Source organism: Chiloscyllium punctatum, chromosome 18 (assembly GCF_047496795.1).
Source record: "Chiloscyllium punctatum isolate Juve2018m chromosome 18, sChiPun1.3, whole genome shotgun sequence".
Taxonomy (NCBI): Eukaryota; Metazoa; Chordata; class Chondrichthyes; order Orectolobiformes; family Hemiscylliidae; genus Chiloscyllium; species Chiloscyllium punctatum.
In genome coordinates, this window is record NC_092756.1 from 78,277,058 (window position 1) to 78,399,337 (window position 122,280).

Here is a 122,280-nt window from a genome sequence, read left to right on the forward strand (position 1 = left end):
CAAGACATTGTGTGCAGTTATGTAAGCTTGCAGTCCATGTGTGGCACAGTCGATAGCACACTTCCCTCTACATTCCAGGCTTCTGCGTTGAAGTCCCACTTGGGGGCTTGAATGCAAAATTAAGGAAGACATTCCAATGTTGTACTAAGGGAGTGTTACACTGCAGAGGTGCCCTCTTTCAGATGAGACATTGAACTGAGGCCTTGTCTCCTGGCTTGAGTAAATGTGGAAAGTTGTTTAAAAAAAGTAGGAAGTCTTCCCCCATGTCCTGGCCAATATTTATCATCGAATCGACATCCCTCCAAATAAAAATTACCAGATAATAATCACATTGCTGTTCATAGGAATTTACTGATTGTAAATTAATTCTACATTCTGGATTTTTGAAATTTGTTTGTGTGATGTTTTTGTCACTGACTGGGCCAGCATTTATTTCCCAGTCCTAACTGTCCTGGAGAAAGTGGTATTGAACTGCCTCCTTGAACCACTGAAGTTCTCAGGATGGAGCAACACCCTCAATGTTGTTGGGGAGGGTGTTCCTGGATTTTGACCCAGTGAAGGAATGGTGATGTATTCCCAAGTCAGGCTGGTGAATGGCTTGGAGGGGAACTTGCAGGGGGTGGTGTTCCCATGTATCTGCTGCCCTCTTCCTTCTAGATGTTAGTAGTTAAGAGTTTGGGAAGGGCCATTGAAGGAGCCTTATTGAGTTGCTGTGGTGTTTCTTTTGGTTAGTACACAATGCTGCCCACTGTGCCCATGGTGAAAGATGTGAACGTTAACAGTGGGTAGGGTACCATTGAAGTGGGCTGTTTTGTTCCTGATTGGCATGGAGCATCTGGAGTGCTATTGAAGATTCACTAATCCAGGCAAATGGGAAGTGTACACTTTCACTTAAGACTTACGCCTCGTGGACAGGCTTTGGGAAGACAGGGATGAGTTACTCACCACTGAATTCCCAACTTCTGACCTGCTTTTGTTGCCACAGCTGGCTTGGGTTTAGTTGCTTGTCAATAGTAACCCCTCCAGGACATTGACAGTGGATGGATTAGATGACCATACAGTGGGTAGAATAAATGGTTGGAGGTCTTGAGGCTGAGTGGGTAGCGCTCTTGTCTTTGAGACAGAAGCTCCCTATTCTCCATATCCTCTTCGCTGATCAATCCTTTATCAGTATAAATATGTCACCCGTAAAGACCATATCTTTTTAGTTTTCTGTATTTTTAATTGTTGGCTGAAATGGGAGTAGGACTGAATTAAAAACCAAGAATCCATGAAATTATAATCAGAAATTGAAACTGATTGTAAGTTGGATTTCCACGATGGCTTTGTTCAAATAGTGGGGGAAAACCATTTGTCGGTGGGCCTGTCAGTCCTCCCTCTTTCTCCCCTCCCCCACTTTCCTCTCCTCAGTTCCAATTCCTGCCACTGCCTTCTCTTCCCCTCCCCACTCTGTAGCTTCCTCTCTGGTGCATCTTCAGGTCTGGGATCAGTGCTGAGGATTTATTGGAGATCAATGAAATTTCTTTATTGCAGTGTTTTGGTCACAATGGTAAATTTGAGGAAAGTCTCCAGTGAACAGTCCCACTCTGAATGATTAACAAATGATAACTGACAAGCTCCCTCTCCTTCAGGGATGAACCTGCAGGCAACATAATGTTGAAGTCTGGACATTTTCAGATAAATCTCATTATGGACAAAGTAACATCATACACTGTGTGACATACCTTCAGGACACAGATTGCAGTGATTCAAGAAGGCACCTTATCACTCCTTCTCAGGGGCAATTAGGGAGGGGCAAGAGTCAGCCTACATCCCATTAATACATCTCAATTCTGATATTGGTTTGCTACTCACCAGATTGGTTGAATGATGGGACTGATATATGAAGAGAGACCAGATCAGTTATGACTATACTCACTGAAGGATGAGGAGGGGGGTGGGGGAAGTCTCAAAGAAACCTGTAAAATTTTAACAGGGCTAGACAGGGTAAACACAGTAAGGATACTCCTGATGACCAGGGAGTCCAGAAACAGGGATCACAGTTTAAGGATTAAACCATTTGAAACGAGAAGAAATAATGTTCACCAAGAGATCAAAGAGTTTGGGCAGATAACAAGTACAGGGGACTGAGTTGAATGATCAGCCATGATAACATTGAATGGCCTACTCCTCCTAGTTTCTATGTTTCTAATTACATTCCCACTCCTGCAAATCTGTTAAATGGTTCCCTTATTTGTTCATTTTCTTCCTTTGGATCAAATTTAACTTCTTTGAATTAAGCTTTAACTTTAGAATTAAGAAAAGGCCAGATAACTATTCCAATAGTGTGTGTGCAACAGAGAGTGAGTGAGGTGAATACGAATTAATTGGCTTGTTGTTTGAGTAGCTCTCCAGTGATCACTCCACTCTGACTGAGGGTGAAGTGAGACAGCTATTGGAATATTAATGGAGATCTGGGTCATGTTTCCAGTGCGTAATCATCCTGAACTCTATAGATGGTGAACTGTAGCTGCAGCCAGATCAATGATACTGCTTTAAAGATGACTAAAGATGGATCAATAGCTATTGTGTTAGAACCGATTTCAGATCCATCTGCATGTTAATTTGTCAAGAAATTCTGCAAATCGTGCTGGACAGACAACGGTTCATTCTGCATTAGAGGAATAAAGACAGGTTACTTGTACCATGCAACTGTTTCAAATCAAGAACTAAGTTTTAATAAATCATAGCCCTCAAATATCTAGCCTTTTTCACAGGTTTCATGTACACAGCCTTTTACACATCCCTCATATTTACAGATTTCATAGATACAGCTTTCATATATACAGCCTTCATAAATATAGCCTTCATATTTACAGACTTCTTATAAACAGCCTTCTTATATACAGCCTTCAGATGCATAGGTTTCATGGATGTACTTGCATGTACATAATTGTTATGTACAATGCAGTCATATACAAAGCCTTATGTCACAGCTTTCATAACCACTAGCCTTAAGTACACAGCCTTCAAATACACAACTCTCACGAACAAGCTTTCACTTATATATCCCTAAGGTACATCTAGCCCTCATTACACATGTCTCATGTACAGAAATTTTATGCACAACTCATGCACCCAGCCTTCACATACACAGTCCCCATCTCCACAGCCTTCAAATACATAGCTGTAATTTACATGAATCCCTCATGTGCACAGATTTCATGTGCATCAACTTTCGCATACACTACCCTGATGTTTGCAGCTGTCACTTTGTACAGGGTTAGAGGATGTTACAATACAGAGATAAGGCCTGGGTTATTTGAGTAAGAAACTTGCAAGAGCAGATGAACATTTCAAAGTCAGTGGACCGACTGCCCAAAGCAATTGATCAAATGCAATCATTTCAACATTTTAAAAACTAAACTTTTGCATTCACCGTTTAGGGTTGCTGGGATTTCAGCCACATTGGACACACTGATTGACTGGGAGATCCTTGACAGGGTTTGTTAACCTGGGCCAATCAGGGAATTCTGGCTAACAGACATAGGAGATTTCTCTTTTTGATTTTCTCAAAAACCTCCTCCTCTGCTTTTGGTTGCACTTCAGTCCCACGCTCCTGATCTTCGGGCACCCAGTACGGAGGAGGGAAGGCAGGTCTGAAGACCTCCTCGTGGGTCTGCTCCTGGGCCTGGCCAAACTGGCCATCAACAGGTCCAGGCAGCGGGCCGTGGAGGGGGTCGTTAGGGCCGACTGCCTACCCCTCTTCCGCGGTTACGTTAGAGCCCGGGTGTCCTTGGAGAAGGAGCACGCAGTGTCCACCAACACCCTGGAGTTGTTCAGGGAGAGGTGGGCGCCGCAGGGAGTGGAGTGCATTATTTCCCCCTCCAACTCTATTTTGATTTAGTCCCTACCTTCCCCTTCACTGTTTTGATCACAAAGCATTGCCCTTTGATGTGAAGGGCACTGCTTGTCACTGGCCACTCGGGTGTTTTCCCTTTTGAGAATTGGATCAGTGTGACTGTGTGCGTGCATGTGCAAAGACTCTCCTCCTTGAAGGGGACTGTCCCTGGACTAGCTGCCCCACATTGAGAGAGAGGGGAAGAAGGAAGAAGGGGAGGTGGTGAGAACTTTTGAGTCTGGGGCCTACTTTTGGAGCTGCAGCCTGGGCCTCACCCAGGTCAAGGGAGTGTTGCTGCTGAGCTGGGGCCCACTCCCACTGCTGGTGTCTGAGACCCCGCCCAGACCTGCCTCAGCTGTTGCTGTTTGGGGCCTGCCTCACTGCTGCTGCCTGGGACTTGCCTTGGGGCCCCTCCCAGGACCTCCCCCACTGCTGCTGCTGTTATTAGAGGTCCACCTCCACTGCTGCTGCCTGGGACTTGCCTTGGGGACTCTCCCCAGCATGTCTGCCCCCCACCGCTACGACCAAGGGCCTGCCTAGGACTTGCCAGAGGCCTGCCTCCGCTGCTGCTGTTGCCTGAAGCCTGCCTCCACCCCCGCTGCCTGGGACCCACCCCAGACCCCTTCCCACAACCTCCACCACCACCACCGCTGCCTGGGACTCGCCTTGGGGACCCTCCCCAACAGGCCTGCTTTTACCGCTGTTGCCTGAGGCCGGTCTCCACCGTCGCTGCCTGGGACTCGCCTTGGGTGACTGGCCTTGGGCGCATCCCCAGGACCTCCGCCACTGCTGCTGCCAGAGGCCCACCTCCACCGCTGCTGTCTGACACCCACTAACATATAGCAGCAGAGTATGGCGAGCCCGAAGGTCACGGAGCCCAGCCGCACCTACGCCAGGGTAGCTGCTGCCTTAGACTCGGCTGCAACCACGACCCCCTTCAGGCACTTAACTAAAGGCCTGGGGGTCAAGGCCTATCCCCACCCCAATACGTCCATCGAGGCCTGCAGCAAGGCCATGGCTAGTGTGGTCGGCCCACTGGCCATCGTCGCTGTGGCCCAGATGTACGGGAAGGCCGTCATTTTCCTCAAGACCGAGCAGGCGGTCCACATGGCCGTGGAGAGGGGGCTCACTGTGAGCAGGACACATTTGCCCGTTGACCCTCTGGAGGTTACGGCCCAGAGGGTCGTGATCTCCAACATCCCGCCCTTCATTGCCAGCGAGTTCCTTCTCCCCCACCTCACCACCTTGGGAGAGATCCGGTCGGGTGTCCAACCGCTCCTGCTCGATCTTAAGGACCCCGCCCTCCGACACATATACTCCTTCTGACGCCAGGTGTTTATTTGCCTGGCCCAAGAGGAGGTTACCAAGGGCTCATTCACCCTCCTCCACAAGGGCACGGCCTACCGCGCCTTCTGGACAGCATGCAGTACCACCTGTGCCATGGTGGGGCACATAAGAAAAAACTGCCCCACCCAGAAGGCTGCCCAGCCCACGCCAACAGCTGGTGGTGGTGCCAGCACACCCACTCCCCCACCCCCGCAGTCAGCACCGCAAGCCCCGGCACCAGAGGCTAAGCTGGAGGCTTCCAATACTCCAGCCTCCAGCAGGGGGGGTGGGGTGTTGAGCGTCCAGCTAGCCAGAAGGCGCTCAAAAAGACACAACGTGTCAGGCCCGCCCACAGGGAGACCACCCTATCCCCTTCCCCGACACCTAGCCCACGACCTGCCCCACCCCAGCACGACAATGCCACTGTGGCCGTGCCAGCATCGCCCCAGCACGGGAACCCTGACCCCCAAACGCTTACCTGATCCTGGCCCCACTGACCTCACATCCACCCCCCCCACCCCGATAGAGAAACCCCTGGGGCTTCAACACCTGGCCCAGGGTCCCTAAGCCCAAGCCCTGGCACTAACCTGGGGGGATCCACCACTGCCCAACCTCCTGCAGTGACCATGTTTCTGGGCTCCAGAGAGGGAACTGGGCCCCTGTCCTGCCCACCATCACCTGATAAACCAGGGGCAGGGCAGGAAGTGACACGGATGAACCTCCTCACCCTGGCCACGCCCCTGTCTTCCCCCAGCCAATCGTACTCTGGGAAAGGCTGGGGGGAGGGACTTCGGTCCCCATGACCACCAACGCTGGCAGGGAGGGGAAGGCCCATAAGTTCCCCCCTGTCTCTCTGGGGAAGAGGTGCCAGCCCTTGGAGGAGAGAGACACTCCAGCAGTGTGCTGGCAGCACAGTCCCTCTCTAGGGGACGAGCTAACTGTGCCTCTTGACTCTCCTGCGCTGTGGCCCGGCCTACCAAACCCCCAGGGGCTACAGCAGGGCCTGTTGCCTCAACTCCTCCAGCCCCTGGGGAGGACCGTAATAACAACACAGGCCGTGGTGTGGGTGACAACAGAGGACCCTCTGCTGGGTCGTCGAGGGGAGGAAGGTGTTATCCTCGCTCCTCCCTCCCAGACTGTTTTTCCGGGGGCCTTGGCCCTGGGGGAGGACCTTTTCCCCGAGATGTCGGGAGAGGAATGGGGGTCCGAGCCTCTGCCACCCGACGACCCGAACTTGGGGTGTTCCGGGAAGGGGTGTGCCAAGGAAGGTACTGCTGGTGACCCTGGGGGTGGGGTCGCCAGGGGGTTGAGGCTCGTTGGCGGTGCCGGACCAGCCCCCATCCTCTTGGTGGGGGAGGGGTTGGTGACCAAGGGCGACCTCCTGGAGGAGGGTTCGGGATCGGTGGCGGACACTGGGGATGATGCAGACTCTGTCTGCAGCGACATTTTTGAGGCCCAGGTGCCCCCCACTGATCTCCCCCTCATCCCCCTTGAGGAAATCTGGGAATTTGTCGAGGAAACTCGGAGTCGCCGGGATAGAGCCCAACTGGCCTCGACCGCTGGAACTCCTTTGAAAGAGTTTACTGGTTGGCCCACGCTGCTCGCCAGGCACCTGGGCTCGACGTGAATGAGCGAAAACAAGTCAGGAACTTCCTGGGGGCACTCCTGGTGAGGGTGAGGGACTTCTGTGTCTCTCCCCCGTCCTCCCAGTAAATGTATATATCGTTTTTTAACTACTGGTGATGGTTGCACAACGCTTCCAACATGGAGACAACTATAGCCAGCCTCAACATCAATGGCAGCAGGGAGTCACAGCGCAGATTCCAGACCCTCTCGGTCCTTTGGGATAGGAGGTATGCGGTGTGCTTCCTGCAAGAAACCCACACTACCCCGGGAGACGAAGCCACCTGGCTCCTGGAGTGGCGAGGGGGGGGGGGTCTACATGAGTCACCTCACCCGCAGATCTGGCGGGGTGGCTATCCTGTTGGCCCCGCATTTTCAGCCGGAGATCTTGGGGGTCAGGGAGCACGTGCCAGGCCGTTTGCTTCACCTGACGGTTCGGCTGGGGGCCGTGGTGCTTCACTTGGTGAACGTCTACGCTCCCCTGGACGGGCCGAGGCAAGCGAGCTTCTTCGGCGACGTGTCCGCTCATCTCGCCTCCATCGATGAGAACCTCGTCGTCCTCGGGGGAGATTTTAACTGCGTCCTCAAGGACAGGGACCAAGGCGGTGCCCGCACTGGCTGGGCATCGGGGAGAAGGTTGGGGGACTTGGTCAAGTCCTTCGACCTGGTGGACGTCTAGCGGAATCTCCATCCCGACTCCCTCGCCTTCACCTTCGTGAGGCCTGGGGTCGGAGCGTCCAGAATCGACCGCCTGTACGTTTCGCGGGTGTACGACTCCTGTTTTCCGAAGGCCTCCACGCGGCAGGTGTCGGCACGGACCATCACCTGGTGTGGGTGGAACTCCTTCCGTTCGGCGCCAGGCTCGGCTCCGCGTACTAGCACTTTAACAACCTGCTGCTGGAGGATGAGCAGTTCCGGGACTCGTTTTGTCGTTTCTGGGCCGGCTGGAGAAGGAAGCGGGGAAGCTTCCCCTCCCTGAGGCTATAGTGGGACGTGGGCAAGGCTTACGTCCGCGTCTTCTGACAGGAGTACGCGAGGGGCTCGATGAAGAGGTGGAAATCCAGGAACGGGGAGTTGGAGAGGGAGATGCTCGACCTGGAGTCACGCCTCGGTCAGCCCGACGCGGACCTGGCCCTGCGCGGGGTGTACGAAGAGAAGAAGGCCGTGCTCCGGGACCTGCAGCTCATCGGGGCTTGGGGCGCGTACGTGAGGTCGTGGATTCAGCTCCTCCAGGACCTGGACCGCGGCTCCCCCTTCTTCTACTCGCTGGAAAAAAGGCGTGGTACCCGTCAGCAGCTCCTTGTGCTGCTGGCCGACGACGGGTCCCTCGTCTCGGATCCGGAGGGCATCAGGGCCCACGTCCGAAACTATTACACAGCTCTGTTCTCTCCGGATCCGTCCAGCGAGGATGCTCGCAGAGTTCTGTGGGAGGACCTACCGCAGCTCGGCCTGGAGGACGCCGGAAGGCTCGACGCTCCTGTCACTTTAGAGGAGCTGACCGGAGCCCTCGACCGGCTCTCGCGGGGCAAAACCCCGGGGCTGGACGTGCTGACTGTGGAGTTCTTTAGGGCGTTCTGGGACGTCCTGGGGAACGACTACGCACAGGTCCTGGGGGAGTGTCTAAATGCCGGACAGCTGCCCCTTTCTTGGCGCAGGGCGGTCATCGTCCTGCTGCCAAAGAAGGGGGACCTTCGTTCTTTGAAGAACTGGCGTCCGGTCTCCCTCCTCAGCACTGACTACAAAATCTTCGCCAGGGTGTTGTCTTCTTGCCTGGCCTCTGTGCTGGCCCACATGATTCACCCGGACCAGTCCTACACAGTCCCAGGCTGGAGGATACACTACAACGTCCACCTGGTCCGGGACCTGATCCATTTCTGTCGACGGGCTGGTCTGCTGAGCGCCTTCCAGTCTCTCGACCAGGAGAAGGTGTTCGACAGGGTCGATCACGAGTACCTGCTCGGGACTCTGCGGGCATTCGGGTTCGGGACGCGGTTCGTCGCCCGGATCGACTTTTTGTACGCTGCCACAGAGTGTCTGGTTAAAGTTAACGGGTACCTGACGGTGCCCCTTCACTTCGGGAGAGGAGTACACCAAGGCTGCCCCCTGTCCGGCCAGCTGTATTCCCTGTGCGTGGAGCCTTTCCTGCGCCTCTTGTGGAGGAGGTTGTCGGGGCTGGTTCTGCACGGCGCGGGCACGGGGGTGGTCCTCTTGGCCTACGCCGACAATGTGCTCCTCACTTTCACCGACCTGGCTGACCTGGGGAGGATGCGCGAGTGCCAGGCCTTGTACTCAGCGGCCTCTTCCACCAGGATCAACTGGGCCAAATGTTCCAGACGACTGGTCAGTCCATGGTGGGTGGAGTCGCTGCCGGAGGAGTTACGGGGTTCAGCTGGAGTACCACCCATCTCATCGACCTGGGGGTCTACCTCAGCCCGGCTGAGGAATCCTGGCCGGGGAACTGGCAGGAGCTGGAGGCCAAAGTCTCGGCTTGCCTAGGCCTCTGGACAGGACTGCTCCGAGTGCTGTCTCACAGGAGTCGAGTGTTGGTCATAAACCAGCTGGTGCCTGCCATGCTGTGGTACCGGCTGGTCACTTTGGTCCCTCCTCCTGGTTTTGTCACTGACATCCAGAGAATGTTGGTTCACTTCTTCTGGGACAAAAAGATGCACTGGGTCACTGCGCAGGTCCTGAGTCTCCATATTGAGGAGGGCGGTCAGTCGCTGGTGTGCGTTCACACCCAGGTAGCGACGTTCCACCTTCAGACCTTGCAGCGATACCTTTACATTGAGCCTCCCCCTCGGCGGGGGGCCCTGGCGACGTATTTTTTCCACCAGGTGCGTAACCTCAACTACGAGACTCAGCTCCTGTTCAGGGACCGTGATGGTTTGGAGGTCACTCTCAGGACACTGCCTGTCTTTTACCAGGACCTGCTCACGGTCTGGAACATGGTCGAATCGCGTCACGCCTACCCTCCGGCAGGAGTAACGGCTGTCGTCAGGGAGACGTTGCTCAGGAATCCGCACCTCCGTACTCGTGGGTTCGAGTGACTGTCGGAGGGGAGGGCCGTGACTGTGAGGGTGACCAGGGTCGGGGACATGCTGGATGGTGGGGGCCTGGGCTGGACGCTGCCGCAGGATATAGCGAGCAGGGCAGCGGTAGACGTCCGGTACGTGGCCACCACCATCCGACGCCTTAAAACGGCGGTGCTCAGACCCCACGTAGTGCCCCAGTTGGACCCTCGGGTGTGCGGTGGGATCCCGTCCGCGCTCACCCCAGCCCGGACGGAATCTCACATTGGCCCCAAGGTCCCGTACTTCCCGCCGGAGCCCATGCCCCACAACCTGAGCCGCCTCCGGAATTTTAATTTTGTTTCCTTCCAGAGGGTAAAAAGGCAGGCCCTGTATAGACTGCTGCCACACACCGTCCATCTCTTCTCCCTCATCCACTGTCCGGACACACCTTGGCGTGCCCATTCCCCACGGGGCGGTGGGGATCCCCAGTGGAGGGCTCTCTACAGGAGAGTCCTCCCCCTTTTGGGGATCTGGGGTGGAGGGTGCTGCATGCAGCAGTCCCCTGCAACCGTAGATTGCGGTGGTTCACGGACTCCCAGCCCAACTGCTTGTTCTGTGGAGTCCGTGGACCGTGTATATATTGGGTGTGGGCGTTTTGCACTCCCTTTTTGATATTTTTTTTTAAAAACCTCCTCCTCTGCTTTTGGTTGCACTTCAGTCCCACGCTCCTGATCTTCGGGCACCCGGTACGGAGGAGGGAGGGTAGGTCTGAAGACCTCCTCATGGGTCTGCTCCTGGGCCTGGCCAAACTGGCCATAACGGGTCCAGGCAGCGGGCCGTGGAGGGGGTCATTAGGGCCGACTGCCTGCCCCTCTTCTGCGGTTACGTTAGAGCCCGGGTGTCCTTGGAGAAGGAGCACGTGGTGTCCACCAACACCCTGGACTAATTCAGGGAGTGGAGTACATTATTTCCCCCTCCAACTCTATTTTGATTTAGTCCTTACACTCCCCTTCACTGTTTGATCACACAGCATTGCCCTTTGATGTGAAGGGTAATGCTTGTCACTGGCCACTCGGGTGTTTTCCTATCTTCCTGGTGGTGGAAACTGAATAAAGATTCATGCACTTTGTGTCTCACACCTGCACACACACACCATGGGTGCTGGGGAAAAAATAAGCACTACTGCAGTTAGGTGGTAGTGTGGGGGTTAATATATTTTTTTTTAAAAAAGGCGAAAAAAATATAACCAGGAGAATCTCGCAGCATTGCCCCCTGATGTGAAGGGTACTACTTGTCACGGGCCACGCAGCTGTTTCCTTTTTTTAAAAAAAAACAGGAGATTCAGTGTCTCCTCAGTTTAGGGGACTGACTCTGTGCTGGCTGGTGCTACAGTCAGTATGTTACTGTCACAGTTGGTTTCTGCTCCTTTTTTCTGAGGTGGAAACCTGATTTCTGAACTGGCTGAATTATTTAGCCAGTTTGTTAAATGACATTCCTTTTAGTGAGGACTGATTGTTAAACTCCTGATGCACATAATGTGTTTCAGGTGTGACTCAGTTCTCATTTAGGGGGTTGTTGTTTCACTGGCTGGTTACAGCCTGTGTGTTACTCTTGTCGAGAAAAGGATAATGTTAATTTTGTAGTAGGGCTTAGACTCTAGTTTCCTTTTGTTTTTTGCATGTGTCTTCACTTTTTATTGGTGTTTGGACTGTGCCCTTGTGGAAGATGTACATTTTACCAGAGGAGCTGTTCCTGTGGGGAGGCCTAGCCCTGGGACTGGGCCTCTAAAGATTGAACATGTGTGTGTGCTGGGAGGTGGGCACTTGCTGTATCCTGGAGTTTGGGAGTGGACCAAACCCCTGTGAGTTAACTGCACCTGCACCTGAACAATGTACTGTTCCTGTGAGTGGGCCTGGTTTTCCAAGGCTGGGCCAGGACTCCATGGAGAATGAACAGCTGTGTGCTGTGGGGTGTGCATTTGCTGCCTTCAGGAGTGGACTCTGCCCCTGGTTGTGGACTCTGTTTTTAGCAACAGACTCTGCAGTTTGGAGCGGACTCTATTTCCAACAATGCACATTGTATATTGGAGTGGACTCTTCCTGGAAGTGGATTCTATATTTTGAAGACTGTATAGATTTGGACTGTGTACCAGAAAGGACTCTGTGTTTTTTGGTAATTAACTGTATTATGGTGTTTCCTGGGTCTATCACCTGCACTGTCTTGTATGTCCCTGGGTCTGGCAGGCCTTACTGTGAGCTGGGAGGCTCATGGGTTGTCCTGAAAGTTGTCACCCCGAGAGCCGGAGGGTGGGTAGACCATCCTGTGAACCTGAAAGTTGGTAGGCTGTCCTGAAAGCCGGAGGGTGGGTTGACCACCCTAATGCCAGTCGCCCTGAGAGCCAGATGGTGGGTAGGCTGTCACCTTGGGCGGGTACCGGGGAAGGCTGTCCTAGAGGTGGTCGAAAGGTGTCAGGGCAGACCGAGAACTGGAAGGGGCATGGGTGGACTGCCTTAGAGTGGCCGGAAGGTGGGAGGGATGGGGTGCTTGCTGGGTCTCTATTTTATGCACTTGTAACTGGATTGGCTTTTTATGTACAAATGTTATTGTCGCTGTCTTCTCATCTGTGAGACTGGGATTTGAGATTTGTCCTCATCTCCCTGTAAACTGGTTGAACGGTAGGGTTTAGGGCCTGGCTTTGCTGCTTCTCTCCCTTGTAAAATTGCTATTGTATACAGCTGTAAATGTTAACTTTTTGTGTAAACTGTGTTTTGTAATTTGTTTAATAAAATAGGACAAAAATAAACAGATTCAAAGTCTCCTCAGTTTAGGGAACTCTGCTGGCTGGTGCTATAGTCAGTGTTACTGTTAGTTTCTGCCCCTCTTTTTTTTGGAGGGGGAAACCTGATTCCTGAACTAGCTGAATTTAGCCAGTTTGTTAACTGACATTCCTTTTAGTGAGGACTGATTGTTAAACTCTTGATGCACATAATGTGTTTCAGGTGTAACTCAGTTCTCATTAGGGGGTTGTTGTTTCACTAGCTGGTTACAGCCTATGTGTTACTTTTTGTCCTTTTGTCAAAAGGTTAAGAGAAATGTGGATTTTATGGTAAGGCTTAGCCCTTGGACTCTAGTTTTCTTTGTTTTCTGTATGTATCCTCACTGTTTTTGGTGTTTGGACTGAGTCATTGTGGAAGACATACATTTTACCAGAGGAGCTGTTCCTGTGGAGAGGCCTAGCCCTGGGACTGGGCCTCTGAAGATTGAACATCTGTGTGTGTGCTGGGAGGTGAGCACTTGCTGTATCCTGGAGTCTGGGAGAAGACCTTGCCTTCAGGACTGCACCAAAACCCCTGTGAGTTAACTGCACCTGAACAATGTTCCTGTGAGTGGGCCTGGTTTTCCAAGGCTGGGCCAGGACTTGTGCAGACTGAACACCTGTGGGGTGTGCATTTGCTACCTTCAGGAGTGGACACTGCAGTTTGGAGTGGACTCCACTTTGGACAATGCACCTCAAAAACTGGAGTAGACTGTGTTCCTGAGAATGGACTCTACATTTAGAAGACTCTATATCTGGACTCTGTGCACCAGAAAGGACTCTGTTTTTTGGTAATAAACTGTGTATTGTGTTATTTGTTGGGTCTATCACCTGCGCTGTCTTGCGTGCCTCTGGGTCTGGGAAGCTCATGAACCCAATGGTACGTAGCGGCAGACTGAGAGCCAGAAGGTGGGTAGGCCGTCCTGACCACTGTCACCCCAGCCAGCTACCGGGACGCGCTGTCCTAGAAATAGTCAAAAGGTGTGTCAAGGTGGACTGAGAACTAGAAGGGGTGTGGGGTGGAGCGAGAGCTGGAAGGTGTGTAGGGGCCGGCTGCCTTTAGAGTGGTCGGAAGGTGGTAGGGACAGAGGGTTGCTGGGTCTGCAGTGTATGCACTTTTTTATGTAACTGGATTGTCCTTTTTATGTACAAATGTCATTGTTACTGTCTTTTATATGTGAAACTGGGATTTGAGATTTGTCCTTATCTTCCTGTAAACTGGTTGAACGGTAGGGTTTGGGGCCTGGCTTTGCTGCTCCTCTCCCTTGTAAAATTGCTGTTGTATACAGCTGTAAATGTTAACTTTTTTTTTGTAAACTGTTCTGTAATTGTTAGTGAAAATCTCCTGTTTTTTTTTTATTTTATTTGTGTCTCACACCTGCGCACACACACAACATGGGTGCTGGGGAAAAAAGCACTACCACAGTTAGGTGGTAATGTCGAGGTTAAAAGAAAAAACACCATCAAACATCCTGTGCACTCTGAGACAAAAAAAAGGGGTGTCAGAGGTTATGCTCGCTCTGAGAGCCAAAAAAATAAACAGGAGATTTACCCGGTGCCAGGTTGACCTCCGGGTGGGCAGTCTTTGGGTGGTCGGAAGGTGGTAGTCTTTGGGTTCAGCTCAGAGCTTTACAGTAAAACTTTTCTTTAACTGCTCATTCTAATATATTCATACCAGCGATCTGAAATAGTAAGGACTGACATTAAGTTGTATCCTATTAATTTTGATATTACGTTTTTAGCCTTGCGGTTTACATATCTGCTGACAGTATGCTGCTTAATTTTTGAGCTTTAAAAATGTGTTGCTGGAAAAGCGCAGCAGGTCAGGCGGCATCAAAGGAGCAGGCGAATCAACGTTTCGGGCATAAGCCCTTCTCGAAACGTCGATTCTCCTTTTCCTTTGATGCTGCCTGACCTGCTGCGCTTTTCCAGCAACACATTTTTAAGCTCTGATCTCCAGCATCTGCAGTCCTCACTTTCTCCTGCTTTAATTTTTGACTAAAATTATAAATCATTTAAGAGTTTGTTATAATTGAAATGAATGTTATCCTCAAGTGGTCAGGCACATATTCTGAAGAGAGAAATTCCAGACCCTTAAAATGTCTGGGGCATTTATAGCATTGTTAAGGCTTATTAAAATTAAACAGACAGTTGAATTATTTAGTTTAAAAAAACCAAAAAAAGCAGGAGATTATTTAATCCCTGTCCTCCCCTTCACTGTTTGGTCACGCAGCATTGCCCTTTGATGCTTGTCACTGGCCACTTGGGTATTTCCTTTCTTCCTGGTGGTGGGAATTTGAATAAAGATTCATGGACCTTGTGTCTTTCACTGTGTCTCACATTGGCATGCATGCACACACACGCGCACACACACACATATGCTGGGGAAAAATAAGCACTACCGCAGTTAGGTGATAGTGTGGGGGTAAAAAGGAAAAAAAAAGAGGAGTGTCACAGATTAAAAAAAAACAGGAGATTAGCCCTCCCCATCACTATTGGTCACACAGCATTGCCTTTCAATGTGAAGGACACTGCTTGTCACAGGCCACTTGGGTATTTCCTTTCTTCCTGGTGGTGGAAATTTGCATAAAGATTCGTGCACCTTGTGTCTTTCACTGTGTCTCACACCTGCACACACACAACATGGGTGCGGGGGAATAAATAAGTACTACTGCAGTTAGGTGGTAGTGTGGGGGGTTAAAAAAAACAGGAGTCAGTTAAAAAAAAAAGAAAAAAATAAATAATCAGGAGTGTCGGAGATTCTGTTCTGTCTGAGAGCTGGCTCTGAGGGAGCTGGATCAGCTACTATTCTCCACGAGTAATAAAGGGAGACTTGGTGGCGATACCAGCCTCTATGGAGTTATTTCACTCTGGAACCTCAACTGTTGTCAAAGGAGATTAAAAACGAGATTCCTGAAAAAGAAAAAAAAACAGGAGATTCAAAAATTGGGATTTATGGGCATTGCAGGGAGTGGAGTGTATTAATTTCCCTCCCCTCCCCTCCCCATTTTGATCACACAGAATTACCCTCTAAGAAGGGCACTGCTTATCACTGGCCACTTGGGTGTTTCCTTTCGTCCTGGTGGGAGAAACTGAATAAAAATTCGTGCACCTTGTGTCTTTCACTGTGTTTCACACCTGCACACACACAACATGGGTGCGGGGGAATAAATAAGCGCTACCCAGTTAGACGGTAGTGTGGGGCATTATTAAAAAAAAACAGGAGGGTCACATCCTGTTCAAACTAAAAAAAAAATAAACATAAACAGGAATATCAGAGGTTCTGTTCACTCTGAAAGAAAAAGAACAGGAGTGACAGACATCCTACTGACTCTGAGAGAAAAAAAACAAAAAATAAACCAGGAGATTTAAAAAAAAAGAGATTTATGTGCACTGCAGGGAGTGGAGTGTATTAATTTCCCTCCCCTCCCATCCCCTCCCTGTTTGATCACACAGCATTACCCTCTAAGAAGGACACTGCTTATCACTGGCCACTTGGGTGTTTCCTTTCTTCCTGGTGGGGGAAATAATGAAAAGAAGAAGAAAAAAAGAAAGGAAAGTGAGAAAACAAAAAAAAACCAGGAGATTCAGGAGGTCTCCTCAGTCTTGAGACTGGCTTGGAACTGACTGGTCAGAGCCCATGTCCTGTTCACATGTAAATAAAGGGTGACTTGGTGACGGGATACCAGCCTCTGAGCAGTTATTTCAATAATCCTGACCAATAAAATTGCTTTAGTAGTTTTGGTTGTATGTTCCTCATCCATAAATGACTTGCCATTGGAACTTCATGAGCTAATTTATAAAATTTCATTCTGATCTCAGATGTAGCGACCACCTAATGGACCACTGCCCACTCTTCATCACCTGGTATTTGAGGCAGACTCTTTCTTCATTAATACTTTGTCTTTCAAACAATAACACTCAGGGATTATTTCTGATTCTTTTCTGAGGGGGTGGCTTGGTAAAACTCAATTCAGGATCCATTTGTTGCATTTCTGTTAAAGAGACATTCTGAACATATCAGCCTCATTCTTTTTATCTTCATCCTTTTCAGTTAAATTTTTGAAAATTGATTATGAAAACTGAGGTTCCAAATGAAAGAAAAAACGAATGGGAGATTCAGGATGTCTCCTTGGTCTAGGGACATGATGAAGGGCTCCAGCCTGAAACGTCGATTTTCCTGCTCCTCGGATGCTGCCTGTACTGCTGTGCTTTTCCAGCACCACTCTAATCTTGACTCTGATTTCCAGCATCTGCAGTCCTCACTTTCGCCTAGGTACTGGCTAGTCAGAGCCCATAGACTGTGGGTAAGTAAAGGGTGACTCATTGACAGGATACCAGCCTCTTGTGTCGTTATTCAGCAACTGAATTCATTAGTGACTCATTCCAATTGCAATTTCCTTTCCTAACTGCGTTCTCGTTGTTCAGGTTTGCACATCATTGACAAATGGAGCTCAGGGCTAACAATAGCAAAAAGGCCACCGGAAAGGAGCCCAAGTCAGTGAGTTAGTTGTGAGCTCACTCCCACTCTCTGTAGAATTTGCTGACAGTTCAATTACAAAGTGAGCACTCAAACCCGTATGGCTGGGAATGTGACTAAGTTACTTCTGGGTCATCGGAGTTGCACTCTGTGCAAGGCTGGATACGTTTGACTGATTTAATCACATTTTTAATGAACATTTGCAGTTGAGACGTACAGAAGCCATAAAAACCCAGGGGGGAGCACCCACAGCTTAAATACACAATGCTGCTGACTGTAACAAACAAGGATTATTTCTCAAGGCAGGTCAACAGAGAAAATGATGGTGACACTTCCCTCAGAAAAAAAAAATGTGTATGAAAATGTGATCAATAATTCAAGCAAGCTGTGATGTTGAGAAGGCATTTTTCATTTTCACAGAAGACATTGGACAGAATGTAATGTCCCCTTCTCATCCCCTGAGGCAGGTTTAGAGGGGTCTGGGGCATTTCATTGGGCAGAAGGATGTCACATGGTTTCCCTTCCCATTTTTTAAATTCAGCATGTGGAAGTACCTACTAGAAAAGGAGCAAAATGTGAGCTTCTGTTTAGAAATAAGGCAGGGCAAGTGACTGAGGCACCAATGGGGGAGCACTTTTGGGACAAGTGATCATAATTCTGTTAGCTTTAAAATAGTTATGGAAAAGGATAGGACAATCCAAGCATTACAATTCTAAATGAGGGTAAGGCCTGTTTTGAAGGTGTTAGGAGCATTGGTGATTGGGGACCTATTCACATGCAAAGAACTAGGAGAAAGTGAGGCCTGCAGATGCTGGAGATCAGAGTCGAAGAGTGTGGTGCTGGAAAAGCACAGCCAGTCAGGCAGCATCCGAGGAGCAGGAGAATCAATGTTTGAAGCATAAGCTCTTCATCAGCATATGTTCAAAATGTCGATTCTCCTGCTCCTCGGATGCTGCCTGACTGGCTGTGCTTTTCCAGCACCACACTCTTCGACTCTCATACTCTCAGCACGAGCATGGTGCTATTATTTAACCTCAACCTTACTCTTGAGGGCTTCTTTGGGTTTTTACGTTTTTACTTCATACACTTCTGTGAAAGTCAAGATGTTGCATGATGCACCACTGTCTATCTGGTACTTGATATTCAGGACTTCTGCAGTCATCTCAGGCAGCATCCGAGGAGCAGGAGAGTTGACATTTCTAGCATAAGCCCTTCATCTGGTCTAATGGGGTTTTGGGAGTGTGGGGGGGCGGTGGTGTTGGGAAAGGGACTGAGAGATAAATCAGGGTGGGGGTGAGTGGGGCTGGAGGGAAGGTAGTTGCTAGGAAGGCGATAGGTAGATGAAAGTGGAGAGTGACGGTGATAGGTCAGAGGGGAGGGCAGAGCGGATATCTGGGAAGGAGGATGGACAGGTAAGACAGTTCAAGAAGGTGGTGCCGAGTTGGAGGATGGATCTGAAATGAGGTGGGAAGAGGGGAGATGAGGAAACTGGTGAAATTGATGTTGACGTGTAAAGAGATGGTTGGGAAGTGGGAGATCTTTATAAATGAGATAGTGTAAGTTTAGAGACAGTATGTTCCCCTTAGTGTGAAGGTTGAGGCTGGCAGGTATAGGGAATGTTGGAAGATTAGAGAAATTGAGGCTCTGGTCAAGAAAAAAGAAAAAGAAGGAGGCATTTATCAGGCATAGACAGTCGGGATCGAGTGAATCCCTACAGGAGTATAAGGGCAGTAGGAGTATACTTAAGAGGGAAATCAAAAGGGCAAAAAAGGGACATGAGATAGCTTTGGCAAACAGAGTTAAGGAAAATTCAATGAGATTCTATAAATGCAGTTAGGGGAAAAGATTAATAAGGGACACAATGTGCGCCTTAAAGGTTGACGTGGATATCTATGTGTGGAATAACAAGAGATGGGTGAGATACTAAATGAATATTTTGCATCAACATTTACTGTGGAGAAGAATATTGAAGCTATGGAACTTGGGGAAATAAATAGAGATGTCTTAAAAAGAGTTCATGTTACAAAAGAGAGCATGCTGGAAGTCTTAAAACACATAATGGTAGATCATCCACAGGACCTGATCAGGTGTTTTCCAAACCTTTGTGGGAAGCTAGGCAAGTGATTACTGGGCCCCTTGCTGAGATATTTATCACCAACGGCCATGGATGAGGTGCTGGAAGATTGGAGGTTGGCTAATATGGTACCACAATTTAAGAAAGGTGGTAAGGAAAAGCCAGGGAACTATAAACCTATGAGCCTGACATCAGCAAGTTGTTGGAGGGAACCCAGAGGGACAGGATTTACATGTATTTGGAAAGGCAAGGACTGATTAGGGATAGTCAACATGGCTTTTTGTGTTAGAAATTGTCTCTCACTAACTTGATTGAGTTTTTTGAAGAGGTGACAAGGAAAACTGAGGAAGGCAGAGTGATGGATGCTATCTATAAGCGTTCAACAAGGTATGGCATGTTAGACTGGTTAGTAAGATTAGATCACATGGGGTCCAGGGAGAGCTAGCCAGTTGGATATAAAATTTTTCTTGAAGGTAGGAGACAGGAGGAGGTGGTAAGAGTTGCTTTTCAGACTGGAGGCCTGTGACCAGTGGTGCGCCAGAAGGATTGGTGCTGGATCCACTGCTTTTGTCATTTATATAAATGATTTGGATGTGAATATAGGGGGCATAGTTAGTAAGTTTGCAGATGACACCTAAATAGGTGGTGTAGTGGACAGTATAGAAGATTATCTCAGAGTACAACAAGATCTTGATCAGATGGGCAAATGCGCCAAGGAGTGGTAGATGGAGTTTAGTTTAGATAAATATGAGGTGTTGTATTTTGGTTAGGGAAACCAGGGCAGGACTTATACAGGGCCCTGTGCTGCAGGTGCATACTACAGTGCACAATTCTGATCACCCTTCTATAGGAAGGATGTTGTTAAACTTGAAAGGGTGCAGAAAAGTTTTACAAGGATGTTGCTGGGACTGGAGGGTTTGAGTTATAATAAGAGGCTGGATAGATGGGGCTTTCTTTCCCTGGAGGCTGAGGGGTGACCTTGTAGAGGTTTATAAAATCATAAGGGGTTTAACAACATCTTTTCTGTAGCAGGGAGACCAGAATTGATCACAATATTCCAAAAGTGGCCTAAACGATGTCCTGTAGAGCTTCAACATGGCATCTCAATTCCTATACTCAATACACTGACCAATAAAGGCAAGTGAACCAAAAGCCTTCTTCACCATTCTGTCTATCTGTGACTTCACTTTCAAAGAGCTATGAACCTGCACTCCAGAGTTACTTTGTTTGGCAACACTCCCTAGGACCTTACCATTAAGTATATAAGTCTTGCCCTGATTTGCTTTTCCAAAATGAAGCACCTTATATTTATCTGAATGAACCCCTTGGCCCATTGGCCCATCTGATCGAGATCCCATTGTACTCTGAGGTAACCCTCTTTGCTGTCCACTACATCTCCAATTATGGTGTCATCTGCAAACTTACTAACTATACCTGATACATTCGCATCCATTTCATTGACATAAATGACAAAAAGCAGTGGACCTAGCATTGCGGTACACCACTGGGTCAAAGTCCTTCAATCCGAAAAACACTTCCATCACCAGCCTCTGTCTCTATCTTTGAGCCAATTTTGTATCCAAATGGCTAGTCATCCCTGTATTCCAAGTGATCTAACCTTGCTAACTAGTCTACCATATAGAATCTTGTTGAACACTTTGCTTAAGTCCATATAGACAACATCCATCCTCTGCCTTCATCAATCTTCTTTGTCACTTCTTCAAAATTCTCATTCAAGTTAGTGAGACATGATTTCCCACGGCCTTCTCTCCTAGCCCTTGGCCTGAGTCAGGCCTGACTATTTTCAAGGACTGTTAAGTGACAAACAATTGCCATGAGTAGATCACATGTCGACCAGATTGGTAAGAGTGGCAGATTTCTTCCTGGAAGGACATTAGTGAACAAAATGGAGCAACTGATGACAACTTCATTGTCACTCTCACCGAGACCAACTTTCCATTCCCGATTTATTAAGTGAATTTAAAGCCCAGCAGCTGCTGGGTAAGATCTGAACCCATGTCTCCAGTGCATTAGTTGCAGTCTCTAGATTACCAGCCCACTGGCATTACCCCAATGCGTCTGCTTCAACTCCCAACCCCCACCACACACAGAAACTGCTCAATTGTCCTGTACCCAAGGAATAAGTTATTGCTTGGGTACATTGAAAGCAAAGGAAGGTGATATTGGTAGCATACTGTAAAGACAACAATCACTCCATCAAAACTAAAGAGCTGATCATTGGTCTCAGGAAGCAAGGTGGACGGCCGCCCTTATCTACATCGATGGATCTGAGCTGGAGATGATCGACAGCATCCAGTTCCTTGGAGTGACAATCGCAACAATCTGTCCTAGACCACCCACATGGATGTGATGGATAAGGAGGCACAACAATACCTCAACGTCCTAAGGAAGCTAAGGAAATATTTTCATATCTTTATAGGGACTCTCACAAACCTTTATAGATGCATCACAGAAAGCATTCTATCTGGATGAACAATGGCCTGGTATGGTAACTGCTCTGCCCAGGATCGTAAGAAACCGCAGAGACTTGTGAACATAGCCTAGTCCATCACACAAGCCAACCTCCCATTCATTGACTCTATCTATATTTCCCGCTTCCTCAGAAAGGCAGCCAATGTCATCAAAGATCCCTCCCATCCCAGTAATAATCTCTTCCAAACTCTTCCATCAGGCAGCAGATACAAAAGCCGAGGCACACGTACCGAAAGATTCAAGAACAGCTTCTTCCCCGCTGTTGTTAGACTCCCGAATGGACCCCTCAAATTTCAAACCTAATGTTGATCTTGCTTTTTGTGCACCGTCTTTGCAGCTGTAACATTGTATTCCTCACTCTGTTCAGTCACTCTGTGATCTTTGTGTGGTATGATCTGCCTGTATTGCACGCAGAACAAACTTTTCACTGTACCTAGTGACAAAAATAAATAATAAGTCAAATGAATAAAACAAAGGCTATAGCAGAGGGATGGAAATTTCTGAAGGGCTGTGCAATTGAAAATTCTCAGGTTTTCAGATTGTCAGAGGAATGTCTCATATCATGAGGTGAACAAAATATTGGCTGCTTCATTATACAATTGTAGCTTCAGTTGGATTTTGATAAAATAGTATGACCTTGTTAATGATTAAATCCTGCCTTGCAGAGAAACTTGTAAAATTGATGCAAAAGGGGATCCAGAAATTAGCCATACAACCTGGCCAACTGCTGCAAGTACAATGGGGTCAGGCAGTTCACTATTCACAGGGTAATTGTATGTACAGCACAGTCTGCATTATCTGGTTGATCATCAAACAGAGCGCTCCACAAACTGGAATATCAATACTCCCCCACAGGCATCACTGTTTTAGCATAAAATATTGATGTTATCGATCTGAACTAATCATAAAAGAAATGGCTGAAGATTGAAGTATACTTTCCCTCAGTGTTTACAATGAAAAGAATCAAAAGTGGAGAGGTTTATCAAGACATGTTTATGTTTGATCCCTCCCATTACCACAAACTGCGATGAGTGAATAGGCCTTTGTACTTGCCAATACTGCCCAGTACATGCAGCTTATAGGAATTTTTTTGGATGTGTTCTTGCAACACATTTACAGCTGTCTGCAAAATATTGTAATAAGCATCTTATATTGTTCAAATCTAACAGAAACATTGTTTTTTTAATTTGAGCTCAAGGCATTGTCTCATTACATCTCATATTTGTCATGTAGAAACTTCAGTGTGACTTACAAAAGGTTAGTTCTTACAAGTGAAATGGTCTGGATAGCAGACCAAGGGCAGCAGGTCAGAGTGGGACCGTAGACCTATCCTCCCCAACGTGATTCACCCAGAACACCGCCGATAAACACACAGCTGCTGTGAAGACACTGTGGCTGTCACACGCAAAGTCACTTCCACCCCCCACAGATGCCACCAACTGCACCACACCTGCACCTCCACCCGATCACCACGGTTTATATCACTTCCTTTGGTGACGTCACCCATTATCACACCCGCTCCAGAGACAGTCTCCGACCCCACTCCTAACTTCAACTCTACTCTAGGTCCGAGCCCCCAGACCTGCTGAAGTTTTTACCATTCACCCCGGCTGCCTCCTCACTGAGGATGAATGTCTCACCTTCCTCCCTTGGGACCCTCCAACAACATGGCATCAATGTCGATTTCACTAGTTTCCTCACCTCCCCCCTTCTCCCTACCTCATCCCAGATCCACCCTCTCGAACTGTTCTACCGGTCCATCTTCCTTCCCACCCTCCTCTCCGGCCTATCATCATCAACCCCCACCTTCATCTACCTATCTCATTCCCAGCTACCTTCCCCCCCAACCCACACCCACCATCCTATTTATCTCTCAGCCCCCTTCCCTGGATATTCCTGATGAAAGGCTTATGACCAAAAATGTTGACCCTCCTCCTCGGATGCTGCCTGACCTGCTGTGCTTTTCCAGCACCACACCTTTTGACTCTGATCTCTAGCCTCTGCAGTCCTCACTTTCACCTTAGAAGGATATGAGTCAAACACAGGCAAATGGAATTAGTTTAGTTTGGGAGAGTTGGTTGATGTGGACGAGTTGGACTGAAGGGTTTGTTTCCATGCTTTTTGACTCTTTGACTCAGTCACATTAGATTTGAAACAGATGGGACCAGACCTGTTGGGTTTCTCCAGTATTCTCTGATTAACAGTTTACATCTCCAGCATTTGCAGTACTTTTTTTATTTAAATACAGAAGTTGTCCCATCAAAGTTGAAGAATGATCTTCCCTGACTGCTGCTTTTCCAAAATAAGCCAGTCAGTGCCTAGAGCCTGCAGTTTCTGTGCTTTCATGCATAGCTCTGTAATTCCCTCAAGGATTTGTTTGCTCTTTACTGAAGCCCAATTACATAATGTTGGATTTACATATTTCACATCAGCTTGCACCAAGCAAGGGTAAATGGTGGGCAGTGATGATGTCACTGGATAAAAAAAAACAAGAGTTCATTGTGTAGCTGGTATTACCTAAATTCAATTAATTAATGAATCCATTTCTTTACTTAAAAGATTGAAAGCTCATTGATTGCCATAAAAATCAATCTGCTGCACTAATATCCTTTAGGGACAGAAATCCAACCATCTTTACATTGTCTGGACTCGCTGAGTCCAATTGCTGAGAAGGTCACGATGAGTTGCCTTCCTGAACCATTGAGGTCCATCGGGCACAAGAACAAACACAGTGCCACTTGGAAGGAGTTCCAGGATTTTTGACCCAGTGACGTGTGTGTGTGTGTGTGTGTGTGTGTGTGTGTGTGTCAGATTGGATATATTTGAGAGTGAGTGTGTAAGATTGAGTGTGAGAGTCTGAGACTGCGAATGAGCGTGAGAGTGTGTTTGTGTGTTGAGGAATATCATGAAGGAATGACAATATATTTCCAAATCTTTTCAAAAAACCTCACAGGATGTGGGTATCACTGTATTTATTACCTGCTAAGGCAGTTAAGTGTCAACCCCATCACTGCAAGCCTGGAGTCACGTGTAAGCCAGACCAGCAGTTTCCTTCCCTAAAGGATATTAGTGAACCAGATGGGTCTTGCCTGAAAATGGATTAATTCTTATCATTAGACTTTTAATTCCAGATATTCATTGAATTCAAATTCCATCATCTGCCATGGCAGGATTCAAACCCAGGTCCCCAGAACATTACCTGGGTTGCTGGATTAATAGTTTAGTGATAATACCACTAGGTCATCATCAATCTCAAAGTCAGGAGTCAGGATGTGAGTGGTCTGGAGGACAACCTGCAGGTGGCAATGTGCCACGAATCCACTGCCCTTGTCCTTCTGGGCGGTAGAGCGTCTGAGGTTGGTAGTTACTGTTAAAGGAGACTTCATGAGTTGCTGCAGTGCATCTTGTAGACGGCATACCCTGGTGTGATTGTGCATAAATGTAAGGGTTGAAGGTGTAGATGGGTATTGGTCAAGTGAGCTGCTCTTCCATGGGGGTGTGAAGGTTTTTTGAGTGGTGTTGGAGCTGCACCCATCCCAGGCATGTGGAGATTATTGCTGAGTTGTACCTTGAAGTTAGTGGACAGATTTTAGGGAGCCCACAGGTGTATGTATGTGTGTGTGTGTGTGTGTGTGTGTGTGCGTGTGTGTGTGTGTGTGTCAGATTGGATATATTTGAGAGTGAGTGTGAGTGTAAGATTGAGCGTGAGAGAGTCTGAGACTGCGAATGAGTGTGAGAGTGAGAGTGTGTTTGTGTGTTTAGGAATATCATGAAAATGGGTGACCCCCTGACCCCGCCACCTGGATGACTGCAAGGGATTTTTTTACATCATTCTGCCTGCTGCATTCCCTGTTTATTTCTGATCCCATTTCAGTCTGGAAAATTAATTCCTTCCCAACTTAGTCACAAATTATTCTCATGTGAGCTCAGGGCTCCCACAGGGATATATCAGACAGGCTCTTTGATCGACAGTGATTAACAGCAAACTCCATTTGAAATTCCTCCCTCTCAGAAATCATGGTTGTGATCAACAAAAATGTCAAGTTTGATGGAGAGATTTACTTTTGCCTGCTACTTGCAGCAAAATGAAAAGAATGAGCTTCAATGAAAAGGAATGAGAGAATCCTTCTGTGCTCCTTCAGAGCTTATGGCTATATGGGGGAAATGACTGAAACAAAACTGCAAAATTGCCTCTTCCTTGAGTCTGCAGAAAGCTCAATGTAATTCTGCCTTGGCTCTTAGTGTAGGGACATGAAAAAAGATATATTTTTACCTGTTTCTTTGACCTTTTCTCTTTATCATATGTAAAAATGTTGAAAATTGTAGGGGTGGGGAGGACTGTTTTTACTGCCAGTCAAACACCATCCAATTGGACATTAAGTCTTTTGCTTTCTAGTTGATGTAAGCAGGGAAGCTGTCGCAAGATCAATGTATTGGCAGACACTATCTGGAGGGTAGGGGGCAAATCATGTGATGTATCCTCTAGGAATGTAGTTATTCACAATTGGCAATCTCTCTTAGCTCAGGGGATAGGCAATGTGTGTTGGCTTTGCCAGCATAACCCAGATCCCATGAAAGAATAACAAATATCAGAAGTCTACAGGTTCAAATTGGTCATCTGAGTCTGTAATCACATAATGGGCTGATTTAGTAAAATCTTGAGCTTCCAACTGAGTAAATTCATCAACCAATATTAAGCTTTCATGTCAAAAATGACTCCTACAATTTTACAGTCAGCAGGAGGTGGTCAAATCACTCAATCCAATCACACTCCAGCAATTTAAATTTCTTTATCACCTTTAATACACTAAAACATTCTAAGGCACTTGAAAGGAGTATCAGAAAGCAACATTTGACACCCAAACAGATGAGATATTGTCAGAGGCAAACAAAAACGTCATAAGGGTAACATCTCAAGAAAAAGGAGAGCCAATGGAGAAAGAAAGAGATTCAGGGATGGAATTTCAGAACTCATAACTTGAGGAAAAAAATTAAAGAAGATACAAGTGATATTTCACTAGGGTTGAGTATCTGTAAAGCATACTGCTGGGAAAAAGAAAGTTAGGTGTTTCTTTTTGCTGTAAAGGATAACATCTTTCCAAATTGTCATATTTCTAATTTTTTGTTTTGTATAATAAATGCATGTTCTTTGTTAAAAGTCCTTATATGAATGTGTTCAGTGAGTGACCACGTTGTTAGCTAAATTGCAGAAACAAAACCTATGGTCTATCAAACCAAGTTTCACACTGGAATATGACTTATCCAGTACAACCATCAGCTAGGGTTATCACAGCATGTTCAGCCTGATTACTAGCCCTGCTTCAGAGCCAGCAACATCCTAGTGAAGCGGGACCATTATCAGCAGCAGTGTTGTGTACTCTCTTCTCAGTTGTTGGGATCAAAACCAATTCTCTCCAAGTGGGTTTTCAGATATCTTTAAAAGTTTCCACTAGCCCCACTCTGTGATATTTGACCAGTGGTGAACTAGTGAGAGATGGCATTTAATACTCTGAGGCAATGGCCTTTTCATCTTACTAGTCAGCTGTCTGCTCATGGTGCCTGTTTTCTGGAGGAGCACATATGGATAATACATAGGATATGTGCTTAATAATGTTTTTGATATGTCACCTGAGATATCCTACTGCATTAAAGTAGCTCTGGCAATGTAAGCTGTCATTCTGGGATAGATCATACTGTCTTGGAACTGGAAATGTCCAGATACTATGGTTTGGAGTATGTTTGACCAGGGAGCATGAAATCTGTCAAAAGAACTGTATCAATTCATATGAAGGTGATACTGCCTACTGATTCAGAGAGGCAAAACTGATGTGATACTCAGTCTGTTCCATATGAGTGTGTTAACTAATTCTCAGTCTATGCTAATACATTATCCACAATACCGTGAGCTCTTATCCTGTGAAATAACCTTTTATATGGCACCAGACTGGAGGCCCTCTGGAAATACAAGACATCGACTGGTTCTCCTTTATCAATTCTACTTAAAGTAGAGTTCTACTTAGACTCTACTTACAAATCGTCCAAGGTCTCTAACAAATTTGTCAAACATGATTTCCCTTTCACAAAGCCATGTTGACTTTGTTTGATTATGTTAGGTTTCTTTATATGTCCTGCCATTTTTTTTTCTGGAGTAATGGGCTCTAGCATTTTCTCAATTACAGAGGCTACACTGACCAACACCAGTTCTTGGTTTCTGTCTGCCTCCCTTCTTGAACATGGTATCACTTGAATGGTTTTTCTATTTGCTGGAACCCTCCTGAAATCCAGTGAGTTCTGGGATATGTCAACCAATGTTTCCACTCTGTCTGCAGAGACTCCCTCATCTGACTCATCCTCCTTTGGTCCCATTAGTTTGTTAAATATTGTATCCCTCTATATAGAGCTTATTATAAGATCTTTACTCCCATTAACACCTTGCTTGTCTGTTATCTTTGGGGTGTGTACAGTGTCTTCCACCATAAAGATTGATGCAAAATATTGGTTCAAATTATTTGTCATTTCCTTGTTTCTTGTTATTAATTCTGCAGTTGATCTTCCAAGGATGCAATATTCACTTTAGCTACTTTCTCTCTTTTCATATACTTGTAGAAGCACTTGCTATTTGTTTTTATATTTCTTGCCAGTTTACTTTCAGAATCAACTTCCTCCCTCTCTATTAGACTTTTAAGTCATCTACTGCTGATTCCTAAAAAAAATTCCCAATTCTTTGTGCTGTTTTATATGCCTTAATTTCTGATTGGAAACTCTCCTTGATCTCTTTTGGTAACCACAAGAGATTCTTCCTTCTTGAAGGTCCTTCTTTTTAACCAGAATAAATTTTTGTTGAACATTATGAAACATCTGTTTAGATATCAGCCGCTGCTCATCTACTGACCTTTCCCTTCATTGATATTCCCAGCCTGCTTTAGTTAGCTCTTTCTTCATACCTCTGCAATTGCCCTTATTGAAGTCGAGGACACTGGCTTGAGTTGTAAGTTGCTCTCCCTCCAACTGAATTTGAAATTCTATCACTTTTGTGATCACTCTCTCCTAACAGGCACCTTAACTGTGGGATTGCCTTTCAACATTGTCCCGTCTTCTTTTTGAAGACGTGGGTTTCACTGGGGCAGGAATGGTTGCTAGATGTTCCAGGATTTAGAATATTTAAAAAGAACAGGGAGGGTGGAAAAAGAGGAAAGGGTGTAGCATTGCCAATCAGAGAGTGCATCACATCCACAGAAACGAAGGTTATTGAGGAAGGTTTGTCTACTGAGTCAGTATGGGTGGAAGTTAGGAACAGCAACAGAGCAGCCACCGCATTGGGGGTTTTCTACCGACTCCCTAAGAGCAATCGGGATATTGAAGAATTCATAAGTGAGCAGATTCTGGAAAAATGCAGATGTAGCAGGACTGTTGTTATGGATGACTTCAACTTTCCCAATATCAACTGGATTCTCCTAAGTGCAGATGGTTTTGATGGAGCCATTTTTGTCAGGTGTCTACATACTGAGTAAGGAAACTCAGTATGTAGACAGGCCGACAAGGGGAGAGGCCCTTTTGTATTTGGTGCTTAGCAATGAGCCAGGACAGGTGTCAGATCTTGTGGTGGGAGAACACTTTGGTGACAGTGATCACAACTGCCTTACATTCTCTATAGCCTTGGAGAGGGAAAGGAGCAGTTACCGAGGGAAGATACTTAATTGGGGAAAAGGAAATTATGATGCTATCAGACAGGCGTTGGGAAGTACAGACTGGGAGCAATTGTTCCACAGAAAGGGCACAGCAGACATATGGAGACTCTTTAAGGAGCAGTTGTTGTGAGTGATGCATAAATTTCTTCCTCTGAGACAGATAAGAAGGGGTAAGATTAAGGAACTTTGGATGATGAAAACAGAGGAACTTCTCATCAAAAGTAACAAGACAGCTTACATATGGTAGAGGAAGCAAGGATCTAACACATCTTTACAGGATTACAGGCTTACTAGAAAGGAGCTCAGAAATGGACTGAGGAGAGCCAGGAGGGGGCAGAAAAATGGCTTGGCTGGAAGGATTAGGGAGAACCCAAAGGCATTTTACTCATATGCGAGGAATAAGAGAAAGATCAGGGAGAAGGTAGGGCTGATCAGGGATAGTTTTCTTTGTCCTTTATATGTCATTTGAGTAACACAATTCAATCCTTCCCCTTCCAATCTGAGTTCCTCTCCAACGCCAAAGAGATGTCCTTAACTTTGCCCCAGGATTCTCTGTTTTTACTGCAGAGAACAGTATTTGCTCCCCTAACAATAGTTGAGTTTCTGGTCAATGGTAGCCCCCAGGATGCTGATAGTGAGGTATTCAGATACCACTGAATGTCAAGGGGTGGTTAGATTGTCTCTTATTGAAGATGGCATAAGTGAGGACTGCAGATGCTGGAGGTCAGAGTCTAGGTCAGAGTGGTGCTGGAAAAGCACAGCAGGTCAGGCAGCATCTGAAGAGCAGGAAAATCGACGTTGCGGGCAAAAGCCCTTCATCAGGAATGAAGCTTAATGTTTCAAGCAAAAGCCCTTCATTCGGGCTTTTGCCCGAAACATCGATTTTCCTGCACCTCGGATGCTGCCTGACCTGCTGTGCTTTTCCGGCATCACTCTAACCTAGACTCTTATTGGAGATGGCCATTGCTCAGCATTTGTGTAGCATGAATTTTACTCACGACTTGTCAGGCTGAGCTTGGAAATTATCCAGGTCTTGTTGCATTTGAAATGGGCTGCTTCAGCTGATCTGATGTCATGCCTCACAGATCTAATTGAGTTCTTTGAGAAGGTGACCAAACAGATGGATGACGGGAAAGCAGTTTGATGTGGTGTGTATGGATTTCAGTAAGGCATTTGTGAAGGTTTCCCAAAGGAGTCTATTGCACAAAATAGGAGGCATGAGATAAAGGGTGGTTTAGCAGTTTGGATCAGAAATTGGCTAACCGAAAGAAGACAGAGGATGGTGGTTGATGGGAAATGTTCATCCTGGAGTTCAGTTACTAGTGGTGTACTGCAAGGATGTGTTTTGAGGCCACTGCTCCTTGTCATTTTTATAAATGACCTGGATGAGGGCATAGAAGGATGGGTTATTAAATTTGCGGATGACACTAAGGTCAGTACAGTTGTGGACAGTGCCAAAGGTCACAGAGGGACATAGATAAGCTGCAGAGCTGGGCTGAGAGGTGGCAAATGGAGTTTAATTTTGAAAAGTGTGAGGTGATTCACTTTGGAAGGAGCAACAGGAATAAAGAGTATTGGGCTAATGGTAAGATCCTTGGCAATGTAGATGAGCAGAGACATCCATGTACATAGATCCTTGAAAGTTACCACCCAGTTTGATAGGGTTGTTAAGAAGGCATACGGTGTGTTCACTTTTATTGGTAGAGGAATTGAGCTTTGGAGCCATGAAGTCATACTGCAGCTGTACAAAACTGGTGCGACCGCACTTGGAGTATTGCATAAAGTTCTGGTCACTGCATTGTAGGAAGGACGTGAAAGCTTTGGAAAGGGTTCAGAGGTGGTTTACTAGGATATTGCTTGGTATGGAGGGAAGGTCTTATGAGGAAAGGCTGAGGGACTTGAGGCTGTTTTCATTAGAGAGAAGAAGGTTGAGAGGTGACCTAATTGCGACATGTAAGATAATCAGAGGATTAGATAGGGTGGACAATGAGACCCTTTTTCCTTGGATGGTGATGGCTAGTATGAGGGGACATAGCTTTAAATTGAGGGATGATAGATATAGGACAGATGTCAGAGGTGGTTTCTTTACTCAGAGAGTAGTAGGGGTGTGGAATGCACTGCCTGCAACTGTAGTAAACTCACCAACCTTTAAGGCAATTTACATGGTCGTTGGATAAACATATGGATGAATATGGAATAGTGTATGTTAGATAGGCTTCAGATAGGTTCCACAGATTGGTGCATAATTGAGGGCCAAAGGGCCTGCGCCACGCTGTAATGTTCTATGTTCTATGATGGTGGCCTTAACTCCACTTTCCTGCCTGCAGTACCTTCTCCATAACCATTGACTTGTTTGTAGATCAAGAACCTGTCCAACTTAGCCTTGAATATATCAAGTGACCCCAGCCTCGACTACTCACTGCTGAAGGGAATTTCAGAGACAAATGACAAACTGAGAAAATTAATCTTAAGTGACAGGAGCCCTTATCTTTAAGTTTGGTTTCCAGGCTCCCCTATGGGGGTCATATCTATTTATAATCCATCCAATCAAACTTCCTTAGGCCTTATAGTTATTTGAATCAATCTGTTCAGGCAGGCTATGAGACACCTATAGGAGAGGTGGGACTTAAATCTGGACTGTCTGTACAGAGCTACATACTCTATTACTGGCTTCAATGGGTGACTATGATCTCAATCTTCACTGTACGCTGCCCGAATTTCTCATAATTCAGGGCAGGACAAGTTTCAAGCCCCTTTGAGTCAAAGAATCATAAAGTCATCCAGCACGGAAACAGACCCATTGGTCTAACCAGTCCATGCTGACCATAATGCCAAACTAAACCAGTCCCACCTCCCTGCGCTTGGCCCATATCCCTCCAAACCTTTCCTATTCATGGTCTCATCCATACGTCTTTTAAATGTTTTAACTGTACCCACATCCACCACTTCCTCTGGCAGTTCATTCCACACCTGAAACACAGTCTGTATAAAAACATTGCCCCTCATGTCTTTTTAAAATCTTTCTCCTCTCACCCTTAAATATATGCCCCCTGGATTTGAACTCACCCACCTTAGGGAAAAGATCTTTGCTACTCATCTTATCCATGCCACTCATGGTTTTATAAGCCTCTATAATGTCACCCCTCAACCCTCCAGTGAAAAAAGTCCCAGTCTAACCAGCCTCTCCTTTATAACTCAAACCTTCCATTCCCAGCAACATCCTGGTAGATCTCTTCTGAACCTTCTCCAGCTTAGTAATATCCTTTCTGTAACAGGGAGATCAGAACTGCACACTGTACTCCAGATGAAGCCTCACCAATGCCTTGTCCAACCTCAACATGATGTCCCAATCCTATAATCAAAGCAATGAAGGCAAGTGTGCTTAATGCTTTCTATAGCATCCAATCAGCATGTGTTGCAAACTTCAAAGAAATAAGTACCTGAACCCCTTGGTCTCTCTGTTCTAGAACAATCCTGGGGAGTTTGCTTATTACTCAGGGTACCAGTTAGCTCCCACGGAAAGAGCTGAGCTCCATTATAAATCTTTATAATGAAAAGTATTTCACTTCACTGGCCTTGAACCAGTTATTTCAATAATTGAACATTCCTCAGTTCATACAACATAGAACATTACAGCACAGTACAGGCCCTTTGGCCCTTGATGTTGCACCGGCCTGAGAAACCATTCTGAAGCCCATCTAATCGACACTATTCCATTATCATCCATATGTTTATCCATTGACCATTTAAATGCCCCTAAAGCTAGTAAAATAAGTTTGGTAAAGGACATTTTGGGGATTTAATTTGCCAATGATTAGAGAAATTATTGCTGCTTAAATTGTTAACAACTGATATTTGCTTCTTGTCACTCAATAACTGTGGGGGTATTGCACAAGCAGAATAGACTATTCTGTTATTGTTGATTGCCACCATGATCAGCCAGAAAATCACTCGCAGCTCTGATAGTCATCAATTCTCAAACTGCTGCTTTCCAAACTGCCATGTATTAATTACATCACTGTCACTGCACTCAGGCCTCTGCACGTTCTTTCCCCAGGCAATGCCATTAGACACGAAAACAGAAATTGCTGGAAAAACGCAGCACGTGTGACTGCATCTGTGGTGAGAAAGCAGAGTTAACCTTTCAGGCTGTTTCCTCAGAACAGTGCTCTGTGGAGGCTGCCAGACCTGCTGAGTTTGCCCAACAATTTCTGCTTTTGTTTCTGATTTCCAGCATCTGCAGCTCTTTGGTCTTGTTTTTGGTTTAACGCTATTAGAGAGTCCGACTGAGCCCGACAGTCTCGGTTGTCCTCACCATCACTTTGCTCCTCTCACTCATTCCCTCAGCCTTCACTCCTACTTCCGTCCTAACAGCCTCTGGGTTTTACAAAGCCCCTGTCTTATCCAAAGCTACTGCAGTGTCAGCTGCAGCTCACTGTCATTCTCCATTGTGGGTTCAAGACTCACTCTGTGCACATGAGCACAAATTTGCAAACTGATGCTGTTGTGCCGTGATGAGGCAGTACTGCTCTGCTCTTTTTCAAGTGAGAGTTAAAACTCAGGGTTTTATCTGTTCTCCCTGGTGATTTGGAAGAAGAGCTGGGGAGTGATCGCTCAGTATCCCGGACAATCCTCCTTCCTCAGTCAATATCACAGAAACAGAAAACACATTGCTCCTTGCTGTGTGCATTTTGGCTGCCACATCTCAATATTACAATAATGACTCCACATCAAAAGTGATTCATTGGCTGCAGAGCATTTTGGAGGCATCCTGAGGTTGGTACGGACACTATATAAATGCAACTCTTTCTTGTTTCCTGATTTTGCCTTCTCCCCAGTGCTCCTCAGTTTGACACCACCTGTGCCTCAGGATTTTGCTTTGGTTTCTATGTTTAAGTTCACATTGGCAAAAACAATCCGTGGTTACTGTTGCTGAGTGAACACCCACCTCCGACAGTGCTGAAAGTGCGAGCTATTGCTGTCAAGGTACAGATTTAGAATTGTGTAAATGTGAATATCTGAACCATGATGAAGATTCAGTTCCTCCAGTTATATACAAACACTGTCATTAAGGATGGAATTTTAACCCTTTGATCAGTCTGTTGAATTGAACACTGGCAAACTGTTTTAATGCAATGTCATGTCAGTGTCTCAGACAGTCCCTTAACAAGTATTTCCATTATTCTCATTCCTCCCCCCTCCCCCCCAGGAAGTGGGGGCACATAATCATGGGAGACGCAGAGCTGGGACTGATGCTCTCACTGTCTCTATACTGACAAACTGCAGAGATACAACAGAGAGCCTACACTTTGGAAATGGAGAATGAAGTGGGCGTCACTGGGAGGGGGTGGGGGGGCAGGTTACTAACTACTGGAATTAAATATCCCCCTGCCACAACCATATGGCGTGAATCATTCATCCATGTCCAACTCACAGACAACAGTTGGCAAAAAGAGATCAACTGTCTATTGATTTGCCAAAGATTTTGAGCATATATTACAAAATCCTTACAATGTGAAAGCAGGCTGTTCAGCCCATCAAGTCTGCACTGCTCCTCCAAAGAACATCCCACCTGGCATGGTGGTTCTCTGGTTTCCTCCCACAACCCAAAGATGTGCAGATCAGCTGAACTGGCCATCCTAAATTGTCCCTTAGTGTTAGGTGCATTAGTAAGGGAATGTTTAGGCTAGGGGAGTGAGTCTTTGTGGGCTACTCTTCGGAGGCTCGGTGTGGACTTGTTGGGCCGAATAGCCTGTTTTCGCACTGTAGGTAATTTAATCACCCAATCCCTGTAACTCTGCATTCTCATGACTAACCCACCTAGCCTACACATCCCTGGACACTATGGATAATTTAGCATGGCCAGTCCACCTAACCTGCACATCTTTGGACTGTGGGACGAAACCAGAGCACCCAGAGGAAATCCCCGCAGACACAGGGAGATTGTGCCAACACCACACAAATTGTCGCCTGAGGCTGGAACCAAACCCTGGTACTGTGAGGCAGCAGTGCTAACTGCTGAGCCACCATGCCATCTGATGAATCCTAAATGACACATGAAGCAAAGATGCTTGAAGAAGGCCATGCCTCATCTGTAATTAACCACATCCAACATTAAATTGCTGTACTGGAATACCCCCTGATATGAGGCATCCGTTACCTGGTCTGTATCTGAGTGAAAAGAAAGCAGGAATGGGGTTAGAATTGAACATACAGGAGCTCCATTTTGAGGTATACAACATGGGTCAGGCCAGTTTGTCTCATTGACCGGTTTTACTGGTCTTTCCTTCTTGGTTATGAGCTGCAAAGTGTGACGTTCTGTAGATATCTACAGCCAAGGCCCGGAATGAGCCAGAGGCATAAAGGTTCAGAGGTCCGGTCACTTTGAGCTTCCCAGGCAATAGGTGCGATCCCGCTTGAAATGACACAGACTCTCCCTCCAAAAGCCTCAGGTTTTGGAGGCAGATCGAGGGAGCTGACCCTCAGTCCATGAATCCTACTGTATATTACCTTCATGGGGCAGCCCTTCAGCTCTGTCCTCTCTCGCGTCCAGACACCCTGATTGGTCTCAATTTTTTATTCATTCATGAGATGGGGGCATCACTGGCTGAACCATCATTTATTGCCCATTCCTAATTGCCCAGAGGGCAGTTAAAAGTCAGCCACGCTGCTGAGGCTCTGGAGTCACATATAGGCCAGGCCTGGTAAGAATGGCAGATTTCCTTCCCCAAAGAACATTAATGAATCAGATGCTTTTATTTTGTCACCATGAGACCAGCTTTTAACTCCAGACAATTTAAAAAAAAATTAAATTCAAATGCCACCATCTGTCATTGTGCGATTTGAAGCCAAAGTTCCAGAACACAAACGAAAACAGAAATTGCAGGCTAAACTCTGCAGGTCTGGCAGCACGTGAGGAGAGAAACAGAGTTAATGTTTTGGGTCCAGTGAGTATTTGTGCTACCAGACCTATTGGGTTACTCCAGCAAATTCGACTTTTGTTTCAGACCTTCAGCATCCACAGCTCATTGTTTTTATTCCCAGAACATAGGCCTTGGCCCTGGAATCCAAGTCAGCTGATAGGGTTAAATTCAACGAGGTAAAAACAATGACTGCAGATGCTGGAAACCAGATTCTGGATTAGTGGTGCTGGAAGAGCACAGCAGTTCAGGCAGCATCCAAGTAGCTTCGAAATCGACATTTCGGGCAAAAGCCCTTCATCAGGATAGGGTTAAATGTCAATGTGTCCAACCATCTCTCCAAATGGACTCAATGCAATGACATCCAGTTATTGCCGCAAATGATCCATAGGTTTGACTTTAAGGCATTATCTCCATCCAAAGTGGTGCAGATTGTATAATGAGCTCAGCAACGACCTGTCACCTCTGAGGATAGATTTCAAATTTTCATGAAGCATTTGGATTTTGAGTTCTGAAAATTCAGAAGTATTCACAGCCTAACACAGACATTTGAAACTTGACATTAAGAAAATACAACCTCATCTTCCACAGCTCCTTGTTTTAAAGCAGTTATATTTGCCCATTTCTAGATAAATAAAAGTCGTCTTGTAAGTTAAGAACATTTATGAGGCAAAATGTCTATCTGAGAAGAAAAAAACGCTCCCAGTTGCTGTGAGTAAATGGCTGGCAGCAATGTCCAACATCTGCAGAATCTCTTTTGTTCCCAGTTGCACGAGTTGATCTGGTACTTGTCAGGAACAGAGATGTGTTGTACCGGAGTTGGCAGACTATCAGCTACTGTCACATCTTCAAGTATGAGATGATGCTGTAATTGATTTATTCTTTCCTTCAAACCTTGCCATTTAATTTCAATTGTTTGTTCTGTGGCATTTGTGAAACTGAGGGACTTCTGCATTGCTCCAGTGCTTTGTAAAAAATGTATGCAATCTTCTTCTTCAAATATTGATCACCCAAGTGGAATGAGAGAATTCCAATTCAAATTTAGAAGTTACATGACACGAGGTTGTAGTCCAACAGATTTATTTGAAATCACAAGCTTTCAAAGTGCTGCCCTTTCCTTAGTGAAAATCATTTGTTGAGCTATAACCTGGTGTCGTGTGACTTCTGACTTTGTTCACCCCAGTCTAACACTGGGACCTCCATATCATATTAACAAATTTCATCTCATTCTAGGTGGAGACTGGAGATTTTCTAGTTGAGAACAAGGAAATGGCAGAGAAGCGAAACTGTTGGGTAGAATCTAATAGGGGTCTAAGTGATACAGGCTTTGTGACTCCTCAGAGACTGAAGCAATCCATGTTCAAATGCAACAAGACTGGGACAATATCCAGGCTTGGGCTAACAGTGTACTGCCCAGAACTGTACACAATACTGATCATCAGTAAAGTGACTGAAGGTGTGATCCACAGTGAGTGGTACTTACTCAGCATTAACCTGTGCACTGCTACTCAGTTTGGATTCCAACAGGCCCTCAGTTCCTAACCCCATTACAGCCATGAACAAACACATTGAATTCAAGAAGGAGGAGGGAGCTGAAGTCAAGAAGACTGCATTCGAGAGAGAATTCTACTGAGTGTGACCTCAAGGAGCCCTAGTAAAACTGGAATCAATGGGTATCGGGGAGGGGGGCTAACTCCCTGCTGGTTAGAGTTACACCTGGCACATAGGGAAGATGGTTGTGGTTGCTGGATGTCAGTCATCTCAGGGCAGGAGGGGTGTAGGATCTTAGACTCTTGGATCTTTGGGACTGTTTCTGGGAAGTAGGACCCTGTACAAGAGGGATGGTCTGCATTTGAACCAGAATGGGACTAATCCTCGCAGGAGGGTTTGCTAATGTTGGGAGGAATTTAAACTTGCAGTTGTAGAAGGGGATACCATATTAGTTCAGTAAGGACATACTTTATTAGAGGAACCAAGGCAGAGAGGGAGTTCAGCCATGTTGAGCTTCTAGGGAGTAAGGTGAGGCTGGATGGCCTTTATTTTAACGTCAGGAATATTACAGGTAAGACACATGAATTAAGGGCATGAATTGACACATCGAACTGGAGTTGCTACCTCCAGTTGAAGGATGGACAAGACTAGCAAACTAATATTCCGGGATACCGAATCTTCAGGTAGGACAGGGAGGGTGCAGAAGAGGTGGAGGTGGTGTCACTTTAGTTAGGGAGGTAGCTAATGCAATAAGGGGGAGGGGGAGTGATATCTTGGGTAGGGTCATCAAATGAGGCTTTGTGGGTAGGACTTAGGAATAAAAAAGAGGCAGTCACACTGCTGGGAGTGTATTATTGAATCAGTCAACGGGCGATTGAGGAGCAGATATGTTGTTAATTCATTGAGGTGTGTTTAAAAAAAAGCAAAAGGAACATAACTGTATTAGGGGATTTCAACTAGCTCAATATTAGTTGGGATTGTCATAGCATCAAGGATTGAAAGTGGGCAGATTTTTAAAAATGTATTCAGGAAAGCTTATTGTAGAAGGTCCTTGGGAAGGTGCAAAACTGGACCTAATTCTGCAGGTAAAAGTGGAGAAGCAGTTTAGTGATAGCAAGTGCAACACTATATGTTTTAAATTTGTTTTAGAAAAGGGAGAAGATAGCCTTTTTTAAAATAAAAGGTTTGGATTGGGGTAAGGCAGATTTTAGTAAAATACTACAGGATCTGGCAAGAAGACATTGGGAACAGCTCCTCCTGGTTAGACCTACAACAGAACAATGGGTGGCTGCTCAGAAGGCAGAATACATGCTACCTTTCTGGTGAAACGAGCTCAGAGAGCCCTGAATGTCCTGGAATATTCAGAGGATTACCAGGAAAAGAGTATTAGAATTAGCTTTATTATCACATGTACTCTCATGAGTACAGTGAAACGTTTACAAGTTGCCACTTATGGTGCCATTTTAGGCACCAACGTTCCTAGGTACAGAGTCTTAAGTACAAATTCTTAGGGAAAAAAGTAAAAAAAAAGAAATTAAAATACCAGCAATAAATTAGAAAAATAGAGAAATAAGAGTTCAGAATAACAGTCCTTCCAAATCAGGGCTTCACCTTGTGGCTGGGGGTGTGGGTCTGCTCTGAGTCCGGGAGTTCGAGACCACACTGAGGCCAGGGGTGTGAGTCCATGCTGTGGTCGGGAGTTCAAATAGTGCCCATGAAGGAACAAGGAGACCAGCTGTGAGTGGTAGGATGTTATATGTGTATTTCATCTGTCTTCAGTTTGGAGAAGGAGGATGTAGGTACAGAATTCAGGATAATGCCTTCAGCTGGTTAGCTCAGCTGGCTGGATGGCTGGTTTCTAATGCTGGCTGGTTCCACCAGAATGGGATCAATTCCCAAACCAGCTGAGGTTTCCATGAAGGAGTTCTTCCCTTTCCTGTCGTGTGCTAAACCTCAGGTTAAACCACCACCCAGTTATCTCTGTCTGAGACAGCAACCCTCTGGTCTGCTAGGACTATGGCAGTTTTACCTTGAATGAGGATAACATCAGCCCTACTGCTGATTGGGTACAGTGCACTGACCTGCTCCTTGCCCAGTTTCTTTGTGTCTGGAGATTGTCCAGCTTCAATTTAAGCAGCAATGGCCGTCCATCCAATATGTGGCACATTTTGAGGTCGAGGGGCTTGGGAAGGTATAGGGCTTTTTCTGTTGTTCTGTACACCTCTAACCAGCTGTTGTGGGCCCTATTCCTCTGATTATTGCTCTGACTATTTTCTTAAGTGTGCTCTTCCAGGCCCATGGCTTTTCACTTTGCTGCCTTCATCAGCATTGGATCCAGTCCTTAGTAAAGGATTCATAAATTGCTGGCACCGTGTATAAATATCCTGACTGGGCTGAGCACCATATTAGTACAAATTTATGAATCTTCATTCATGGTCCTATTACAGAGACATGGCCAAGGAGAGGTTCAATTAGAAACTTCTCCATCAGGTTTCAGTTCCATGTGATCTGATGGGACAGGTCATGTTGAGGAAGTGGGGAGACTGCAGGAGAACTGGGACAGGCTCAGAGAGTGGGCAAAGAAGTTGCAAATGGAATACAGTGTGAGAAATTGCAAGGCGATGATGCACTTCAGTTGGAAGAATAGTAGACTATTTTCTAAATGGGGAAAGACTTTGCAAATCTGAAGTGCAAAGGGACTTGACAATCCTAGTTCAGAATTCTCTTGAGGATAACATGCTGATTCAGTTGGCAGTTAGGAAAGCAAATGCAATGTTAACTTTCATTTTGAGAGGAGGGCTACAATACAAGAGCAGGGATGTATTGTTGATGCTGTATAAGGTTCTGGTTAGACCACATTTGGAATATAGTGAGTAGTTTTGGGCTCTAAGTAAAGATATGCTGGTGTTGGAGGGGGTTCAGAGGAGGTTTACTTTACTTCAGGGATTAAAGGCTCGTTATCCAAGAAATGGTTGAGGACTCTGGGTCTGTACTCAATGGAGTTTAGAAGAATGAGGGGACATCAGATTGAAACTTACTGAATACTGAGATGCCTGGATAGATGGGACAGGGAGAAGATGTTTCCACTGGTAGGAGAGACTAGGACCCAAGGGCACAGCCTCAAAGTGAAGGATAACCCTTTAGAACTGAGATGAGAATTAATTTCCTCAGCCAGATTCTTTAGAACTCACTGCTGCAGAACACTGTGGAGGCCAGGTCATTGAGTGTATTTAAGACAGAGAAGATAGATTCTTGTTTGGTAAGGGGATTAAGGGAGTTATAGAGAGAAAGCGGGAGAATCAGATTGAGAAACATACCAGCCATGATCAAATGGTGGAGCAGACACAATGGACTGAATGGCCTCGTTCTGTTCCTGTCTTATGATGTTATTTAGTATCACTGATACCTATTGGTACCAGGTGAACCCATTACGTCGGAGTCACTCACACATATGTCCTTGTTCTTCACCTCCCTGAGCTCCTGCACAAATTGGGAAAGTTCTACAGTGAGAAGTAGACACTTCTATCTCATTGATATCTGTCTCAAAAAACATTGTTTCAACAATCTTTACAAGCAGCACTTGTTTCACATTGAAGTTTATAATTTAGATGGTGGTAGGCGAGGACACAGGAAGATATTGTTCATTTCATTCCATAAGGTTACAAGTGCTGAATTTCAGACAGCCATTATTGAACTAGCTTTATTTGTACATTTCCAGAAAGAGTCAGGGCAATATGACAAAATATTCATCTTGCAATATACAATACTTTCTTCCCACTCAAACAAACCTATCCTTTAAAATGCAAGATATTACACGTGTCCATGTTCCTGGAATATAATGATGAAATTTATCATATAATATGACTAAATCTTTACTGTAATCACAACTAAAATGCATACGACCAAGAAAAGATTTACAAGGATGTTACTAGGACTGGAGGGTTTGAGTTGTAGGGAGAGACTGGATAGGCTGGGACTTCTTCCCTGGACCATTGGAGGTTTTTAAATTTATAGAGGTTTGTAAATCATGAAAGGCTAGATAAGGATGAATAGCAAAGGTCTTTCCCCTAGGATAGGGAGTTCAAAATTAGAGCGCATGTTTAAGGTGAGAGGGGAATGATTTAAAAGGCACCTGAGGGGGCAACAATTCCCACATATATGGAATGAACTGCCACAGGAAGTGGTGGAGGCTGGTACAATTACAAAATTTAAAATACGTTTGGACAGGTTGATGAATAGAAAAGGTTTTGAGGGATATGGGCCAAATGCAGGCAAATTGGAATAGTTTAGTTTGGGAAATTTTGGTTGGCATGGATGAGTTGGACCAAAGGGTCTGTTTCCATACTGTATGACCCTATGACATAGAGTGGTTTACCATGAAAAAATATTACACAGCCACTTGGACAGAGATTTTGTAATGGATGTAGTTCTGACAATAAATGTCCTAAGCAGACTATGATGTGGCGGTGCCAGTGTTGAACTGGAGTGGACAAAGTCAAAAATCATACAACACCAGATTGTTGGACTATAATCTAGGGTTGTGTGATTTTTAACTAAGAGGATTAGGTTGTTCAAAAAGTTGCTACAATGATGCTCAAATCCACATACACAAATCCTTGCATTTATCTGTCATAACCTCAGGACACCCAAAAGTGTGTTACATCCAATTAATTATTTTTGAGGTGTAATTATGTTGTAATACAGAAACCAATGTGCACACAGTGAGCACATTTACACTTTCAATCAGTTACTCTTGTTGATTGAGTAAAAGAGATTGCCCAGATTTCTGCAGCTTGAATTGTGCACAAGTCACACCCAGAAGCAAAAAACACAGCAATACTAGTCAGAACTTTATTTAGTTTTACATTTTTACTGAGTCTAATGCTTTATTTACAGATTTTGTACCATAAAACCACCTTGAAAATGGTATAAAAACAGTTTAGGAATCTTCCCAAGGCATGACTTTGGCAGGGAGGTAGCAACATCATGTAACAATTCACACTGGGCATGAACTCAGGTTAAAATTCTTAAAAAACAGGAAAATACGAATGAACGTTTGCTTGTATGTTCCTCCCATAGAAGAACTGAGTAATAATTTGGTAATTAAAAGTTGAAACATTGAACTTTAATACAGTAGATTGAATCCAATCAATCCAATATTATTAATTTCTAAAATGGCATTTCACAAAAATACATTGAATTGCTCAACAGGAAACACACTCACAATAAAGTACAGAATTTGGCTTTATGAAGCAGTTTGAAGGATTAGGAAATTCCTAGTATTTCTGACAGTTGACAGTAGTAGAAATACTAAAGTGACTAGCTGTCACAATGAAGCTCATAAGAGTAACGTTACCTTGGTGCTTACACAATTAGCACAATGTAGATAAAATGCCATCGCAGTGTCCAGTTATTTAAGAGTGAAAATTTAATAGACTGTTCCTTAGATAACTCAAGGTTGTAACAGTTTCTGTAAAGGCATATACAGTATACTTTTTCCAATCATCATGGCAACTTGCTTTAATCAAAGTAGTTGGTTCCTTGAAAATTAATTATCAATGACCAACTCTCTCAATGCACCAGGCTCTACACCCAGGTGAAAGTTTCAATATTCTAGAGATCTGCTGTGAAATCAGAATTGAGTAGTTCCTTAGGGATAATGCAGAGCCTGCTGTCTCAGTGCAGCCCTTGGCTTGTTCCGTCCCATCTTGCTTTCTGCCATAGCTGAGCGTCCGACTTTGCAGTTTTCTTCATTTATCTGGGAGGTTTCCGTTGGCGGCGGCTGAAAGCCGGTCACAGTGTTGGCCACGTGGACAACATGGACTTTATTGATGGTTTGCTTCTTCAGGAGACAAGTGAAGACCTGCCTGAACCTCTTGCGAAAATGCTTTGATATCAAAGCGTACACAATGGGGTTGAGGCAGGAATTGGCATAGGACAGGCAGTGTGAAATGAGGCGGAAAGCGTAGGTGGCTTTATTGAAGGGGAAGTAACCAAACCAGAAGCACATGATCACAACATGATGGGGCAACCAACAGAGGCAAAACAGAACAGCGACAATGATGATCATTTTTGTCACCTTCCGCTTTGCTTTCTTGGACTCTGAGATGGTCTCAATGGGATCCACTGATGTCCACAGATACTTGATTGTTCTGGTGTAGGCAAGACTCAGGATTGCAACTGGGATTAAAAAGCCAAAAACAAACGAGGAAACGTCCATTATTTTTCTTTTTCTGTCTTCCCATATTGGCACGCAAATGGGTATTCCCTCATAATGGACAATCTGGTAGTAACTCAAATATGGTCCAGCTAGAATGATGGACAAGGCCCAGATTACAGCAATGGCAGCTGTGGCGTTCCTTGCTGTGCGGAGATCTCGGGATTTCAAAGGATATCGAATAGCAAGATATCTACAGACATAAAGAAACAAGGGATTTGCATCCATACATCAGCCTTTCATTTTATTCCCTGAATTAGTTGATGTCTTTACAAGGTTTAAGAACATTTCCAAACCTGGAACCCACTGTAATGCTGCAATACTAATGCAATCCTGACCCTCCAATGCTGCAGGCTCCTTCCATACTCCTGGCCAGCAGCTCTTGCCAGAACAAGACAATGAGCCCAGTCTGTCAGTCAGGCTGGCTTCTGGGTGCAGGAAAGAAAGAGACATATCCTCTGTGGAGTCAAACAGCATTGAGGGAAGTAAGAAAATCCCCTTTGCTCAGAAATCAGCCCTAATGTAGCACATAAATTATAGTCATAGAGTCATACTACATGGAAATAGATCCTTCAGTCCAGCCCATTCATGGCAAACATAATCCCAAACTAAACTAGTCCCACCTGCCTCCTCCTGGCCCATATCCCTCCAAACCTTTTCTACTTGCATACTTATCTTTTAAATGTTGTAATTGTATCCACATCCACCACTTCCTCAGGACGACCATTCCACAGGCAAATCACCCGCTGTGTAAAAACTTTTTTTCCCCTCAGGTCTTTTTAAAATCTCTCTCCACGCACCTTAAAAACCAGCCCCTCAGTCTTGAAATCTTCCATCCATGGGAAAAGACAACTCTCATTAACTCTATCTAGACCCCTCATTATTTTATAAGCTTCTATAAGGTCACCTCTCAACCTCCTATGCTTCAGTGAAAAATATCCCAACCTTTCTTTATAACTCAAACCTCTATACCTGCCAACATCCTGGTACATCGTTTCTGAACCCTCTCCAGCTTAACAATATCCTTCCAAAACAGCAACCAGAACTGGACACAGTATTCCAGAAGAGACCTCACTGATGTCTTGTACAACCACAACATGACATCCCAACTCCTTTATTCAAAGGACTGAGCTATGAAAGTAAGCATGCCAAACACCTCTTTAACTACCCTATCTAACTTTGATGCAAACTTCAAACAATTATGTACCTGAATCCCTCGGTCCCTCTGTTCTACCATTAATTGTATAATCTGAAGAAGGGTCACTAGTCCCAAAACAATAGCTCTGCTTTCTCTCCACAAATGCTGGCAGACTTGCTGAGTTGCTCCAGCAACGTCTGTTTTTGTGCAGCACAGGATGTCATTAGATTCAGCGTGCTGCAGTGTGCTTTTCAAAACAGCTATATGATTAATCTCTTTTCCAATAGCCTTTTAAATAGTTGTCCCTTCAAATATTTAACTAATTCCTTTTCAAAGAAATTTAATCAGCCTCTGGCAGTTTTCAGTCAGTGCATTCTAGGTCAAAATCACACTTGAATTAAGAAAAAAAGCAGCTCCCATTTCATCACTGGTTCTTTCGTCAATTTATTAATGTGTCAGTGGTGAAAAACAATTATTGTGTGTTTGTGGATAGTGCCATTCATGACATTATAGCTAAGAAATATTAACAGATTAGATTTGCCTGAATTCTCTATTTAAAAAGCCATAAGTATTGGTGGAGATTATTTCCCAAAGATCAGTATTGTAATCAGGTACCGCTGTGTAGCATATTGTAATAAATAATTTCTTACTAATGCTGATTGTCTGCTTCCAGCAGGCTTTCAGACAGCACATTCCAAGTCAAACAAATTACAATTTAAAATTAGCTTGTGCAGACACAAGATTTAGAGCTTAGGGTTCCATTTTGCATGTTAGAGAGATCTTGTTTGTATGTGGCCTTTAATCATTTCTCCTTATCCAAGAGCGACTGTTGTCTGACCAATAGATGCATGCCAAATCTTTTATTTACACCATTGTACATGGTGCGGTAATATGTAATACACCTCTCACCAGTAAAGATGATTTCGTCCTTTCCTCAGTTGTCCTGCCTGCTAATGCACCATAATTATATACATCGCCCTCTCATTATACTACAAAATCTATTCACATTTATTCCTTGGTTCTCTAACCAATTACTTCAGCTTGTCACCTTCGGTTATTGACTCTCCTGCCAGCGGCAACAGCTTCTCCTTATTCACTCTGTCGAGATCCTTCATCATTTGAGCTCCACTGCTAACTCTTTTCTTAACCAACGCTGCTTTTTGGAACACAATCTCAGTTACTTTAATTACTTCATATAACTAAAATTCCTCATCCTTGGTATCACTTTAATACATCTTGCTTGAACGCTAAGGTCTTGATATCCTTGCTAAAGTCTGGTGCCCAGAAGTGAACACAATATTGTCACTGAGGTCTATGGCACCGGGGACCCAGCACAGAATAGAAGATCATAGAATCCCTACAGTTTGGAAGCAGGCCATTCAGTCCATCAAGTCTACTCCAAACATCTAAAGAGCATCCCACCCAAACCCACACCCCCATCCTATCCCTGTAAGCCTGCATTTCCCATGGCTAACCCACCTAGCCTGCATTTCCCTGGACATTATGGGTAATTTCCCATGGCCAATCCACCTAAACTGCACATCTTTGGACTGTGGGAGGAAGCCAGAGCACCCAGAGGAAACCCATGCAGACACGGAGAGAATGTGCAAAATCCACACAGGCAGTTGCCCAAGGATGGAAACAAACCAGATCCCTGGTGTTGTGAGGCAGCAGTGCTAACAATTCTATTTGAAGGGCTTATGCCCGAGATGTCAATTTCCCTGCTCCATGGATGCTGCCTGACCTGCTGTGCTTTTCTAGCACCACACTCTGATCAACAACTCTATTTGCCTTAGATGGACAAAACTGAAATGAAACTAAGCCAAATCAATCTTCAAAAACTGTTTAAAAGTTGAATTGATGCTGATTGATATGCAAAAACAATATAGGATACCCCTTTATTAGTTAATGAGATTAAAATGCAAATATCCCTTTATAATATTAGAAAGGTCGCTGCATTGATGTTAATGATTGCGAGGAGCTCACTATCGATTGTCCAATATGGCAACAATTTGTCGATGAAGCTGCTCCAAGCTTCAAGTCCTGACGCTTGAATGATGAGGCAGAGCAATGACAGAGACATGAAGAAAATACTGCAAATACAGCACTACCGAAGACCTACAGGCTGAGTATTCCCCTATTCTGAGTCGAAGAGTGTGGTGTTGGAAAAGCACAGCTAGTCAGGCAGCATCCGAGAAGCAGGATAATCAATATTTCAGGCATAAGCTCTTTGGGCCTATTCAGTCACATGAAGAACCATGGAGAAAACTCTCAATCCTGAGTCAACATCCTCAAATCAACAGGGGCCAGATGATGATGATGACCAGAAATGTGTGGGTAAACAGATTAGGAAAAGATCGACAGGCTGGAAATCTTTTCTCATGTAGAGAAAAAGAATAACTGAGAGGTGACCTAACAGAACTCGTTAAAATTTTTAGAAGTTTTCATCGAGTGAATACAGAAAAACAAACAGACTGGATCATCAGACACCAAGAAATCCAATAGAAAATAATGTCTTTACCCCAAATGGTGAGAATGTGGAACCCGCTACCCCAAGGGATGTTTATAATAAATAATACGAAGGCAGTTAAAGGGAAACAGTCAAACATTTGAGGGAGAAGGGTCATGATGGTAGATGTAGAGGAGGGAACAGAGCATAAACACCAGCAAGGACAGGGTTAAGTCAAATGTTTCTGAGACAGATATCCCATGTATTGTGCACATCACTCAGAAGGCCCAAGGCTAAGAAGTTGGAAAGTGATGAGGTCAAAAGTGATCTGGATGTCCTTGCTCATGGGTGGCCAAAAGTTAGCAGGAAGGCACAGCAATCTATTAGGAAGGCAATGGTATGCTGACCTTCATCACAAGGACATTGGATGAAAGCAGTAAAGGTGTCCTGCTGCAATCATATAGAGCTTTGGTGAGAGGTCATTGAGAATATTGTGTACAGTTTTGGTCTCCTTATCTAAGGAAGGAATATTTGCCATTGTAGAGTGCAACACAGTCACCAAGTCACAGAAACAGGCTCTTCAGTCCAACTCATCCATGCCAATGAGGTTTCCCAAACTAAATTAGTCCCACTTAACTCCCATATCACTCTAAACCTTTCCTATTCATGTACCTGTCCAAATGTCTTTTAAATGTTGTAACTGTACCTGCACCTACAACCTCTTCTGGCAGTATAAGAGCCACCCTCTGATAATCCCTGGGATGGTGGTATTATCATAGAATCATGGAATCATAAGGTACAGAAAAGGCCCTTTGGCCTATTGAGTCAGGACCACCAAAGATATACTTCCACCTATACTAGTCTCAGTTTCCAGCATTAGGCCCAGAACATTGAAGAATTTGCTGATTCAAGTGATCATCCAAGGACTTTTAAAAATTTGTGAGATTTTCCACCTCAACTACCTTCCCAGGCAGTGCATTTCAGGACCCACCCCTACCCAATGGGCGAAAATGGTTTACTTCAAATCCTTTCCAAACTTCCTGCTTTCCACTTTAAAATTATGCCCCTCTGTCTTATGAGAAGAGATTGAGGCAAATGGGTCTGTGCTCTATAGAATTTCAAAGGATGAGAAACGATCTCATTGAAACTTACAAAATTTTTACAATGTGGGACAGATGGATGTAAATGGTGGGTGAGTTTAGAACCAGGGACATGGTATTAAAATAACAGGTCATTTATGATTAAAATGAGGAGCAATTATTTTCACTCAGAGGTGGTGAATCTTTGAAATTCCACGGTGGCACAGTGGTTAGCACTGCTGCCTCACAGCGCCAGGGACCCGGGTTCAATTCCCGCCTCGGGCGACTGACTGTGTGGAGTTTGCACGTTCTCCCCGTGTCTGCGTGGGTTTCCACCGGGTGCTCCGGTTTCCTCCCACAGTCCAAAGATGTGCAGGTCAGGTGAATTGGCCATGCTAAATTGCCCGCAGTGTTAGGTAAGGGGTAGATGTAGGGGTATGGGTGGGTTGCGCTTCGGCGGGGCGGTGTGGACTTGTTGGGCCGAAGGGCCTGTTTCCACACTGTACGTAATCTAATCTAATCTAATCTAATCCCGGGGCATTGTGGGAGCTCAGCTATTGAACAGGCTAAACAGCATTGGATATGGCGATAGTGCAGGGAAACGGTGTCTTGACCTGATTGAATGACAGAATAGCCTTGAGAAGCTGAATAGCCTACTCCTGCTCCTCTGAAAGTGCCACATATTTCTAGTGACGGAGCATTGCAATTTACTGTTAAATCAAACTCGAAAATTGAATATTTAATGGTGATTTGGTGAAATGTATTGCTATTCTAAGCCACTCATTTGAGAATCAATTATATGCCAGAGCAAGTAATGTTGGTAAAATTTATTCCACTCTGTGATCATCATTTCAAAGATGGTGGCTGAAATGATTTTATTTTAATACTATCCACTGGTCAGCGATAAACATTCTCTGTTTCTGAAATTATCAAAGGTGGCCGATGACAATCTGTAGGATTGCAAATGCTGCCACTTTGCATCTTGTGACAGTCCTGATAATTCCCACTGCAGGTCAGTTTCTTGTGCATAGATTATGTCAAGTTGGAAGGGAATAGATGAGCTGCTGTTCTCAATCGCACTGTGTTCCAAGATAATTTTTAAAATCAAAGTCCTCCACCCCCTCAACATTTCAGGTCATCGGCAAAGGAAATAGAAGGCGAGTTGGAGCATTTCCTTTCACACAGTCAATATTATTCCCTGAAAGGGAGGTGTGTGCAGATTCAGTAACTTTAAATTGAAGGGAAGAAAATTGCTGATCGTTGGGGAACAAATGAGAGAAAGAAGATTGCTCTTTCAAACAGAAATTATAGACTGAACAGCCTCCTATAGGGCAGTACAGTTTTATGGCACTGAAACTGGACTTCGAACAAGATCCAGGGTATAAACCACAATATTATTTTTCTTCTTTTTTAGCCTTCCTCCTTCAGGGTTTCCTGCTCTGTGCCTCACATGGGGAAGACAGAAGAGTTTACACTGCATTTGGACCACCTACTCTTCAAGTAGCTGTGATTGAGTTATTGTCTTAACCTCTTCCTGCTCTTAGCGTTTTGTGTTCACTTACCTCCTTTCCTGTAGAATTACAGAAAACCACAGGCCATTTGGCCCAACTGAACCACACCAACCTTTACACTCCAGTCTTCTACCACCTTTACTTCCTTCTCCCTGACCAGTATAATAAGAGCATAAGAAATAGGAGCAGGATTAGGCCATTGACATTTCAATTTGACACAACACCATTCAATACAACCATGGAAGATCTTCCAACTCAACTCCATCTCTTTCCTATCACCATATCCCCTGACTCCCATCTGTCTTTCCATTAATTTTCTCCTTGTGATTACCCAGTCTCTCATTAAAAACATTGGTGCTATTCACTTTAATGATCCATGTAGTAGCCACTCTAGCTATCCTGTCATTCTAATTTTGGACATCTAAGCAAATTGAAAGAACTTCCCTGCCCAGACAACAGCAGATATTGGGAAACAACCACCAAGTGAGAACTCATGTACAGCTCTTTTGTGAATGCAGAAGCTATAATATAGGAAGGACATTATTAAGCTGGAGAGGGTTCAGAAGAGATTTACCAGGATGTTGCTGGGAATAGAAGGTTTGAGTTATAAAGAAAGACTGGATAGACTGGGAGTTTTTCCACTGGAGTGTAAAAGATTGAGAGGAGACCTTATAGAAGTTTATAAAATAATGAGGGGTACAGGTAGAGTTAATGGCAGTTGTCTTTTTCCTAGGATGGGGGATCTCAAGACTAGGGGGCACATTTTTTAAGGTGAGAGGAGAGAGACTTTAAATAAGACATAAGGGACAGATTTTTTTTACTCTGAGGGTGGTTTGTGTGTGGAATGAACTTGCTGAGGAAGTGGGTACAATTACAATGTTTAAAAAACATTTGGATAAATACACAAATAGGAGAGCTTTGGAGGTGTATGGGCCAGGAGCAGGCAGGTGGGACCAACTAAATTTGGGATTATGTTCAACATGGACTGGTTGGACCAAAGGGTGTTGTATGACTCTATGATTCTATACATGATACAAACAGCACAGGAAGCAGACTCACCTGTCGACTGACACAGCAGCCAATGTGAAGCTACTCGCATACATGGTGAGGTAGATGAAAAAGTGGACCACTTTGCAAAGGATTGAGCCAAAGACCCACCCGTCCAGTGTATAGATGGTGGCTTGAAAAGGAACACAGAAGATAATAAAGAACAGATCGGCTATGCTTAGGTTTAAGATAAAGAGATTGGTTGTGTTGTAACTCATCTGGCCATTCCTCAGCAGCACTGCCAGCACAAGGCTGTTCCCTATAGTTCCGAGTAGGAATATCAGTGAAAAGATGATCGGAACAAAGATGCTTGCAGGCAGGTGATTTGGATTTTCAGAGACCTTCCAGTCATCCGCCATATTGGTATCAGGTAGATGGCTTTACCAAGCAAATGTTGATGAAATTCTGCAAATACATGTAACAATAGAATTAAAACAAACAATGGCAATTAGCTGAATCTTACAGTGACATTCTTCCATTCTTCTTAACAAATGCCTCAGCGAGTGAGCTAAAGGTTCTAGTATTATGGATGGTACTCAGCAATACAGAACAGAAGACCTGGTTTCATCTGTAATTCACGTTTAATTTAAAAAGATCAGACATATTATGACATGTGTGGAGCAGTTAGGACTTGAAAAGAGTCTGGGCCAGAGGGAGGGATACTACCACTACACCACAAGAGCCCCTCAGTTCATGTTCGATAACCTGGCTTTAAGCTGGGATGGCTCTATAATCGGCCCTAGCATCGATAATGTAAACAGAAGAGAAAGCAACTGAGATTCCTACTCCAGGCCATTAGCAATGTACCCCTAATAAAGACGATGGATTTTGTATGAGGATTAAGCCCAGCTGAATTGGGATGCCTTCCCCACTCAAATAGCCTTCAAGAACTCAATGCCCAGACTCACTCACCCAACATGGCAACTGTGGCCAAGTGCTGGATACCAGGCAACATCAGTGAAATGATAACCTGAGAAGAATGGATCATCCTCAGGGAGAGGAGAGAAACAGGTGGGTAATACTGTTAATCGCACCTACACACTCCAATAGCAGCCTTTCATTTATTACTTACACAGGATTTTAAACTTAAAATGATTTCAATACCATCATTTATTTAAAAATAGTTTATAGCTCTGTTTGTCTAGAACTATTTTACAATGTTCAGCATTAAGCATCTAACACAAAAGCAGTGGTTCTAATTAATAAATTAATTGAAACACATTTTGTTGGTTAGTCTGATAGAGAAACCCTGTGATTTACTAAGAACACCTTTTCTCATTTAGTGAATTTGGTAGACATCAATTTTCCTCTCCTTTCTGCACTTATCCCTCACCACGTAAATACTGTCGAACCACATAATGAAAGCAGTAGAAATTACAAATAACCAATCAACTGAGATGAATTTCTAAAACCTACTGCTCAATATTTCATTATTAACTACGAACAGTTGTATAGCAAATCTAGTGTAACACTACAATATCAGAGGGCAGTCAATCAAAAATGTATTACACCCCCAGACCTGCACTCAGCTCTTGAGCTGATCATTTGGTTAATGGTGAATGTCTAAGCGAGGTCATGTATGAATAGCTGATTAGAATGGGCTAGGGGTTAGAGTGGGCTAGGAATCAGAGTGGGATAGGGGCTAGAAGTTAAAGTGAGCTAGGACCTAGATTGGGCTAGGGGTTAGAATGGGCTAGGGGGCAAAGTGGATGAAGGATTAGAATGGTTGAGGGACTAGAGTTGACAACGGACTAGAGTCGGCAAGGGACTACAGTCAGCAAGGGGTTAAAGTGTGCTAGGGGCTAGTGTGGGCTGGGATTAGAGTGGACTAGAGGTTAGATTGGGCGAGGGGCTAGAGTGGAATATGGGCTTGTTGTATCACCTTTGTCTGGAATTTCACACCAAATGCTCACACAGTACTGAAACCGGAATCCCTCTCCTTTAAGCCTGGACTCCAACAATTGACTTAATGTTTCTATTACAGATGCAACAACAATAATAAGGTAACCACACCCAATCTTTAATGTGAAGTTACAGTAGGAAACACTAATATGCTCAATTAAACAACAGTAGGTTTACTTTTCAATCCCTCGAATTTTTTTTTATCTTCAATCTCATCACAATCCATCTCCATCTAATAATGTGATTTACATTTAGCTCCTATGTTCATCTAGTTATTGGATTACATTGGTTTGGCTAACAACTGGTTTCACCTTCCTGTACGTTTGTATATCTAGGTACCTATATTGGTTTTACATATGCATTTTAAATCAGCTTTCTGTTAACTGTTTATATTAATCTGTTTCCATCTCCCTCTTTATATCCAGAAACAGAACCATTTGGTTTTCTTTTATAGCCCCATGCAGGCATATACATACAGGTAAAAACACATAAAAATTGATGTGTTCTAAACAAAAACGCTCTGACATATGGCCATGAAACAACGCATTGTAACATGTGTAATATTATCATGTATATAAAATTGCACAAAAGAATTGAAACAGATATGATTTTTACCTGTGTTACATTGCAAATTAAAAATCCAAAGTGGATTTGGTAAATGGAAATATATATTTATAAATTTTAAATTAATAATCACAACTGTACAGCACTCTGTGTTATTTAACTTACATTCGGGAGGTGTCCTTCAGTGGATTGCAATTCAGTCAGTCAACATTCTGCAAGTTGTATTGAATCTGCATGAACAAGCCCTTCAGAATCAATGTTGTATTTCACTTCAATTTCCAACATTCTTCTTCTTCACTGAACACTGTTTGCTGTTCTTCTGTCCAGTGGTCATATTTGCATTCTAGGATATTAGTGGAGGAAGAGGTGGGACTGAATATTGGCCACTGAAGGGAGATGCACTCACTTTTCACACTCAGCTTGGTTACAAAGAGGGAGCACTGAATCACAGCACCGAGGAAATAGAAAGCAAATCAGGATTAACTCCTTCACCAGCATATTTCATCCCATATCCTCTCACTGGCAGTTACTCGACAATGTGTAAAACTGAACAGGTTAATCCTGTACACAAATAAAAAGCAGAACAAATCCAAACCAGTCAATTACCACCTCTCCTGTTTACTCTCAAACATCAGCAATGGAATGAAAGCGGTCATCCACAATATTATTAAGCTGCACTTTCTTAGCAACAACTGCTCACAGCCAGGGCTGCTTAGCTCCTAACTTTAATACAGTCTTAATTTGAATGTTGTCAAAAGAGCTGAAGACCAGAGGAAGGAAGAAAGTGACTGCCCTTGATGTCAAGGCCACATTTGGTTTAGAGTGTGACGTCAAAGAGCCCGAGCAAAATTAGAGTCAATGGGAATTATAGGAAAACTCTCTGCTGGATAGAGTTTTAGCAAGCACAAAGGGAGAGAGTCATGGTTGTTGGAGTCAGTCATTGAAGCTCCAAGACTTTGCTGCAGGCTCAAGGTTGTGCCCTAGGCTTAAACACCTTCAGCTGCTTCAGCAATCACCTTCCCTCCATCATAATGTTAGAAGGGGAACTTTACTGATGATTACACAGTGTTCAGCACTATTCACGACTCCTTAAAGGCTGAGGCTGTTCACATCCTAATGAAGTAACATTTCGATAATAGGCTTGGGCTGTAAAAGTCCATTCACATCAGAAAAATGCCAGGCAATATCCATCTGTAAGAAGAGACAACCTTACCATCTACCCATGGCATTCAATGGCACAGTGTTGTTGAATAGCCCATTATTGTTTTATCCTGGGAGTTACCATTGATCAGGAACTGAACTGGACTACTCATATAAATACTGTGATTACAAGAACAGGTCAGAGGATATTAGTCCTGTAGTGAATAACACATCTCCTCATTTCCCAAAGCCTGTCCACCATCTGCAAAGCACAAGGAATGTGAAGGAATGTTCTCCACTTGCCTGGTTGAGCGCATATTCAACAAGATTCAAGAAATTTGATCCCGTTTGAGACAAAGCAGCCAACTGGATAGGCACCACATCCTGAAAATGTCACTCCTTCCATCACTGAAGCCCAGTAGCAGCAGTGTGTACAATCCATAAGATGCACTACAAAAATTCTCCAAGGCTCCTTAAAAAACATCTTTCAAGCCCTCAACCAGCACCTAGGAGTACAAGGGCAGCAGATAAATAGGTTCAGCACCACATACAAGTTCACCTCCAAGCCACTCACCACCCTGACTTGGAAATGTATGATCATTCCTTCACTGTTGCTGGGTTTAAAATCCTGGAACTCCCTCTCTAACAGCATTATTGGTCTATCTATAGCACTTGGAATGCCACAGTTCAAGAAGGCAGCTCAGCACCACCTTCTCAAAGGCAACTAGAGATGGAGAATAAATGCTGGCGCAGCTAGTAAAGACCACATCCCCTAAATAAATAAAACTACAATAGAGAACATTTCACACATATCAATATTGCAATTACATCTTGCTGCATAGAACTAAATTTTTACCAAAGCCAACTACTTTCAGATACTGCATTCCAAATCGTAACAACTCACTGTGTTAAAACAATTTTCCTTATCCTGCTTTAGCCAATTACCTTAAATTTGTATTTTCTAATTACCAACCTTCCTACCAGTTGAAATGGCTACTCTTTATTTACCATATCAAAATGCCTAATTATTTCAAATGCGTTTCAAATTTCAAAATTTCTACTTAAATGTCCTCTTGACCTTTTCTGCTCTAAAAATAATTTCACTGTTTTCAATTTCAATCTACACTTAAGTGAATTCCCTCAACTTTGGAACAAACAGAACTTGAATATGGCTGAAAAGAGAGAAATGTTGCTGAAGCTTTTAGTCTTGCGCTCAACAGGGCTAACATAGGAATTCCAAATTTCAAATTATTACACCAATCAATTCTGCAGGACAAAGGCTGCTGGTTGTTTGGTAAACCGACTCACCTGACCACTGGGCACTGACCACCCTTGATTGGCTACAATGGGCTGGGCACATCATCTGCATGACCGACCTGAGACTCCCCAAACAGGCTTTCTACTCCTAGCTTCAAACGGGCAGGCGAACCCCAGGTAGACAGAGGAAGCACTTCAGCACCTCAAGGCCTCACTGGTGAAGTACAGCATTCCCCCAAAGGCATAGGAATCACTGGCCCATGACTGTCCAAAGTGAAGTAGCAGCAGCCAGGAAGACGTTGAGCTGGAGAGGAAAAGTGGAAGCCAGATGAAAACAGTGCAAGCAGGCGCATTGCAACACCAACACCCCACCCACCCCTTCCCAAGACCACCCTCTGCCCCAAGTGTAACCGAGCCTGCAGAAGCGACATTGTCTGTACAGTCACTTACGGACTCACCATGAGAGTGGAAGAGAAGTCATCCTCATCTGTGAGGGATGGCCAAAGATGATGAAATTGACTCAAGCTATTACCAGGTTAGAGCCACATGAGCCAACATATCTACTGCTGGTTGTGATCCCATGATTAGGCAGCACATGCTGAACCACCATGAACATAGCTACATATTTATTTCAAAAGGAATGCAGGATTTAAAAAAAAGTATTATACAAAGCACTTGCTAGACAACACCTAGAATATCATGATGTGTTCTGGACCCCTTATTTGGAATATTCACTGGAGGGATTTTCTTATGAGGAAAGGTTGGGTGTGTTGGGCCTCATTGGAATTTAGAAGACTGAGAGTGAACTTATTGAAACATACAAGATTATGGGAAAGTCTAAGACCAAAGGCAATAATCTTAAGGAGGCCTGTCCAAGATGGTGATGAGGAGGATTTTTTTTCTCTCAGAGGTTGGAAAATGCTGAAGTGAACATATTTTCAATCAGTCAGGGAAATGAGGGTTATGGGGAAAAGGCTACAGAGTGGAGTTGAGGATTATTAGAACAGCATGATTTCATTGAATGACAAAACAGACCTGTTGGGCTGAATGGCCTACTGCCTCTCCTATATCTCATGGTTAATACACCAAAACAATTGAAGATAATCAGTTCAGCTCACAATATGTCTCATTTTATGCTTGCTAGAGGCAACATCAATTAATTCACAAAGGAAAAAAAGAATATGTCCACCTTTTCCCTTTGTTGATTTACCTGGGAGCTTGGATGTAGTTAGTTCCCTATTGCTTTTCTCATTGCAATTTGTCAGCCAATCAAAGTCAATTTGCAATCAACATCCTTTTATCTTATAGTATGAATAGCTGTGATTGTTTGAAATTTGGCAGTCTTGTATTTGTCCTGATTGTTACAAGATGAACAGCTTCGGCAACATAATTATTTTCAGTAATATCCTTGGCACTTTTCTGGTAAATGTCTTTTCCATTCTTTCCAGACAGCGATGCCCAGAATTTTTCATTATACTCCAGCTAGGATCTAACCAGTGATTTATAAATGTTTAATTTGACTTGTTCTTTTGTATTCTATATGGGGAGTCTTTAATGCCCCAGAACAATGAGTGCGGGGAGATGAGAAGAATTTTTCTTAGAAATGGAAACCAAACCCCAACTCACTGTGAGCACTCTTACTGCCAATTTAGCCAGGGCAGGGAAGGTTGAGGGTCATCTGGGACTAGTCTGTAAAAACAATTCAGATTTAAGCTGCAAAGCAGATTCTACTGATTCCGAGGGGCACTTGACCCAAAATGTTGATTTTTCTCCACAGTTGTTGCCAGACCTGCTGAGCTTTTCCAGCAATTTCTGTTTTTGGTTCCGACTTACAGCATTCACAGTTCTTTTGGTTTTTATTCAGGTTTCACAGCTGTTGGCTGGGTTGGCACAGTGGTTAGCACTGCTGCCTCACAGCACCAGGGACTTGAGTTTGATTCTAACCTCGGGTGACTGTCTGTGTGGTGTGTGCATATTCTCTCTTTGACTGCATGGGTTTCCTCTGGGTGCTCCAGTTTCCTCCCACAGTCCAAAGTTATGCAGGTTAGGTGGATTGGCTATACTAAATTGCCCAAGGTGCCCAGGGATGTGCAGTATGGTTGTATTAGCTGTGGGAAATGCAGGGTTACAGGGATGGAAGTGGGTCTGGGTGGGATGCTCTTCAGAGGGTCAGTGTGAACTTGATGGGGAAGGTCAGTGTGAACTTGATGGGCTGAATGGCCTGCTTCCTCACTGTAGGGATTTGGTGATTTGCTGGACCTGAAAAATGCTTTTCCACAGCACTGGTCATCTCTTAGAAGGAACAGTATTACTTACCCCGACACCTGAATCTTTCCATCAGCCAGAGTCTTTCTCATCCCACAATCTCTCTCACCCTTTTCTTTCTTGCCAAACTTTACCTCTGGCCGGCCTGTGTTTCAATCTGTCTTGAAGCCTGGATGGGTTTTCAATTGCCTTGCCCTGACTCTTACAAAATGTTCTCAAAATTCAACTGTTCTTGCACCTCATTTAAAAGTGCACCATTTATTTTGTATTATCTTGACTTATTGGTCCATAATTCATTGCTTCATACTTCTGTGTCAGTTTTATTATCATAAAGTCTTCATCAATCTGTATCCTCCTGAAAACTGTTACTATCAATGTTTACTGCCCTGTTTCATCTGCAATGTTTAAAATTATTTACCGAACACCCAAGTCCAGACTGTTAATATGTATTATGTCATAGGCAATATTTTGGAGCATATGTTATTGATCTGCCACACAATATAAAATGTACAACTATTAAAAAAAAGTCTGTTGAAAATTTGCGGATGATTTGTTTACTTTTTCAAATTCCTTCAAATGTCTTCTTTACAGCCTCATCCTCTAAAATAAAAAATGCAGCCAAACCCTCCCTTTAGATTAAGATTGAAGCTTTATTGTCACTTTTCTCAGTATAAGTACAGGGGTACAGTGAAAGTGTACAATGTTGCCACACACGGCACCATGTTAGGTATGAAAGTACCTAGGTACAAAACTTACATACAAGTAGGAATACAGAGAAACAACATAAAAAGCAAAGCATTACCACTGTTCTTTGTATATGTAGAAAAATAAATAAATAAAGTTAAAGGTTAAACAATACATTCCTTTCTAGCATTAAGTGGGAAAAATAAAGGAGTAAAGGTACTTGGTTAAGTATAGGTACCTAGCTTGGTCAGAGCAAATTTTTGGAAACCCTTCCTTCACACTAAGTGGATCTTATTGAATTTCTGATTCAGTGTTCCTTGCTACTTTGTACACACCAAATTAAATCAACATGGATGCAGGATAATGGTGCACTATCTTTCTAATCTTGTGCTCTGTGAGGAGATGGCCATGGCTGGCATTGTTCTCTTGCTATAGGAAATGGTCAAGTTGAGATGCAGTGGCAGACCAACTATTCCACCTTCAACCTGAAAAGAATCACAGTCACAAGCTGCTTTCCCTTTTTTCTCCTCTTCTTAGTTCCATCCTCCTCTCTTACAAACATACCATTACAGTGAGGGCCGCAGATATATGAAGATAATGATGAGCAAGAAAATTAGAGACATCACTGTGCAGAAAATTCAATTAATAACTAAAGAAACTCACAAAAGAATAGACTATTCAATTACACTGGCTATTACACTGTTATCTATTTCACTTTCGACCTTGACAAACCCAACACAAATATTACCTTATGATGCCAGTTGAAAGCAAGTGATCAGATGTGTAATACTGAAGGAATAGGTGTACAGAGAGTGAGTTTGAGAGAAATAAAAATGTCTTTATAAGAACTCAGCAGTGGGTCTGAGCTCTATTATCTCCTTTCCCATCATTTTGTATTAGCTGGTCCAGGAGAGAATTGGTTTCAGTGGGATGGAAACTTACAACTGTCATTCTTTATAGGGATCCCATGGCAACAGTATAGGTGTGAATAAAATGTATGATGAAATCACTATTTTCATTTGTACTAAGCAAGCCAGCAACCTATGGAAATATTTATGGAACAGACAGTTGTAAGAGTTGCTAGGTGGCAGCATTCAAACTGCCCAGCAACAGGGAAAATGTTGTTGCAAGATTTTCAATAGGTCATTCAGTACATGAAGAGGAATGCAAAGACTACAGTGAGAGGGAGAAATATAAATTCCGTCTTAGACAGTGCTGCTGTTAACTGTGCCTTTAAAGGCAACTGAACTACATAACCTTTGTGTAGTGGAGGCTCAGGGAAGACATAGAGCTGTGGTGGGAAATCTGAAAAAGCTGTGCTACTACTATCTGATAATTGCATGGAAACACCCACAAACAGTATTTGCAAGATGCAAGTGAACAAGATTAAAACTTGAGGAATAACCCAGGGCGGTTTTAGCTTGGTAAAGCGAGTTGTCGTTGAAGAGCTAGAGCTATACTTGTGAATGAATACTGGAGTGCAGTTTGAAAATACAGGACTAGGTCTGCCTTTATTGCCCAGCCCTAAATACCCTTGAGAAAGTGTTAGCGAAATGATTTTTTGAGCTTTTGTTGTTACTCATAATTCATCAAATTTTACTGGAAGCTCTATCTTGTTTGAATTTGCTTCCATAAATTTATCATTTAGATATTTCAAGCTGTCATTAAAGTGTTTCACTTCCTGTGATGAATGCTCAAGTGTTACCACTGCACATATTTAAAGTTAGTTCTCTACTCTTTGACCTTGTTGCAGTTCTCACACTAAGTTATCATGGTTCTAGGCCTGTCATGTTTTCCATTTTATCCTGTCTACCTTATAAGCGTGGGCTATAACTACCACAGGATGTTCTTCCCGAAAAATCTCCCGAACTGGTTTTCTTTCAGGTATGCCAAAATTTTCATAATTGCCAAATCATTTCCTCGTATAAAATCCACCCTTCAATAGGTAAACTAGGAACAATTCCAACTTTTTACAACCTTTTTCTTTTATGACACCTTTGAGCTCTAATCTCCCTCACCCTCTAACCTTTGTCCGACTTACCTGTGTTCCACTTACTCCTTGCCACTTTTCCAAAACCACAAAACTGATTATGTTTCCAAATCTCCGAAAGGAGGCACAGTGGACTTGAAATTTTTAACTCTATTTAAAACACTCTCTCCATGGTTGCTGTCAGACCACATTTTCTTCAGCACTTGCTATTTCTATGCTCCATCTCATCCTTACCTGTAACAAACATGTGGTGTCATTTTCTCTTGCAATTCTGTGAAAACTAAAAATTGAGTTTATATCAAATGGAATGGGGATAGGTTAACAGTTGTGAGTATATCATCCATTTAAAAAGTAGGAAAGGATTTAGGGCTGCTCTTCCAGTAAGTGACTATTAGGAGGCTATGTATTGTATGGTACTGAGTTAGCAGGGCCAGGGCCTTAATTAAAGTGCATTTTGCACAGTTATCACACACTGCTGTTTTAAACAACTGATTACCAAGAAATGTAACTGATATGTAACTTGCTTGTTCAAGTCACATCATTGAACCTTTGTGATAGCAGTTTACAATCGCCCTGGGCTGACAGTAGGCCCAAATGATCTTTTTGGCTTCCTTCTTGCTCTATGCTATGATGTGCTGCCTTATTTGTCTGAGTCTACCAGGTTGTACTGTGTTAAGGCACTAAAAAAAAATCAAAGTAAAATACTGCAAATTTAAAATAAACAGAGAAAATACTAGAAATTTCACCCAGAGGATTTGTGGGAATCTGGAATGCACTGCCATGGTGGTGGGAAACCTCATATTCTTTAAAAGGTATGTGGATGAACTCTTGAAATGTCATAACGTTCAAGGCTCTGGGTTAAGTACTGGTAAGTAGGAACAGTGTGGATGCATCAGCACAATGTTGATGGGTTGAATGGCCTCTTCTCTGTTGTACAATTCTATGATTTTCTACTCAGTGGGTCAGGGAGCATCTGTGGTGAGAAAAACAGGAGTAATATTTCTGGTCATTACCCTTTCATCAGAATCAGCCATGAACAACTCACTGGACCAAGCACTTTGCTCACCTCCTGCTGGAAACTTCAATGAGAACTATCTTTTTAAAGGCTGCCAGGATGTCTATTTTACAGAGTATTTATGCTAGTCACTGCTCTAATGCCTATGGTGGTGAGAAGTAAAGGCATAAATGTTGCACAGCTCAACATGTGAAATTTCAAGGCAAATATATGCAAGTAGATGTTATTTGTACATTTTTTATCTGTGCAGAAGTACCTACATCCACTTATTAATTACTTAACGTTGGCATGTGTAATTCAGCATTTCTCAGAGATGTTGAATCTGTGAACTTTACCAAAAGATGAGTGGATAAAACTGCTCCCATAAGTAAATTCCAGTTTAAGAATTGATGAAGAAAATTCATAAACAGAAACAAAGTTGCCATAAAAAATTGAAAATAGAAATATGATTCAGTAGAAAAACATATCTACTTAATAGTTAAATCATCTAAGTAGGAATCTCTTCAAAAGATTAGATTTAGATAAAATTGATTAATTCGAGCAAAATCTCAGACTACGTATATATGAAAACGTGAAATGTCTTAGAAAGTAGTGAAAGGTATAGCTTGAAGCAATAGTTTTTCTTTTATTTTTAGCATATATATCTCAGAGATAGGCAGAAACATTATTCAACAGACAGGGAAGTTTGGCCACAAGCAATCAAACCTTAAATAAACAAAGCTGGGCTGTTTTGTCATAACTCTGGCTGAAGCAGTGTATTACAGTGTTAATTTATTATCCCGTCAGTGTCAAAAATCAAGTTCTATGAAACAATCAGCATTTACCACCAATAATTATTTAGATATAAATATTTGAAGAATGTCAGAAAAATAATAAATTCCTTTTTACAAGGATATTTTTAAATGATTCAAATGATTAAATTTCTTTTCAAATTGCATTTCTAGCATTTTTGTTTTGATAATTATCTTTCTTCCTTCAGGGCTGGCCAGCAATTTGTTCCGAGCTCTGATATGCCAAGTTTTGTTTGGGATTCCTGAAGGAAATTCTGGTATTTCCATTCATAAGATAAACACAAATTTGGATTAAACCTCTCTTCTGTATGTCTTAGTCTTCATCATGTCACACTAACCATTAAGGAGTCCTGCAAGACTTATTTAATACAGTTCACAGTGACAAAGTTAATGTGATTGCTGAACATGGGCAGGTATCTGAAAGCCCTAAATTTTCCTAGACACTTATGCAATGAAACATTCTTTGCAACAGCCAGAAACAGAGACAGTCACAAAAAAAAAGCAGAATGTTTGCTTCCTTTAAAATGCAATTTGTTAAATTTTATTCAAGTAACACTTATTTTGCTCGAATTGCCCAAGCCAAATTTTTTTTGGAGAGAGGTTCGTTTTCAAAAATGAAAATGAAATGAAATCCAAGTTTAACTTTCCCATTTCTTGTTGCAGTTGAACACATCAGACAGGCAGACTGCTAGCCTGCCAAAAAATCTTTGATCTTGGTTAAAGAAAATATGCAAGTGACTATTAAAACAAATGTCAGTTCAAACCATTGATCCAGAACTGGTCAACAATGTTATTCATTTTCACCTATCCCAGCTGCACCTTTCAATTATGCTGAGTTATACTGAGGTGTAAGGTTGAGGTTTACAGGGTATTATTTGCCCATCCTGATTACGAAAGGTCATTTGGGAGCCCAACCAAAGAATTAGGCCATTTTATACTGGTGGGGTTGTTAATTGGCTCAGGACACGATTTCCATCCTTATCCTGAAGAAGGGTTACACCGAAAACATGGATTTCTCCACCTCCTGATGCTGCTTGGCTTGCCGTGCTCTTCTAGCCTCCTGCTAGTCTATCCTTGTCTTAGGAAGCAGTCTTATTGTCAGCTGTTCTGAAGCCTAACTAGCACCATATTATGGGCATTGGCCATTGCTGGGACTGCAGCCAGACCTCAAGTGGGGTTCTGGAAATTGGATTGAAGATAAGTCTGTGGGAAAGGTGGGGTCTGGTTGGCAGCTTGTTAAGACATGGAAATAGGAATGTATTCAGAATTTGATCTTCAATTATATCAACTGAAACTGTTCTAACTAAAATAAGTGTGGTGACGCAGTGTACTGGAGCTCCAGCATACTGTGCTCAAGAGTGTTGGATGCTATTTCCTCACACAATTACTTCCTGATATTGAAATAAATCTGAAATGTGAGGCAGTCATTTACTGCCCTAAATGCCCATCAGAATGTGGTGATGATGTTTTAAATTACTGCATTCTGAGTTATGAATGTACTCTTGTAAAGTTATTGGGTGGAAAGTTTCCCGATTTTGACCGTGTGACGATGAGATAGCATATATCCAAATTAGGCTGGTGTGTCCAATGATGGGACGGATTTTGTGTCCATAATACTGTTTTTCCTGGAGCTGAGGAAAGTGAGACTGAGGGTTGACCATCTAAACTTTTATAAAATCATGAGAGACATGGATAGGATAAATTGACAAAGTTTTTTCCCTGGGGTGGGGGAGTCCAGAACTAGATGGCAAAGGCTTAGGGTGAGAAGGGAAAGATATAAAAGAAACCTAAGGGGCAACTTTTTCACGCAGAGGATGGTATGTGTATGAAATGAGCTGCCAGAGGAAGTGGTGGAGGCTGGTACAATAGCAACATTTAAAAGGTATCAGGTCGGGTATATGAATAGGAAGGGTTTGGAGGGATATGGACTGGGTGCTGGCAGGTGGGACTAGATTGGGTTAGGATATCTAGTCGGGATGGACAAGTTGGACCAAAGGGTCTGTTTCTGTGCTGTATACCTCTATAACTGTATGACATTGGTGATAAAGACTCTAGGATTGGTAAAAATATTGACAAGTCATTAGATATTTGCAGCATGGGTCAGAAGGCTCGCTTATAAGAGTGGAGAAAAGAACTGGGCAGCAAATAAATTTTAACTTCCCAACTCCCAGTTACAGAAGCACATTGGCACAGGGTTAGAAGAATAGATGTCCACTCTCTGCCTGTAGGTCATGCAACAACCAACCTAAAATTTAAACAGTGATAAAACCAACTACTTCAAAAACATTATAATATCAAAATTAATAGGAGATTTCCAGCTTCAATGTTATTTCTGTCTTCTACAGAATATTTATTGTCACCAACTGAGTAGATGGTATTTCGGTCCATAAAGCTGTTACAGACACAAACAAACAAATTTCTAGAAATCACCCATTTGACATGTCAATGTACAGACAATAAAAGGATACACAATTTGCTTTGAGTCTGGCTGAGATGAGGTTCTATTCTGTAGATTCTTCAATAAGGTGTGAATAATCTCCATGTCCTTCTGCCCCATATTAAACACTTTACCATTTTGCAGATCAAGCTTAAGTGTGATTAAATCATGTAAAAGATAAAGCATTATTAACATTTATCATGTTACCAAACACATTTTGGAGTTCTGACACAAAGTGAGATTGCATGGTGGATGCAAATTCACTCACACTAATGACTGTGAGGTATATCATTGCTCCACACTAAAATACTGTGAATCTTTTATATATTCAGTCTAAGAAATGATTTGGCTATTTAAATGTTAAATCCAATTTACCTGACTTGCCAATTACTACTTTTACAATGATCTATTAAATTTTTCATTATCTATAACAAAATCCTTTTCCAGCCCAATTGTTTTTAATTGATGTGATCGTCTATAATGTTTTGATTTGGTATCTGAGATTGCAGTAAAGTCAGTAATAATGAATAACCTGCCATACTGGTTGTTCTACAACTACTGAAATTATGTGAAACTAACTGTAGTGCAACATTTGGAGAATTAACTTTAGTGTTAGAGTGAAGATTTACCCTCTTACTTGTGACCCTCTGCCTTCTGAGTTCCTGATTTTGACGATGCCATGTAGCCACCAGGGACTGTTGGTTTGGGATGTGGTATTGGCCACTATTTAGTTTCTACTACTTTTTCCACTGGCAGAGGAAGGTAGTTTCTACATCCTCAAGGTGCTTGATGCCTCCAATAGGTGTCAAACCTGTCTCTTGCCCAATTAGATCATCCTCACTAGAAGTTTGCATCATAAGACTCGTGCAGCTGAGATGCAGATTGGAATCCAGAATTCATCTGGACGTCAAGTTCTCAATCCTGCTTTGAAAATCTGGCCCCAAACATTTTACTAATAGTCAGGAGTGAAAAGTCACAGTCAATGTCAACTCAGGCTCTTCTCCACCTCTTAATTGTCTAATTTGCATAAACAACATATGCACCTTCCTTCTTGAGAAGGGAAGCAGAGGTAAGTTGAAAATATTTATTATTAAGTCTAAAGTATTCCTTTCCTTAATTATTAGCACAATTACAGCAAATGCTGGGGAATTTATCAATGTGGATAGGTAATGCATACACCTGTGTTAAGTTCTATACATAATTTTCACTCTAACACAAAATATGGAAACTATATTATTACATTTTAGGCCAGCTGACAGAAAAGCATTATTGTGGGACTTAGTTTTAATAGGTTTATCCAAATAGTCTTTCAATTCTGGAGTTTGACAAATTGAAAACAATAAAACAAAAATATGCTTCTTTTGCCACTTAAATGTCAAAATTAGGGAATATATTAATTTAGAAGATGATATTTGTTATTTATAGTTTATAAAACAATTATAAATCTTTTCAAATTGTGAGATAAATGGAAAAATCAGTAATTTTTAAAACTAAGCGTAACTGTTGACTCTGTTAATACGTCCAATTTTAATTTGTTTTTAACATGTTTTTGAGCCTGACTTGCACATCAGTTGTCATGTCTTTTTAAGGTTACTATCTGAAATTTTTCAGCAAGTCTAATGTTGATTCATAAAAGGTTAGACCAACAGCTTACATTTGAGAAGAGCATTTAGATTAGGTAGTAATGCAGCCAGTACAGCATGCTTGATAGAAGCTGTCACCTCACTAAGTTACTCATATGGCAATACATCTGAACATAACTCCACCTGTTTCAGAAAAAGAATCAAGGCCTCAGCTGTGTTACTGCTCAATTCTTCTGATTTTAGCTCTGCTGCCATCTGTAGGAACCGCTTCATATCTGCCTCAAAAACAATATTCTTGCAGTGATATTTCAAAAACTGTCAAAACATTAAAATATTCATGGTTAATGGAACTCACCTAAGACCCACATATTTGATATCATGATTGTAACAAGGTATGTTAAAGACTTTTTGGAGGTGTGTATGAATTCTTTGATCCTTAATATGTTAGATATCATTAGCACAGGAGGAGATCATTCTGCCAGCTCTCTGCATCGGAAATTTAATTGAGCTGGTCTCAATTTCTGAACTTATCAGGTGGGCCTGCAAATAATTTCCCTTCAGGGGCTTATTCAATTCCTGGTAGAAAAACATAATTGAATCTTCCTCCATCATCCTTTCAGGCAGTACATTCAGATTCTAACCACTTGCTGCATAAAAAATCTTTTTGCAAACAGAGTCTATGGTTCTCGAACCTGCCTGCAGTGAGAACTTTCTATCTTCTCTGTCAAAACCGATCAACATTTTTAAAACTGCTATCAAATATTCAAATTTCTCTAATGGTAACTGCACCAGCTTCTCTATTATGTCCTGGGACTCTCGCTGAAGCCTTCACATCCTTCCTAAAATGTGGTAAGTAATTAAAAAGGTCTTTAATGTTGGTTTGGTATAGCAGGTGAAGTTTAAAAATAGAGAAGTCTTGTTATAAGTGTGCTGGTGAGGCTGCCCTGAAGTGTTGTGCACAGTTTTGATCCTTGTATTTAAAAAGGATAAGGGGATTAGTTAGCTCAGTCAGCCTGATGGCTTGTCTGCAGTGCTCAGTGACACCAACAGTGCGGTTTCAATTCCCACACCGGCTGAGGTTACCATGCTGGACTCCCCTCGCCTCAGGTGTGGTGACCCTCATGCCAAACTGTCACCAGCCATTTTTCAGTGATAGGAGAAAAACCCTATGATCTGGTAAGACTATGGTGACTTTATTTATATGTAAGAAAGGATATAATGGCATTGAAGGTGATTCAAATAAGATTTCAGCTGACTTCTAGGATAAATGCATTGACTTAACAAAACTGCTAAAGCAGTCAGAACTTTATTCATTAGAGTTTAGAAGAATGAGGGGTGACCTTCTTGAATCATATAAGATCTTTAGAGGGCTTGACAAGATAGGTTTTGAGAAGATGTTCCCACTAGAGGGAAAACTCAAATTAAGGGCGAAAGTTACAGAATGGGAAGCAAGTGGCCTGTATAAGAAGGACAGATTGCACCTGAATTGGAAGGGGCTAATATACTGGCAGGGAGATTTGCTACAGCTGCTTGGGAGGATTTAAACTAGTAAGGTGGATGGTGGTGGTAGTGGTGGGGGCGTGGTGGGTAGGAGAGGGGTACAGGGAGATAGTGAGGAATCAATTCAGTCTGAGACTGTTGCATTTGGGAAAAGGAGCAAGTCAAACAGTCAGGGCAGGCAGGAACAAAGCAGAGAATGAGGTAGGACAGCTGAATGAAACTGCATTTATTTCAATACATGAGGTCTAACAGGAAAGGCAGATGAACTCAGGGCATAGTTAGGAACATGAAACTGGGATATCATAGCAATTACAGACACGTGACTCAGGGATAGACAGGACTGGCAGCTTAATGTTCCAGGACACAAATGCAATAGGAAGGATAGAAAGGAGTGCAAGAGAGGAGGGGGGAGTGGTAATTTTGATAAGGAATAACATTATGGCTGTACTTAGGGAGAATATTCTTGAGAATACGTCCAGGGATGGTATTTGGGTGGAACTGAGAAATAAGAAAGGGATGATCACGTTATTGGAATTGAACTATAGACCGCCCAATAGTCGAGGGAAATTGAGAAAGAAATTTGCAAGGAGATCTCAGTTATCTGTAAGAATTATAGGGTGGTAATGGTAGGGGATTTTAACTTTCCAAATATAGACTGGGACAGCCATAGCGTTAAGGGTTTAGATAGAAAGGAATTTATTAAGTGTGTGCTAGAAAATTTTCAGATTCAGTATGTGGATGTACCCACTAGAGAAGATGCAAACCTTGACCTACTCTTGGGAAATAAGACAGGGCAAGTGACTGAGGAGTCAGTGGGGGAGCACTTTGGGACCAGAGACCATAATTCTATTAGTTTTAAAATAATGATGAAAAAAGATCTAAAAATTAAGTTCTAAATTGGAGGAAGGCCAATTTTGACAGTACTAGGAAGAACTTTCAAAGGTTGATTGGGGGGTGAATATTTTCAGGCAAAAGTTCAGCTGGAAAATGGGAAGCCTTTAAAAATGAGGTAACAAGAGTCCAGAGACAGTATGTTCCTGTTCAGGTGAAAGGCAAGGCTGGTAGGTGTAGGGAATGTTGGATGACTTGAGAAATGGAGGTTTTGGTCAAGAAAAAAGGAAGCATATGTCAGGTGTAGACAGCAGGGATTGAGTGAATCCTTAGAAGAGTACAAAGGCAGTAACAGTATCCTTAAGAGGGAAATCAGGAAGTCAAAAAGGGGACATCAGATAGCTTTGGCAAATCGGGCTAAGGAGAATTCAAAGGGATTTTATAGATACATTAAGAACAAAAGGGTAACTAGGGTGAGAATAGAACCCCTCAAAGATCAGCAAGGCAGCCTATGTTTGTAACCACAGAAAATGGGGCAAATACTAAACAAGTATTTTGCATCAGTGTTTACTGTGGAGAAGGACATGGAAGATACAGAATGTGTGGAAAGTTAAAAATCACACAACACCAGGTTATAGTCCAACGGGTTTATTTGGAGGCACTAGCTTTCGGAGTGATGTTTCTTCATCAAGTGGTCTTTGTCCACCCCAATCCAACACTGGCTCCTCCAAATGTGGGTAAACAGATGGTGACATTTTGAAAAATGTCCATATTACAGAGGATGTGCTGCTGGCTGTCTTAAAATGCGTAAAGGTTGGTAAGTCCCCAGGATCTGATCAGGTGTATCTGAGAGTTCTGTGGAAAGCTAGGGAAGTGATTGCTAGGCCCCTTGCTTAGACATTTGTATTATCAATAGTCACAGGTGAGGTGCCAAAGACTGGAGGCTGGCTAACATGGTGCCACTATTTGAGAAAGATGGTAAAGAAAAGCCAGGGAACTGTGGACCGGTGAGCGTGACATCTGTGATGGGCAAGTTGTTGGAGGGAACCCTGAAGAATAGGATTTACATGCATTTGGATAGGAAAGGACTGATTAGGGCTAGTCAACATGGCTTTGTGCTTGGGAAATCATGTCTCACTAACTTGATTGAGTTTTTTGGAAAGTAATGAAGAGGGTTGATGACAGCAGCGCAGTTGATGTGATCTAAATGGACTTCAGTAAGGCGTTCGACAAGGGTCCTCCTGGTAGATCGGTTAGCAAGGTTAGATCACTTGGAATACAGGGAGAACTAACTATTATGCACAGAACTGTTTTGAAGATAGAAGACAGAGGGTGGTGGTGGAGGGTTGCTTTTAGACTGGAGGCCTGTGACCAGTGGTGTGCCACAATGATCGGTGCTGGGTCTACTGCTTTTTGTCATTTATATGAATGATTTGGATGTGAACATAATAAGTATAGTTAGTAAGTTTGCAGATGACACCAAAACTGGAGGTGCAGTGGACAGCGAAGATGTATACCTCAGAGTACAACGGGATCCTGATCAGATGGTCCAATGGGCCAAGGATTGGCAGATGGAGTTTAATTTAGGTAAATGTGAGGTGCTGCATTTTGGAAAAGCAAATCAGGGCAGGTTCTGGGAAGTGGTGCTGAACAAAGAAATCTTGGAGTGCAGGTTCATAGTTCCTTGAAAGTGGTGACAGCATTGAGTATCGGAGTTGGGAGGTCGTGTTGCGGCTGTACAGGACATTGGTTGGCCAATTTTGAAATATTGTGTGTAATTCTCGTCTCCCTCCTATAGGAAGGATGTTGTGAAACTTGAAAGGTTCAGAAAAGATTTACAAGGGTGTTTCCAGGGTTGGAGCTATGGGGAGAGGTTGAATAGGCTGGGGCTGTTTTTGCTGGAGTGTCAGAGGCTGAAGCGTGACCTTATAGAGGTTTATAAAATCATGAGGAACGTGGATAGGGTAAATAGACAAGATCTATTCCCTGGATTGGGAGTCCAGAACCAGAAGGTAAAGGTTTATGGTGAAAGGGGAAAAATTTAAAAGGGACCTGCATGTTTTCATGCAGAGAGCATTATGTGTATGAATGAGCTGTCAGAGGAAGTGGTGGAGGCTGGCACAATTACAACGTTTAAAAGGTATCTGGATGGGTATATGAAATAGGAAAGGTTTAGAGTGATATGGACCAAATGCTGGCAAATGGGACTAGATTAGTGTAGAATATCTGGTCAGCATGGATGAGTTGGATTGAAGGGTCTGTTTCCATGTTGTACAGTTCTACAACTGTATAATAAGGGGTCACTCATTTCAACCTGAGATGGTAAAGAATTCATTCTCTAATGAGGGTAGCAAGTATTTTGAATTCTCTGCTCCAGAGGGTTGTGGAGGCTAGCTGACTGAAAGTATTTAAAGAGGAGGTAGATAGATACTTGAAATATCAAGGAATCGAGAGCTATGAGGAGCTGGCTTGAAAGAGGAGTAGAGGCCTGGGGCAGATCTCTCAGAATGGCAGGGCATGGTCTGAATGTCCTACTCTCGCTCATATTTCTTAGGTTTTTATGCTGATTAAGGATTTTCAAACCTGCTTACTTACAATTAAAGCAATTAAACACCATACTAATCTCTAACACTTTGCCAGTCACTTGTTGCCAAAGTCACTTGTCTTTTTGTAAACAGCAAATAGACCACAGTTCCTTTAAAAACTCCAGTTCATAACAATCAGAAGACAACTCTTTGCAACACATTAACATCCAAACGTCAATTTCCAATCTTTATTATCCATAAATATATGCATTCCCAAAATTACAATAACATAAGCTGCTCGTTCAGTGATGTTCATGCTGATCCTGCACCAGCCATGAGAGGACTCATAGCAGACAATTAATAAATTTATGACAAGGAATTTACCACAAAAAATACTCTGCTGGTAAAGGGTTGTGTGCAAAGCTTCATGTGTGCAAAACACAATCTTAATTTTTTGCAGGTACTTTATATACTTGAATATTAGTCGAAAGTTTTTGATCACTTTTTAAAGTTAAATTTATGGGGTTGAATATTACATGGATACTCCTTTTGAGTGGCTGAAATTCATGCCCATTAAGATTCATACTGTATCATTAGCAGAAGCCCAATTGACCTCTAAACAAATAAAGAAAAAAAACCAATGAATTACAGAGCAGGGATCCTCTGTGGTTGTTCCCCTCAACAACAAGTATACCATTTTGGATACTGTGCGGGAGCGACTTACCAGGAGTAAGCATTGGGGCACAGGTCTGTGGCACAGAGTCTGTCCGTGTTGGCCAGAAGGGAAGGGGGAAGGAGCAGAGCATTAATCACTGGGGACTCCATAGTGGGAACGAGAGAGATTCATGGTTGGTGTGTTGCCTCCAAGGTACCAGGGCTTGTGATGTCTCTGATTGTGTTTTTGGGATCCTTGTGGGGGAGGAGGAGCAGCTGCAAGTCATGGTCCACATAGGCACCATGACATAGGTAGGAAGAGAGGTGGGGATTTAAGGCAGAAATTCAGGGAGCTAGGGCAGAAGCTTAGAGCTAGGACAAACAGAGTTGTTATCTCTGGTTTGTTGTCCGTGCCACATGCTTGCGAGGGTTTTGGATTCCTGGATAATTGGAGCTTTCCTGGAGTAGGTGGGACCTCTACAAACAGGGTGGTCTTCACCTGAACCAGAGGGGTACAAATATCCTAGAGGGAAATTTGCTCATCCTCTTCAGGTAGGTTTAAACTAATTCAGCAGGCGGATGGGAACCTAAATTGTAGTTTGAGTTTAGAGGAGGTTGAGAGTAAGGAGGTCCGAAATAAGGTTTTAGGGTCGCAAGAGGGCACTGGCAAGCAAAAAAGTTGGTTTGATGTGTATCTATTTCAATGCCAGGAGCATCTGGAATAAGGTGGGTGAACTTGCAGCATGGGTCAGTACCTGGGATTTCGATGTTGTGACCATTTCAGAGACATGGGTAGAGCAGGGACAGGAATGGTTATTGTAGGTTCTGGGACTAAGATGTTTCAGTAAGAACAGAGAAGATGGTAAATGAGGTGGGGGCGTGGCATTGTTAGTCAAGGACATTAGTATGGCTGCAGGAAGGATGTCTGAGGACTTGTCGACTGGGGTAGTAGTATAGGCTGAGATTAGAAACAGGAAAGAAGAGCTCACCTGTTAGAATGTTTCTATCAGTCTCCAAACAGTTCCAAAGATTTGCAGGAAAAGATGGCAAAGATGATTCTCAAAAGGAGCGAGAGAGACGGGGTAGTTGTTACGGGGGGACTTCAACTTCCCAAATATTATATGGGAATACTATATTCAAGTATTTTAGATGGATCAGTTTTTGTCGAATATGTGCAGGAGGGTTTCCTGACACAGTATGTAGACAGGCCAACAAGGAGCGAGGCCACATTAGATTTGGTACTGGGTAATGAACCTGGCCAAGTGTTAGATTTGGAGGTAAGTGAGCACTTTGATGATAGTGACTACAATTCAGTTATGTTTACTTTAGCGATGGAAAGGGAAGTTGTTGGCAGATAGGATCAGAGAAAACCCTAAGGCTTTTGACAGGTATATGAAGGATAAAAGAATGACTAGAGTAAGATTAGGGCCAATCAAGGGCAGTAATGGGGAGTTGTGTGTGGACTCAGAGGAGATGGGGAAGTGGCAAATGAATATTTTTCGTCAATATTCACACTGGAAAAAGACAATGTTGGCGAGGAGATTACTGAGAAACAGGCTACTAGACTAGATGGGATTAAGGTTCACAAGGAGGAGGTGTTAGAAATTCTGGGAAGTGTGAAAATAGATACATCCCTGGGCCGGATGGGATTTGTCCTAAGATTCTCTGGGAAGCCAGGGAGGAGATTGCCGAGCCTTTGGCTTTGATCGTTATGTCGTCATTATCTACAGGAATAGGACCAGAAGACTGGAGGATAGCAAATGTTGTTCCCTTGTTTATGAAGGGGTGTAGAGACAACCCTGGGAATTACAGACCAGTGAGCCTTAGTTCAGTTGTGGGTAAAATGTTGGAAAAGATTATAAGAGATAGGATTTATAACCATCTCAATAGGATTAAGTCAATTAGGGACAGTTAACACATTTTTGTGAAGGGTAGGTTGTGCCTCACAAACCTTATTGAGTTCTTTGAGAAGGTAACCAAACAGATGGATGAGGGTAAAGCCATTGATGTGGTGCATATGGATTTCAGTGAGGCATTTGATAGAGTTCCTCATGGTAGGTTACTGCACAAAATATGGAGGTGTGGACTCTGACAGTTACCTGGATGATTCTAAACCCCCACCATCAGACAACCTCCCCCCCCAACCGGGTCTGGCTATGTCCCTCCTTTTGCCGGCTCTTCTGAACTGCCCTCCTTATTTGGTGAAAACAAATAGGGAAGGAATTGTGGGAGATTTGTTAAGATCCGAAGCAGCCATCTTGTCACATATTAAAAGCCTGGAAACCATTTTGAATCTCATATTAGTGTCTACTTGCTAAGCTTGTACTTGCCCAGGCTCAGTGAGGTGGTTGACCTTGCAGCTGTACTATTACCTGATAGTGCCTATTTGCTCATTAACCTGCAATTCACAGTTTGCTAATTGTTAAATGATTGTAACCTATATGCAGAGGAACCTCGATTATCCAAATACCAATTATTTGAAAATTGGATTATCCGAAGGAGATCTTGAGGTCCCGATAGAACATTACATCAAAGACATGTTTCCAAAAGTGATCACGTCTTTTGTTTACAGTGATTAAATAGGGAACGTCTCCAAATGATTGACCTCCCGCCCGTGCTCTCTCTCTCTCTCTCTCTACACTTTCCCTGGAGTTCTACAGAGGGGTGTACCCTAAACACCCCTTTTCCAGATAATCTGACCAACATTGTCCTGTACAGGGCGGAGGTGGAACCTGTCAAAAAGTTGCAGTAAAAAGTTGTGTATGTGGTGTGTGTGTGTGTGTGTGCACACGCGTGCTATTTGGAGACTTACCCCACAAAGGCAGTGCAGCAGCAGCAGTAGTCTTATTGTTGGTTCCCACTCCGGCTGCCCCGGAGAGGGGGCATGGGCAGTACTTGACGGGGATGAGTGGTGGGGGAAACATATTGGACGGGGTTCTGGTGGGCGGGGGGTAGTGTTGGATGGGGGTGGGCGGTGGAAGTGTTGGACGGGGTTGCAGGGCGGGGGCAGTGCTGGGGGGCAGGGATGTTGGACAGGGACGGGGTTGGCCTGGGGTGGTGTTGGGGGCGGGGGCTCGTGCGCTTTGTGCTTCTACAGTCTCTTGAACGGGGAGCAGACTTTAAAAACTCTGAGCCCCAGAGGAAAGGCATTTAATTGATTAACCGAATAATTGATCATCCGAACGAAATAGTGCCCACCCATCTCATTCGGATAGTCGAGGTTCCTCTGTAATCATTTAACTCTCTGTATCTCGTCAGAGTGAGTTGTGACCATTTGGTCAACTTGTCTCTCCCCGTGAGCTCATGAAGAAACTGTCAATAACTCAAGGTTTTTGTGGTTTGATTTATTGTTCCTCTTATTGGACCGCTACGAATGAGTCACCCACTGAATAATTTATCCCATCCCCAACAGGACGCATGGGATTGAGGGTCATTTAGCCATTTGGATCAGAGCTTGGCTAGCTGAAAGAAGGTAGAGGGCAGTGGTTGATGGGAAATGTTCATTCTGGAGTTCAGTTATTAGTGGTGTACCGCAAAGATCTGTTTTGGGTTCACTGCTATTTGTCATTTTTATAAATGACCTGGATGAGGGCGTAGAAGGATGGGTTAGTAAATTTGCAGATGACACTTCGGTCAGTAGAGTTGTGGATAATGCCAAAGGATGTTGTAGGTTACAGAGGGACATAAATGAGCTGGGCTGAAAAGTGGCAAATGGAGTTTAATGCAGAAAAGTGAGAGGTGATCCACTTTGGAAGGAATAATAGGAATGTAGAGTACTGGGTGAATGTTAAGATTCTTGGTAGTGTAGATGAGCAGAGAGATATTGGTATCCATGGATATAGATCCCTCAAAGTTACCACCAGGTTGATAGGGCTGTTAAGCAGGCATACTGTGTGTTAGCTTTTATTAGTAAAGGGATCAAGTATCGGAACCATGAGGTCATGCTGCAGCTGTACAAAACTCTGGTGTGGCCGCACTTGGATTTTTGCGTGCAGTTCTGTTCACCGCGTTATAGGAAGGATGTGGAAGCTTTGGAAAGGGTCCAGAGGAGATTTACGAGGATGTTGCCAGGTATGGAGGGAAGGTCTTACAAAGAAAGGTTGAGTGATTTGAGGCTCTTTTGAGAGAAGAAGGTTGAGAGGTGACTTAATTGAGACATATAAGATAATCAGAGGGTTAGATCGGTTGGACAGTGAGAGCCTTTTTCCTAGGATGGTGATGGCTAGCACGAGGGGGCATAGCTTCAAATTGAAGGATAATAGATATAGGACAGATGTCAGAGGTAGTTCCTTTACTCAGAGAGTAGTAAGGGTGTGGAACGCCCTGCCTGCAACTGTTGTAGACTCAGCGACTCTGTGGGCATTTGAATGACTATTGGATAGGCATATGGACAAGAATGGAACAGTGTAGATTAGATGGGCTTCAGATTAGTTTCACAGGGTGGCGCAATATCAAGGGCCGAAGGGCCTGAACTGCGCTGTAGTGTTCTATGTTCTACGGAAATTCTGAAAACTCAGAGTGGAGTGTAACGGCTGGCACACTGACTCATAAATGTTGACTTTTACATGAAACATATGGAAGATTCCAGATGTTTTGGCCAAAAATACAAGGTCGACTTTTACGAGATCAACTATTACTCGAGTATATACTGTAATTAGTTTTCCCAAATTGTGTTATTTGTCTCAGTAGAAATTTCTATAGCTTACCAACTTGACATGAGTATCTACCAGGGAGGAGAAGAACTGCACCCATTGCGTGTTTCTTGGGCAATATGAATAGCAGATTAAACTCCCAGATTAATTTAAAGGTAGTATTAGTTGGTTTCTGGTAGCTGCAATGTGACCATAATATTACAGCAACGTACCACATCAAAGGGAAAGATCTATATTAATCTCAAGGTCTCTTTACTTTTCAGTTTCAGGGTTGTGAAAGATCACAACATTCACCATCTTAACTTGTAACCTGTGCAGCAGAGTGCAAGTTTAGGTTCAAAACCACTGCCCTGGATAAAACTCCTGCAGCATATGTGCTCAGCATGGGGGTTGTAACTATGAGAGTTGCACAGATCTTGCACAAATCAGCAGATTTAGAAAGACCATAAGATGTAGGAGCAGAATTAGGCCATTTGGCCCATTGACTCTGCTCCACCATTCGATCATCATTGATGTTTCTCAACTCCATTCTCCTGCCTTCTCCTCATAACCCTAAACTAATCAAGAATCTCAGTCTTAAATACACTGAACAACTTGGTCTCCACAGCTTTCTGTGGCAATCAACTCCACAGATTCAACACTCTCGCGCTGAAGAAATTCCTCCTCATCTCAGTTCTAAGGGTTGTCCCTTCATAATGAGACTATGCCCTTGGGTCCTAGTATCTCCGACTAGCGGAACCACTGTCTCCATTATCCAAACTTCTCAGAGGGCCCCTCAGTCTTCTAACCACATTGAACACAGAAGTAGAGTCCTTAACCAACCTCATATGATAAGGCCTTCATCCCCAGGATCATTTCTGTAAACCTACTCTGGACCCCTCTCAAACATGAACACATCCTTCCTCAGATGTGAGGCCCAAATCCACTCTCTATGCTCCAAATGTGATTCTGACCACAGCCTTATGAACTTCAGCACTACATCTGGACTCTTGTATTCTAGTGTTCTTGAAATGAGTGCTAACATTTCATTTGCATTCCTATCTGCCAAGTGATCTGCATGTTAACCTTGAAACAATCCTGAACTAGAATTCCCGAGTCCTTTTGTGCCTCAGATTTTTGAAGCCCTTTCCCATTTAGAAAATACTCTATGTCTCTTTTCTTCCCACCAAAGTGCATAAACTCACATTTTCCCACGTTGTATTCCAACTGCTACTTCTTTGCTCACTCTCCTAGCCCTACCAAGTCCTCCTGCAGCCTCCCCACCTCCTCAACATGATCTGTCCGTCCAGTCATCTTTGTCTCATCTGCAAACGTAGCAACAATGCCCTCAGTTCCTTTCTCCAGATTGTTAATACATAATGTGACATAACATAGTTGTAATCCCATAACTGACCACTAAGGAATTTCACTAGTTACCAGCTTTCATCCTAAAAAGACCCCTTTAAGTTCCACTTTCTGCCTTCTGACAGTCAGCTAATTCTCAATCCATGCCCATACCTTGCCCCTAACACCATGGTCTCTTATCTATTTTAGCAGCCTCCTGTCTGGCACCTTGTCAAAGGCCTTCTGGAAATCCAAACAGACCACATCCACAGGCTCTCCTATGTCTAACTTGCTTGTTACCCCGTCAAAGAAATCTAATGGATTTGTCAGGCATTACCTCCCCTTGAAGAAGCCCTATCTTACCACGCACTTGCAAGTACTCACTAATCTCATCCATAATAATGGCCTTTAAATTCTTATCAATGACTGACGTCAGGGTAACCAGCCAATAATTCCCATCTTCTCCCTCCTTCCCTCCCTCCCTCCCTTCTTATGCAGGGGTGTTACATTAGTTATTTTCCATTCCTGTGGGACCTTCCCTGACTCCAATGATTCTGTAAAGATCACCACTAATGTCTCCACAATCTCGTCAGCTATCTCCTTCAGATTCCTGGGGTGTAGTTCATTCAGTCTGTCTGATTTATCCACCTTCAAACTTTTCAGCTTCCCTAGTACCTCCTCTGTGATGGCTACTGTGCCCACCTGCCCCTTACTCTCTTGAAGTACTGGTACAGTGAGTTCTTCTATAATGAGATGATTGTGGTCTTGAACCAACCCACGTTACAGAAAAATCATGCTTCAAAAACAGCACTTAAAGTTTTGGCACTGTAATCACATTACAACCAACATGTTTTAAACATTTGTGCTGTAGTAACAGTATCCCCAATTCATCAATCGCATTACAGCAAATTTGCATGTAACAGAACAACCTGTATGCAACTGAACCTCTTCCCCAACTCCTTTCCTCCCACTTTCCAAACCCATGAATGCTATAATCTAGATAGACAGGGAAAGTAGATACAAGGGGAACACCACCATCTGCAAGTTCTCCTCTATGCCACTCACCATCCTGACTTGGAAATATATCGCTGTCCTTCAGCTTTGCCTGGTCAAAACTCTGTAATTTCTACCCTAATGGCATTTTGGGTCTATCTTTCGCACATAGACTACAATTGTTCAAGAAAGTAGCTAACCACCACCTTCTGAAGGGTAACTAAACTTGGGCAATAAATGGTGGCTCAGCTTATGATGCCCATGATTCCACATCAAGGTTGTCAGGATTTACAAAGTACTCAGTTAAAATGAGAACACATAACTCTTAATCATGTTGAATCATCACTCTGTATGAGAGATTTTCAATAAGAGCCTTTGTCAGGTCCTTAACAATAAAAACATCTTTTAGCAGGGTTTTATCAGAATCTCTTCTTATGGGCTACAGTTTCTGTTGGTTTTGTTTCTAGATTATTTTCATCCACTTATTCATAAAAGGAAAATCACAGTATGCATGATGTTTTTCATCAGGTATTTGTTGAAGTAAAATCTGCTGTAACTCATTTCACTGTTCCTTACCAGGGCAGAAAGTCTGAGAAAACCAGAATTGAAAAGGCAGTTGTGTGTGGAATTCACCATTGTGAAAAACAGGAATCGACTCCAAGGCTGCGACATCACATGGCAAACTAAATAAACAAAATATTCTTCAATATTCGGAATGGATCTTCAAAATAACACTTTAGTTTACAATCTCTTTATATTAGGATTAAATAAAATCTAGACACTTGACTTCTTCGCTGTTACATGGTGGCTGGACCTCTGAGCTAACTCACATTTCTGGACTTTATGTTTGCAACCGATATACACCAATTTTGTTGATGGCAGCAATTCTAATCAATATGCTGTTCTAAGATCAGACATCCAAATTTCCAAGCTTTATTCTGCATATTTTTGCTATAGAATTGGGTTATAACTACTTTATGTCAGCAGAGTGAATTGGAAATAATCTCTCCTGATTTTCCAAACTCATGGATAGTTGGAATCTTTCTCCAAGAGTAAAAACATCAAATACATGGGACATGGGTTTAGGGAAAAGAGCGAAAGTTTAAAGGAGATGCAAGAAGCAAGTATTTTTTCACACATAGGGTATGAAGTGGCTGGAATGCACTCCTAGAAGGGGTGGTAGAAACAGATATAATAGCAATGTTTAAGAGGCAGAAAAATGAATAGGCAGGAAATAGAGGGATGCCGACTACGTAGAGGCATGGGGTTTTTAGTTTACAAAGACATCATGTATCAGTGCAGACTTGTTGGACAAAAGGGCCTATTCCTGTTCTGTTCTTTGAAATCAGTGCCCCCTGAATGCTCTTGTGTCTTTTGATCTTTGTTTACCAAGTCCTGAATAAGCTCATTGCAATATATGATTATAGCATGAACAACTGAGAAAACAAAGAGGAGATTTTCAGCCTGATGCATTTGGGAAAAATGATCAAGTTTTACATGTTCAAAACATATTAGGATAATTTTTTTTTGGAAAGCCTAGCACTTGCTTCTGAGGAAACAAGAAAGAAATTTTGATACACTTGCATCGTAGATTAAGAAATTCCTTATCAGTATGTCTTCAATCTGCAGAGAGAGAAGAACAGCTGAGGATGAACAGTAATTTTCCTGCTCCTCAGATGCTGCCTGATCTGCTGTGCTTTTCCAGCACCACTCTGATCTAAACAGTGAAGCAACATCCATCAGATATAACACACTCAAAAGAATGCTCAGCCAACACCAATCCTGTGAAGATTTTTTAGCAAAACAAACCTTGCAGGTTAAACAAAGACTTGTAGTTATCTACTGTGACAATATTGCGATACATGCAATGGATGTTATGGCCTTGACCCCAGTAGTTATTGAACTGAGCACGTTTTCATATTCAGAGATGTCTTCACCAAGTTCACCCAGGCCATTCCAAAGATGATTTATGGTTCTAATAGCACCCTGCATGCATCCACAGGCTATTCTCTACACTATTGGACAATCTCCTTGGGCTCACAATATGTTCTGATGGAGAGAGCCAGGTCAATTAATAGACAGCAAAGTATCACATAAGGCTAAGCCAGGCTTTTCCGATGCACCCAAGAGGACTGAGGGATTGTGCCGAGAAGCAAACAATTCAACAACTGCAAAGCTGACAGGATTGACCTTCTAATCAGTGCAAGGGAATTCCTCTAAAATCAAATATCATGAGTCAGAATAATATAGAGGATATGTAGGACACAGAATTTCACAAAGTCATCATGAAGCTTTGTCATGCATGGCCACACCTATATTGTTAAACTAATAGCTGGAACGCAGCTTCAGAAAACAGTTTGCAGAGGGGAATTGCTTGAGTCTAGAATTTTGGTGGATGATGTGGAGGCAAGCAATTCACTTCGAAGCATAATGAGACCTGAAGTATCAGTGTATGATGGCTTGTTTGAAATGGAGTCAGATGGAGTGATTTGTGAATATCAGGGGTGCATCTAGTGTGGGGATGCTTGCACGGACCCTGAGAAAAAGTGCAGGGAGAAGCTGTCAGGATGCAGCAACTTGAGAAACAAATATTGTCAATCATACGATTCTTGGATAATTAATCTCGAAACCAATCTGTGTGATCCACAATGGAGTCTGGATTTTTTAGAAGGTGCAAGTAAACGTAAGAAGCTGAGAAAGTCTTCTCAAGCAAATGCTGGATATCACCCCCACCTTATCATTTGCCCAGATTGGTGCTGTAAAAGGAGAATGCTGACACTAATGTGGACTTGAACATTCTGGCCATCATGGGGCAATTACACACTGCTTAGCAAAGAGTCATTCTACACTTTTTTTTAGATTAGATTACTTACAGTGTGGAAACAAGCCCTTCGGCCCAACAAGTCCACACTGACCAGCTGAAGCACAACCCACCCAGACCCATTCCCCTACATTTACCCCTTCACCTAACACTACGGGCAATTTAGCATGGCCAATTCACTGAATCTGCACATTTTTGGACTGTGGGAGGAAACCGGAGCACCCGGAGGAAACCCACGCAGACACGGGGAGAATGTGCAAACTCCACACAGTCAGTCGCCTGAGGCGGGAATTGAACCCGGGTCTCTGGCGCTGTGAGGCAGCAGTACTATTTGCAGTTGCTGGGACAAGAAAGTGTGTTATAAAATCTGTAGCCATGAAATGGTGATAGTGAGGGAGAGCCACTACAGCAGTTGAATGGACACATTCCGGGGAGAAAGGGCATCTTTACGTGAAGGAAAGCTCATGGAATAAAGAAACAGACAAAATATTTTCAATATTATATAAACTAGAGGCTTCATTCCATGTGAATATTTCCTTGTTAGGCTTAATTTCCATTCAAGTTTGGATGTCAGTGGAATAAAGAATCTCTGCTCATGATCTTTAGGTTGTCTGTGTTCAAATTTCATATCACAAGCAGATGAGTTGAGATGGAGTGAAGTCAGGTGATGTTATGGAGGTAGAAAGAGGAGGTTTTAATCGTGGTATGATTGAGGTTGCAAGCTCATCATCAGGTCAAATGTGACACCAACTTTGCAAATAGACTGGCTTAATTTCACACTGTTACCAAGCAGAAGGATGGAATCAGTAGCTGGGAACGAAGTTTGGAGCTTTAAAACTGGCCTCAGTTTTTTCCAATATTTAACTGGAGAGTATTTCTGCTTAAATAAGTAATCTGATAGTTCAGCTAAAGTGGAAGAGTCAAAAGAGGTGGTGGAAAGATGTCAGTGTACATGAGAACGAACTTTGTGCTTCCAAGAGGAAGCATGGAGATGTAGATATACTAATGATGTCAATGGATGAGTAAAGCTAATGCTGTGAAGAAATGGCTTCAAATCTGGAAATTGGACCAGTACACCATCACTTCCTCAAGGCCTAACCAGCCATCTCAACTAGAGTGGGGCAGCAAATTCTGGCCTTGGCAGAGTCACCCACATTCCATTACGAATAAATTTTAAAAAGATGAGGAATAGGAGACGGCCAAGGATAATGTTGCAGAGTAGAAAAATAAACTGTTGCATGTGTTTCTTTGGCTATAATTAGAAACTATTTTGAAAAAGAACCATATTAGACTTGAAACATTGTAACATTGTTTCTCTCTCTCCACAGATGCTGCTGGACCTACTGAGTTTCTTTCTTTATATTTCAGGTCTCCAGCATTTACAGTACTTTGCTTTTGTTCTTTTTTGCCGCTGGCTGCAGCAAAAACTTTCAATTCTTTTTAGCACAAAGCAATATTGAACCTCAATTAAATTGTAGATGGTTGGTTCAAAAAAAAAGTAGTCGAAGAGTGTGGTGCTGTAAAAGCACAGCCAGCCAGGCAGCATCCGAGAAGCAGGAGATTCGACATTTCAGGCATAAGCCCTTCATCAGTCATTCCAGCACCGCACTCTTTGACTTTGATCTCCAGAATCTGCAGTCCTCACTTTCTCTCCTCAAAAATTAAAGGAGCCAATTCTTGAATCAAAGAAAGGGAAATGTTATTGCTTACTAACCCAGAGAAAAATAATAAAACATAACATCAAACATAATATGCATTTTAAAACTGGGAATGCACCCACTTCAAAAATATGCCATTTAAAACTTCCTTAGAATATTTAAATATCAGATTAATGGAGACCACAGTTGTTTAATCGATGATTTGCATTCTCCAAAGCAGCAACATTTGTAGGTAACTTGATGTTCTTGAATGATGTTTTTCTGATTTGCTTTTCATCAGTGTAGTCTGAGAGACTGAGAGGAAACTGGAAAAGGAAAAGTCTTCCAGTTCTGCTGTTACAAGTCCATTATTTTCCTCTCTGTTCTGCTCAAAAGTTGTTATTTGAAATACTATTTGTTTGTGTAGTCCTGTGCCTGGCAGGTCTTTCATTCCATTATGTCAAACTTCCAGAACAGTGTAAATCAAATCAAAAGATGCAGATCTGAGTGTTTCACTTCAGTCATTTTAGTAACACGTAAATTTCAGTTCAGATTGTTCTTTTTATCTATGTTTTATCTGTGGTTAGGTGATCACTGCAGCCATCTCAGTGCTTTCCTTATTTAAAAACTATTTTAGTCCATGAAAGGTAAAAACCCAGGAACAGCAGTCAGCCACTCAGCCCAAGGAACCTGCCCTTCCACTCAATATGATTGTGGCTGATTGAACACTTTAATGTCTTTTACCAACCCATTACTTTGTAATGGCACTGGTAATCAGAAATCTATCCATTTCTACTTTAAACATACTCAAAGACTAAGATTCCAAAGCCCTCTGTGATAGAGAATTCCAAAGGTTCACAACCTTCTGAGTAAAAACATTTCTCATCTGATATCAAAGTGGAATCTGCCTTATTCTAAACTTATGCCCTCAAGTTCTAGCCTCCCAAACCAAAGGATATATCTTACCTGCACCTACCCTATCTATCACCTCTCACTCTTTGAAACTTAAGTGAATTAAGGCTCAGTTTTTTCGATCGCTTTTCATAGGACTGTCCCACCATTCCCAGGAACAAGTCTGGTGAACTTTGTTGCGGTGTCTCTATGGCAGTAATATCTTTCCTGAGATAAGGAGACTGAAATTGCACACAGTACTTTAGCCACAGTCTAACCAAGCTCCTATAAGATAAAGGCTTATATGCCATTAACCTCCCTAACTGCACCTTGCATTTTAGGCTTCAGTGACTTATTGCCAAGGACACCTAGATCTTATTCTACGTCCACACTTGCCAACCTCTTTCCATTTTAGAAATACTCTGCATATCTGTTTCTCCTACCAAAGCAAATAACTTTCACATTACATTCCATTTGCCACATTCTAGCTCATTCACTAAGTCTATCCAAATCCTACTGAAGCTATTTTACATCTTCCTACTGATCCCATCTCTCATTATCAGTGCAATTCCATTTCATGTTCCTTCTTGTCTGTCCTTCCTAAACATTGAATATCCTTTAATATTCAGTTCCCAATCTTGGTTACTATGTAGCCACGTTTTTGCTAAGGCACTTAGATCATATCAAAGTAGCTTTATTTGTACCTTTAGATTGCCTCTGTTGTTGCAAATGCTGCATGAAGTGTACTCATTGTGCAACTTTGTTTTGCCTGTCTTTTAGTCTCCCGACTATCTTTTTGACTTCCTGTTACCAATCTAACTTCATTACAATTTGGTTTATCCCTCAGGTTTCCAGTCTCCTGACAAGTTAATTTAAATCCACCCCAACAGCAAGAGCAAATCTCCTTGGATGCTATCAGCCCCGGTTGTTTAAGATGTAGCTGGTCCAGCTTGTACAGATCCCATCTGCCCCAATAATCTGATGCCCACCCTCCTACACCAGCTCTCTGGCTATGTATTTAATCAACAGGTCCTCCTTTCTTATGTTCACTACCACCTTGCACTGAAAGAAATCCTGAGATTGCTGCTCTTGAGGTCCTGCTTTTTAACTTTCTTCCTAACTCACCGAAATTGGTCTTCAATAACTCATCCCTCTTCTTGCCTTTGTTGTTGGTTCCAGTGTGAATCACAACTTCTGGCTGATTCCCTTCCCCAAGAAGGATGGCCTGCGACTACTCCATAACAATCTTGATTCTGGCACCAGGGAGACAACACATCATCCTGGAGTCATGATTATTGACCTGACTGTGGAATCTCATATAACTATTGCTCTTCCCATTCTTCTTCCTCCTCCCCTGTACAGTTGAGTTACACATTGTACCATGGGCTTGGATCTGGCTGCACTTCCCAGAGGAAACATCTCATCATTTTCAAAAATGGAATATTGATTAGCAAATACAATAGACTCAGGGGACTCCTGCGCTACCTGTCTGGTAGTCTGACTGCCTGTGTGCTTCTAACATGCTGAGTGATCACCTCCTTCTACTTGCTATCCACAGTTCCCTTTGTCTTGCAGATACACAACAGTGACTCCAGCTACTATTCAAGTTCTGAAACATAGAATTCAAGCTTGTGCAGGTTATGACACTTGCTGCAGAAATGTTTTTCTGGAACAGATGTGTGAAGTCATGGATGTACCATAATCACACAATGTACACTCCACTAGGTCCTTCTCAGAAAAAGAGGGAAAAAGAAGTCCAGACACTTAAACACAAACTAAATGCCTAACTTTCAATATAAAGATTGGGAAAACTGACTGAACCTATTCATCAATCAACTACTTTCCATGATGTCAATTTGTCATTGTCCAAGTAGGTCTCTTGATTTACATCTTATTTCGTCTTCTACTCACCTCTCACTCTGAAGACTTTATTTTTTGGAGGAAATTTTACTTTCCCCCTCTGCCCTGAATTCCCAACTTGACCCAAATTTCCAGTTATTTACCCTGTCTCAACCTCATACCCGTGAAGTCTTCCTCACTCTGACTGCCTGGTATACTCATTAAACTCAACAACAGAAGTTAAAAACTGATAGTTACATTCTGTCACTATCTCGCAATGAGGAATGAGACCACTTGTGGATAAGGAAGGGAAGAATGCACCAAATTCTGCCCTTATCTTATTATCCGTCTTTGTGTGTAGCTGCATCAAACTGTGTGTAGACCCTCACTAAGCAAACACCAAGTTCACTATGTACTGTGGTTCTAACTGTCCCCTTTGTTGTAAAGAATGGATCTGGCCAACATGCTGTGGAATGCTCCAAGTATTCCGTATTACTTGTCCTTCAGGAAAAACTTGCAAAGCACCTTTGACCACAAGTTCATCAGGAAGTGGTCAGCATGTAGCATCCTCGAGACCTTGCAGGGAAAGGAGAAGGTGGAGCTTGGCTACTGGTCAGAAGGGCACTGGCTGTTAGATCATTCAGATATGCCTATTCGCTGTGTGCCATCACACACTGCTCTCGAAGCAGATGTACTGGTGAAGGGATTGTCACACATCTCTTTCTGGAACATGCCTTTGCAAAGAAAGTCTGGAGAGAGATCTGTAGTTTTTGCTGAGGTTCATTCTGAGCAGCTTGATGACACAGTACTCTGTGCTGTAGACTATTCCCTGGGGAATGCACACTGAGGCAAACATCAACTGCACCTGGAGGACCATCAACCAAAATGACCTTTGGTCTGCACAAAACATGTTGGTCTTCCAGTCTAAAGAGCTGACCTCGATTTAATGCTGCAGTCCGGCATATTTGAAGATCCAGGACTAAGTTCTGAGGGATACACTAAAGCTTGGGGCAGCTGCCACCAAGGTGCAGTTGGGAAAGACTGCTGTCTAAGGTCTATCTGCCAAAGTCCAATGAGGACTGATTCAGTTATCAGACCCTCTCTTTGCCTCAAAATGTATATTGATAGTATTGAATGAGTAGTAAATGCCTTTGGTTTCTGCAACTGCTTGGAATGCCATTTTCCAAAGTTTATATGCAAAGAACGTACCGAATCACTTTAGTACCTACATACATAAAAATAATTTCTTTCATGAATAAAGTGTATCTCTGCAATAATAAAAAAAATTCTCTTCTTGTCAGTTTAGTTATCAGACCCTCTCTTTGCTTCAAAATGTACGTAAATAGTGTCCTGCACGAGTAGGAAATGCCTTTGGTTTCTGCAACTGCAGGAAATGTCAATTTCTAATGTTTGTTTTTTCCATTACATGCAAAGACTGTACATTTCTGCTTTAGTACCTGCATGTGGACATAAGTTTTTCTTATGAATAAAGTATATTTTTCCAATAAAAAGAAGTTGCATTTCTCCTCCATGAGTTAAAAAATACCTTTGTTTTCACAACTATTTGGTAGCTCTGTGGGATGTCAAATTTCAGTATGTCATTTCCTTTTTCTCTCTGCAAAGATTGTACAGAATGGATTGAGACCCAATCAATATGTAAAGATAACTTTTATTGAATGCAGTGTATTTTTGCATTAAAAAATTCTGCATTTTCCTCTGCTCATCAAGAGGGAAAACCAATAAAACGTTCAAATAAAACACATACTGGGCTGAATCGTCTTGTATATCTCAAAATGGAACTGTACATTCATTACCGAATATTACTGTCCTTTTCCATCTGTGGTTCAAAACCAAATATTGAGACTCCCCATGGCTCTAGGCTTCAAACAACACTTCACTCTTATTTCTCTCCCATTTCAACCTCCCTCTTTACAAGCTCATCTTGTCCATGAGGCAGACCTATTGCTAAATTGGCTTCAATCTCACTAAGCTCTTGATCACCAGTTTTTCCATGTCTATTCAATTGCACACAGTGGATAAATGCCATCATCTAAACTACACATGTTTGAAGTTGAACACCATCCCTCACCAGAACATCACATACTAACTATGGAATTTACTTTTCCATCTCGATCTAACACAAAGCGACCAAAAAAGCATCATGAAGCTCAACTAGAGAAACAGTAGGTTATTCAAAGGTAATTTAATTTCAAACATGCTGATAGCTCCCCTTATGTTAAGTCTTGAGGGAAATACAATAGGAAAGAGACCTAATTCCAAGTTGCCAGTGAAATTCAGGCACTCCTGGCCTCTTGGTTCTACACTTGGTTCTAATTTATTAAAAATTCCTATATTGGTAGTAGATGCTTGCCATATCCATGACAGAGAGAGCTCAGTTGCGTACAAGAGTCTAAAAACAGGTGCAGCAGTGTTCTGAAGAGAGTCATTTTAGACTTGAAACATCAACTTTGCTTCTCTCTTCAAAGATGTTGCCAGATCTGCTGAGTTTCTCCAGCATTTTCTGCTTTTAACTCAAAAAATTCTAATTTTAGTTTTAGGTGATTATAGAGAACGGCTGAGAAATTGCTTCACAATAAAGTTAAAAGAAGTTGTTACCATTGTGCCAGGGGTCCATAGAGCTGCTCTGTCATTAGACAGAGACGACAGGTGATACGTTAACCAGAGAGTCACCACTCCACAGGCGAGTGATGAGGTTAAGAAGTGGGACCTTCATAGTGACCTCAGCTAGTACAAGAATTGAACCCATGGGGTTGATATCACTCTGCATCAACTGGATTGTCAGATTCCATCCTTTGAGTGAAGTACAAAATTGGTACATTTGTCTCTGATTTTCATCTCACAAAGAGGCATGAAGACAACCAGGTTTTACTTCAGAAAATCTTAGAAATACACACTGCGTGTGTCAACATCTAAAAGGAAAATGCAAATTAATTTAGATGCAAATCCTTTGTCAGAAAGTACGAACCATCTACTTTCTGGGATGTTTACACACCTGATGTGTACTTACAATACCTTCTGCTTTTATTTTACATTTTCAGCATTCAGTGTGAGGGTTTAACATTACGTGTGACTTGGTCCTTAATGTGCAAGTACTCCACCATCGCTTCAAGACAACCAGTGGCAGCATAAACAAGGAAGTCATCTCCCTGCAATTAAAAATTACAATAATTTACAAAACTATCAAACTAACATCTGTTACTGTAAATAATGACTAAATCTCAACTGTTTATCTCGAAGATACGGGGATGATTTAAGTAATGTTTACTTACTTTCCCACCCTAATTTGACAGAACTACTTCACCACAATGCCCCTCCACTCCCCCATTATCTGAAGCCATTTTCAGGATGTCTGAACTTTTCTGAAATTCAGGCTTCATCAACTTATTCTGGATGAGCTACAAAGCTGCAAGACTAAGCCAAGCCAGAAGTCAGCATTCAGTGGAGGGAAAAAAGCCCTACCAAAGTGACTAAAAAACAGACTGTTCTATTTTCCCAGGGCCAGTAAACATATTCCTGCATTCTTCTAACAAAAATCCAATCAAAAAAATGTTAAGCTTTTTTCTGGACAGCACCTTAAAGCTACCCTCTATTTGACAAAAGTAGCAGGTGCACTATGCAGCCCACTAATGAACCAGCATGTGGACAAAAACATATGCATTTTCAGATGAAATCTGCTGGTTATTGTACCAGGTCAGGCAAACAAGAAGCGTTCTTTGTCCACACCTAATTCCATTTACACTGATTATTGCAGACAAATATAACTAACAAAAAGATCTCAGCATTTCCTTTAATTTTATGTGGCAATATCTTCACCTGAACCAGAAAGTTCTGCAGATGGATGAAGAGTAATAAGACCTGTTTATACGACAGTGGATACAGCGAGGCATCTTGATCCTGTAATGGATGATTCCTGGTGTTAGGGTTGGTAATGGTAAGAAGTGGCGATGTAAACTTGTTTCTCAAGACAATCTTCAAAAAGTGAAGAATACATCCTAGGGAATAGAGCAAAACGCACCAGAAAATATCTTTAGTAAATTACCATCATTTTCAATCTCAGAACAAAAATCTATGACCTTTTATCAAATTGGTGGTGCCAGTATCGGAGTCATAAAAAGGCACAGCATCAAGTACATTTAGTTTATTGGATCTGCATGGTCTCTTTGAAAGATCTATCCAATTAGTCCCACTCTCCTACGTTTTCACTCATAGCCTGGCAATTTTTTTTTCAAATATATGAAATTGCTTTTTTTAATGTCATAATTGAAACTGCCTCTAACATAGTTTCAGGCAATGCAACTGGATCTTTATAATTTTATGCGCATCTCTTTCACTCATGCCATCTCCAGTTATTTTCCCAATTCCCTTAAAATCTATGTTTTCGGCTTGTCTCAGCCACAGGGAGATTTCTCCTGCTAGCAAAAGCCCTTCAAAATTTTAAGCACCTCTATCAAATCTTCTTTTAAGTACCTCTGCTCTAAAGAGAATGATCCCAGCTCCTCTAGTTCCTTCCAACTGAAATACCTAGCAAAATCCTATCCTAGCAAAATCTCCTCTGCATCCTCTCTTGTGAGACCCAGAACTGGCAACAAAACTTCAACTGTAGCCTAATCAGACAAAGGATTAGCATAACTTCTTTGCTGTTATAATCAATGCCTTTAATAAAGTAAGAGTTTTTACAAATATATATTCATTCATGGGATGTAGGCCTCACCAGCTGAGCCAGCTTTTATTACCCATCTCTCGCTCCCCTTGAGGTGGTGGTGAGATTGTTCCAGGACTTTGACCCAGTGACACTGCAGGAACTGTAATGTTCTTCCAAGTTAGATTAGTGAGTGGCTTGGAGGAGAGCGTGCAGGTGGTGTTATTCTCATGTACCTTCTGTCGTGTTCTTCGAAATGATCCTGTGCGTTTGGAAGTTGCTGCCTAAGTACCCTAAGTGAATTTCTGGAGATGGTACACACTGCTACTGAGTGCTGGTGGTGGAGGGGATGTTTTGTCAATGTGTACTGCAGGCTGGAGTATCCTGGATGGTGTCAAGCTCCTTCTACATGGTAGCTAGTGCTTTTCAGTGCACCTGTTAAAGGGAAAGTGTTTGGTAGCTAGAAAAAGTGTGGTAATGTGAAAACTGAATCTGTGCTCTGATACTTTGAACACCTACCAAATGTTTTCACACATTACATGGAGGTCTTGGTGAAAGAGGTTAAAATAAAGAGGGATGGCCTATATCCATGGGGCTAGGGGGATGATGAGGGCATGCTTTGCAATAATGTTCGTGCTGGGAACAGACCTTTCAGGCAGATGCTCAGAGGCAGTGGGAAGGTCTAGAAGTGGAAGTCGATATCAGGATGCAAGGAGTATTGTTCCAAGAATATGCATCCAATTTCTCACACTGTAAATTTTTGAAAGCTTTTATCAATTACTTAGAAAAATATTTCAAGTGGCAAAACTGCACTTTGCTGACAGTCAAGAATCATTCAAATCAGGTAACAAAGATTTTAATAGCACTCCAGTGAGCTATGAAATTACTGACATGTTGGACATTGATTAGGAGAGCTCTGAAGCGGGCATCTTGAAAGCAGGAGATTATGTGATGAAACATGCAGGATCATGTTCCATCAAGTTGACAATTATAAATCATTTACGGAAAACAAACAGAAAGGGCCCACCTTGTAGTGTTAAACTGTCCTTTTTGAAGCTGATGAAGTGGAAGACTTTGTTCAATTTCAAACTGATAGTTCTGTGAACCTGTACAATTTATGTACAACAAAGTAATTACAATTTTCATAGATCATAAAAAAAATCTACATTTTTTCTTCTGAAAAATGTTAATAATACCAAACCAACAACTAAGGTAAGTTTCTCAAAATACTTCAAACTTTATATGTGTCTCTGGACTTACTTTCAAATTTCTAACTTACTTGAAAGTACAGGGCGTAATATTACTGCAGTGGATGTCAGGTGCATACTCCCATGACTTCAGCATTCAAATGAAGTGAGGATTCACTTTACGTATCTCCTTGTGGACATTCCTGCTACAGTTTTGTCTTATTAAAGGCGAAAATTGTGGACACCCAATATTTTGAAGATAAGTATAAAATTAGGGAGCAAGAATTCTTCTTGCACATTCAGGTGCTCTGGGCTGGAGTGCAGGAGGTTAAGGAACAGTAAGTATTCATCAAGATAACTTTCTCAATTCCTTAAACAATACAATTTTTATGGTATAGAAATGTGGGAGTGCAGTTTTAAGGAGGTGCAGAGAACAATTGGATAATGAGCTTCAGACATTATTACTACTAATGAGAATCTCTCCAATGAAAACAAAGAGATGAAAGAATTGATGACGAGGTGCTGATGGGATGGCAGAGGAGAAGCACATAGCGACATATTTTGCATACTATCTGAAGAATTAGAGGCCCAGGTTGGCAGTGTTCTGGGGTGGGGGAATTGCTGTGGGATAGATTGAGTGAGAGTGAGGGAAATCAAACACATCATACCCAGCGTGAACCTAACACAAAGTGGTGTGGTTTATATCGCCACTTCAAGTAAGTTTGTCTGTTTATATCTTCACACACAATTTTCCCTTTTGGGAAATAATGTGCTGGTGTTGGAAGGACTAACAAGCTAACAGTCAATGTGTTGAATTAGGTCCTGAATACTCCTTCTATCATTAACCAGTTCTGGATTGTATCTTTTTTTTTCAGTTTTTCATGGGACATGGATATTGCTGCTTGATTTATTGCCCTCCCTTATCTCACTCAAGAAGAGTGTAGTGAGCTCTTGCCTTAAAACTGCTGCACTCCATCTGGTGACATAATGGAAGGAGCAACAAAATAGTTCCAAATCAGGATTGTTTTTGGCTTGGAGGGGACTTGCAGGTGGTGTTTTCATGTTTCAGCTGCTCTCATCTTTCTAGGTATTAGAAGTTGCTGCTTTGGAAGGTAATGTCGAAGGAGGTTTAGTGAGTTGTTGTACTGTACCTTGTATATGATACATACTGCTTCCGTTGTGAGTCAGTGTTTGCGGGATGACCATGCAAGTTGGTGAAAATGGTGTCAATTGACCACATTGCTTTCTTCTGCGAAGTTGTCAGGCTTCTTGATGTTGGAGCTACATTCAACAGAGCAGTACTGAGTATTCCATTCCACTCCTGAGATGTGTGTTGCTGATGGTGGACAGGCTTGAGGAGGACAGGAGTTATCTCACAGCAGAGTGCCCAGCTTCTGACTTGCTTTTGTAACCAGAGTATATATATGAGGGGTCCAATTAAGTTTCTAGCCAAAGGTAACCCCCACCAAAGGATATTGATAGTGGGATATTGGCCAATGGTAATGACACCGAATGTTAAGGGAAGATGGTTAGATCTTTAGCTGGCATTGGTGTGGTATTAACGTTAAATCCACTCTTCAACCCAAACCTGAACATTGTCTAGACCTTCTGTATATGGATATGGACAGATTTAGTAGCTGTAGAGTTATGGATGGTGCTGGACATTGTGCAAAAATGAACAAACATCCCCACTTCTGACCCTGTGGTGGTGGAAAAAAATCAATGATGAAGTAGCTCATGATAGCTACTCAATGTGGCCAGTGATGGTCTTCCACTTAGAATAGAAGTATGCATAGAGTACCTGAGCAACAGCAGAAAATCGAGTGTTAAGAATCCTCAGTTTTAAGCAAATACAGCCACTTCAACCAGACGAAAAAATTAAATAACCAAACACTAACTTCCATGCATTATGATGAAGAGTCAAACTGGTCTTAAAATGGTAATTATGTTTCTCTCTGCACAGATGTGACTGGATAAGCTGGGTTTGTTTTCCTTGGAGCAGAGGAGGCTGAGGGGGTTTTTGACTGAGGCATACACAAAATTTGAGAAGCATGGATAGGATAGATTATGGTAATCGTTTCCACATGGCCGATGTGTCTAAGATTAGAAGGCACATGTTTAAGGTGAGAAGTAAGTGGTTTAGAGGAAAGCAGAGTATAAATTTGTTCACTCAGACGTTAGTAGAAGTATAGAATGTGCTATCGAAGAGGTAGTGGAGAGATGGCACTCATGCAACTTTTAAGGAGCATCTGGATAAACATTTAAAATGCCAGGACATAGTAGGCTTTGGATCAAGTGCAGGTAAATAAGACCATAAGACCATAAATTAGGCCATTTGGCCCATCGAGTCTCGTCCGAATTCCATCATGGCTGATAGGTTACTCAACCCCATTTTCCCACTTTCTCCCCTTGGCAACCAAGAACATATCTATCTCTGTTTTAAATTTACTCGATGAGCTGGCCTCCACAGCTCTCTGTGGCAATGAATTCCACAGATTCATCACTCTCTGACTAAAGAGGTTTCTTATTATCTCTGTTCTAAAGGGTCTTCTGTTTATTTTATGGTTGTGTCCTCAGGGGTCCTCGTCTCTCCTGCCCTACGTTCATTCTGCCCAGGCCATTCATTATTCTGTAGGTTTCAATCAGATCCCCCCTCATTCTTTTAACCTCATTGAGTATAGTCCAAGAGTCCTCAAATGTTCCTCATATAGGTGTATTAAGTCTTTCACTCCTGGGATCATTCTTGCGAACCTCCTCTGGACCCATTCCAGGGCCAATACATTCTTCCTGAGGTATGGGGGCCAAAATTGCTTACAATACTCTAAGTGTGGTCTAACCACACTTTATTATAAAGCCTCAGAAGTACATCCCTACTTTTATATTCAAACCCTCTTGAGATGAATGATAACATTGCATGTGCCTTCCTAAATACCAACTCAACCAACAAGTTTATGTTAAGAGAATCCTGGACTAGGACTTCTAAGTCCCTTTGTACTCCAGATCATTGACATTTCTCCCCATTTAGAAAATAGTCCATGCCTCTATTCTTCCAAGCAAAGTGCTTGTCCTCACACTTTCCTGCATTGTATTTCATCTCCTACTTCTTAGCCCACTCTCTTAACCTGTCTAAATCTTTCTGCAACCACAAGGGATGAATGCAGATTTCTCATGCTTCCTCATTTCCCCTCCCCCCACCTTATCTCAGTCCCAACCCTTGGACTCAGCACCGCCTTCTTGACCTGCAATCTTCTTCCTGACCTCTCCGCCCCCACCCCCTCTCCGGCCTATCACCCTCACCTTAACCTCCTTCCACCTATCGCATTCCCAACGCCCCTTCCCCAAGTCCCACCTTTCTATCTTTTATCTTAGCCTGCTTGGCACATCTTCCTCATTCCTGAAGAAGGGCTTATGCCCGAAATGTCGATTCTCCTGCTCCTTGGATGCTGCCTGACCTGCTGCGCTTTTCCAGCAACACATTTTTCAGCTCTGATCTCCAGCATCTGCAGTCCTCACTTTCTCCTAAATCTTTCTGTAGCCTCCTCACTTCCTCAATAATACCTGCCCCTCCACCTATCTTTATATCATCTACAAATTTAGTCAGAATACCTTCAGTTCCTTCATCCAGATCATTAGTGTATGAAGTGAAAAGTAAAATGGGAGTAGTGTAGTTTAGTGTTTGTTGATCAGCATAGACATGCAGGCCATAGGTGCTATTTCCACGCTGAATGACTCTATGACTCTTGATGCTGCCAGACCTGCTGAGAATCTTCAACACTTTCTGTTTTTATTTTGGAGTGTTTTAGCAGACAGCAAGCTGAGTCCGTAAGTGTTGTCACTTATTTGGTCACCATTCCTGTATTGGTGGGGTCACCATTCCTATATTGGTGAGGACACCCTCTGACATATTAAGAGTGGCCTCATTCATGTTACACTGAAAATGATAGAAGCAGTCTGGCAGACTTGATAATGCATCAGAAATCTTGATCTGCATTTTCAATGCTCTCCTGTATGCAGCTCTTATCTGTGATGCCTGCAGCTGAACTCATTTGTGAACTTGATTTCTGATGAGCTAATAAAACGGCAATCTTTCCCATGCATCATAAGTCATTCTGCCTGGTAAATCACCACTTGCAGATCTAAACTATACAGCAGCCCGAAAGATGCAAAGAAGAGCCAGTATCTAGGATAATCTCTGTGAGAGTCTGAAGGAAGATTACAGAGAGCTTGGCAGGAATTTAAAAAGGAGGTCTTCGAGTGTAGTAATATCTGGATTACTCTCGGCATTACAAGCCAGTGAGGGCAGGAATAGGAGGATAGAGCAGATGAATGCGTGGCTGAGGAGCTGGTGTATGGGAGAAGGATTCACATTTTCGGATCATTGGAATCTCCTTTGGGGTAGAAGTGACCTGTACAAGAAGGACGGATTGCACTTAAATTGGAAGGGGACTAATATACTGGCAGGGAAATTTGATAGAGCGGCTTGGAAGGATTTAAACTAGTAAGGTGGGTGGGGGTGGGACCCAGGAAGATAGTGAAGAAAGAGATCAATATGAGACTGTACAATTAAGAACAGAAGTGAGCCAAACAGTCAGGGCAGGCAGGGACAAGGTAGGACTAATAAATTAAACTGCATTTATTTCAATGCAAGGGGCCTAACAGGAAAGGCAGATGAACTCAGAGCATGGTTAGGAACATGAGACTGGGATATCATAGCAATTACAGAAACATGACTCAGGAATGGGCAGGACTGGCAACTTAATGTTCCAGGATACAAATGCTACAGGAAGGATAGAAAGGGAGGCAAGAGAGGAGGGGGAGTGGTGTTTTGATAAGGGATAGCATTACAGCTGTACTGAGGGAGGATATTCCCGGAAATACATTCAGGGAAGTTATTTGGGTGGAACTGAGAAATAAGAAAGGGATGATCACCTTATTGGGATTGTATTATAGACTCCTCAATAGTCAGAGAGAAATTGAGAAACAAACTTGTAAGGAGATCTCAGCTATCTGTAAGAATAATAGGGTGGTTATGGTAGGGGATTTTAACTTTCCAAACACAGACTGGGACTGCAATAGTGTTAAGGGAGAGGAATTTGATAAGTGTGTTCAAGAAAATTTTCTGATTCAGTATGTGGATGTATCTACTAGAGAAGGTGCAAAGCTTGACCTACTCATGGGAAATAGGCAGGGCAGGTGACAGGAGTCAGTGGGGGAGCACTTTGGGACCAGCAACCATAATTCTATTAGATTTAAAATAGTGATGGAAAAGGATAGATCAGATCTGAAAGCTTAAGTTCTAAATTAGAGAAAGGCCAATTTTGACGGTATTAGGCAAGAACTTTCAAAAGCTGACTGGGGGCAGATGTTCGCAGGTAAAGGGACGGCTGGAAATGGGAAGCCTTCAGAACTGAGATAATGAGAATCCAGAGAAAGTATATTCCTGTTAGGGTGAAAGGAAAGGCTGGTAGGTATAGGGAATGCTGGATGACTAAAGAAATTGAGGGCAGCCATTGCTCAAAACAGCTGACTCCTTCTCGCTCCAGCAGCCCAATAACATGGATATTCTTCCTTCAACCTTGATTTTTGAGGTCGTCGACTTGCTCCACTAAGGCCTGTACCTGCTTCTCCAGGGCCTGGATCTGTCCCATTGAATATTCGGCCACAGTCTTCTATGCTGCGGTCCGCTGCATGAACTCCTCCACACGCTGCCCGAGACACTGCATCTCCTGCTCATGCTCTTGCAGCATGTCCGAGGTCGGTTCCAGCCTGGTTTGATTTCCTCCATCACTGATTCGATGTTTTCTCTGAGTTTGACACACTCCAAAGCCAGACTCTGCTGAGCATGTAAGTCCAAAGGAGCATCAAAGGGGGTCAACGCTGCGGCCGTGGGTATGTCCATTGCTGTAGGGGAGTACCCTGCTTGTTGCGATCTATGCGGTCCTTTACCTTTAGTCATCTTCCCTAATTGCTAAAATGAATATTTAAAGGTGCTAGGAACTTAAAACTACCAATCTTTACCAAAACAGCTAATAAGGGGAGGGTAAAAGCACCACTTTGCCTGAGTTGTGGTGCAGAACTCAGCAAGGCAGACTTTTTAGGTCGTCACCGATTTGAATCTCCCATCAACCAAATTTCTATCCATGCAAGCAATGGGCCTCAAATGTCATCAGCAAGTAGACGTTTTATTAGCAGTGTGAACTGTGTGAACATCTGTCAATTTCCGGAGACATTAGTCACTCATACAATGGAGGAATCTATCCATACCAATTTCTCTGTTACATGGGCTTCCTCCAATGAGAGAATGATAGCCCTTATGGAGTGGAACATAGCACTGAACAGATGCGATATGTACAGGCAAACATATATCCATTAGATGTGGAGCAATGAATGGGCAAGATGAGACAACCGTGTAACTCCATGTTGCCAGGAGATGACACTCTGTTGGCAACCATTGGACTGCATGGTCACATGGGAATTGCAGGGATGGAATGAAGGCAATGGAATTTCTCTCAAGCTGCTTCAACAACTGAAGATGGTGGATCCTCAGTCATTTTGATAGTGAAATTAATATTGCATGTTTTCTGATAACTGAAGTTGGTTCTGCACAGATCTAGGTCGCTCCAGTATGTACAAGGACCCAGAAGATACAAACTAAAGCTATTTCTTACTCCAAAGCATGAAAGCCAGCAGGCTACTTTCACATAATTACAAGGCACAGGAAGTGCACCTTGCAGAAGCATACATAAACAAGCAGGTATTGACATAAAGGGCTTATGCCCGAGAACTTCGATTCTCCTGCTCCTTCGATTCTGCCTGATCTGCTGTGCTTTTCCAGCACCACAATCTTGATTCTGATCTCCAGCATCTGCAGTCCTCACTTTCTCCCAGGTATACGCACAGACCAGCTTTATTGCGTTGAGAGTTAAAAGTCTTCCAATGTAATTTATAACAAATTATATGTTTATTAAAGACTACTCACTCCAGCGCAAATTTCCCCAGTTGGCTTGCTACATTGCTCAGTCCAAACAGGAGATCTTTTTCAACATTTTTGATGTACTTCAAACATTCATTACAATATTGTAACTGAATGCTTACTTACTAGCAGAGTTGTAAAAGGTCAACTGTGTGAAAGTCTGAGGGTATTGAAGAATCTTGACTGAGAAGAGGAAGAAAGGGATAAAAAGCATAAGGTAGTAATCATGAAGAAAGAGATGAGGAGAGTGAACTACGCAAAACTGGAAGTAGGCATTGAAGGAAAAACCAAAAAATATACAAAAACATCAAATGTTTAAGACATTATTTATCTTCAAGATTACCTATTTAAAACAGATAGCAATATCGTTGAAACATAGGCTTTAGAATCTTGCTCCTAACTGCAGACTATAACTACACTATTAAAATCAACTATCTACATAGAAGATTCGATTCTATCCTATTTCATTCTAAATGTTTAGATCAACAATTTCATGGTTAACTGTTAACATAAAGGATGATTAAACATTTGAACAGTAGGAAATGTAAAAACTCTTTTAAACACACACACAAAATTAAAATACATTTAAGTAATCAATCTCACAACACATTCGAAAATAAGACTTCTATATTTTTGAGGAATTTTTAATTAATCTATACTACTCACCTCCGACTTACAGTTGGTCTGGCTTTGGACTAAAGAGCCTATTAATAACCAGACAGAACTAACCAGGTCATCAGGGAAACGTTCAAGAGTACACTGCTCTGACCAGCTCAGCTCTAAAATCTTCTCCAACAACTCCATCAGAGAGGAATTAGACAGCAACATAGATACAACTGTATAATTAATAATGAGTATATTTGAAGCCCACCTGAAATTAACACATTACATTCTTTTCCTTCATCTAAGTCAGTAATATAGATTGTGAATAGCTAAATCCTTGTATTAACAATAATTATACATATATATATATAAATGCGTATTTATATCTTTACCTTTTAAAATAATGACTGAAAATAAATATTTAAATGCAATTGATATTATGATTGATTCTGAAAAAGGTTGCCAGTGCCAGCCGTGTTGAATTTTTTTGGAGGGTTTTTCACAGTGAGGCATAGTGACATTTCACTCCATATGTTACCAAACCGACCTCATTGACTACCCCTATCTGCCCCCTTGGTATCCCTTTTGTTCAACTTTGACCCATCTTACCATGTGCCATTCCTGGAACAACTCACCACTCAGTGGATATCTGCCGAAAGACAGGCATCCCTTGCACTTGCCCTGTTTTTCAAAGTCTGCTGTGCATTCAGACAAGCATTGGCAATCTGATGTTGCCCCTCACTAGCAATTTAATGGCACAACAGCCAGAAAATCATTTTTGCTCATGGCACAGATACAGCATGGCTGATACTTTGTCACAGTGTGACATTAATTGTGTTATTGATATGTATATATATTCAGTATAGTTTGTTACAAGTTTGGGTTTCTAGTTTTTGAGCTAGCAACTGGTGGGTTTTCTCTGTATCTCAGGTTTCACAGTAATAGAAGCAGGAGTAGGTCATTTGACCTGTTGAGGATGCTCCGCCATTCATAAAGATCATGGCTGATCTTAAAGTTAATAGACACAAAACACAATAATGCATCATCTCTCATGTTTTCATATGTCTCAAAGTCTTCACAACGTTTGAAGTGATATTGGCAAATCTGAAACCAAGTGCAACTAAAAGACCATATAAATAATCCTTACTCTCACATTTGTAAAAATTCTAAAACATCAAACCCAGTGAGCCAAAGCAATAAAGGACACATGACATGTCAAGTATCGCTTATAAGTTGCTTTGTCAAGTGACACAAGAGGCCAAAACTCAGAAAGAGGACTTTGTATTGTTAACCCTGCAACTAAAACAGTAATTAAAAGTATATAATGCTCCAGATGTGCTTTGCTTAATTACCTCTGTTTCTGTTGTAGCCTGAGGTCTGCTTCAAACTGCAGTAAAAGATGTTTAAGGCAGGTTGGAGGAGTTCTGTGCTCAAGGCTTTGCATTTTCCTGCCAGGTTATTCACTTCAAGAACATAAACAAGCATTAATTTTTAAATTCAGTAACTCTCTTAGTTAACTAAGTGCTATAATATGTGCATATTATGCTAACATTAATTCTAGCCAAAGGATAGCAATGTCAGTGTACTCACTGTTACTGAAATATCTGATTTACATAAAACAGTTACATTTGGAAATGGATATGGCTATCACATGACATCTATATCATTGTAATTACAATAGTTCAATTTATTTTGCCCTATAGGAAATAACAACGCAATCTTTTACAATGAACTCAAGCGGCTATTGCTGCAGTAAATATAATAGTATTTCAGCATGAGTAACATCTCCCCCCTAAAAAAGACTGCAATTAGATCACAATCAGAACATTTTTATTGTGAAATGTTAATGATCAAAGGAGAAATCTTTGTCAGGATGGCTAAACCCCTCTGGTCTTTGCAACAAGAATAAGTAGCACAGAATTTAAGTGGCCAAACCTCATGCTAACTTTATTCCTTGTATGAATATACCCCCATGTCTTCTGAACATCAACAACTGAAAGCTTTCATATTTTTGACAGAATCTGCTTTTATACTCTAACAGCCATTCAATAATCTCACTTCCCCACAATATACTCCAATTGCAATCCTGTTGCTCACTCACATAATCTGAATATCTCTGTTTTCAAGCTCTTTGTGCCCTTCTTACAGCTTGTATTTCCAAATGACATTAACACATTACATTCTTTCCCTTCATCTCAGCCAGTAATATAGATTGTGAATAGCTAAATCCTTGTATTGATCCATGCAGCACTGCTCCAGTCACACCGTGCCAATTTGAGAAAGGCCCATTTATTCTTCCTGTCTGCTTTGTATCCATTGATCAATGCTCAATCCAAGCTTCTATAATAATAGATGTCAGTAGTTTCCGGATGACTCATATTAGGCTGACTGGCTTATAGTTCCCTATTTAGTATTTCTTGAATACATCTGCTAACTTCAAATCTTCTGGAATTATTTGAGAATCTAAGGAAGTTTGGAAATTCAAAGCCAGCCCACTCACTGTCTCTACAGCATATTGTTAAGATCTATAGAATGTGGCTGGGGACTTGTTATATTTTAGTTTCTCAAGTTTCTCCAGTACTTTTACAGTGCTGATATTAATTGCTTTGATTTACTCACAATTATTAGCCCCTAGGTTACCCCTTTATTCTGGTATACTGCTTGTGTCTTCTATTGTGAAGGCAGACACAAAGTAATTTTCAATATCTCTGTCATTTCCTCATTCCCCATGATAATTTATTCTGTCCCTGATTCCAAGAAATCAATACTTACTTTAGCTACTCCGTTTCTCTTTGATATATTTGTAAAAAAATCCATAAACTCTGTTGTTATTTCTGACATTTTACTTTCATTCTAATTATTGTTATTTTCTTCAACATTTGATGGTCATAGAGTCATACAGATGTACAGCACAGAAACAGACCCTTTGGTCCAATTCATGCATGCCAACCAGATATCTTAAATTATAACAGTCCCATTTCCAAGCACTTGGCTGATATCCTTCTAAATGCTTCCTATTCATATTCCTATCCAGATGCCTTTTAAACCTTGCAATTGTACTAGCCTCAACCACCTCCTCTGGCAGCTCATTCCATAAAGGTACCACCCTCTGTGTGAAAAAGTTGCCCGTTAGGTGCCTTTTAAATCTTTCCACTCTCACCTTAAACCAATGTTTTGGTTTCCCCTACCTTGGGAAAAAGACTTTGACAATTCAACCTATCCATGCCCCTCATGATTTTACAAACTTCTAAAAGGTCACCTCTCAGCCTCTGACACTCCAGGGAAAATAGCCATAGCCCATTCAGCCTCTCCCTATAGCTCAAACCCGCCAACCCTGGCAACATCTGTGTAAATCTTTCTGAACCCTTTCAAGTTTCACAACATTTTTCCCACAGCAGGGAGATCATTTTTTTAATTTCTAAAATAGTCTCAATTTAGTATTACTCTTTGCAAAACTATACACCTCTAGATTTAATCTAATAGCATCTATAAATTCCTTAGTAAAGAATGGATGGATCTTTCCCACAAGTTTGCTTGTCAATGGAATGTTTTTGATTGAGCATTTTGAATTGTTTCTTTTATGGTTTCCCACTGTTTATTTGCAGCCATATCCTTTGGTCTATTTATCTAATCAACTAGAGTCAGCTCCCTCTTCATATCCATGAATTGTTTCTGTGTAAGTTGAAGATTATTATGGTGATTAGAGTACATCATTTTCAAACTTAATGTGAAACTCAATTGTATTACGATCATGACTTCACAGTGGACGTCTTACAATGACATTAATAATTAACTCGGCCTCTTCACAATTTTAGATCTAAAGTAACTTTACCCTTAGTTGGTTCCATAATATATCGTTCCAGGAAACTGTCACAGAAGCTTTTTAAAACCTTCTTTGAAATTTGATTTGTCAAAACTAACTGAAGTTAGTTCCCATAATGATTACATCTGCTGTGGTACAAACTACGATAAATTATTGTTTAATGCTCTATCAAATGGTAAATAGCATTAGGGAACCTATTAACCACTCCCATGAATGTTTTCTACCCCTTGATATTCTCAACCTCTATCACAAGGATTTTATTTCCTGATTTTTGGAGCAAAGATCCTTCTTCACAGACGTTCTCATTTCATTCCTAATATCGGGGCTACTCTTCGTTTTCCATTCTGCCTTAGAAGAACTCACAGTGTTGCAGGTAGTTTATTGGCATAGATAGAGAATTGGCTACTGGACAGGAAACACAGTTGGGATTGCAATGATTGCAACAAGGTCAGCCAGGTGGACCTCATAGAATATGAATTACCTGATCGGGGCGATTAATCTGGTCTAATCAGGAAGCTCTGATTGACAGACAGAAACAGGAGTGTCAGAGGTTTTTCCCAACTCTGAAAGCTGGCTCTGAGGAAGCTGGAACAGAGTCAAGGACTCTCTGTATATGAATAAAGGGTGACTTGGTGACAAGATACTGGCTTCTGTGGAGTTATTTCTGGTTCTTTTTTAGGTGGGTGACCTGTGAGATTCCTCAGGGATCAATGCTGGGACTGCAAACGTTTATGATATGTTAATGACTTGGAGGAAGGAAGCAATTGTACTTCAGCCAAGTTTGTAGATGACACAAAAATGGTGGGAAAGTATGTTGCTAGAAGAATACAAAGGCTTACAAAGAGGTGATGACAAGTTAGTTAAGTGAGCAAAAAGTAGGCAAATGCAGTGTAATGTGGGAAAATGTAAAGTTGCTCACTTTGGAAGAGAAAACAAAAGAACAAAGTATTATTTAAGGTGAAAAAAACTGCAGAAAGCTACAACACAAAGATACTTGGGCATGAAACATAGAAAGCTAGCACACAGATGCAGGAAGTAATCAGGAAGGATAATGGAATGTTGGACCTTACTTCAAGGGAGTTAGAATTTAAGAGGAGGGAATTCTTTCTGAAACTGTATAGGGTGTTGATCAGACCGAGTGTGTAGCTTTTGCTCCTCTTTTAAAAAAAATGTCATTACATGCAGTTGAAAGAAGGTTCACTAGGATGATCCCTGTTATGGGGGGGGGATTGTCTTACGAGCAAAGGTTGTACAAGTTAGGACTCTACTCATTGAAATTTAGAAGATTGAGGTTCTTTCATTGAGATATGTAGGATTCTTACAGGGGTTTGATAGGTAAACACTGAGAGAATGTCTCCCTTCATGGGAGGATCCAGGACAAGACAGTATAGTCTCAGATCCAAGGGGCGCTAATTTAAGATAAGGAGAAATTTCTTCTGAGAGTTTGAGTCTTTGGAACTCCTTGCCACAGAGTTGTGCATATTTAAGACTGAGACCGACTGATTCCCAATCAGTCAGGGAATCAATGTTATTGGGAAAGGGCAGGAATATAAATGAGGAGTGTTGGAACAGCTATGATCCTATTGGATGGCAGAGCATTTTTGAGGGCTTGAACGGTCTACTCTTTCCTATTTCTTATGGTCTTGTGGTCTCTTTATGGAACATGTACACTGGAGTATTTATTTCCCAGGTTTGGTCATGTCTCTGTAATGGTGATTAGATCCAAACTATTCACCTTTATTTGTGCAATTAATTAACCTATCTTATTGTGGAAGCTCTGTTATTTCAGATAAAGCAAGTTCAATTAATTTTTATAACTATTCCTTGTATGGACATTACTCTCTAATTATCATCATTAAAGTCTCTATTCCTTCCTGTATCACTCTGCTTTCTTTATCACATCAATGCATTTTACTATCACCAATTTTGTTTGTCCTTCTAAATCTCCCTTCACCTGGATCCTCATCTCTTATATTAGTTTTTTTTTGGTGGTATACTTTTGTTTTTATGCTTTGTTCCTTCCAGTCACACTCTGGTTTCATGTACTCATATCTCAACCCCATTCTACTGCCTTATCCTTTGTTTTTAACTTTCTAAATCTCCCATCACTTGAACTCTTCTCACCACTTTTCAAAGCCCAGTCTACAGGATACTGGTCCCATCATAGTTCAGGTGAAAATTATGCAAAGAATATACCGGCCTAAAAACCCTGTAATGAGGCCAATTACCATGAATCAAAACCTACTTCTCTCATTGGCATTCAGCTCTCTGATATTTATTAAACGTATGCCAATTAGTTCATGGTTCACGTATACTTCTTAAATTCTCTCAAAGGATGTGGATGTCACTGGCAAAGCCAGTATTTATTGGCCATCTCCAACTTTTGTTGAGAAGGTGGTGATGAACCACTCAGGCTGCAGTGATGTTGACAAGCTAGTTCCAGTATATTGACTCAGCAACTTCACAGGAACAGAAATATAGTTCAAAATCTGGAAGATGCATGACCTACAGGGAAACTTATAAGTTTTGGTGTTCTCATGTATATGCTATCCATGTACATAAAGTGCTAGAGGTAGCAGATTTGAAAGGTAAATGAAGGCAGCTTGGTGGATTGTTGCAGTGCACCTTGTAGGTGATACACACTGCTATGATTATGCATAAATGATGAAAGGAATGAATAGGGCCCCAATCAAACAGACTGCCACGCAGGACTGAGATATGAAGACAAATTGACTAGGTTAGGATTGTTTTCACTGCAGCTCAGATGAAACTTGGGTGGGGGGGGGGGGGGGGGGGGGGGGGTGGAATATCGGGGACTTTTAAAATTCTAACAGGACTAGATAGGGTAAATGCAGAGAGGACGTTCCTGATGGTGGGTGTGTCCAGAACCAGGGCTCACTGTCTCAGGATTTGGGGTAGACCATTTAGGACTGAGGTGAGAAATAATTTCTTTACCCAAAGATTGGTGAGCCTGTGGAATTCACTACCTCAGGAAGTAGTCGATGCCAAAACATTGAATGTATTCAAGAGGCGGCCAGTTATAGCACTTGGGGCGAATGGGATCAAAGGTTATGGGGAGAAAGCAGGTTTAGGCTATTGAGTTGGATGATCAGCCATGGTCATGATGAATGGCGGAACTGGCCCATAGGCCTCCTCCTGCTTCTATCTTCTATGTTCTGAATGGTGTTGGGTTTCTTGTGAGTTGTTGGAGTTTCATTCATTCAGGAAACTGAGAGTATGCCATTAAACTCCTGATTTGTGCCTTGAAGATGAACAGGCTTTGGGGAGTCAGGAGGTGTAAACTGACTCACCATATAATTCCTAGCCTCTAAACTGCTTTGCAACCACCATGGCTGGTCCAGTTTAGTCCAGATCCTCATCACTGAGGATGGGAATATTTGGAGAACCTTCTCCTCCAGTTAGTTATTTACTTCTCCATCACCATTCATGAATAGATATGGCAGGACTATAGCGTTTAGATGTGATTTGTTGGCTTTTGGATCATTTTTTGCTCTATCGTGTGCTGCTTATGTTATTTGGCATGTAAGCAGCCTGTGTTACAGTTTCATTAGGACAAAATCCGAGAAAACCATTGGTCAGCAAGCCCAACCCTTTACTGACCCTTTAAAATGAGAATTGCATGTCTCTGGGTACTTTATTCCAGATTTGTTTAATTAACCTGGAGTGTTGGAGGCTGAGGGGTGACCTTATAGAGGTTTACAAAATTATGAGGGACATGGATAGGATAAATAGACAAAGTCTTTTCCCTGGGGTTGGGGAGTCCAGAACTAGAGGGCATAGGTTTAGGGTGAGAGGGGAAAGATATAAAAGAGACCTGAGGGGCAACTTTTTCACGCAGAGGGTGGTACGTGTACGGAATGAGCTACCAGAGGATGTGGTGGAGGCTGGTACAATTGCAACATGTAAGGCATTTGAATGGGTATACGAATAGGAAGGGTTTGGAGGGATATGGGCCGGGTGCTGGTCGGTGGGACTAGATTGGCTTGGGATATCTGGTTGACATGGACAGGTTGGACTGAAGGGTCTGTTTCCATGCTGTACATCACTATGACTCTATAACTGAATTTAAATTCCACACCTGCTATGGCAGTAAATGAACTCAGGTCCTTGGACCATTGTCCAGTCTTCTTAATTTTTAGTCTAGTGATGCAACCACTGTGCTGCTGTATGTAGAGCACAGGATGGACCAGAAAGTCATTCATGTTTGCCTATGATGTAGGCTTTTGAGAAATCAAGTTGACAGCAAGGTTCAAACAGTCTTAGAAAGCAGATGGTCTGACTAAATTACTCTCAAATTGGAGAAATGGATAAAAATATTCTTGACACAATCAGAACAATAATATTAATTATACCATGGTAGAGAAGTTTGAAATCAATACTGCCCATTTCCTCAAGATGTCCGATCTTTATCTGTATTAATGAAAGAAGGTCCAGTACTAAAGATAGATTCTTGTTTCCTGATTAACAGAGAAAATATTGATTATATGTAAATAAAACAAAAGAACTGCGGATGCTGGATTATATGTAAAGACTGGTAATTCTCAGATTATAATGCAACAATTAAAAATATAGAGTTCATGTTAGTAAACACAAATGATTAATCTGACTGTAGGGCTGCAGATAATGATTCCAATAATGGTTACAATGCACAATACAAATCAGAGCCCAAGAAAAGATGAAAACAGTGATTTTTTATGGCACTTTTGAGCAGGGTAGCCAACTATCCTAGAAGAAAATTAAGGGATGCTTTGGCATGGGACAAGCAGACTGCTGGGAGCAGAAGTGAAGGCTATGAAAATGGAAGAAATTGTGTCTTGGCATCTGACAAGTGGAGATGCAGGGTAACTACTTCAAACACAAGTCACAGGAAATCTGGGATGACTTTGCTTTCAGGCACTAAGGGACCTCTGAGTGTAACCTAAATATGGTTCTTAAGCTGAAATGTTAGTTTCGTCAGGTCTACTATAAGATGACATTTTTGTAAAGGAGTTCAGATCTGTAATAGGAACGGCCATCTGGAGGACCGTTAAGGGGCTGACCACTACCTAAATAGCCCTGCTAATACTCTTTGAAGGAAGCTGCATTTTGATGCATAGTTTAACCTAACATCCTCTCCCAAAAAGAACCAGCACATTGAGAGTAAGGAAGACATTGCAGATAATTTTCTGTCACTTGAACGTACATCACCTTTTGCTATTCACTGACATTTGAAAGAGACCTTTGAATCACATCAAAAGATTTCCTGGTTTAGAATATCAAGATTTCATCACAATTACCTGTTTAAAACAAATTCATTTATAAGGTGTGGATTTCCCTGGCTGGCCAGCATTTATTGGTTCTACCTAGTTGCCCTTCAGGAGGTGGTGAGCTGCATTCTTGAACAGCTGCAGGCCATATACTGTAGCTGACACACAATGCCCTTAGGGAGAGAATTCCAGGATTTTAACCCAGCAACAATAAATAACAATATATTCCTAAATCAGGACGCTTAGTGGTTTGGAGGGGAACTTGCAGTAGCGGTATTCCAAAGTATCTCGAGTCATAGAGATGTACAGCATGAAAACAGACCTGTCGGTCCAACTCGTCCATGCCGACCAGATATTGCAACCCAATCTAGTCACACCTGTCAGCACCTGGCCCATATCCCTGTAAACCCTTCCTATTCATTTACCCATCCAGATGCCTTTTAAATGTTGCAATTCTACCAGCCTCAACCACTTTCTCTGGTAGCTCATGCCACACACGCACCACCCTCTGCATGAAAAAGTTGCCCCTTAAGTCTCTTTTATATCTTTCCCTTCTCACTCTAAACCTATGCCCTCTTCCAACCCTGGCAACATCCTTGTAAATCTTTTCTGAACCCTTTCATGTTTCACAACATCTTTCCAATAGGAAGGAGACCAGAATTGCACACAATATTTCTAAAGTGGCCTAACCAATGTTCTGTACAGCCACAACATGACCTCCCAACTCCTGTACTCAATACTCTGACCAATAAAGGAAAATATACCAAATGCCTTCTTCACTACCCTATCTACCTGCAACTCCACTTTCAAAGAGCTATGGACCTGCACTCCAAGGTCTCTTTGTTCAGCAACGCTCCCTAGGACCTTACCATTAAGTGTGCAAGTTCTGCTAAGATTTGTTTTCCCAATATGCAGCACCTTGCAGTTATCTGAATTAAACTCCATTTTCCCACCCCTCAGCCCTTTGGCCCATCTGATTAAGATCCCGTTGTAATCTGATATAACTTCTTCGCTGTCCACTACCCCTCCAATTTTGGTGTCATCTGAAAACTTACTAATTATGCCTCTTATGCACACATCATCATTTATATAAACAATGAAAACTAATGGACCAGTACCAATCCTTGTGGCACTCCACAGGTCACAGGCTTCCAGTCTGAAAAACAACCCTCCACCACCATCCTCTGTATTCTACCTTTGAGCCAGGTCTATATCCAAGTGGCTTGTTCCCCCTCTTTACATGAGATATAATCTCGCTAACCAGTATCCCATGGGGATCCTTGTCAAAATTGCCTGCCTTTATCCTTCCAAATGGAAATGGTCGTGGGTTTGGATGGTGGTGTCTAAGGCTCTTTGGTGAATTTCTACAGTGCTGTTACTGAACATAAGTGGTGAAGGGAATAGATGTTTGTGGATGTGATGACAATCAAGAGGTATGCATCCAAGCAGTATCAAGCCTCTTGAGTGTTATTGGAGCCACACCATCCAGGCAAGTGGAGAGTATTCCACCACATTCCTGATTTTATTCTTGAAATTCTCTTCAGACTTCACTGAAAAAAATAAGATCGCTGTGCTATTCTGTTTCATTGGAGGCCTTTTTGCAGTCACCAGGAGAAAATGAGAAATTAGGGTCTCCCTTTGTCTACAGGAAGAACAGGAAGGGGACAGTATAGGTTCATGCTGAAGACTGGGTTAGAAGGCTGAATATTATAGCACATCCCTTCTCTTCCTGAACACCTCCATCAGGATTGCCAGTGCCATGTCTTAAAACATGCGCTCCACCTCATTCACTCTGGGTCACCATGAAACCTGCTCCACCAGCACAGTACACACTTTGTATATATTGTATAAAGCAAAACGTGTCTAAAAGTTTTGCAAACACCTTTTTTAATACTTCCGGGTAACTTTAAATTATTGTAATTGGCAATTCAGACACATTTTGTGTTAAAACTTAACTGTGAAACAGGTATGCCTTATCAGCATGATATCCATTTCACACCTGTTCTTTAAATTTAGCATGTTTATCCTTTTACAGAAGTAACACTCCTTCTTTTAAATCACTGCAGATTATTCAATGTTTACAATATTGTGTTTTACTCATTTCCAATTTTTGTTCTGCAATAATTCTCATTGAAATGGACGACATTTTGGTGTCATCTGCAAACTTACTAACTGTACCTCTTATGCTCACATCCAAATCATTTATGTAAATGACAAAAAGTAGAGGACCAAGCACCGATCCTTGTGGCACTCCACTGGTCACAGGCCTCCAGTCTGAAAAACAACCCTCTACCACCACCCTCTGTCTTCTACCTTTGAGCCAGTTCTGTATCCAAATGGCTAGTTCTCCCTGCATTCCATGAGATCTAACCTTGCTAATCAGTCTCCCATGAGGAACCTTGTCGAACGCCTTACTGAAGTCCATATAGATCACATCTACTGTTCTGCCCTCATCAAGCGTCTTTGTTACTTCTTCAAAAAACTCAATCAAGTTTGTGAGACATGACTTCCCACGCACAAAGCCATGTTGACTATCCCAAATCAGTCCTTGCCTTTCCAAATACATGTACATCCTGTCCCTCAGGATTCCCTCCAACAACTTGCCCACCACCAAGGTCAGGCTCACCAGTCTATAGTTCCCTGGCTTGTCTTTACCGCCCTTCTTAAACAGTGGCACCACGTTTGCCAACTTCTAGTCTTCCGGCACCTCACCTGTGATTATCATTGATACAAATATCTCATAAAGAAAAATAAAAAATAAAATTAGTAATAAACAAATAAATAATACAACTCAGCGTAGCAAAATATTAGTTCTCTATCTTCGAGAGCATTAACCAATAGACATTCATGAATTCACAATTCTTCCTCTCTGGATACCAGCTTTGTAGACAAGATCATCATGGCTATATAAAAGCCCTTATTAGAGTGGCAGATAAGTCTGTTTCTAGGGAAGCCAAAAAGGGCTCTCATGTCTTATAAAAAAACCTCTGTTTTTTGGTGCACTGTACTTGTGAGAAAGTCCAAAGGAATATGCTGCATGACTAACCTACGCCAACCCAACAGACCTGGAGGGTTTTCAGACACCCAACAGAACAGAATATTTTTCCTCGCACAAAAAGTACAGATATTAAAAGGCTTATTCCTATGTGCATCTGTAGGGTACCCTGGGTAGGCCCAGGAGAAGAAAGACCGGGTCTATCTCCAAATTCAGTCCCTAGGATTCTCTCAATCGTGCCTACAACAGCGCTCCAATATGTGCGAAGCCTGAGTCAGGACCACAAACAATGAGCAAGAATGACTGTAGCCATTCTACATTTGAAATGGGTGGCATGGTGGTTCAATGGTTAGCAATGCTGCCTCACAGCGCCAGGGACCTGGGTTCGATTCCAGCCTCAGGCGACTGTCTGTGTGGAGTTTGCACATTCTCCCCGTGTCTGTGTGGGTTTCCTCCAGGTGTTCCGGTTTATGCCCACAGTTCAAAGATGTGCAGGTCAGGTGAGTTGGCCATGCTAAATTGCCCATAGTGTTACGTGCTTTGGTCAGAAGAAAATGGGTCTGGGTGGGTTACTCTTCAGAGGGTTGGTGTGGACTTGTTGAGCCGAAGGGCCTGTTTCCACACTATTGGGAATCTAATCTAAAAAAAATATTGAGAACACTCCTACTTTGAATTTCAAGGGGCGAGTATGGAACTCTAAGTAGACCAAAGTGCTGTGATCCTCTGTAGCTTAGCCACCGAGATCCTTTCTAAATATGCCCTCTCAAATGCTGCTGCTCTTCCTTCTGCCACTTCCTACTGGCAGAGTAAGAAATAATTATCCCCTGCATAAGCCTTAGCAGTTTCCCCAAAGGTGGATGGATTACTGGCTGAATCTGAATTAATGAATAAGAAAGATCTGAATCCATTAGAGAAATACTCAATGAACTTACTGTCTTTAAGGATAAAGGGATCCATTTGCCAGTGTCTCGACCCTGTTATACTGCCCCTAACCTTAAGCAATACATACACTGCTGCATGATCAGAGATGGTGATATTCCCAATTGTGCAAGATGCTACCAAATCTAAGAGTGCTGTAGGGGTAAGGAAGAGATCGATCCTAGTATGGCACTTATGCAGTTTAGAAAAGAAAGTAAAATCCTTACCCATGGGGTGGAGCCATTTCCAGGCATCCATCAGCCCGAGTTCAGACCACAAATCAACTAGTTGCTTAGATTGCAAAGAGAGTATTGGGGGACCCTTGGAAATTCTGTCTACTCTGGAATCCAAAAGACAATTAAAATCTTCCCCTATGATAATGTGCTGAGATGCAAGGTTACTCAGTTTGGGAAATGCATTTACTAGGAGGTTAAGGGGGTGTGCCAGGGCACAATAAATATTCAAAATATCATATTCTTCCTCCATGTATCAAAACTTTGAGGATTATGAACCCCTAGTGAATGTCCTTAATACAATCTAGTAGTTTAAATGGAAGATTCTTCCTAATAAGTATGGCCACTCCCCTATTCCTAGCATTAAAAAATGAGAAATAAATCTATGAAACCCACGCTGCTGCAATTTTATATGTTCCTTGTCACCAAGGTGCATCTCCTGTAGTAGGACGATATCCACCCTCTCCTTAAGACTAAAAAGTACCTTCGTCCTCTTGACTGATGAATGGCTTCCCTTAATGCTCCAGGTACACCATTTAAGCACATCATTAGCCCTAACACTCTATAACAACATTTGAACTCCAGAGGGGAAGAACTCGAAATACAAGTCGCTGAGCACCAATGAAAAAAGACTCATAGAGCCTAAAACTGCACAAACTAAAACTACTACAGCTAACAAATGCCCAAAACTTTCAAAAACTATGTACATAAAAAAACACAAAACAAAACAAAATATAAGGTGCCAATGGCACTCAATGGGGGAACTTAACTCTTGCCCACTGGGGGGCGCTTACACATTTCAAACTTTATCTTCTGCCCCGCTACCAATATGGCAACCAGGGTAATTAAACACTAAAACCGGGCTTGAACTGCTCTTAAATATGCATTCAGCCATCACCACCTCCTTCATCATTCCCTCTAGCTTGAGCCGCAACCCAGACTCAAGCAAAAAAAGAGAGCAAATAATAATGCTAACAAAGAAAAAATTAAAAGTAAGTACTCCACCCACCCCCAACTATAATTTAACATTGGTAAGTATTAGAAAAATCCAACAAAGTTTCTTTAAGAGAAAAACACATGCTTGTCTATACACATTAAACCATCCAGCTGACTTCAGTGTGTCCACAACATTTCTTGCTCTCCCCGGAGAGTCAAATGAGTGCATGGATCCATTAGAAACAATACGGAGCACTATTGGATACCTTAGGGAATACTGAATACCGAGTTCTTTTAGCCTTCTCTCGATATCATCAAAAGACTTCCTTTTCCGAATCACTGCCACTGAATAATCCTGGAAGAACATAATCCTGAAGCTCTCGTAAATTAAAGCCTTCGTCCCCTGGGTTCTGGATGCATCCACAACTCTTTGTTTGTCCCCGTAACTATGGAACTGTATAAGGACAGGGCGAGGCCACTGGCCTGAATCTGATCCTTGCACACTGTAACCCATTGAGCTCTCTCAATCTTCACCTGCCCTGCTGCAGCTTCCATTTGAAGGAATAGCGGCAACCAGCTCTCAGAAAAAAAATTCACTGGCTGATCGCCTTCTGTCCCCTCTGGCAGACCAACAAGGTGAATATTCTTCTGCCTACTCCTGTTCGAGGTTGTTGACTTGTTCGGCTAAAGTACAAATCTGTTTTTCAAGGGCTTGGATCCCTCCTTCGAAGAATCACTCACAGTCTATGCCTCTGTGGTTCGGTACTCGACCTCATCCATTCTTTTACGAAGGCCTTTAAGTTGCTGCTTATGTTTTTGAAGCACAGCTGAATGCGGGTCCAGTCTACTTTTGAACATTTTTTTAATCTTAGTTTTGATTGTGGCTTTGATCTTCGATAACTTTGCAAATTCCTAGACCAGGGCCTGGTAAGTAATCAGGTCCTTAGAGGTAGTGGAGGGAGTCACAGCCGAGCCTGCAGGTGTGCTCAATGCTTCTGGCAGGAGTTCTGAGTGTTAGGACTTTTTCGATCCTTTGCCATGCTTTGTCATCTCCACTCAACAAAACACGGTAAGTAATGATTCTATAGCTCTTTTAGAGTTGGATTTTAAGTAGATAACTTAGGTGGGGTGGGTAGAGCACTGCTTTGCCTGTGCTGTGATGCAGAGCTCAGCAAAGCAGACCATTCAGATCGCTGCCATTGGATTCCCCCAAAATATAATCTTTAATTTGAATTCTGACAATAATGTAATAATTTAATATGGTCCATATTATTTTACATAAATCTTTTGGCATTATTATATGTCCAAAAATGAGTAACATTGACAGTTACCATTGATACAACAAGTATAACATGAATAGCTAAAAATATATTTTACACTACATTTTTCAAATTATATTCAGATCATGCATTATTCAACACTGAGTTAATTACTTTTATTCCCTTCTGTCTTTGATTCATAACTTCCCAAACTGACCAAGCTCCCTAAGTTTCCAGATCAAAGGTCTTTCTCAAGGAGTTCTTTCAAGGCCTTCCTTCCAGTAAATGAGCAAGGAAACCTTCTCTGCTCATATGTAGCCTCAGACAATCCTTTCCATTAATTTGCTACCAATTAATTAAAGTCTTGTGAAATAGATGCATTTGAATGTTTAATCTGACGACTGGTTTAATGTAAGTTTTAATTCAACAATAACTGAAAGGTAATTGACTAAAATGTTCTTAATGAATAGGCAAGAGTTAAAGGTTACTATTCATACACATAGACTCACAAATTCTTAGCATTGGCCTATACCTGTATTTACCTATTATTTACTTATCGATGCTATTTAACTATGTGATCTGCCTGTATTGCTCGCAATACAAAGCCTTTCACTGTGCCTCGGTACACGTGACAATAAATTCAATTCAATTCAATTTAATATCTGACTTACCTTCCAGAACCCGTACATCTGTTGTGGCTTACCTTTGGAAGGCTGTGCATTGTTTTCTATTGTGAACTTTTGTAATATTTGCAACAGTAGCGGTCGAAGTAGGTCAGAAGTCAGAACAATATTGCTACTACTCCTCAGGAAAAATTTCAGTGTCACCAATGCTTTGTAAGCCAATTCCATTTCTTCAATGTGGACCATATCCTATCATAAAAGATATAATGTAATGATTTGAACTGAATACTTGGCTGTAACTTGAAAAATTGTGACATGTTTTTCTCAATCCAATCTTCTATATAATTTCAATGAAAAGCATTAATGTTGAATCTTTGTGAATCATTCATGGATAGGCACAGTGGATTAAATCTTGTATGCTATGTCATAATTACAGCAATGTACAAAGTATCCAGCTTGTGTTGGAATGTAAAAACTCTTACCAATTAGATTAGATTACTGCTCTCAGACTTCATTGAATTGAGTCACTTATGATTATATATTCAGGACATAATTTGTACCATTGATACTAAAGAAAGCAATATGCAGATTTTAATGTGTTTGACAGAGATCCCACCTAGTAGTTATAAACCTGGTGATAATCCTGTGCTCTTTCTCCCTAGCAGGCTCTATGGACTTAGCTGGACACTGTTGGGCTTCCCACGCCTCAGTAAGTCAGTAATCTCGCCTAAGAACTGCCAGTCCTCATAGAATATCAGTTCCTTGATTGGACCAGATTAACAGTTTCAATCAGGGAGCCCTGGCTGACAGATAAAAAGAGGAGGGTCAGAGATTCTGGTACTCTGGTAGCTGACTCTGAAGAGCCAACACTATAGGCAAGGGCTGTTCATGTGTAAATAAAGGGTGACTTGGTGATGGGATACAAGCTTCTGTGGAGTTATGTCACTGGCGGCGAGAGTAAAACACCATCCTGAAGAAAACCGAACCTAACAGTTGTCTAAGTGTTGGGATAAGCAATTCTAACATCATGCCTTTGTTTGAGAAGCTTGACTCATTCAACCCTACTATCTAAGACTCGGCCTATTATGTGAAAAGATTTTGTTATTCTTTCCAGGCAAATGGCATTGTATGTGGGATTAATGATATAACCATGCAAAAGTACCCAGTAGCTAAAGCCCAATTGGACTTCAAACAGGCACTGCAACTGGCTTGATCATTGGAAAATGTGGCAAGAGTTGCAGGGTATTCCAATTGATACCTTTGCCAGTCTGACTGAGCTTGGGAAACACCACTTGAGTAAAGGCAATTGCATGGTCTCACTCAGGACATATCCTGTTCAGAGGGATTCTAGGTCAGCACACAGCAAAGCCCCAAAACAAAGCCAAGATTTGATGAAAGTTAAAATTTTCTTCAGGATCCTGGCTGATAAACAATCATAGTTGCGTCTGGTATGTGGACTCGAGACAGCCAAAGAATCCTACTAGACTTAAATGAGTAAGATAATTCTGGTATCCAAGGAGAGTTTCCTGGAAAGTCTGAGTAAGAGAACTCATAGGCTAGTATCCAGGAGAGTTCGTACCCTAGAAAGTCCACTTACATCTGGTTTGGAACAGTTAAGTTGCTTAGCAACATCCAAATCAGAACCAACCAAAAAAAAATCTGGCTAAATGGTCATCAATATCAAGTGTGTTTGCACAAGACCTTGGCTAGGCCAAGAACATATATCAGGAAACATTTATAGATTAAAGCTACAACTTCAGTTCATGTCTAGTATGAACAGCAGCTGGTGCAATTACCACTGATTGTAGTAAAAGACTTGGGCCTGAGCTTGATGGGGCAAAATTGGTTGAGAGAGGTTCACCCTGATTGTCTCAACATTTTTCAATTAGAAAATGGCTGCTTAAGTGTAGTCCTAATTAAATACCTGGAAGTCTTTCAGGAAGGTGTGGGGACGATCAAAGGAGCCATGGCCATCCTGCATGTTGACCAGGAAGTAATTCTATGATTCTGCAAGGCCCACCCAGTGTCATTTGCCTCACGAGCAAAAGTAGAGGCAGCAAGCAGAAGGCTGGGAAGTAAAGGAATTATCAAACCAGTCCAATTTGTGGAATGGGCAGCATAGGTCGAACCAATTTTGAAGCCCGACAGGTCGGTTCGCTTTTTTGCGGATCTTAAACAAATGATAAAACTACCTTTTGCAACTGGATAAATAGTTAATCCCTTGGATAGAGGATTTACATGAAAAGCTGACCATGGGGCTTTCCTTCATGAAGCTGGATATGAGACACACTTACTTGCAATTGTATCTAGATTAGGATTCCCATAAGTATGCTACAAATAATACCCATAAGGGCTTGTACCAATATATGAGTCTGGTGTTCAGTGTATTGTCAGCCTGTTCAATTTTGCAGCAGACGATGGAGAATATTTTGCAAGGTCTACCCCAGGTTGCCATTTATCTAGGTGACATTCTAATAACATTGTAAACTAATAAAGAACACTTAGAGAACTTACATATAGTCCTAAAGCATTTTTCCAAGGCGGTTGTAAGTCTTAGAAAGGAAAAAGGTGTTCCGGGCCCACAAGTGACCTACTTGGGCTAGAGTCAACAAGATCAGGTTACACCCATTGGAAGATAAAGTGAGAGCGATCATAGGTGCGCCAGTTCCCATATTTGTACTGGAGTTTAGGTTTATCCTTTGGCTGGTAAATTATTTTGGAAAGTTCATACATAACCTGGCCTCCATCCTGGTACTTCTGTATCAATTTCTAAAAAAGGGTTAGCTTTCGAAATAGTTGTGTAGCTAAGCCATAGCCTTCGGGGAAGTGAAGAAAAATCCTCTCAGGTGTTAGCACACTATGATCCCAAGCGAGATTTAGTATTGACATGTGATGCCTCCCTGTATCGCATTGGTGGTATCACCTCATAATTGGCCCAATGGAGAGGAACGCCCAATAGCATATGCATCCAGGACTTTGGCTATTGCAAAGTGTAAATTCGCACAGATGGAGAAAAAAGGATTGGTGGTCTTAGTCGGAGTCAGGACGTTCCACCAATACCTTGAAAATTCGTGATAGACATGGACCACAAACTCCGACTTGGCCTACTTAAAGAGGGCAAGGCAGTGCCATCCATAGATTTAGTCCCGCATTCAGCAGCGGGCTCTAATACGACGTGCTTATAATTGTAAGTTAGAATACAGTCCAGGAGGATGCATTGAACCACCTGCAGATGCATTGAACCACCTCTCATTAGCAGATACACCACTGATGGTACCCCAACGGAACAGTCTGTAACAATATTAAATTTTCTGGACGTGCTCTCAATATCAGCTGATAATATCAGAGTTTGGCCAGAAGTTATTGATGGTGACCAGGACTGGACGCAGATATGGCCATGTTGGTGGACAGTGCTCAGAGTGCTAGTAAGGACAAAAATTATAGCAGCAACTCCCCCACATCCCTGGAAATGGCCGGGTAAACTTTAGACTTAACTGCATGTCTATTATGCAGGTCCTCTCATGGGCTCAATGTTTTTAGTCATTATACACACCTATGTAAAGTGGTTGAATGTGCATAAGGTCCATTTGTCAAACATGGGAACAATGACAGAAAAACTGCATGCATCTTTTTCAACACATGGAGTCCGGGAAGTGTTGGTCACAGATAATGGGCCATCATTTACCAGTAGAGAGAGATAGTGAGAGAGAGTGAGAGAAGTGTGCCCTGCCCCTTGGAACAGTCAGAAAGGCTACTGGAACCTGTGGATTCATCCTCTCCATCAAGCATGGATGAGTCATCTGAATTAGAGATGAAGCTACCTCAACACCTTTGCTGCCTGAAGAGGAATGCAATTCTGGCTCCTGGCGCAAGAGGAAAGTTTCTATACATTACACATCACCTGCATCGGAAGCCAAGTCAAAGGAACCAGATCCAGTGCTAAAATGTCTTATAAGGCTGTGCAAGAAAAAGCACCGGCCTTTGTCCTCAGACTCAGAGAGGGAGGGATGTAGTGATTGTAATGGGGTCAGCCAGTCGGACCTCATTGTATTTGAGTTCACTGATTGGGTCTCATCAGGGAGCCCTGGCTTAAAGATAAAAAGAGGAGGAACAGAAATTCTAGCACTCTGACAGCGGACTCTGAAGAGGCAATACGAAAGGTAAGGACTGTTCATGTGTAAATAAAGGGTGACTTGACGACAGGATACCGGCCTCTGTGGAGTCACTTCAGCAGCCATTGTGGCTGTTGAACACACTTGGGGTTACCTTGAGGATCACCCATGGATCTTTAAAAAGACATATGGTGGTTCCCCTTATAGGCTGCAGATAAACCTAGCAGGATTTGATTTGATTTATTATTGTTACATGTACCCACATATAGGGGAAAAGTTTTGTTTTGTGTGCAGTACAAGTAGATCATATTTTACAAGCATCACAGGATTAAACAGAGCAGGGAATTCAAAGATAGCAAGATCAACATTAGATTTGAAATCTGAGAGGTTCATTCAGAAGTCTAATAACAGTGGGCAAGAAGCTGTTTTTAAACCTGTGGTCAAGTGACTTTCTCCAAATCTTAAGTCTCATCATCCTGCACCCAGATTCCACTGCTTCATGGAGGTCATGCCAATATACCTAAGGATCTATAGATCAAGAATCAGCCTATTTAGTTACATAACTAAATAGGACGCTAGGTAGTTGTTATCCTTGAATCAAGGGACAATAGATGACAAAAAATAAGGAACAATTTTACGGAGTAGTATTGGTAAGCTCCTCACACTCACTTCTACTGAAGCCAGCCAGTGCACTGACAGACAACAGTATGCAGCAGGATAGCTCAAGGACCAACAGAGAAGACTCAAGGACTGTCATAAAGAGCTTATGGGTTCTTGGACGTGGAACTGGAAATCCTGATTGAGCATAGAGTAAGGAAGGAGCTCCGTGATGGTAAAGGTTCACAAGTAGAATTGCCTTTCTGATCTCACTGTGAGTTAATGAGATTTTAGTTCCTGTCTGATATTGGATTTGTCCAGAAATCATAATCCTGATTGTAATTCAGTTACACTTACATCTGAATATTGAGGCACGCAAAACAAACAAGGAATTCTCTGGCAGTGTAATTTCTTATACCAAACATTAGTTTTAAGCTTGTGGCCATGTAAAAGTATTTTTAATTTTCACCTAATTAGCAGTAATTACATGGAATATTACTTACCAGCAGAATAAGGAGTACATTAGGATTTCCTTGGATAATATTCATCATGCAATTTGCATCACTCTGTAGATTAGGAACCAGATTTTCATCCTCAAAACAGCTGATATCAACATGAGCAAACCAGCACTTCAAGACAAAGTGACCAAATTTATCTGTCAACTCTGGGTAGTGGAAAAAGAACATCAGCACGAGAGGGTGGCAACTATATACAGAGGAGAAATTGGATATGCCATCCAGGAGATTACAAATGGAGTTTAATGACACCTAAAAGATATAGAAAATAGATTAGAATTATTTGATAATTTATGTATCTCAAATAATGAATTTCCATTTATCATACTAGACAACTATGTTAGATTATTAATTTAGCATCCCACTAAGGACAGTTTTCTTTGGTAGGATCGTTCAGTAAGAACACTGTTCAGTCTGCCAAATTCATTTTGCAGTGGACTCCTATATTTGGCAGATTATGATGTATTTTGTCTGTCATCCTGGACTAGGTTGAACCCGGCTTCTAAAACTGAAAGAGCATGTTAATTCAATTCAATACCCAGATAATTTTTTTTTTACAATGATGGAGGTATTTTAGCAACAAAACAAGAAAATTTTAGTTTCAAGAAGAGACAAAAGTTTGCTCAGAATCTTGACCCAAATTCTTCTCCATCCTGCCTGCTAATTGGCCAAGAACTTTTTCATTATTAGACTTTTCAAATGTGGCTATCGTTAGAATCTTTGCTGATTTTTCAGGGAAGGATATAAGAAAGAAGGATAAATCCTACTATTAGATTTAAAAAGTTCAGCGACATTAGCGAATTCAGTCACTGTACTTTCATATCTGGGGAAAGACCAACAGACTTTACAAAGATACTCTTAGATGTACCACATTAGCCAAACATGACTTGGATGTAGATTATGCAGATCCAATAAAACAAAACTTATATCAGTTAAACCCAGAGAAACAAGCTAAAGATTAGATTAGATTAGATTACATTACAGTGTGGAAACAGGCCCTTCGGCCCAACAAGTCCACACCAACCCGCTGAAGCGCAACCCAC

General features: G+C 42.3%; 2 protein-coding genes across 3 annotated transcripts; both read right to left on the reverse strand.

Moving 5' to 3' along the window:
- Window positions 1-42,651: 42,651 nt before the first annotated feature.
- Window positions 42,652-56,248, reverse strand: LOC140489215 (galanin receptor 2b-like). Of its 2 annotated transcripts, none has more exons than XM_072588517.1 (3): window positions 56,157-56,248; window positions 51,255-51,647; window positions 42,652-44,211 (listed from the first exon to the last, which is right to left on the reverse strand). In XM_072588517.1, exons 2-3 carry the CDS (start codon window positions 51,599-51,601, stop codon window positions 43,452-43,454), a joined length of 1,107 nt encoding a protein of 368 aa, XP_072444618.1. In that variant the 5' UTR covers window positions 51,602-51,647; window positions 56,157-56,248; the 3' UTR covers window positions 42,652-43,451. The 2 variants fall into 2 exon arrangements, with proteins under 2 accessions (XP_072444618.1, XP_072444617.1); XM_072588516.1 differs by lacking the exon at window positions 56,157-56,248 and adding an exon at window positions 53,874-54,129.
- A 10,769-nt stretch (window positions 56,249-67,017) lies between these two features.
- Window positions 67,018-121,408, reverse strand: LOC140489029 (meiosis inhibitor protein 1-like). The gene is made up of 10 exons (XM_072588268.1): window positions 121,226-121,408; window positions 116,094-116,262; window positions 108,156-108,260; window positions 101,312-101,422; window positions 100,023-100,192; window positions 92,224-92,302; window positions 90,371-90,549; window positions 89,622-89,703; window positions 79,925-80,031; window positions 67,018-67,185 (listed from the first exon to the last, which is right to left on the reverse strand). Exons 1-10 carry the CDS (start codon window positions 121,406-121,408, stop codon window positions 67,018-67,020), a joined length of 1,353 nt encoding a protein of 450 aa, XP_072444369.1.
- Between the last annotated feature and the right edge of the window lie 872 nt (window positions 121,409-122,280).

Bases quoted from the DNA above. Each gene is read 5' to 3' on its own strand.
- LOC140489029 (XM_072588268.1), bottom strand. From the start codon at position 121,408: ATGTTCTTTTTCCACTACCCAGAGTTGACAGATAAATTTGGTCACTTT. The intron at 100,193-101,311 runs GTAATTAAGCAA...TTAATTATACAG, and splicing joins AGGCTACAACAGAAACAGAG to TTGTATCTATGTTGCTGTCT. The intron at 89,704-90,370 runs GTGAAGATATTG...TTTTAATTGCAG, and splicing joins TGCAGAACTTTCTGGTTCAG to GGAGATGACTTCCTTGTTTA.
- LOC140489215 (XM_072588517.1), bottom strand. From the start codon at position 51,601: ATGGCGGATGACTGGAAGGTCTCTGAAAATCCAAATCACCTGCCTGCA. The intron at 44,212-51,254 runs GTGAGTCTGCTT...TTATGTCTGTAG, and splicing joins GCTGCTGTGTCAGTCGACAG to ATATCTTGCTATTCGATATC.